General features: G+C 52.1%; 1 protein-coding gene across 5 annotated transcripts; it reads left to right on the top strand.

Annotated features, from left to right (window-relative positions):
• Nucleotides 1-40,018: 40,018 nt before the first annotated feature.
• On the top strand, nucleotides 40,019-133,092 carry IGSF3 (immunoglobulin superfamily member 3). 5 transcript variants are annotated; one of them, XR_011650712.1, is made up of 13 exons: nucleotides 40,019-40,154; nucleotides 40,814-41,493; nucleotides 90,492-90,869; nucleotides 93,230-93,640; nucleotides 99,139-99,528; nucleotides 100,930-100,989; nucleotides 103,326-103,727; nucleotides 107,057-107,461; nucleotides 118,655-119,065; nucleotides 122,873-123,280; nucleotides 127,590-128,057; nucleotides 130,007-132,471; nucleotides 132,604-133,092. XR_011650712.1 is itself a non-coding variant. In XM_053915535.1 (12 exons), the coding sequence occupies exons 2-12, from the start codon at nucleotides 41,448-41,450 to the stop codon at nucleotides 130,255-130,257; spliced, it is 3,630 nt and encodes a 1,209-aa protein (XP_053771510.1). In that variant the 5' UTR covers nucleotides 40,019-40,154; nucleotides 40,814-41,447; the 3' UTR covers nucleotides 130,258-133,092. The 5 variants fall into 5 exon arrangements, 4 of the variants coding, with proteins under 4 accessions (XP_053771510.1, XP_053771511.1, XP_071076230.1 ...); XM_053915535.1 differs by having other exon boundaries at nucleotides 130,007-133,092; XM_071220129.1 differs by having other exon boundaries at nucleotides 40,044-40,154; nucleotides 100,933-100,989; nucleotides 130,007-133,092.
• The last annotated feature ends 8,234 nt before the right edge of the window (nucleotides 133,093-141,326 follow it).

Genomic DNA, 141,326 nt, shown 5'->3' with positions numbered 1-141,326 from the left:
CCTTTGAACAATTCATTCGTAAATATTCCCCAGAATCTAGGTCGCTCACCATTCTGTGACTTTCAGAATTCACCTTCTCCCCTTCCCCGCATTCCCAACGTCTGCCTGCGAGGTTTCATGGCTGTCTGGTTCTCCACAGTCCCTAGAAGCTTACTGATGGAAATCAGCAAGGACATTTGTGAAATCTTGTCAGAGGCCAGCGTTAAATAGTTTCAGGCCAAGAAACTTCACACCACTTCCAAGAGGAGGAAGCTCTTTCACGTTCCCTGGGCTACTGCTTTGTAAGGAGCGCGCCCTGGATGAAGCTGGCACCTACATTGTGTTTGAGGACCATACAGGTAGCTTGCCAGAAACTCGCCATGCAAACCTGCATCGACCTTTGTCCCAGGAAGAAGATGGCTTGAATCCACCCGGACGCTCAACCCTTGGGCCACACTCTGTGGGTCACGGAGTTATGTCCATGGGTACCCGTGAAGCAAGGGCCGAGTGTGCGCTCTTGGAAGCAAATTGAAGTCACTGTTAACCTGGATGGCGGTTTGAGGTCTGGATGACAAACATTTTGTTTGGCAGCGTATGTTTTTGTGTGTGATCAAGCCCAAGCGAAGGCTCTGTGAGTGGCTTGCTTTCAGGGAAAGGGAGACATATTTCTTCACTCTGTATGAATGCAGTGAATTACAGTGTTGGCTTGCTCTCGCAGAGTTGAGAGTGTGTTTTGCCTAAGCCATTGCTGGCAGGAGCTGAGAGCCCAGAGGACTGTGAGGGGCGTTCAGGCACAGTGTTCGCCTCTCCCCGGAAGAGAGACTGTGAAAGAGAACTAGGGGTGCTTGGAGTGGAGTAACTCGGGGGGGCTCTCCCTGTCCTTCATGGGGCATTTTGGAGACCAATGGCTGCAAAGCCCTTCGGACTACTGTGTTCTGACGGGGCTGTTCTGGTCACTGCGGACCAAGATCACAGGCCTGGGCTTCCCAAGGAGAGGATGCCCACTGCCGACCACCAGAGAAGCACAGGGGCCGGGGCGGGGGCGGGGGTCCCGGGCAGAGCAGACCTGAGTCCAGCAAACTGGAGGTTGAACTGGTTCACGCCATGTGCCGGCAGGCGAGGAGCCCCGCAGGCAGACAGTGCGGCTGGGTCATGAAGCAAGGCGCCTGGTCAGGGGCTAACTCCAAGCCGTGTGTCGAAAAACAGGGCCATGTCACCGCTGATGGGGCTGTGCCTGCTGGAGAAAGGCAGGCCTTTGTCCTCCCACAGAGGTACCACCTACCGACCAAGCCCCCTGCGCAGGGGCTGTGCCCCCCAACCAGAGTTCCCTTCTAACGCCTCTCCCGGGGGGCAGGGAGAGAGGATGCATTTTTTCTATTTCACCAGCCCAGTGAACCCTTTATGAAAGCATCTTCTGCATGCAAAGCCATGGGCCTGCTCAATAGGGCACTTCTTTGTAATTTGTACAAAGGCTTTCCTAAATTTGGACCTGAAAACCCCGAATTAGCAATTATTGTTAATTATTCTGCCTTGTTTTCTTTTATTTTGGAGCGTTTAGGAAAGACTTGTTGAGAGTTGTGGATTTACAGAGCTCCTGCCAGCCACCGTCCTAGACCCCAGATTACATAAATGGGGGTGGAGGGGAGGGCAGACCAAACGCCCTGCCCTGGTGTTCCAGACGGAGGGCTGATCGGTCTCAGTTGTGCCCTGGGGGTTTAGAGAATGCTGTGTCCTGCGCTGGGGGCGGGAGGGCAGAGGGGGGCTGGCATCGCTCACCCGAGGCCGCCTGGTGGTCGCAGCGATGGGACGGGCTGGCTGGGGCCTCCAGAGGGCCGGTCTGTTGAGTGTCACTGGCAGCAGGGGTGGACGTGGGGTGGTGGACAAGCATTCAGAGCCCGGCTCCCTGGGCATCTCAGAAATATCTGGGGAGCACCTTGGTTTGGGGTGGGGGACAAGTTAGGTATTTAATGGGGAGGTGACATCTGCTCAGAGCAATTAGATGTGGCTTCATTCCCTCTAACTAGCATTAATTCTGCCTTTTCCCTTCTGAACATCAGCCTTCTGGATGGAGAGTTTGGAAGGAAAGTACAATTGGAAGAGCTCTGCTTTCTTGCTATCATTGTTAACAAAATACAATTCACCCCAATTAGACTGTTTTTCTTTCTTTTTTGGGGGGAGGATTTTTTTTTTTTTCTGAGAGACAGAGAGGGGGAGGAAGAGAGAGAAACATCAATTTGTTGTTCCACTCCTTTATATGTATTCACTGGTTGGTTTTTGCATGTGCCCTGACCGGAGACCGCACCCTTGGCCTTGGCGAATCAGGACGACACCCTGAGCAACTGAACCGCCTGCCCAGGGCCCCTCTGTTTCCTCTCGAGCTGTCCGCTCGCTGAGAGTCTCCCTCGAAGAGATCCACCTAACCCGTCTCCGGATGTTGCAAAAACCTGCTTCCCAGGCGTAGGGCCCTCATCTGGTTGGGCCCGGATGTCACCAGCTTTGTGAAGGCTGGCCCCTCTCTGCTGTGACTTCCACTGTGCCTGAGCAGGATGCCCAGAGTGAGGGTCGGGGAGCAGCTCCTCTCATTTCTTTCTTTAAATTATGAAAGAGGAAACTGTCCGAGGCACGAGAAAAATTCACCAGACACCCGTATCTAGTGGAATGAGATTCCTGGCATTGTCCCGTGTGCCATCCGAAGGCCCTCTTATGCTTTGCTCCCTGAGGGCAGAGCCACCACATGGGGACAAGCATAAAAGCGATGGCTCAGCAGCACATGGCCATCTGGGGGAATTCTACGTGCTCCTCTGAGTCTGCAAACTCCCCACTGCTGTCCTTGTCCACACCCACCCCCCAGCTGAGTCACTTCTGGTTTCCAGCCTCTGCTCCTGGGTTCCTCCCTCTACCTGTGTCTGACTCTTCCTGACTCTCTTCGTAGATCTGACTCATTCCTGTAACCTGGCTTCCGCCCTTAGACTGACCTTGAGATGGTACTTGTCAGCTCTTGAGTGGATCCATCTTGCCCTGAGTGTAGCTCCTGCTGCCAGCGTGCCTGTGCCACTGCCTGCCGCCCAGACACTTGCTGCTGACTCCTGGCCTGGCCTGGCTTGCCTGCTGTCAAGCCCTAGGTCCTTGCTCCCAGGGGCTAGACACGCCCCTGGGCCCCAGCCCAGCAGGCAGACCGTGATGCTCCTCGGAAGTGTCCTCCTTCTCTTACCTCTGGCTGCACAACTCGAGCACACGCCGGCCTCCGCCCCAGTCACCCCTCAGCTTCTCCACTCCACTCCCCTCGCTCCTGGTTGTGGATTCCCAGGCAGGCGCTCTCATCTCTGCATGTGGTCCCCTCTGCTCCCCTCCTGCCAGCTCTGCCTTAGAGAGAGGAACACTTCCACAGGCGCCTCCTGCCCCACCCTCCAAGGCGAAGGAAGCTGGCACACTCAATCACACTCATCAACCTGAGTTCAAAGCCCAAGGTCACTCATCTCAGTACCTATGTAGCAGCCAAGAGGGGGGCCCAAATAGGGATTTGTAATGGGGTCCAGAACTCAAGGTGTCCAGGAAATATTAGAAAACTATATATATAGGATGTCCTCACCCCCACAAGCCTGAGCTGGGGGAAGGGACACACGGAGTAGGGCCATTCAGAGCTGTTTTGTATAGCAACAGCTGTGCAGCTAACCTCTGGTGTGGTTATTTAACATATCTATAACCTTTAACTGGTTTCATAGATATGTTAAATGGCTGTGGCCCTGCTTTGAGCCAGGGAGCTGGGCGTGACTTCCACCCAAGATGTAACTGGGAAGCAACTCCCCCTGGTTACAGGGCCTGCATGAGAGCTTGGAGAAGATTGGCTCCGCGCCATAGGGCTACACCTGCCCAGACTTACTGTGGCAGCCTGGTAAAGCTGGAAGAATACGGGAATGCTGGCAGGTATAACTGATTGTAGGAGGAGTCAGAAATGGGACTGCAGAGGAAGACTGGCACTGGGATTTAAATCCAGGCACAGCAGCCACACCAGAGAGGGGACCACGCAGCTTTGGCGGAGTGAATAAATAGGACCACGCGGTTTGGGGGGAGAAGAGAGAGGACCACGAGGCTTTGGCAGAGTGGGGACCCCGTGGTGGTGATGTAGCTGGTGGTGCTGGGAGCCTGAATCACGGACTTCTACTTCTTTTCCTGAGATACAGTACCTCAGGCTGGGCAGAGGGAGAAGGAAGGACTGTGTGCGTCTATGGGTATTCTAAAGGACTTCAGTATTTCAATGAAGACATTAAGTCATTACTCTAAGTCTGTATAACTTTTAAATAAATAATTCCTTTCCTTTTCACCAGTCTCTGGCATTGAGAGACGTCTTTCCTCTGGTGGTGGGCACGGCGAACCTAGTAGGTGTAGGGGGGGACTCCCGAGAGAAAGGGGGAATCCTTTCCGTGATAGTATATTGCCCCTCCCCAGTCTGTTCTGTAACACCTGCACTGTGCACCTTGCAGGCTGCCCAGACTGCAGCTCTCTTCTCTTTAGTCATTTTGTTTGTGGGCATCGCCAGGCATCCTCCATGTCTCTTGTTGTTTTCATTTCTTTCATCGCGCTCTGTAATTGTGCTGCCTTAGCTCGTACTTTGTTTAAGACATTTTACTTTAAAAAAATGACAGAAATACAACTCTAACCAGCTCAAACGATAGAAAAAATTAGTGGACTCATATAACCCAAACTAGAGGGGCAGGAACAGGGTTGGGCATCGGTGAAGCCCACTGGATCTGGAGCCTGCAGGCCCCCGGACACCCCGCAGCCCTTTCCTGCCCGCCGCAGGGCAGCCTCCTGCTCTCCAGCGGGCTTTCCTCTCGAGGCTGGAGGCCTGGACGCCAGCAGCTCCAGGTTCACACAGTCCCTGCTTCGCCGACTGCCGTCGGACAGGGCAGAGCAGGGCAGGGCAGGGCTTGCTTCTCAGTTCAAAAACCCCTGGAAGCACCAGGTTGTTGTCTTGGGTGATTATACCATCCCTGAGACCAAGGGCAAAACTGACCAAAATTGACTACTTCCCGGCTCTGACCATCCTGCACCTGCTCCCTTACAAGCCTTCTTCCCAAAGCCAGGAGAAGCCTTCTAGTCCAGAAGTCTTTCTATCTTGGTGTATTAGGGCTCTCCTGAGAAACAGAACTGATAGATAGATAGATAGATAGATAGATAGATAGATAGATAGATAGATATGATAAATAGGGATAATTTTTTTTCAGAGAGAGAGAGACTGACTCCAAGGAACTGGCTCACACATCATGGAGGCTCAGAAGTCCTGCAGCTTGATTTGCAGGCTGGAGACCCAGAAGCCAGTGAAATAGCACCAGTCTGAGCCTGAAGGCCCGAAACCCAGGAGGGCCGAGTCCTAGGGCTGGAGAAGACCAACGTCCCACACGCTTTGGGGAGAGCAACCTGCGTTACCGAGCCCACTGGTGCACACGCCAAACTCGTCCAGGAGCACCCTCACACACACACCCAGAGAGAAAGAACATTTAGCTCAATATCTGGGCGCCCTGGGGCCCAGTCAGGTTGTCACAGAAAATTAACCGTCACACTTGGCAACTTGGTGTAAAGATCAGGACCTCAGTACAAAAGGCTTTTTGTGGTGGAAACTGTGGACAAAAAAGGGGGGCCACAAACTAAGCCTGACAAGCTCAGAGGAGGCCTGTGGGGGGGGCCTGTCAGACTGGGAGTAACCACACAGGATGGCCTGAACCGAAGACTTCTTAACCGAAAGCGAGTCCCAGGGGGTAGTCATGTCCCAGGCCAGTGTCTTCCTTGGCAAAGGTCAGTCTTTACCTTAACCAAGCCTGTCTATTGTCTTTCTGCATCTAGGATAACATACCTTTAGAAGGTCGGAGTAATTCCCTTCTCCCCGACCCCTCAGGCCGTGATTTCCCAGGAGCTCTGCTCCCAGAGCCCAGCTTTGTTACCTTGTTGCCCAAACTCCCCTCCGGGTGCCGTGAATGCTCACTGATAACTGCCCTGTACCCACTGAGAAAAAGGTGTTAGTCACCTCCTTCTCCCCTTCATCCAATCTCAGATTTCCCCGCTTTGCTTTCTCCTACCTCCCTAATCTACCACCAGCGAGTTTCGCCTAGCCCTCCATATGCTTCCTCCTTCGAGCGCAATGTATAAAATAAACTGCAAAACCGCCATTCCCCAGAGTGTTTTCTCAATCTGCTGAGATTTTTGCTTACCGGCAATTGTCAGTTTGCCTCCTATGAACTCACAGCAATTCTCTGCAGGTTTGGACGTTTCGTACATCAACAGAATGGATATTGGAAATAGCGGCAATGGGAGGAGAGAAGGGAGAGGAGGATCAGCGATGTCACAGTTTTCACATCAGCTCCGCAGGCCTAGACCAAGTCTCCAGCAGCGTGTCCTCTGGCGTGAACCAACTCGAACCCAACTTCGGCCTTCGTCACAAACAGGTGACCCTGGACACGGAGGAGGCGTTCTGTGCGAGAGTGATGGTTTTCGAAGTTTCAAACGCAGCAGAACCCCATTATTTACTGCCCTGGGAACAGCATGCAGAACCCCGATGTGCGGACCAGACGAGAGCACAGCTGCTGTCGTGGGGGCTTTCCTTGCTACACCCTCCCCTCCGAGGGAGCCCCGGGTGCCTCCGGGCCCAGTGAACGGGAAACGTAACAGAACAGACGTCTTTGCTCTCTGGAATCTCCTTTGAAATGCCTCTGCAGCCACCGTGTGACTTGCTGTGTATACAGTTTCAATTTCTCTTTAAAGGTTTTATTTATTTTTACAGAAAGGGAGGGAGAGAGAGAGGGAGAGAAACATCAGTGTGTGGTCTGCACCCGAGGGATGGTCACTTCTCTAGCTGGAAACGCATGCCGGGGTGGCTAGCTAATGTTTACCCAAAAAGCCACAGTCCAGAGTCAGGAGCCCTGAGTTCTCCCGTCTCGGTCATCTCTAGTAATCAACAAGGCTTGCTACTCGGCATAATGGATAGTGGAAGTGCACTTTATCGGTGACACAAGTGATGGTCGAGAGAAGAGGACTAAGCAGAGATGCTCCTCACCTTGTAAGAACAGGATACGAGAACCAGGAAGTGCTCGCCGTTCCCTGGGGCCCAATTCTTGGAGTCCTGGGTGAAGGTGCTGATTGGGAGGGTTCCTGGTCACCTGACCCCACTAGCGGGCCGCTCATTCAGCCTAGAGGATTACAGTTTGCTTCGCCTGAGCCTTGTGGGAAACACCCAGTCAGAGCACCTCAGGGGGCGCAGAGTGGGTCGTCACTGAGATCACAGAACAGGTTGTGGGATGGACCCCCCCCCCCCCCCCCGCCACCTGCTCTGATCAAACACGTTTGTCATTTGAGTCAGAAGCAGTTAATCTGACCCTTGCCTTTGCTGTAATCTGGTAGCAAGATTACGAAGGGGAAGAACAAATATCGACACCTACCTAGGGCTGGAGCCGATTTTTGTGAGGCCTGAAATGTATGCACTTTAAGGGCCTTCTTTGGAAAAAGCATTCAACACAACAAATACGAGGTTAGGTACAAAAGTAACCATTTATACAGATGAGAAAAGAAATTATAACACATGTTGAATTTTAAACAGTTAATAAATGCCACAAAGATCTAGAGAGTGACGTGTTTTAATTAACTAATGGCTGGTACAGCTCTATACTATGAATTCCTACCTCTTGGGGTGGCCTCTTCATGTGACAACTGTTCTGCAATATTTTCTATGGAGAGAATAAAACTAATTCAGCCCTTGTTCTAACTTGGTTGATCAAAATTTTTTGTTATTAATTTTTTAAATTCACAAAATACGCAACTTCAGTAGACATGTTCACTGAAGTTCTCCCCCAGGACTTGTACCCTATAAATAGAGGGATTCTGATCAATTTGATTTTACATCATTTCTTCAAAAAAAGAAGGAAACCCCGGACTGTTTACAATCGCAGACGCTGTACACAGAGTGTAGTCCTGGCAGTTTCCTTTGCTAAGAATTGATGGAAACTGAACCCCCCGCCCTGGTTACAACGTGACGGTGCCTGATTGAGGAAACTTTCTACGCAGAGTGTGGAGCTCACGGGAGGAAAGGGGCTGAAGATGAATGACGTGACGGATTTTGTTGTTTGTTTCTATGTTGCGGTTAGGAAGGCTGCTATTTTAAAGCATTGCCTTATTTAAAAGAATCAACACTAAAAAAAAACCCCCCAAAACCAGTTCTACTGTATTTTGCTGTATATGATGTGCACCCACGTTTTTGGCCCAAACTTTGAGGAATCGAATCTTATGTTTTAATTTTTTAATTCTTTTTTTCCTTATTTATATCTAGATACTTGTTTTTATATTATGAAGGAATTTTAGCATTTATTTTTGAACATATGGTACAAGAAATTTTATGTAACAAATAACTACAAAACACAAGAACACATACAATGTATTTTAGGCACTCCCTATGGTAGGAACTCCATCCAGCAGAGCTCCTCCCGTCCGCCACGGATGAGAAACACGTCGTCCCGGACACAATCTCGTTCTGGCGGGAAAGGGGGTGGCGATTCCCTCTAGTGGACAATGCCCTGAGCCCTTCTCCAAAATGGCTTTTATTGGGAATGGTATGTGTAGGTGTATACATGCATAGCTCATCAATCAATGTCAAAAGGCTATGGTCACACAAAAACAGGTATTATCTATAGATGACAATTGAAGGAACACAGAGGTTTGTCACAGGTCAGGGTCTGTTAGGCATGCTGACGCCAGAGGGTCTTTAAGACGAGTTTCATGAGATAAGGAGTTTACTCCTCATGCCTTGAACTTAAACATCTGGTTTATATGACAGGGCTATGCTAGGCAAAGCAGAGCAGGCTTCAAAGGATGCAATGTATTTATCGGGCCTGGTTCCCAAGGGAACCCTCCATGTTAGAGTCGGGTCATGTCTGCCACCTGCGTTATCTGGTTTTCCAGGGAGACTTACTAGCCCCTTTCAGAGCCTGCTCTCACAGGGCTGCAATCTAAAACCACACAGAGTGGTCCCCAACAACTACCCATGTATAATGTGCATCCTTATTTTTCCCTCAAAAGTTTGGGCATGAAAGCCCTGGCTGGCGTAGCTCAATGGATTGAGCGTGAGCCTGCGAACCAAAGCGTTGCTGGTTCAACTCCCAGTCAGGGGACATGCTTAAGTTGCAGGCCAGATCCCCAGTGAGGGGCGCACAAGAGGCAACCACACATTGATGTTTCTCTCCCTCTTTCTCCTTCCCTTCCCCTCTGTCTAAAAATAAATAATTAAAATCTTAAAAAAAATTTTTTTTAAGTTTTGGCAAAAAAGTGCACATTATACACAGCGGTATAATACGGTAGCTTCTGGTTTTGCACAATTACAACTTGGTTTCTCTCCCCGCCCTTACAGACACCCAGTGTGGGATGCCATAGAACACTTCGTCTCCAACAGGCTCTCTGGTCCTGAATCTTCCTGTCACATCAGTGGGTAAGTGTGCCCAGTGGGTGCTAAGAATACTCCTGCAAAGGACAGATAGAAATAAGTCAGCTATACATGGAATGTCTGCAAACCACACAAATACATCCCACCAAACCCAAACTAAATGTGTTAACAACTCGATTTTCCTCAGCTAGATCCCCCAAATGCATATGGCCACTCGGCACCGTCTGACGAGAGGGGAGACTGGCTGAAAGAAATTCTTAAAACAAAGGGAGGGTTCCGTAACTGATGGTGGAGCGAATATCTGTCTTTGCAAAATTTATAAAAACACCTACCATGTAGCCCTGGCCAGGTGGCTCAGTTGGTTGGAGCATTGTCTGGTACACCAGAGGGCTGTGGGTTCAATCCCTGGCCAGGGCGTGTACGGGAGGCAACCAATTGATGTTCCTCTGTCACAATGATGTCTGTCTGTCTGTCTCTCTCTCTCTCCCTTTCTCTATAAAATCAATAAACAAACCCTTGGGTGAGGATTAAAAAAACACAAAACAACATCTACCATGTAGACAGGTTGCTGGGGACCCAGGGCCTTGGAGGGGCCCTCGAGTGGGAGCTTTCACACTCAGATTCACCTGTTTCATGGTCGCTGCCTCCGCTCCAAACTATTGCAGGCCACCAACGCCTCCCCAGCTGGGAGCAGCCGAGCTGGCCCAGGTGGGTTTGCAACAGACAGAGTAAGTACAAGAGAGGCTTTCCCCATTCATCAGCTCCTGCTTATAATCATCATAAAAAGTCACATATAATTGCCTTTTTTTTAATTTTTACACAACTCCATGGCCATAAGTGCAATTTAACAAGGTAGAAACCACTACAAATCACACCAACGGGTTCGTGAACAAGGAGGGGCGGACAGAGCAATCACGGGAGGCATTCCGGAAAGGGGAGGTTTTGATAGAGCTTTGGTGAGAGGTGAGACACAAAAGAAAGGGAAGAGGCATTCCAGGAAGACACAGAAAAACATTAATACACTGAAAAATATCGAACTGTTTATAGGAAACAGCTTCAAACTGGCTGGAGCAGAGCGTATGTGAGACCATAAGTTAGTAAGACTGTGTCTGGTCGTAATGCAGTAACTGGCACCCAGCTGGCCCACCAAGTGCGAACAAGCGGGAGACGACACAGAGCACACGAAAGAGGTATTTCAGGTATCGGCCATTGGGCATTTCTGGACCCTGACCTCTGGGAGAAGAGAACCAAGGGAGGTGAACCCTACTGTAACCCTGGCATTTGTCTTTCCTACGGTTTCTGGACTGGGCATGGGAAGGGGGCGTCCACCCTCTCTTGGCTGTAGTAGATGATTTTTGGATGGTTCCTTCAAAGCATCCTCACCCCTTTTTCTAGAAAGTCCTCTCCTTATCCACATGAGGTAAGAGCTGTCTTGTTTTTATATGACCCCCCCATGCCCACTCCCTACAGTTGATTGGTCCAGGTGTGGACACCTGATCCCAGCTGGACCAATCATATTTTGTCCCTGGAATTATTCAAAATAGGTCTCGATAGTGCAAAAGTCCTTGAGTACAAAAGAGTCTCTACAAGGGTAAAAAGTGTTAGGTACAGAATCTGCCTGTTGTTGCCAGCCATGGCAGAAACCAGCACAGAGAAAAATTAAAGACAGGTGATGGATGAGAACCTGGGCCGTGTTCCAGTGCCTTCCAGCTGTTCCCAAGCCCAGCAACATCCCTTCCATTTTCCCGATTTGGTTATTCAATGCTCTGTTCTGTGACCCAGAAAGTCCCGCTGTTGCCTTAGTGAGTTTGAGTCACCTGCAGCACAGCCCTGACTAACACCCAGCAACACTTTCCCCCACACATTTCCTGTGACACACGGCTGGGCTTCTGCCCCGGCCTTCCCCAGGTACATCCTCAGGATGCCACCAGGCCAGAACCAGCTGCCAGCCGAGCACCATAAGCCCCAGCGCTGGTCCTGGTGGATGCTAGCGTGTTACTGAACGCCAGTGTGCCAAATCCATGTGTTCATGGCAACAGCTGAAAGAGCCCACAAAAGTCTAATCGTCAGTGCACGGGCCTTCACCGCCAGATTGTTAAGACCCTGGGGGCAGAGCTTGATGGGCATAACTATTTGCAATGCACAATTTCCTTTTTACTCATTTAGACTAAATTAAATTCATTTTGGATTTCTCAAAGTTATATTGCTTGTTGACTTCTTCCCACTTTATGTTCTAGGTACATTCTCCCTCAAGCTGAAAGCTACTCCCCGTCTCTACTCCCTGGGTGCCTCAGATGCCTGGAGAGGCTCTATCCCTTCCCAGTTTGTTAGGCTTAGCAGAATAAGTTAACTCCTTCGCTGCTGGGAGGTTACAAAAACGAAAATAAAATCTGTTCGGCAAAAAGGCAAGCGGTGCTAGAACTTCAACACACACACACATGCACACACGCACACACGCCAGGCCTGGCTGAGAGCAAGAAGCCCACCTCCCACCATCCCTTCTGCAGACAGAAATGCTGGCATTCGTGGGCTGCCACTCTGAGGAGGACAGCAGCTGTGTTATTCTATGATTTATAGAGCAGATTTGCATTTCCTTGCCTTTGAAGCTTGACTGTAATCTGCCACATAAATATTTGAAAGACAGGATGGGGGAAACAGAACCCAGCAGCTTAATCGAACACTTGGCAGGTAGAAGATTTGGTCTGGTGTTCATTTCAGATGGCCCCATTGCCCCTGGGCCTCTTGGTGTGTGTGTGTATAAATGGAAATTCAGTGTTTGAACTCAATTCTGCAGACAAAATCCCACTTGAAGGAAATGCCAGAAGAACGCCTGTCAGAAGACAGATTTCGTTTCATGTCCAGTTTCCTGGGCCACAAGCGGGCAGGTTTCCTACATCTGCTCCAGGATGTGAGGAACAGGGTGTAGAAGTGTCCCAGACAGTCCAGAAGCTCCCCCTGCGCTGATGGGGGGGTCTGAGTTCCGCCCTGTCCTGAGGAGCCCTGGGGAGACAGAGCGGCAGCTCCAGCAGGGAGCTGGAGCACTCACGTCCGAGACCATCGGAGCAGCAGCTCTCCCAGGGAACCCGCGGAGGGCGGGGCGGGGTGCACAGGGGACCTCAGATTCTCCGGGTGGTACAGAGAGTACCGTCTGGAGGTCCTACAGGTTCACATCAGGTGAATACCTTGTAGCCCATTATAAGCTCTGAGCCCTGGGGTAGAACCAACAGCCTAAGTGTGTTTCACTTAATTGTCTGAGCAGGAAACATCCCTTCTGTTTCCACAGTGCTCTTATTAACATACTACAGAACAAGTAGGAATGGGAAATTATGTCCTCCTCAGATTCAGTAAGTACCTGCTGCTCCGCCCACCTGTGTTAGCGAAGGCCGCGCCCAAGGTGGTCTCTGTCCTCAAGACCAACGGGTGGGGGAGGGGATGACACCGAAGGACGGGTGCTCCGATCTGAAAGGCCCTGTCATGACTCTTTGAGGGCACAGGGCGGGAGATCCAGTGAACAGACACCCAGCCCGAATGTCAGGATGCGTGGGTGGGCCTGCCCCGCCACCAGTTCTGTGACCCGAGTCCAGGTGCTCCCCTCCTCTGGAACTCTGTGCGCTCGTCTGCCGTAAAAGCCAGTCATCTGGATGACCTGGGTCTCCCTCTCACGCCGCTGCTCTGTAGCAAGCTGGGCCAGGGCCACAGTCCACTTATGTCTGGTTGGTGGAGTGGCCTCTTCTCCCTGGATATCCACCTGGATTTCCAGAGCTCCAGAGAAGCAATCCCTCCCACCACCACCATGTCCGTACCACGGGTTACCTGCAGAACTTGAGACAGGGAGAGAAGAGAGGCAGGGAGATGGGTGACAAAAGTCAGGCGTGGAGCCCTTAAGTGATGGCTCAGCCTCGAGGAGAAAGGAGCCCGGCAGACTCAGCAGCACAGTTTCAAGTCAGAAGGAAGCGGCGCCCCAGGTCCTGAGTGGTCGGCTCCACTGCGACCATCCTCCCTGGAGGCAGGTCATCAACCCCCAGCCCCCAGAGGTCAGGCCTAGGGTCCTATAGCATTGTCACCCTGGGGAGCTCTTCCCCTCGAATCCCAAGCAGACCGCCAAGAGCTGAAGGCCCAGGAAGGCCAAGCTACTTGCAGACATGGGCAAGACATCCCAGGGACTTCATATAAACCGAGGGTTTGAGAAACCTTGGGCAGGGTGGTGCCCTGGGGCAGTGAGCCAGGGACAGGGCACTGAGGTGCATGTGGCTTCTTTGGGATAGTCCATGAGCCTATACTAGTTTCCCAAATTCTTAAAGGAAAGCAGGACTTAACATGGATCTGGTGACTGCATTCCGGGGAAGTGGCTGTCTGTAAGAGGGACAAAAAGAGGCCCGTTCGCGGAGGAAGCCAGGTGAGCATAGCTGACGCCACAGCGGGCAGAGGAGGGGCAGGGAGGGCCTCACCGCCCTGCACCTGGTCAGGCTGTGATGGGCAGGACTGGCTCCTGCTTGAACCTGGCAGGGCCAGGTGAACGTTGGGGGAGAGGCTTTCACTGCGGGCAAAGGAGGGGAGAAGGGGAACTCACAGTCCCCGAAATGGAGTGAGATTTGGGGGCCCAATGCTGCAGTCAATCCTCGCGCCCGCCCAGAAGTGGGCTACAGAAAGATGGGGCAGTCCCGACACCAAGATTCCCGACGCCAGTCCCTGCCTCCACAGACCTCTGCAGAGTGCCCCCCCTGCCCCCCCCCCGCCCCTGCAGTGGCCTGGCCCTGCAGCCCCGTGGAGCAGGAGCAGGTGGCCTGGCGCCACAGTGGGGAAGCTGTGAGCCATGCAAGGCCACGGGGACACGGAAAGACACACACAGAAAGTAGATGCACTTGTTGGTTACCTTGTGCTCTCTTCTTATACCCCCAGTCGATGGGACAAGAGGTCTCTGCTACCTGGGTTAGGCGGGGCCCAAAGGCACCTTTGACCCCTAGGAGCTGTGGTCAAAGCCTTCTGGCTCTCCCTCTTCTTCCTGGGCTGAGCCCGCAGCCACACCCATTGTCCCTTGGCCTCCGCAGCTGTGCCTCAGACCTGGGTGGGGCTGCAGGTCTGAGCAGGAGAAGCTCCTGGAGCTCGAGTTGTCACCGGTGATCTGTCCCCAGTCTGCAGCTGGAGCCGGGCTGGGTGCCAGGAGCAACTTTGGCTCCCTCATTAAGCAGACTTTGCTGCAGCCTGGCACTCACCCTATTCCTGCCTCAGGGCCTTTGTGCCTGCTGGTCCCTGAATCTAGAATACCTTCCTCCTGATCTTTACATGACATGTGCCCCCTTTCCATCAGCTGTCACCTTCTTCTAGAGGCTGACCACCTAGGGTAGTGTATCCTCTGTTCGCTCTCTGCTATACGGACTTGTTTGTTCCTTTTGACACTTGCAATGGTCTGTAAGGACCTTATCTTCTTACCTGTTCATTCTCTCTCTGCCCCCTGGAATGTCAGCTCCTTCGGGAGACGGGCCTTTTTTCTTGTTCACCACTGTCTGCAGCGCTAGTGCAATGCCTGGTGCGTGGTGGGTGCTCAGTAAGTATCTGCTGGATGAATAATCGAAGGAGTGAGTGCGGTGGCTGCTGTAAGCTGTGGGGTTGCTAATGCAAAATGACCCTCCCCCCACCGCCCCCTTCATAGCAGAGCCCCAAATTGTGTTTGGCAACCTGTCCTACTCAGGCTGGTGAGTTCCACTGAGCATTCCTGGTGGCCCAGTGTTGGTGACTGGTGTCAGACAGGAGACGTGTCCTCATTCTGAAAGAACCACCAGCACAAGCCTGCTGGGCCAGGGTGCGGGGTTCTGAAGAGGTCTTGCCTTTCATAAAAAAAAGAAGCAGACTCTGCCTTCTGACCTGGATATGACCCCTTCCTTGTACAGCTGAGGAGGCTGGCTCCTCGATGACATCACTGAAGAACAAGACTCTTCGTCAGGGGCATGATAAGTTTCCCTTTATTAAGGGAAACTTTGTGAGTTGCATCTCTTGAAACTTGCATCCAAAAGCATTTGAACCATAGAGGCTGTGGCATATACTGTCCCTCCGTCTAGGGACTGCCACTGGCCTGTAGACGGGAGCACTGGCTCTGGCTTTAGGTACCATGTCGGGTAGACGGGAACTGATGAGCCAGTTCCTGCCTTACTTCATCCGCACAGCCGGCAAACTCCCTTAACCTCCGTGCAGCAGGTCCTGTGCCAGCGACTGGTGAGGCGAGGTCCCTGCCCTGAAGGGGCCCCGAGCCCACGGGAGGGGAGCAGGAAGCACAGCTGGGCAATCAGTGCGTCTGTGACAACAGAGGTGCCACAGCAGAGCTGAAAGCAGGAGGAGCAAGCGCCTGGGACAGGGGGCTGGGAGGGCGACTGAGCAGGTCTCTCAAAAGAGCTCATATCTGAACTGGCCGAGAGCCTGTCAGGCAGAGAGAACAACAATCTCCCGTGCTCCAGAGAACTAGAAAAAGTAGGCCGGACTGCTTTTTAGGCACCTGCAATGAGCCAGGCACTGTGCTCTGGGATACAACATACATTTTGCCTCTGTGACCTCGTGTGAGGTAAATACCGTTTCCAACTTTACGGTGTGGAAACTGAGGCTCTGAAAAGTTGTGACTTGCCCGAGGTCATACAGCCAGAAAGTGGCAGAGCCAGGCTTGGAACACGAACTGCCAAGCTCCAGAACCCATATACTTGCTACCATCCCCGCTCTCCTCCCGCAGAGGAGGACCGTTTGGGAAGCACGCACCGGCCCAGTGACCTGCAGGGAAAGGGAGCAGAGCTCGGGGGGCAGAAAAGTGGGTGAGCAGGCGGGCTCTCCTGGGTGGGTTCCTTCCTCCCCCCGGGGTGGGGTAGCAGCAAGGTCGGGGGAGGCAGAGGGCAGGAAAGAGAGTGTAGGTGGCCTATGAATACTGATCTCCTTTACACTGTGTTTATTTTTTAAGTCAAATATCTATAGTCAGGGCTGTCATCTCACCAGCTCCTTTTAAATCACCCTTACAGCTAAATATTATCTTAAAAATTTACCAGCCCACACCTTTCTGTTAATCAGCCTGCTACTAATATTATACAGACGGCAAAATAAATACAACCCAGCGGTAGCTATGAGGAGCCTCCCTGAAATGTAACTGGCCTCTGGCTCACAGGGACGTGGCTTCCATACTTGCCTTAAATAGTGACCGGGAAGGCGAAATAAACATTGGGAGGCACTGCAAGCCGACACCCCAGGTCCTGCAGACACTCTCTTTGTCATGAAACAAGGGGGGTGGCAGACACCCATCATCCTAATAAAACTAGGCACCAGCTAATTTCCCGAGGCCTCAGTCTCAGCAGGGAAGGATGAAATATTGCAAGCCAGCAGAAGCCAACCAAGTGGTGATACAGTAGTTCTGTTTTACGTTACATTAAATGTTACTATTTCTGAAGGGAATATCTGTGGAGCGCTGGGGTAACCCATAGCAACCAGCTAATAAATTGTAACTTACACTGCCTCAGCTTATTGGAAGGGTGGAGAAAAGCAGGGGAAAAAAGACCAAAAATTTTAAAAAGGCAAATACTGGCAAAAACGCCACATCCCCTCTACCCTGACTATGTCCCCTACACACACGTGCACAAAGACAGGCTGCCTCAGCATTCTCTAGCAAAATTATTAAGAAGAAATTAGCAGCTAAGGGTTTAGAATCCTTGACCTTCGTGTTCATATATATGATGCCTTTTTGAAAGCTCAGAAGGTCTACTTAAATGTTGCCGACTTTGGGCCCTGCCCTCTGGAAAGACGACCCTCTGCATCATTTTTCAGCCTCCACAGAGGGTGACGGTCCACCACATTGAGCTTGCATGGGGATCTGAGCCCTCAGTTCACCTTTTTTCCTCCTGTCTGCAAATAGTTCATGCCTAATTGCCCTCATACTTCACACTCACAGTGGGCCAGAGAGCCTGGCTCTGCTGAGCCTGCTCCCTGGCCTCTACTCCCAGAGATTCCTCCCATCCATTAACTCCTGTTCCCTGAGCCATTCAGTCTTTCATACGCTCCCTGAAACCTGGGCAATGGATCCATCCTTACAAGGAATTATTCATGAGGCACTTTGGGGCCTTCAGACAGTACCATCACCTGTTAGGGCTGATTAAGTGTGTACACGCCCTATCTGTCCACGTGAACAGCACTGAACTTAATGAAACTGCTCCCTGTTCTGAAGTGCCCATCACCCAGCCGCCTGGGAAGAAGGGACCAGCACACATCCCAGCTGAAGGAGTGTTGTTGCCACGCATCTTTATCCCCGTCCATCCACCTCTGCTGTGTGCATGGAAGAGGGAAGCCAGGCAGAGCCCCTGGGCTCAGGCTGGCGAGGCTCTCCTGGTCTCTGCCCCTGGGAGACCAGCTCGGGGCACAGAGACGAGCAGGGGGCTGGCATCGCGCACTCAGGATCAAACACCACCTCATACTTTTTTAAAATATATTTTACTGATTGTGCTATTACAATTGTCCCATTTTTTTCTCCCATTTATTCCCCTCTGCCCTGTACCACCCCCCTCCCACCAGCATTCCCCCACCTTAGTTCATGTCCCTACCAGTTCTTTGGCATCTCCATTTCCCACACTATTCCCATAACATTCCCCTGTCTATTTTGTACCTACCATTTATGCTTTTTATTCTCTGTACCTTTTCCCCAATTCTACCCCCTTCCCCTCCCCGCTGATAACCCTCCATGTGATCTCCATTTCTGTGACTCTGTTCCTGTTCTAGTTGTTGGCTTAGTTCATTTTTGTTTTTTTATTTTTAGGTTCGGTTGTTGATAGTGGTGAGTTCGTTGTCATTTTACTGTTCATAGTTTTCATCATCTTCTTTTCTTAGATAAGTCCCTTTAACATTTCATATAATAAGGGCTTGGTGATGATGAACTCCTTTAACTTGATCTTATCTGGGAAGCACTTTATCTGCCCTTCCATTCTAAATGATAGCTTTGCTGGATAGAATAATCTTGGATGTAGATCCTTGCCTTTCATGACTTGGAATACTTCTTTCCAGCCCCTTCTTGCCTGCAAGGTTTCTTTTGAGAAATCAGCTGACAGTCTTATGGGAACTCCTTTGTAGGTAACTGTATCCTTTTCTCTTGCTGCTTCTAAGATTCTCTCCTTCTCTTTCATCTTGGCTAATGTAATTATGATGTGCCTTGGTGTGTTCCTCCTTGGGTCCAACTTCTTTGGGACTCTCTGAGCTTCCTGGACTTCCTGGAAGTCTATTTCCTTTGCCAGATTGGGGAAGTTCTCCTTCATTATTTGTTCAAATAAGTTTTCAATTTTTTGTTCTTCCTCTTCTCCTTCTGGCACCCCTATGATTCGGATGTTGGAATGTTTAAAGTTGTCCTAGAGGTTCCTGAGCCTCTCCTCATTTTTTTGAATTCTTGTTTCTTCATTCTGTTCTGGGTGAATGTTTCTTTCTTCCTTCTGCTCCAAACCATTGATATGAGTCCCAGTTTCCACCCCTTCACTGTTGGTTCCCTGTCCCTTTATTTCAGTTTTCATAGCCTTCACTTTTTCCTCTATTTTTCAACCATACTCAACCAATTCTGTGAGCATCCTGATTACCAGTGTTTTGAATTGTGCATCTGACAGGTTGGCTATCTCTTCATCACTTAGTTGTGTTTTCTCTGGAGCTTTGATCTGTTCTTTCATTTGGGCTGTGTTTTTTGTCTCTGCACACCTGTTACATAGTAAGGGGCGGAGCCTTAGGTGTTCACCAGGGTGGGGCAGCCCTGTGTTATAGTGCCGAATGTGGGGGAGGGGCCAAGAGGGAACAATGTCTTTTGCTCAGCCCTTGACTGGCTTTCAGTCACTTCCCTCACTACCCACAATCAAATCGGGCCCTTCTGGTGCTGATTCCCGGGTGGATGGGTTTGTGTACATTCTAAGACCCTGTGGGTCTCTCCAACAAACTCTCCTGTGAGGCTGAGAGTTTCTTCTGCCGCCACAATCCCCACAGGTGTTTTCAGTCAGAGGTTTGAGGCTTTATTTTCTCAGGCCAGAACCCTGGGTTGCTCAGTCTGTCTCGCTCCCCAGTTGTTCCTCCAGATTTATCCACACACGAATGTGGGACCACCCAGTCCTCCAGCCGCAGCCTCGCCACAAGTCCTCTCCGCCCACTGCCCGTCTCTGCCCCTCCTACCGGTCTGGGTGAGCGTTTGTTTTTTAACTCCTTCCATACAGTTTGATTTTCTGGCAGTTCTAGTTATTTTCTGTTTTTAAATTTGTTGTTGTCCTTCTTTTGGTTGTGCAAGGAGGCAAAGTGCATCTACCTACGGGTCCATCTTGGCTGGAAGTCTCAGGCACTTCTTAGCTGGGTATTATTTAGCAAAATCATTTTGTTTATGGGGACTTAATTTCCTCATAGGCAAGTGAGGAGTGTCTCAGTTTTGCATGCTATTGTTTGCAGTAACCAAAAGCCCAGCTTTGAGAAGGGGTGTGTGTTTATTCACAGGACAAGGGGTCCCACAGGCTGGAGGCTCAGCTTCCACTTCCAGGGGTTCTCTCCTAGAGGATTCCTTTCGCCCCAAGGTCTCCACACCAGAGCATGTCTCTCTACCCCAGGGCTCATCACACTGTGCTGCAGTCTGTGTGTCTGTCTCTCGCTGTAGACCTGATCCCGGCACGCATCTCCGAAAGCTCCCGCCTCTAGCTCCGAGCCTGGCGCAGATGTGGTCAGGATGAAAAAGTGGGTGAATGAATGAGTGAACAATTCTAAGCAATTTCATTTCTTAGAGAAGGAAAAGGAAACTTGGGGGAAATAAAAAGCTGTAATATGTGTGAAAATGCTCTGTAAACTGTGAGATGCCGCAAAAACATTAGGAAATGTTATGATGACTAATTATTACACTCATGAAGCTTCCTGCTCTGGGAGCAGCTTTTTGGCTGCTGGGGTGAGCCCAGAGACACGCTGTGACAGCATGGGCTGTCGTGGGACAGGGTTGTGATGGGACAATGGAAGACGGATGGTTTTCCCAAGAAGGGTAGACGACTTTTGCCCCCTAAAAAAAGTAAGGCTGGATGCGGGGAGAACACCGGGTGAAGACACAGAAACATACAGACACAGAGGAAAGATGCCACATGGAATGGAGACAGAATAATAAATTATGCTCCCACACACCAAGGAACTCCTGGGGCCACTAGAAGCTGAAAGAGGCAAGGAGGGACCCTCCCCTAGAGGCTCTGGTGGGAGCGTGGCCCTGCCAGCACCTCGATTGGGGAAGGCTGCCTTATGGCAGCCCAAGGAAACCCACACACGGACTCTGCTGGGTGTAGGCAGAAACCAACTGTTTTCTTTCCTCCGCTGCCTTTCCCTGCCCAGATGGAACCTGTTGGCCATTCGTCCGCAGATGAAATCTCAGGGAGATCCATAGCTTCTTTGGGTCTTCTTGAGATATTAAAAGTCTAAGTCTGTTTAAAATCAAAACATTGGTCCTCCTTCCATTCAAAGCTTCCCTTCTTTCCAGTTCTAGGGAGACTCCAGCCGAGAGAAAGGGGAGCACGGGGCTTCTTGGGGCGGGGAGCCCGTTCTGCGTGAACCTGCACCGGCGGCTGCATGACGTCACGCAGCTGTCAGGCCTGTGGAATGTAAAGAACAAAGAGCGAACTTTATTGTAAACCGTGGGCCTTAATTAATGTAATGATTAAAATATATACAATATGACGACAACAACAAAAGACTTTACCACCCACAGTGTACTTCATTACAAAGGTCAAAGGTGTCTTTACCAGGAAGAGATCTGACGGACATTCCCTTAGGCAGCAGTGAGGGCTGCTGGCCTGCGGCCTCTTGCTATGGGCAGTGGGAAGCACAAACGTCACCTCTGTGGTGTCCTTGCCTCAAACGCTCAGCCTGAGTCCAATCACGAGGAGACGACCAGCAAAGCCCAGGTCCTGGGACATCAACAGGGCAACCAGCTGAACGCTGGAATGGTAGCAGTGGCATTGGGTCAAAGGTCAAAAGGCGGGGCCTCTTCCAGATTAATGGAGACTGAGAATATGTAACAACTAAATTGTAATGAGTGAACTCAATTGGATCCTGGATTGTACAAATACTATGAAACACATTTTTAGGTAGTTGGACTACATATTGGATAACACTATTGCATTAATGTTAACTTTCTTCAGTGGGATGATGACATTTTAGGAGAGTGCTTTATTCTTAGTAGTTATACAGCAAAGTGTCATTATGTTTGAAACTTATTTTGAAATGCTTTAGTGCAAAAAAGAAAACCAAACCCTCTCACGCAAATAGAATCATGTAAACACACACCACACAGAAATACACACACAGGGAGAAAGGGCAAATGTGGCAAAATCCTAACCAGTGAATCTGGGGGAGGGGTGGGTAAGTATTCGTTACACTATTCTTTCAAGTTTTCTGTAGCTTTGGATTCTTGCACTAGAAAACATTACAGGGAAAGACAGCAGAGAGCACGAAAATCCTATTTACTCCTTCAGACACTGTCCCAGTTAGATGTCCACCTTTTGTCCACTTGTCCATCTGTCCATGGACTCCCTTCACCGAGGCTGAATTAGGAAAATCAGGGTAACCTATTAGAGTACACGCATTTGTCACGATGCATCATTCAAAAACAGGAACCTGGCTCTGGCTGTGTATTCCTACTGGGTCTCTCCCTCTCCTTTTCTCCCCTCCCTTCTCTTCCCACCGGGGATCTCCAGGGCCCCAGGCACGTAAATGGCCTTGGTGCCTGCCCTGCAGCCCTGCATACCCTAGGTCAGACGTCTTCAGGGCAGAAGCAGGGGAAAAAAGCCCCAGTCACAGCCCCAGCACCCACCTCCCACTTGGACCAAAAAGGACAGAGGAACTGACACTTAGCTTTAGGTTATGGAGCCCACAGTAGGGGCGGTATTTGGACAGGATTTTGGTGGACAAGGGACTCTGAACTGCAAAAGACATGGTCTGGCCCTGGCCACAAAAATGCAGATCAGGCCGAGTCCAGGGTGCTATACCATCTGGCAGAGTTTCTGGAAAGGACAGGTCCCTGCAGCTTCTTGTTGCTGAGGCCACAGAGGCCAGCCTGCCCCACTGGCCACTGCTAAGTGACCCCTTCCCTCTGGAGTGTCCAGTCCGGACTGTGCATGCTTACAAGAGCCACACCCCTCTATGGTATGTGGCCTTCTTGTGACATCATCCCTCCACTTCCCTCTAGCACACTACTTGCTCCCCACACAGGGCCAGTGAGGGGACCATGATAACACGGGAGTCCAGTGGGACCCCACCTCCCTGGGGGTCGCCCGAGTTCCGTGGCAGTCAGGCCTGCCTTATCTGTCAGGCACAGTGGGCAAAGCACCTCAGTGAGGCCCACGATACTTTTAGGGGTCTACAAAAGTGTTCTAATTTCTTTTAACATCAGAAGGAAAAATAATAAACTTTTAGGGCCAGAGATTAGATTCTTCTTTATACCAACACAGTTATAACATGTAATTGGTAATATTTTTTACAGAGGAAGCCCTACCTACCCCTCCACCCTCCAAAGAAAACCTAGGCCCTCGGAGGTTACAACACAGCTCCGGCGGGATCTATGCTCCTACCCGCCCCCAAACCCAGGGGGCCAGGAAGAAGCCCCATGTCCTTCTTCCCTGAGGTGACACCTTCCCGGTGTCTCTCCCCACTGCTCTTCTAGGGCTCCTGTCTCCTGTAGCAAAATGAGACAAATGAGGACAATGTGATGAGTTTCTCACAACGAGAAATTCATACCAAGTAAAGGACAGGGGTTTTGGTTTTTGTTTTACTGAAATTATGTATGTCTATTTGTTTCTTTTGGGTTTTTTTTTTCCTTTTTTTTGGTACTAAATTGTCCCTTTATCTCTAACATTATGGTCATAGCAGATGATACTTGATGACATAACGAGTGACCATTATTTCACAAAATGTAAGGTTGGTCCCGTCCCTCCCCTGTCGTGTGAACGTTGAGCCGCTGGCTCTGTGACTTCCTCTGCTCTGACAGGCACTGGCTGAGGCCATTTGAGTTTATTTTCAAGGCCCTCTCGTAGCTCCTCCCTGGCCCAGGCCCTGGGCTCCACCGGTCCCGTACCGCTTACAAGAGTGCTCACCTCCTCTTGTCCTATGAGCATTTTCTCCTCCGCCTCCTCCCACCTTTGGGAAGGCAGCACTGAACCCCTGAACCCTGCTTCTCTGTGTCTCCTCCTCTCCGCCCAGCGCCCGGCCCATGGTAACTGCTCGATCGACCTGTGCTGAGTAGATGAAGAAATGATACTGATTCCCAGAAAAATTAAGTTAATGGATAGAATTTGTCCAGTTTTTAGTCTTTTTCTCTCTATGTTTTTATTAAATCTTTGGCACCTGTTATCGCTTGTCCACTGGCCAGTGCTAGCAGATGACAGGAAGAATTAGCAAGTGGCCAATGAATATTAATGGGCCCAGACATCGTGCTAAGTCTGACAGCTTGTCTTCTCTGTGGCCAGGTGTTGGGGCTTATGGTTGTGGTTTCACATTGTGTGTCAGAGTCTGGAAATGTAATTAAATTCAACATTTCTAAGCAACTTAAGCACGCTGGCTAAATATATAATTTTGTGCTAAATCGTAGGCTGTATTTTGATCTTAAATTTATCAGCTTTTCATAGTGCTCTGCAAAGGCTGCCGTGACTGGTAGGAACTCCGCTGTATAAAATTGTTCAAGACCAGACCACAGAGAACCCCTGCGCAGAACCACTGGTCTGGGGGCAGGATGGAAACGGCATGGGGCTCCCTCGGGAGATGGGAGCCTAGAAGTCGGGGGGACGGGGGCAGGTACAGGACGAAGGGTTAGTGAGATTTGTTCAAGGCCAAAGCAAAGGGTCTGTCCCTGTTCCTCCCTCCCATTGCTAGGCTCTGGGAATGTGGTTTTCTCTTGCTTGTTCTTGCTCAGGCTTTAGGTGGGTCTGTTTTAATGTTTGTGGATGCAGAAGGCATGGCGAATAACTAAAACAATGAGTTAATATTGGGTAAGAAGAAATGCCTTCAGTCCCTCTGCTATAGATGAATCTTCCCCCGTTTAGCACTGATGGTGTTAATTGTCTACTGAGAAAATCTCCAGGGGCCACCATTTCCAACCCAGGCAAACCCTAATTTCTTGGCTGGTATGTGAGGACTCTCAAGTCCTGACCCAGTGTAGCTTTGCAGCATTATTTCCTTTTCTGCTCTACACATACTCCTTAAGCCAGAGAAACCGAGCTTGTCATGTAGCTTTCCGCACCTGTCCACTGCCTGGCCTCTACTTTTGCTAGTACAGTTCCCTATTTTCTAGACCTGGATGGTCCTTCACTCCATCTCCATTAATAATAATTCTGCCTGCTTTTCAAGATCCAGCTTACATTCTACTCCCTTAATGGAGACTACGCCTATTTCCCCAAGTGGATGTTATTACTATCTTCTTTGAGCTATTATGTTTCCTTCAAGGCACTTAAAAGTTCCTGCTTTCTAGCACAGTGATTTGTCTATTTTATTATCTGGACCACAATGCAGACACAGAGATTTGATAGGAGACATTCAGGGTAAAGAGTTTTATTCATCTGTGTCTAACACCACGCCTGGCATATGGCTCTCATTTTAGTTGAACTGAATGTGTCCTCAGGAAGACCGAGCTGAATTCTGCATCTGTTCCACGGACGGTCTGTGCATCAGAGTTCTTCCAGGTTGCAGATCACAGATGCACGCACACAAAGGACATGGACGTGAGGAAAATGTGTCACCATATCTCACGTACTCAGGCATCCAGGGGCTCCAGGGTTGACTTCAGTGGTTCAGCGATGTCCTTAAAGACTTGCCTTTGTCAGCACGGGGCCACCCTGAGACCCGGTCACAGAGAGGCTGCTGTAGATGCAAGCTGTACGCACACCCCACGCACACGCAGCATGGGGGGCAGACACAAGAGACCCTTCCTTCTGTGGCTCTTCATCACAAGGAAAAATCTTCGCTAAGACTCAGCCAGCAGATCTCTTGTCACATGTTATTGGCCCAGAAGTGGGACATACGGCCATGCCTAAAACACCTGCTGGCCATGGGAACAGAATGATCATTTTTTGTTTGTCCCAACCCAGACTTTACCCAGAGCTCAGCCATTGTCCTACTTGTCCTGTGTAGTAAGAATATGGGCCCCGTGGTGCAATCCAAGATCACCTGCTGCCTTTCGGCTCTCACGTCTCTTCACCCTTCCTGCACCAGCCTCAGTCTTAGTCTTTCTTTTGTCTTCTCGACCTGGACATTTGGAAGAGAGGGGGCCGGTTATTTTGTAGAATGTAACTTGATTCGGGTTTGTCTGATACTTCATTAGATTTGGGTTAGGCATGGGGGCAGGAACACTCCAGTAGGGACACTGTGTTCTTCTCACCGATCCCCCCAGGTGGCAGGCCACTGTGACTTGTCCTGTTGGTGATGACTCAATCACCAAGTCCTGGACACGCCCTCCAAGTTTCTCTCCTGTATAGTACTGTTTCCTCTTTGTAATAAATAACTAACCTGGGGGAGGTGATTTGAAGTTATCTGAATATCCTGGGAACAGAATTATCTTGACTGGCTTGGACAACCAGATTCACAGCCTTGGTTGGGGGTTGGGGTGGGGAGGCTCAGAGACGCCCCTGAGCACAGGGCCACTACGTATCTGAATGAAACTGAGTTCTGTGTCAAGGAGGAAGTGACAATTGTACCAGGCAAAGCCACTTTACATTATAGGCTGTGTAAAGCCTGAGTCTACCACAACAGGAATCCTGAAGTTGGGGAGTCATGGGTAGGACGGAAGCCCCCACCTCCTACCAGGAGATTATAACAATGGCTACCATTCATTTCTAGCCCCTTCCTCCTTCACCTCCTCCCCCATCCTCAAGCTCGGCCAGTGACCCTGCAGAGAAAACATAAACAAAGGAGTGCCATATTCTTCTACCTGCATCATCGCCCATATATTCTGCCTTTCCTTCCACATTATGAGTGATACATCTTGCTCCCAGCTCGGGCCATGGCTTCACGGGCACCCCAGGCCCCGTTCCCACTCACGTACTCAAGGGCATCATCCAGCACATCCCCTGCCTCCCTTGCCCTTCGATTTTCCTCTCCTACCAGATTATACCCAGCCATCAGTAGATGCTCCCAACCCTAAAACACCCTCCCCTCACTGCTCGTCTTTCCACCACTCTTGGTCGATTTCTCTGTTTCCCTTTGTATCAGAGTTTCTCAAAAGGGTTATCTACAGCCACGGCTCCAATTCCTCTCCTCCCTTTCTCTCTATAACATCTTGTTAGCAGGCTTCCACATGTATTACTCCATTAAAACTGTTTCACACAAAGTAACTTAAGATGTTCATTAGCTAAATCTAGTGATCCAGTCTCAGCCCTCATCTTATTGGGTCCATTAGCAGCACAGTATTTGGCATAACTGAGTCCTGCTTTCTTCCAGAAACATACTCTATTTCTTCTTGGTTTCCAGGACACCACATATGCCTGGGGGGTTTTGTTTGTTTGCTTGTTTTTCAGTTGCACTGGCTGGTCCTTCTCGCTCACATTCGCAATTCTCCTACCTTTCTGAATGTTAGAGTGTCCCGGGGCTCAGTCCACCTATACTCACTTCCCTGGCACTTTTATCAGGCTCACGACTTTAACTATCATCTATATGCTGATGGCTTCTGGACTCAGACATCCAACTGCCTAGCTGACACCCTAATTTGAATGTCCACAAGGAATCTCATGGTTAACAAGATTTGTTATCTGTTGTTACATAACAAACCCTAAAGCTTAGTGGCAATTTGGGCTGGGCCAGCTGGGTGATTCACTGGCTGGCCTTGCCCGAGGTCACTCATGCAAATAAAGTCTTCTGGAGTCTTTACTGAGACTGCATGGTTTAAGATGCCCACACTGTGTGTCTGGCCGTTAGCTGGAACAGTTGCCAGGACATTTTGGTTGTCCTCCATATGACTCCCCAGCAGGTTCGCCTGGGTTTCTTACAAGGCTGAGGCAGCGTTCTAAGAAAGCAGGCCCCAGTGCGTGACTCACTGGGTTGTTAAGGTGACCATCTCTCATCTCGCAATGTCAGACAGAATCCACGGCACCTCCCGCCCCCATCCCGACGTGCTCCACCTACAGTCTTTCCCATTGCAGTGCAAAGGGCCACTCCACCCTTCCGGGTGCCCAGGCCAGAGACCCTACAGCTGTTCTAGAACTCTTCTCCTGTTTCCATGCTCCTTACCACATCCATCATCAAACTCTGCCAGCTCTTCTTTAAAAAAACACATCCTGGATCCGACCACTTCTCACCACCTCCTTTCCACCACCCTGCGGCAGCTGCCACCATCTCTCGCCTTGATTGCCACGCTGGCCTTTCACTGGTTTCCCGGCAAACACTCTTGACCCCCACAGTCTGTTTTCACCCTATGAGCAATTATGTTCAAACATTGATCAGATCGTATCGCTGTTCTCCTCAAAACCCCCCAAAGGTTTACAGTGGCCAGCAAGTACCCGCCTGATCGACGGTGTCCCCTCCCACGCACATGCCATCACCTCTCTGACCTCATTGCCAACTCTCCTCCCTCCCTGACTTAGCTCCCGCCACAGTGGCCTCCTAGACGGTGCTCAGTCAGACCTGGTGCGCTCCTGGCCCAGGGCCTCTGTACTTGCTGTTCCTGGCGCCCACAACGTTCTTCCCTCAAACATCTGCCCGCAGGGCTCCTTCACCTCCCTCTGGTCTTGACCCACGTGACACTTTCACAGGGAGTTTCTGGTGGCTCTCTTTAAAGTTGCAATTCCTCCTCCTCCAGTTCGCTCTTATCCCCTCCCTGGGTTTAGTTTTCTCGTCGCGTGGTAGGCAGTTAGACGTGAGCAGAGGATGTCTGGCCAGCTCCAGAAGGTCATCAGGGCAGACAGCCCTGGGTGCCTCGCAACAGACAACAGGCAAAACTGGGAAAACAAGGATGTCGCCCCCAGGGTCACCTTTCCTCCCCTCGCATATCGCTGGTCACGCGGTCCAGACCCTCCCCTGACCTCTCCTTCCCGGGCACACCGCTAGTCACGACGCAGACCCCCTTGGACAAGGAACAAGGGGCTGAAGAGTGGCCTCATGCGACTCCCATGGGGACCCTTGCACAACCACTCTCTTAAGCAGTAACCCTAGAGATAACATCCAGGCCTCAGTTGTGTTTTTGCTCCAGGCCCAGAAAAGCAGCAAAACCAGACAAGCGGTGCAGAGACTGTCTCAGGACCAGCTGCACTGAGTAATGACCCCCTCCTTAAAGGACACACCTGGAAAGATGATGAATGTTCTATTGAAATCCTCCCCTGAGACGTCCCCCCAGATCCCCACCCTTAAAAGCCCTTAGGACAGAGAACCCAGCCTGGCTCTCTGGAAGAAGCCAGCCTAGCCTTTCTCCACTCCCTTCCCTCAGATGAATTTTCTTTGCCTCTCTCTTTCCCCTTAGCTCTAAGGGTTCTTCTTCGGCCTCTGCAGCTTATTTCCTGGGCCAATTTCTTCTACCTCTGTGACTTTCTAAATTAACGTTCTCTTACAGTTTGAGTCTTGGCTCTGCATTCTCTCTTAGCCAGAACTCACATCCTGGGTTGCTGAACGGACGGAGACCCAGTCTGACCCTGTCAGTCACCTAGCTCCGTTCACTGCCACCCACCTGGCTCCGTTCACTGCCACCAACAGCAGCCCTTTCAGCATCTGACGCACCATTTATTTTACTCATTTACTGGTTTATTGTCTGGAGCCCCTCCCAGAAGCCTAACTCCTTGAGAACAGTATTTCCTTTTTATCTCTTTTGTCTACCCGTACCTGGAAGAGAGCCCTGCGTTGAATAGATGTTCAATCATATTTATTAAATGAATGAATGCATTGAGCATCTACTATGCACTAAGTATTCCAGCCAGTGTTGCCCCTGTATTTCCCATACTAACCCTATTAAAAATAAAATATATAGTATCTCCTCATATAAAGCAGGTACTCATATCTTAACTTTACAGGTGAGGAAACTGAGGCTGGTGGGTTAAATACATCATCAGAGGTCACGGAGCCAGTGAAAGAGAAAGTACGGAATTCGAGCTCTTGACTAGCAAGCTGCACTGCCATTTGCCTTCTTCGCTGTGTCCTCTGACGCCCCAGAGGTGGGGCTGGCAGCCTGGTGGCCCTCTGGTCAGCATTTTTGTGGTGTGACTTCCGACTGCCTCGCTGGAGTTGCACTGCTCATCCAAATCCACAGTGGTGAAAGAAAAGGGAAAGGCGGGGAGAAGGAAGAGGAGGAAGAAGAGAAGTGTGGACTGGGAGGAGACGGAGGCCGGGGAACCATCCGGCTGCCTCCGGAGCCTACGGTAGAATGAATACAGGGCCACCAGGAAAGCTCCTGAAAACGATCAAAACGGAGCCACTTTGAAAGAGACCAGCTGCAGTCCCAGAGGAACTGCCTTGCAGGCCTTATGCTCAAACTTGGGAACGTTAACGCAGGGCGGAGTAATCTCTGGGCCGGGCAAAAGCCAGTTGTATCCCCACTGCTGTTTGCAAAGATAACCTGAGAGTAGATATTTTGACTGCTGGACAGAAAGTTTAAAACATTCTTTAGAATCAGCATCTCTAATTAGCTGCTCTGCACCCACAGAAATGCCTTCCTTCTGCTGACGGAACTGCTCCCTCCCCTTTCTCACAGACGCCCCTTGCTTTTGCCCCTCATTGGAACACTACTTTGGTTTCTGCCTGAGTCAGTGCTTCCCGGATTGCCATTCTTTGGGATCTCAGATAAATGCTTATTGCCACTCACTCTGGCTTTTATTTGTAGGTTCACACACCCATGGGAGGACTCTGTGTGTTCCCTCCAGGGCCCCCAGCTCAGGGTACTCCTTTCCAACCCCGGGGTAAGGTCTGTCTTCCTCCCTCATGGTAACAACGGACTTCCCAGACGGGAAACAAGCCTTTTAATAAGCAGCAGAACTTTGGGAACAAATCTAACCCCACCCCATCTGCACTTCCAGGAGGCTCTGCTCATTCCTCCCCCCTCCCCCACCGCCAGCTGGCCTCAGGCAAGGTTGGGCCTCACTCAGATCTGGTGGCTTTCAGAAATGATTGTGCGTTCCCACCACTGCACAGGGCGGCAGGGCTCTGCAGTGGGTGAGGATGAAAGGGAGCCACTGACTGGCTGACATCTGGCGGCCAGGAGTGGGCTGAGGCTGTGAATTCCATAGGTCGCCCATTGTTGCGGGGCGGCTACTTTGGTCTTGTGACTAATATACACACACATATTTCTTTTTAAGGTTTTTTTTTTTTTTTTTTTTTTTTTTTTTAATAAACAGTCTAGGACCAAGACAGACGGCTGTGGTTGATAAGGTTGGGAGAAAAATAGCAACTACTGTGTTTGGGTTATCACATGATAGCTCACAAAGAAAAGGGCTTTGTTCTGCGTTGGTTTCCTTAGTCAATTAAATATTTAAATCTGCCACGAGGTCCCTGCTGTTTAAGTAGAGATACTTCAGATATATTTCATAGCCACATGTGTGGTTGTTTAATTTAAGGATCTCTCTCTTCTTTCTCTTTCTTTCTCATGCTTTCTCTCTCTTTTCCCCTTCGCCTTCTGCTCCCCCTTCTCTCTCTCCTCCCTCTCCCCCTTTTTTCTCTCTTCTGCTCTTTCCTTCATTCCTTCCTCTTCCCCATTTTTCTTCTTTGGTTCAATCTCTCTGTTCCTACTTCTTTTTCTTCCCTTTCTGTTCCCCCACCCCCTTGTCTATAAATGGAAAGTTATAAATGAGGAAAAGAAAGGAAATGGGGTGGGGGAGGGTCATAGAAATTATGGGATCACAAAAGCAGCTTGTTTCTGTCCATGTGTGATGATTTGCGTTGTGAACCCCGGGCACATGTGTGGGCTCCTAAAGACTGTCAGCTTCCTGTACAGCCTCAGAGGCCATGCTGTCCCTGATTGAGTCCCGAGGGCCCGGAGTCTGGGCTGGGGTGGGACTTGGGGGTCCCAGGGAGATAGCCATTGCTGGTGGAGGGCTCACGTCCCCTGCCAGGGGTTTTGTAGATGGAACTAAAGAGGGTGATCAGTAGTGAAGGCTTTTAGGTACAAGTAGAAACAAACAAACCCAGTCGATCTCCTACCTGTTTGTATAAACCATCTGTCTAAAGCAGTTTACTGTCTGCCACCAAGAGCTAAGTCACCCCGAGGATGAACTCCCCCAACTCCTGGCCGCTGCGGCTCACTGGAGCCCAGGAAGTGGTGGTCCACCCGCTGGGCTCGAGTGCCTGCTAGGTGCCCGATACAGAGCAGGGAGCGGAAGGCATGGCGATCTGCCAGTCTGACTTCCAGTAACTCACCAGGTCACACACATACTTGTAAATAAACTACTTAAATCAGTGAGAAAGCACACTCCTGGAGGTCTAGACTAAGCCAAGGGCTTTCCTAGATGATTAACTCAGTGTTGGGAGGAGGCAGGCGGCCGAGGAGAGGAGGGGTGCCCCAGAGAGAAGCTGACGTTTTCGTTATTCCTACAAGAAGGGTGGGAGTTGCCAAGTGGATGGCTAAGGGAAGGAGAAGAGGCAGGCCTAGTAGAATGATAGCATATACAAAGGCACATCCAGTAAACCATCGGCAACTGGGTAAGACCAGGTCAAAGTGGGGAGAATCGAGACCACAGAAAAGTTGGGGAAAGATCGAGAGCAGCTGGGGCTTTGCCTATAACCCATTGAAGGAGTTTGAAACTTCTGCAAGCAATCGGCAGCCCTAGAAGGGTCACATTGAAACTTTAGAAGGGTGGGTGGGTAGGGCAGGAGACCACCACCAGGGAGACCAGGTGGGAAACCATGACAATAGTGTAGAAATAGGCAACGAAGCCTGAGTTAGGGCAGAGGCCATGAAAACAGAAGGGAACGGCAGCTTCTAAAGGTGTTACAGAGACAGAACCAGCAGTCCCAGGTACTACCTGGATGTGGAAAGCGAGACGTCTAAAATTAATCTAAATGTTCTGGCTTATACGATTGAGTGAAAAGTGGCATCATTCACTGAGGTAGGAAGTTGAGGAGGAAAAAGAATAGTTTAGAGGGAAAATTACTGAGCTGAGTTTTGGGCATGTTCACTGTCAGTTCTGGTGACATCCAGGTAGAGTGTTTCAAAAGGCAGTTGGCTTTATAGGTGTACAGTTCAAGAAAAGGGCTGAAAATGACATTTAAGGCGTTGTCTACGGAGAGGAAGGTGGAGACTCGGGGTCAGGGGAGAAGGGGCCTCAGACAGAATGCTTCGGGGTGCAGAGCTCTTCTGGCCTGTTTCTCACACCTGCCTCTAACCCGACTGGAAGAACTGTCAGCTCTTCCTTCACAGTCCATCCTGGGTTCACTTCTCTCCGCCTCCGTCACCCCCACCCTGGTCTAAGCCTCCATCATCACTCACCTGGCTGTGCAGTAATCCACCAGCTGGTCTCCTTGCTCCCATTGCAAGCTTCCCTGTCATCTGTTTCCTACACAACAGTCAGACTGGCCTTTGCAAATGCAAGTTAAGTCCTGGCACTCTAATGCTCTGAGCCATCCAGTGATTTCCTCTGACTCACAGAGCAAAACCCAATTCTCACAGGCCCGAATGATCCGGCCTTTGCCTGCCTTTCTGAACTCGTCCTCCTCCAGCCTCCCCCTGGTTCTCCGCTTCTGCTGTCATGAACTTCTCTCTCCAACATGCCCAGCTGCTCCTGCCTCAGGGTCTTTGCACTTGCTTTCCTCTGAGCGTGAAATGCTCTTCCCCCAGATCTTTCTGCAGCTTCAATTTCTCCAACAAAACCTTCAAGTCTGACTTTTATTTCTTTGAACATAGTAAGCATAGTTGCTCTGTGAGCTGTGTTGGATGACACTAATATCCCAAGGTTTTGGGGGCCTATTTCAGTTTTCTGTTATTTCTATTGGTCCTCACCCGTATTGTCTTATTTCCTGGTTGTGTCTGATTATATACTGGAAATTTCATTTTGGAATCTCTTGAGGCCCAGGCTGACAGGCCTTTCTTCCTGGAAGGATTTTCATTTGCTTCGGGAAGGTACCTGGTGCTGCTCCTAGTCTGGAACCACTTTAATCCCAGTTCAAGCATTAAATGTCCCCCTGCCTTCTGAGGCCACCCAAAGCTCAGCTGTTTTGCAGACACTTATTGCATCTCCATAGACAGCCTCAGAGAAACAGTGGCTTTGCCTGGTAATTCCTTGCTACTTTTACTCTATTTTTTTTTCTTGAAGATTTCATTTATTTATTTTTAGAGAGGGGGAAAGGAGAGAGAAAGAGAGGGAGAAACATCAGTGTGTGGTTGCCTTTCACTCCCCGCCCCAGTGGGGACCCAGGAATGTGCCCTGACTGGGAATCGAACTGGCAACCCTTTGGTTCACAGGCTAGCGCTCAACCCATTGAGCCATACCAGCCAGGGCTACTTTTACTCTATTTTTAATATTATTTTAAATTTTGTCCAGGTATTTTAGTTGACAGTGGGAAAATGGGTCCAAAGTTCTCGGCCTGATAATAGCAAAAGCAGCAGGCCTCCTTCCCCCATTTCTTCCGTGACCCATTCCTCGTCCAGACCTCTGGGCAAACATCACTCCCTCAGAGGAGCCTTTCATGACTGCCCCGTGGAAAACAGCCCCCTCCATCCCTGCTCTTCTGCTCAACTCTTCTTCCTAGCTCTCATCACCATCTGACATTCGGTGACCCATTTATTTGCCTACTTGTTTATTGTCTGCCTTCCCAACTGGACTTTATTTGCTCATTCATTCAACAACAACAACAAAATGTTTTTGGAGCACATATTATGTGCTAGGCCTTATTCTAGGTGTAGGCAGACACTAGAGAACAAAGACCAGACTCTGGCCCGCAGGGAACTTATGTGCTGATGGAGAAGACAGACCATAAACAGGAACATAAATACATAATTAAACTCCACAGGGACAGGAAGCTTGTCTGCTTTCTTTAGCACCTCGGGGTGTAGAACAGTGCTTTATGTCCAATTTTGTTAAATATTGTTAATTTTTTTTAAAGTTCTTGTCCTCATGTTATTTTTCAGTATTATTTCATCACTGGTGTTTCAACTGTGAAGTTGGTTTATTGCCTTTCCACCTCTTAGGCAAAGTAAGGGTTAAACAGACCTATGTGTCGGCTTGGAAATATAACCACCATTTATTATATTACTGTTATGGGGAAATATGTTCTGAGTTCCAAATAATTAACTTCCAAGTGAACTTTTGGAAACTGTCAGCCAGGCTCATATACATTTGGGTGATCTTTGCCGACGTCTTCCCACTCTTTTATAGACAGAGGCAACACGCCAGCCAGATCAGGCCAGACAGCCCTTGCGATCCGCGGGGCAGCAGATGTCTCAGAAAGGGCGCCCTCCCATCCAGAAGGCTCTCTTCTGCTCCACGCTTATGGGTGTTTGGATTCTTGGAACATCAGATCCATGGCGACACACCTTCCCCTGTGCGAGGACAGAAGCTCTATGATCAAAGTAACACTTTTGTTTTATTTTTATTTTTTTACCAGAGGGGCCAAGCAAAATTCTGAAGAGCCTCCACCTGGACACCAGCATGGCTGAGAGTGGCAGCCAGTCCTGGCAGCTAGCCCGGCTGCCCCGGGACATTGAGAGAGAGGGAAAGATTGGGGGTCTGCCAGTCTCGCTCAGAGAAGTCACTCCAGCATGACAAGTGTGGTGGCATTCAGCCTGAGCCAAATGCTTGCCTACCCACAGGCTCTGCGTTATGTGCGCTCCTTAACAAAGGCAGCGGGTACAGGAGGGAGGAGCACAGGCGGTGAGCCAGAGCTGGGCGCCAGAAGAAAGAGATCTAAGGTTAAAAAAACAAATGAATCAGGATTTGCTGAGATTTGGGAAAAGAGGAACCGAGAGCAAGGAAGCACTCAGGGTTTGGGTAGGAAGGATGGGGAGCCTCTGGAATGGAATATTGATGAGAAGGTGAACTCTTTCAACTCTCTTGATCTCGGTGACGAGCTGTGTAGTTGAGGGACCTATCGCTCAAAACCGGAAATGGACTTGGACAGATGAGAAGGGATCATGAATTTGTGAAAAGTCAGCACAAGATTCTGAGCTGGAGGAAGCCCATCTGGTTCAGTCTCACACTGATGTTTGGATGAGACCTGAGAATCTGTATTTTTTATGCTTCTGGAGTAATTCGTGCTCAGCCAGTTTGGGGCCTTCTGACCAGTCTAACCAATGTCATTTTACAAAAGAAGAAACTTGCATCTAGAAACATCAAAAGACACATAGGTGGCAGAGCCTGGACTGAAAATGAGGATTTCCGGCTCCTGGTTTCCTGCCTCTTGGGCTGTGTGGGATTCATGATTAGGGAAGAGAGTAGCTAATGAGGGCTGAATGCTAAGTGCCAGATACTTTCACCGTGAGGGTGGGTGCCCCTGTTATCCCCTCCTGGGAAGGGGAACAGAGGGCGAGGGGGGCGAGGCAACTTGACCAGAGTGAAGTAACAGGAAATGCAGATCTGGGGCACAAACCCAGGCTTTCTTCTCTAGACCCCCTGTTCTCTGTAACCAGGAGAATAAGTGAGCACCGCTCTGGGGTTTTGTGGAGGAAGGAACCTGGTAGCCTGATAGAATCTTACTCCCCACCCCCCCTCCCCGGGACAAGCCAATCTTCAGGGCTCCACGGAGGCAACTCCAGCCCCTTCTCCAACGCTAGGTGCCACACCTCAGGTCTGGGCACCCACCTGCAAGAAATGCCTTAGTGACCTACCTGCCCCCTCGCCACCCTGATCTCAAGATATAAAAGTCAACTTGATTTTTTTTTTTTTTTTAGACAGATGGCATCCTGTGTGCGCTATTCCTAGTCTTCAGCTTCGGGGATCCTCGCTGTGTAGGAGGGTAATCACCAGGAAGAAACTCGCTATTGGGGGGCATTGTTTAGTGGCTGCTTTGTGAGGTGGGGAGCTTTGCTCTTTCCACTTGGCATTTCAAAGTGCAGTAGAGCAATTAACATCCGCGCTGGAGCACCAAGTGCCAGGCTGTCTGTACACAGAGTGCCTTGCCCTCAATGTTCTTTTGACGAACAGAAGGGAACTTGGTGAACGCCCCTTTCCCCCGCATTTGTATCTTTATGTCGAGGATGGTCTTATATTAGCCTTTGATGACAGCTACAGTGGGTCTGGAGCCCTACTGTATCTTAACCACAGACACATTTGTGTTGCTCTTTCCCCCAGGGTTTCGCTTATTCTGAAACACTAGCTTCCAATGAAAAAAATTAGGGAGAGTTCAACGAAATCTGGATTTCCTGCTTTTCTTGAAAAGTAAGAAAATCAGGCAACACTGGACCTTTGTTCCCAACTGTGATGCTTTGCTGAAGCTGGGAGTCAGCCAGGCTTCTGTAGGCTTCTGCGTTTAACTCCCTGGGGGGTAAGATTAAGGAGAGGTCTTCCATAACATCCCAAATATCCGCCCGACTCCAGGCTTCCATATTCCAACGTAAGATGTTGGGAAGCAAACTGCGGATGCTCGGACCAGGCTCCAGACGCACCGACTGACTGGGGACTCTGCCCCCTCCTCCCCTTTGACGCCTCTCCCTCCCTTATGGCTTTCTCTGCCTGCAGATGACCCATTGTGCCACTGATCATCTCTCGCTTCATTTCTTTCTATGTGTGGAGGGCAGAGGCCTTCTTTTCATTGAATTTACTCTCCATGCCCTGGACTAAGCACTGTCTCTTGGATATCTTAGCTGGGTCACCGATGTGGCAATTAGAAAGATGCTATGCTGGGAACCAGCCTAGGGTTGACCGATTATTGAGGAAGATGCAAGAGGTCTGGGTGATACAAGGTGAGATAGATCGAGAAGAAACTACTGAGAAGGAATAATGGAGTACAGGTTCAAGGACAGAGGAAGTGGCCCAGGCAGAGGCCTAGAGAGTAAATGCTTGGGAAGTATGGGCTTAGGAAAGGGGTTGGGCAGCGTGGTAGGTCAGAGAAGACTTAGGTGGATCTTCTGGAAGATTCCTTGACTCTCCTCTTTCTTCCCCCTTCCATATCCAATTCTTCAGAAAATTCCATTGAGTCTACTTTCAAAATGCGTCCAGACTCCACGCATTTCTCATAACCTGTATCTTTACCACTGTAGTCCTAGCCGTGGTCATCTCTCACCGTGATAACTATAAGAGCCTCCTTTTCTGTGCCCCTCCTCCACTCCTACCTTCCAATGCTCTGTCCTTTATCTGCAGCCAAACTGCCACCCTGGCCTGTGAGGTCCTACAGGACTAGGCCTCTGTGGCTTTTTTGAAACCATTCCTCCCTCTTCTTTCTCAGGCTCTTTCAGGCAAGCCTTTCAGTTTCTGAGGCTATTCCGGGGCTTTGCCCTTGGCGTTCTCTAACCTTGGAATGCTCTCCCTCAGGAAATCCCCAAGGCTCCTGCCCTTCCTCTAATCAGGTCTCTGCTCAAATGTCACAGCCTGAGGCTTTCCCTGACCACCACACCTAGAACTGAGTCCTCCTCCACACCCCACACAGGGCAGGCACAATTTCCTCATCTCACTTCTCCCAGGGTATCATACATATCTATCTGTTTCCCCCTAGAATGCAAGCGCCATGAGAGCAGGGACTTCTCCTGGCACGAAGTAGAGGCTCAGTAAGTAAATGAAGGAGTCTAGCAGAGAGGGAGAAGTGAGAGATGCCAGAATCAGGGTTGTTTTGGGGGAGAGAGATAATATTCAGCACACAAGAGGAGATTTTCAGTACAATACTTGGCATGTGTGATAAATATTTAATCCAATTCAATTTAATTCGAGTATTTACGGTGCAATTACTACACGCAGGTCACCATGCCAAGAGTTGTTTGCAGTAAATGGTTATCTGAGGGCAGATCCTGCCGGCAAGGAATTTATAGCTAAGGGAGAGGGGTGGGGCCAGTGAGACCCCTTGGTTATTTTTGTGTCCCTCATAGCATGTTCTTCATTGCCCTGCGTGCTGGGAGTATTAATGCCTTTTTTTTTTTTTTTCCAATAAGTGAATTGTCAGTCTATTCACTGAATCTTCTCACTGTCCAGTAGGGTGAAAAAGTCTTACAAACTCATAGTCCCTTTCTGAGTACTGAACTCCAGCCCACCTCCCACCCCAATCTTCACTTACATGCCCTTGAGCATCTCAAACACAATCCATCTAGCCTCATCCTGTGTATTCTGGTCTCAGCCATTGAGGCTGAACTGTTTTTTTCTGGCCCTTCCTCACCCTCAACCCCAGGAGCCTACCTGCCCACATCCAGGGGACCTGCTCACTCCTCTCCTTCCCTGTGGCCACTTCTGTGGTCCTGGTCACCATCACTTTCTGTCTGGATTTTCAGCAACACCCCTAGACTTCTGTAGAACTCCCTTTCCATCCATCCTCCACACCTAGGCCTGAGTGGTCTTCTTACAAATGGACATCTGAAAACAGTACTATCTTATCCAAAAGGCCTCAGGCTAAATTCCAACCTCTTTAGCATATCATACAAAGTCCTTCCTGGTTCGGGCACTGGATTTCTTCTCTGCTCATGCAATTTCTTGTAGCCTAGTTGGGACCCAGTAGAGATTTCTGGTCCTCAAAGTGGGCCACTCTCTCTTCCCTCTGTTCCAAGGCCTGGGAGTCCGCTCTCTCTCTCTCTCTCCTTCTGGTGACTCCTGTTCCTTTGATGCTACCTAGTTATTATTTCCTCTGAGAAGCCTTCCAGGGTGACCAACTCCTCCTGTTCCTCATGTCTGGACCCCCGACACAGGGCCCATGTCCTTGCACATGCTTCCTCAGCACTGTTCTTTTCTTACCATACCTGTTTTGTGGTCTCCCCATTGGACTTCAGGCTCCAGGAGGGCAGGCCTATCCGACTCTACCTTCAACCTTGTGAGGGTGCCTGGCCTGCACGTGTGTATGTTGGGTAAGTACTGAATGAATGAAAACGCACGGGCTTGGATGGGACTTCGCATAAAATAATCACAGCTTCCACCTCCTGAGCATTGAAGATGTGGCAGGCACCATTCTGTTTCGCAAGCGATGTCATGGACATCTCACATAACCCTATTAAGTGGAGCCTATTTCTCCATGTAACAGATGGGGAAACTGAGGTAGAAAGAACACTTGACCGAAGGGTAGTCTCGAAGAAGTGGGGAGGAACCAAGAGTTAGAACCCAGGCAATTGCAGAGTCCAATTCAGTCTCAACTTCTAGGAAATTCGGTCCTAGAGTGAAACGCAATATGGGGTTCCGCTACATGAACAGATTCGAGCCTTCTGCAAGGGCTTTGTTTTGTGTGGCGGAGAGAGGACGCGCTCCTGTGCCACCCTCCTCCAGGCCCGTGGGTCCTGTCGGGCTTCGGGAAGGGCCTGTGCATCTCGCCGGCGGCCCAGGAGGCTGCGTGTGAACCCCTGGTTAACTTTGGGGGCTCCTGGCCCGCACGCCAGATGTGTCCAGGTCCTCGGGTGGCCCTCCCCACCAGCAGGTGTGGCACCAGCGTGCCCCCCTCCCACGCCCAGGTCCCCACCAGCCAGGTCCCGGCCAGGCCCCCAGCCCAGCCGCTGGTCTCGGGGTCTGCGGGAAGGGGCGGGGCCCGGGGCGGTGCCTCCGGCCCAGGCCACCGCTCTCGCCCCACGCTCGGCCAGCCGGGGCGCAGCTGCCGGAGCTGGAGGGGGCGGGGACTCGGGAGGGGCTGAGCGCGCGGCTGGTGCCGTAGCGGGCGGGAGGAGGCGGTGCGTCCCCCGAGGCGTGCTCCCCGGCCGACCGATCGACAGACGGACGAACGCGAGGAGAGAGAGGGCTGCAGCGAGGTATGATCGGGGAAGCTCGGCGGCCGGCGCGGGGAGTGGCGGCAGCGAGGGGAGCGAAGCCCTAGGAGGGCGCGGGGAGGGGCGGCCGCGGGCCAGGCGCCCGCTGCGCTCCGGGTCGGGCCGGAGACCCTCCTCTGGCCGTTCGGGCGCGCAGCGAGCTTGTCCCGGCAGCGGAACGCGGAACCCTGGCTCCCTTCTCCCTCCGTCCCTTTTCTTTCCACTCAGCAAAAAATCAACACCCGGGAAGGTAAAACAATAGCGGGGCCACCTGGGACGCCGCGCGCGCCAGTCTCCCACGTCGGGGGTGGAGGCCGGAGCTGGGGGTGGAACCGGGAGTGGCGGCCCCACCTGGGAGCCCCTTCCCGACTCGCCCCCGCGGAGGGTGGGGCTGCCCGCGGCCGCTCCGAGCGGAGCGAAGGGAATTCCCAGGAGTGAAGCATTAGGCGAAAGTACGGCGGGAACAATCGGGCTTCCCACTGGTGCCCGGCTCTGGGCGGGGAAACTGAGGCGGAGGCCGACGCAGCGACTTGTTCAAGGTCAGCGCGCAGAGGCCGCCTGCCCGGCCCGGAGCGGGAGCCAGGTGTTCGACCCGCACAGCCCCTCTCGGCTCTGCGGCGGGGAGGCTGGCCTTTGATAAATCTCTGCCGTGTTTGTTTTAGAAATCTGCTGGCATTGTGGGACCGCCTCGGGGCACCGCAACGCCAACCGCTCCGTGCCGTCGCCTCGTTCGTGCCGGGCAGGTCCGGGGCAGGTGGCAGCTCCGTGACCTACCATCATGGATGGAGACAGACTTTTTGATGGAGAAAGCCAAACGGTCGATGCCAGCCACGGCGATTTGGCTGTCCGAGGTTTTGACCAAACCTGCCCGGTTCCCTTTGGGGAATCCGAATGAGGGAGAGTGCAGACACCTTCACCGGGAAGCCAAGGACATTTCTGTATAATCAGTGGATGAAAGGATTTCCTCGGACTCGTTTCCGTTTTCCTTGAGGATTAATCCACCGCAATCAACAATTCCAGTGGAAACCCGCAAGACACACTATGTGGCAGGAGCCTAGAACGCCCGCAGGATTGTTCTGGACCCTTCCTTTGCGCAGGGGAGTTTAACACGGCCCCCGCCCTGACCTCCCCCGCTGCCTCCTGCGGATCCCTTCTCTGCAACCTATTGTTATTTCTGAGTTAAGTTCTGTTTCCAAAACTGTCCCCTGGAGCTCTAAGTGGATTGCCAGAAATGAGAGATTAAATCCTGGGGGAGGAGAAAGCGCCCCTGCGCCGCGTCCTCTCTCTGCCGCCGACATGAAGTGCTTTCTCCCGCTGCTGAGCTGTCTGGCGGCGGTGCTGGGTGAGTGGCGCTGCTATCAGTGCGATCGATGGGAAAGTTTAACCTGCTGTTGGTTCCTGTAATTCCTTGTGGTTCTTTCCCATCAACACTCTGCTTCCGAGACACCCGGGGGCGGCTGGTGTGTGACACAGGGTGGAAGGGAGCACCAAGAGGCCCACTTCTGACCCAGGAGGAATGGTGGCCTGTTGTTTGTTGTCTTTAAGGGGGAGCATGTGCCGTCCTTAAAGTGTCTGTCCCAGGCCTTGCAGTGTGGGTGGGGTCAGGGCTGCTTGTGGACTGAGGGCTGGTCCTTACGGATTAGGAACACCGTGCTCAGGGGCTTCACTGCTGTGACCGTCCAGATAAATTCCTAGCCCTCGGTGGCAGCCTGACTCCCACTCTGCCAGGAAGGTTGGTTTGGTGATGATGGTGTTGCTTTTTCTGGAGGGGAGGTGGGTGTAGCGGGAAAAGAGGTTGAAGGGGTGCTTTTGTCTTGCCTAAATAGTTTGGATAGAAAAAGTGTTTTTTTAAAGATTTTATTTATTTTTAGAGAGAAGGGGAGGGAGGGGAAGGAGGGGGAGAGAAACATCGATGTGAGAGAGAAGCATTGATCAGTTGCCTCTCACACACCCGGGCCGAAGGGACCTGGCCTGCCACCCAGGCATGCCCCCTGACTGGGAATCGAACCGGTGATCTTTCGGTTTGGGGGATGACGCCCAACCCACTGAATTACACCAGTCAGGTCTGGATAGAAAAGATGTTTGAAGTTACCCGTTGTGTGTCCCCCCGCCACAGAAGCTCGGATCATTGCTGTGGCAGAAGAGGGGCTGGAGGAATTGAAGCTGCCTGGTTGGGGATGTAAGAGGGTTGGTGTTTGTGCCCCCACAGAAAATTGGAATGCTTAGAGCTAGGTGGAGAAACTGGCCCCCAGAGACAAACCTTTGGCACCTCCCTTCAGGACTCTCTTCCCTATGAAGAGCTCCCCTTTTGCCTAACACCTGTCCTTTCGCGAGTTCAAAGCTACTTCCCATGCCGTGGAGCTCCGTCTTAGGTGTGGTGTCTTAGAACGCATACTGGGTCTAGGATAAGCTTCCTGGCCAGGGTGTCTCCCCGCATGGCCTCAGACCTCACACGTGAGCGCACCTCCTGCCCTCTCGGTGTGGCGGGTCCCCTGCATTCAGGGCAGGCCGTCACTGCTGCCTGTGGCCTTTGCCTCCCCAAATCTAGCTGTGTGTGTTTATTCGAGACCCCCTAGCCATGGAGGTTGCTTTCAGGCACTGCCTGCACCCCTGCAGGAGTTCTCAGGAGTTTGCAGATGGGTGGAAAGGGAATGGAGTCTGGAGTTAGAGGACCTGAGTTCCAGTCTCAGCCCCACTGGGACCAACATCTCAATCTCAGGAAAGTGGGGCGACGCCTCCAAGGGCTGCCTTGCCTGTGAAGGGCCGGGAGGTGTTCTGAACATCCTGGCCGCTTTGAAAAATGTCCAGACACGGAGTAAATGTGTTTGGTTGGCAGTTCTCAAACTTGGGTGGGCGCTGGAACCACTGGGGGAGCTTTTAAAAACCCAGGTGGCAAACCAGATCGTCCGGGAGGGAGACCCCGGCTCCGGTCTTTCTGTTCTCCTAGGTAATGCCCGTGTGTAGCTGAGTTAAGGGGCCAGCGTGTAAGCCCCCCGGCGCCAGCCCTCTCCACCCCAGCACAGGCATTGGCACCTTGTCTGGTGGCAAGGTTGGTCAGTCTTCTGCCCAGGTCCGGGCCAGGCCCACGTCTCTGTGTCTCCATGTCTGCTGTGCGCTCAGGCAGAATCCGGAGGGCAGGAAGCTCTCTGTGCGCCAGTCCCAAATATCATGTTGGTATTGGTTATACTGTGTTTGTCACTCATTTAGTGTCTGGGTTTAAGTCAGCAATTGGTGATTCATGTGGATTCAAGAAGACGAACAAGAAAAGCCCTCCGGGGAGGTTTGGGTGTGGGGTGGGGGATAGAGGGCTGAGCTCGGGTGAGGCCGGAGCAGAAGGAACCACCAATGGGAAAACGAGGAAAGGTGGCATTTGTGCCTTTTGTTCCTTCTGGCTGCCCAAGAACTGAGAGGCTGCGGGCTGGTCGCTCTGCGGGGCCCCTCTGTGGAGTGGAAGCTGCTCCCTGGCCCCTGGCATGGTTGTCTCCCCTTCGCTCCCAGCCTCGTGTGCGAACAGGTGCCGTGGAGGAAAGCGAGTGTCGAAGCGGCACTGACGGGAACAGTGGCGGCAGACCGGACGCGGTGAGAGTGGGAAGGTTTGGAGCTGTGGGCGAGAACGCTGGACCTCGGCCTGGTTTCTGAGCCCCACCAGGGAAATGCCCTCTTTCTCGCCCGCGGGGACCCTCCGCACGGCAGGGGCACGGGCTTTGCTGGTGCTCTGCTGACCTCAGAGGGCAGAAGGTGTTTCGGGGGGAGACAGAAACCCGTGTGGAGGTCTCATTTCCTGCTTGTGTCTGGTGTGGTTGGAATCATGAGGCAGCATTCTTGCTGTGCAGTGCAAGTTAATGTGTAATGTGAATTTAAAACAGCCAAAAATCTCGAGGTTTTATGCCCATGTGAGTCACACCCCTGGAGTAAAAAAAAAATTTTTTTAAGTAGGGTAAGGCCGAGTACTCCGCAAAGTGAGACAGCTCTGGGTGCAGCCAGCCTCCAGGAATGGCACCTGGAGTTAAAAAACCCCATGACCATCTGGGAAGGGAAGAGGGACTCAGGGTAAATTCTCCCAGATACCTGTGGCTCTTTCGGCATCATCAGGCCCGTACTTTCTGCCCCCACCCTTTGCTGCGTCTGGGTTGGGTTTCTCCTTTTCTCCCTCTCTGGGTACTGATTCCTGCCCTCCCGACCACTGTGCTGTTTCTTCCTGTTGCAGCTCTGGGTCCCCCACCTGACTGGGGAGCCATTGGCTTCCACTGCCACCCTTGTTCCAATTCTAAAGCCTGGACCTGGTTGAAAGTTCCACTGCTGAGAATGGGTGGAGCCAGAGGGGCAGAAGGTGAGAGAGAGAGAGAGAGAGCGCGGAGAGCGCACGAGTGTGAGAGCAGGGGCTGGTGTGAATGTAGTGTAAGAACGGAAGAGAGGGAATGAGGGGAGGAGGACAGGTGGCTGTGGCTGTGCCTGTGCCTGGGAGCAGCCTGCGTGAGTGACAGTGACAAGGGAAGATGACAGCTATGCGGGAGAGACAGACGAGGATTTGTGTCTGAGGAATAGGAAGGGAACCATCAGGAAAGATGAATGTGTGTGGTCTTCAGGCACATAAAGCAGACTTCGATTTCGCATCTCCATGAAGAGTTATGCCTCCCAGATCCATGCCAACGCTGTGCACGGGGAGAGAGAGCTTTGAGAGTGTGAGCAATGGAACATGGAGGCGATCAGGAAGACTGCATCCGCGCAGGAGAGCCGGTCGATGGCTAACATCCCGTGCGCTCTTCTCCAGCGGGAGAGAATGTCACTCGGAGAGTTGGGGGAGCCTCTGTTTCAATCGGGTGGGACTCGGGAAGTAATCACTTACTTCCCAGTTCGTCAGGGAAGCCTTCTGAGGGGAGAGGCCAGAGGGTGCTGCCAAAAGAGATGGAAAGGAGCTTTGATGTTCCGGTGGGCGTGAGCCCAGACGCAGGGCCGAGGTGATCGAAGGCAGAGAGAGGAGACACATGAGGTGGGTGAGGGCCGCTGGAGGAAGGATTCAGAAGGGGTAGGTGAGGATAGTGACTTACAGGTGAACAAACACCCCTGTCCCAACAGTTGTCCCAGACGTAGTGCACTTCCCTTTCCTGGAGGCCTTTTGACAAGGGTGCCGGGGAAGGAACTCCTCCTGTCTGGAGGACACGAGTGGGTAGGATGCCTTTCAGCTGTGCGAGTCATTGACGGGCACCCTGGGCACCCAGGGCACCCATGGCGGAGTGAAGGTGTCTCAGTTTCCAACACGTTTCATTGCAGCAAGAGAAGAACAGTAGTAACATCACCTCTCCTAACTCCGGCCCTTCCTGTGAAGAGACCCCTGTCTCATTAAGTCCTCTGAACAACTTTGCTGGGTAGATACCTCACAGTAACACCTGCTTTGTAGACGGGGATGTGGAGTCCCAGGGAGGTTAAGGAACTTGTTCCGAGGTAGGTTGTTGTACCAGCTAGAAATGGTGCTCCACAGTGGGAGGGACCCAGGCTCTTGCTGTCTTGTTCCTTGTGCATGCCTCCATTTCCAAGGTCATCTCATGTCCAAGTTGGCTGTGATAGGAAAAGGGTGGGTAAGGGGCAGGCCCTCTTAATTTAAGGACACTTCTTGGAAGTTGTACATACCACTTCTGCCTACATCCCCATTGGCTAGAACATGATCACATGACCATACTTTGCTGTAAGGGAGGCTGGGAAATGGTATCCGTAATTTACAATGTCCATGTGCTGAGCTAAGATCTAGGGGTTCTGCTACTGCAGGGGAAGGAGAGAACAAGTATCGGTACACTGGTCTGTGGCATAGTCCCAGAGCTAGCACGTGCCAGAGCAGGCTTTTGAAGCAAGGACCTGTTGGTTCCAAATTCAGTGTTCTCCATCTAACAGGCTGCCCCTCTGCGAGTGTGACCCCAGCCCCTAGTCTCGGAGAAGCTTCGTTGGAAGGACATGAGCTAGGTGACCCACAACTGTTACAGGGGAGGCAGTGTAAATCAGCACATATACTAGTCACACACCAAATGTTGTGGCTGTAACGGTAGTACTGTTGTCTCTATAGAACGCCCGTGTGCCAGTCACCGCTGAACACCTCGTACAGCAGGACCGTCGGTGTAAAGTCGTGAGGGGCCATCTGTGTCGTGTTCACCAGGGGCCCCGGCACTCAGCCTTGGGCCCCGGCAGAGGCGGCCGGTGTTCAGCTAAGTTTTAGACGAGTAGGTGGTTTCACAAGGTCGGTGTTGTTTCCTGTCACCTCCCTCACTCGAGGTGGGGAAATTCAGGGCTCGGAGAGCTTACGTCATTTTGCTCAAAGGGAAAGAACTAGAAACTGGCAGAGCCTGGATTTGAGTCCGAGTTTTTCTGGTTCCAGTGTTCTCACCTTTGCTTCACCGGACAGGGGTCCTTAACCTTTTCTGTGCCATGGATCCTCTGGTGAGGCCTCCGGACCCCTTCTCAGGATAACATTTTAAAAAGCGTAAGTAAAAATACACAGGACAGCAAGGGAAATCAATTATAGTGAAATACATGTCATCAGAATATTAAAAAGTATGTATGTGATATATAGCATTTAATAACATTGCGTGACAAGGTCTACCAAATGTCATAATTTTGACATAGTGAAGAGTGAAGATGCTATTTTGAGGCGTCTGCATCAACTGTGGAGTGATGTGAAGGAATGTGTGTTACCTGTTGTGACCACTCGCAGGTCCTGGGGACTTGACCATGACGCTTGCTTACACTCACTATCAAAGGAACTGCGAACATTCACTGAGAGCTCAGTGGAGATAAAGATGTCCCCCCCGCCCCGCCCCCAACTCAAGTTCACAAAGGTCCTGAGTTCTTTCCACAGACCCCTGTGCAGTTCAAAGTTCAGTGGCAGTGGTGGGTGCTGGGGAAGGTGCTGTGGAGGAAGACTTAGGCTGGGCTTTCAGAATGGCAGGGTTGGGTGGGCAGGCAGTCCGCTCCCAGTAGAGTCCTGATAATTCAGAGACTCAGAAGCCATAACGGTGGTAGAGGCACTCTTTAAAGACCGGAGAAACGACCGTGTGTGGTTTTAGGTACCAGTCCACGTGGGGCAGTGCGCACACGGAGAATCGGCTTGGATGTGCTGCGTGTGGAATTTGGGCTTAGACTAGGCGTCCAGGGGACGAGGCTCGGTGGCTCCCGGTGCTGACCTGCCACAGTGCCTGGCCTCGCGCATCCTGCCTCACTGCTCCTTGATTCATATTTTTAGGTTTCTTTGGGAGTTTCTTGTTCGCCAGGATTGGACACCCGTTTCCTTGCCGTTTCTAAGTGAGCACAGCTATTCTTCATAGAGGGTTGGTTTTTACTTTACCGAAATTCAGGACACCTGTGTGTGAATTCCCCCTGATTTTCAAAGAGATAAGTGGTTGCATCAAAATCAAGCTTATATTTGTAGAGAATCATGTTGCCCAGTTCCCTCATCAAGAACCCATTTTTAAGTGGGCTGCGGTGGCAGGCACCTCACAGAAAACCATGGCAATGGGCCTCCCTTAACTGGAGTCCTCAATTAAGTGGGATTTGTTTTTATTTTTGAACTCTACTTTCAGAAAGGCAAAACTCACGAGATGTGGTAGCAAGGGTTTATTCTAGAAATTACCTTCCAGGCCACTGGCAGCCCAGCGTCTCCATCTTCCGCAGCTGTAATTACAGTGGCAGAGGAGAATGACGGGCCTCGGGGCCCCTGTGCAATCCTGAATCAAAGATTAAATTATATGAACTCTGCCCAGGCTGCTAAGTGGTCACATGTACTTTAAAAAGCTTTATAATGGGCTTTATAATGACAAGAGTTGAAACAAAGTTCCTGCCTAGCCCTCTTTTTCAACCCTCTAATTAAATTCACTCACATTCTCTGCCCCCATCATCCAGGTGCCCCAGGCTTTGCAGGACACAGCGCTGCCCTGCCCTCCAGGAGGTGATAATCTAAGGCCAGAAGTAAAGCAAATGGTGAATCCCCTTGCAAATGGCCAGGAAGACATTGATGTTTTATCTGCCTGAGGTTGAGGTCAGGCTTTTGTTGTGGGAGGAGGCGAGGCCAGCGGGAGGAGTGAGGCAGTGCCCTGCCCAGGAGAGGGTTGAGGCTGGATGAGGTCTGGAGCGATCACTCTGGAAAGGCTTTCTGGGAGAGCTGGAATGTTAGTCATTCCTTAAGTAGTAGAGGAGTGAGGTCCTGGCAGGACTGTGGGCTGGCAGACACTCTGGACTCTTGGGGCTTCTCAAGGCTGGAGGAGCCCCGGGCTCCGCGGGCCAGGGCCCTGAAGGGGTTGTGTAGTACGAATTGGGGAAGTTGTTTGGTGTAAGGTCTGGGTATTTGGGGCAGAGACAGATGCAAGGTACCAGAGAGCTCTAAGTGGGTATCTTGGAGGAGCATTGGGAGGAGTGGCCGGGGAAGGCAGGAGGCCTTCCTGGAGGTGGCAGGCCCAGGGTGAGAGTGAAGGGACCAGGACCTGTTTTTGTATCAGAGGATGAGCTTTTAGGGATCCATCAAAAAATCATCTGGGCAAAGACATTGTAACAAAACTCTGAACTCCGAGGAACTGTTGTCCAGTCTTCTAGTGGTGGGCTCCTCCCCTGCACTTGCTGGTCCCTAGGCCTCCCTTCACTAAGACCAGGACAGAAATCTGACACCAGTTGTGTGCTTTCTTCCCTTTAGAGGCGTTGATGTAGCTCTGTGCTTGTTTGTAACGCCCACTCTCCCGGACCCAGGAGTGCAGTCTGCTCCTCTGTTGGGGTGGTGACTTTGAGAACACTGCACCCTCAGCAGGGCACTGGGTCCCCCTGTGCTATGTTGTTGACCGGCCTTGTCATGAGGGGGAGCCTTTATTCACCCCCCCTTCCCCCTGGAGCCCCATACACTGGCATCTTCTGTCTCCCAGACAGACCACATTTGTTACATAGTATCAACCTGCTTTTCCTGTGTAGTGACCGGTATGATCACTCACACTTGGATACTCCGGCTCTGAAGCCATTAGTCTGGTGCCCTGGGTTGCTGAGATAACCAAGGGACACACAGGCTGACCTTGCAGGTACCTTAGCTCGGCATCTCAGCAGTTAGGAGGGGAGGTGTCATTGTTAGGTGTTTTTGAAATCTCTTAAGGCCTCGGCTTCCAACCCCAAGCGTTGCTCTGAGGGCTCAGGCAGCCAGGTCTTCCTTTGCCTCTGGCACGGAGACAGGGCCTGCATGCATGTCATTTGCCATGTCGGGAGAGTTCAGGACTCTCCCTGAATGTGACCAGTGTGCCGGTACAGGCAGCAGTGACAGGCCGCACACGCGTGAAGATGCTCCCCGGGCTCGTTGGTGTGCGTGCAGTGTGCGTGCCCAGGAATTGTGTGCATGGTGACCTTGACTGACTTTCAGTGGGGAGCGGAGCAGGAGACCTGGAGCTGAGTCACCATTCGTCCCTGAGGGGCCTGTCCTGGCCGAGTACAACCCACTCCCTTTCGTTGTATTTGTTTTTGAAGAGAATGAGATTTCCCCACCTCTTAGGTGTAACTCCCCGCTTCCCCCACCAGGAAACCTTAATTTTTCACTGAAGATTTGATTTGATTAAGTCATAATTTCAAACAGAAGATAAAGTGCTTTAGGGTAAACGTATATAAAAGTAAGGTAATGAGAGATTGGTTTCAATTTCACAAGACAGCTTATATTTGTTTGCTTTATTTTTTTTAATTTTACTTTTTTTTTTTGCCAGAGATAACAGGTGAATATTATTCTGTTGTAAGAACAACAACAAAAAATTCCAAATAGCACAGACAGAAAGTGAAATGTGAAAGTTCTCCTGCCTGCCCCATGCCCCTTCGTGAACCTGATACGTATTCGTTACAGGTTTGGATACACAGTCTTCCAGACCTTAACTAAGTTCTATGCCTCTGCTCACAGAAACATAGACATTTTTCCGACATGAATGGAACCAGCCAGAATATACTGTTCAACAACTTGATTCTAAAGGGATGATTTACTTCCCTATTTTTCAGGCTTACTTTTGTGTCCGTATCAGAACTGATTTGGTTATTTTGTAGCTAGTTGAAACTGTAATTTGTGAAGTCACTGGGGAGTAGTGAGCCTCATTCAATAGCTATATAACGGAATAATTTTGTCTTGCTTTATCAAGAGCAGAAGTCATAATAAAAACACTACCCTCAAATTTTAATGTATTTTATGAAAATAATTGACTTGTTTACTCTAAATGTTTTCTCCAAAAACAGAGATTTAACTAATTATGCACACACATATTGTATTTATTTTAGTTATAATCTTGAAACTACGTTGAATGAAAAGGAAGCCTGTTAAAAACTTGTTAAGAGGATAACCATAAACGCTGGGTTTTGTGTCTCATTCAATTAGGTGTTCTTGTTCGTAGACTAGAACGAAAACGAGTGATGTTTCCCTGCCTTTCCAACTCCCCAGTGATTCTCCCGTGGAGAATGAACTGGACCGGCATCGCCTCCAAGGTTACTGGCTACCAGACAGTAAAGACCTTCCTCCAAAGAAAGAGAACTTGTTTCTCTAGCCCTGCAGAAGCAGCTCTTGCTGTGAAAAGATTACCATTTCAAAGTGTTGGTTACTTCTCAGGTTCACGGGTATGATTTTCTTTGAAACCCCTGGAGCTACTGCAGCTTTCTTGGACGATTCACCTTTGGTCCTGATTTTTAAAGCAGCCGCTATTTTGAAGGGATGGTGGTTGGATTCACAAATCATAGTCGACCCTCTTAAACACCCCTTTGACCTGCTGCCTCCGCCCAGAGACCTCTGTTCTGTTAGAATCTTCTTACGGTCCTTTCTCAGGAAGACTTCTCCCCTGTTCACATGTGAAATACTGGAGTGCCTGCCATAAGCACCTGTTCTATCTCACGCACCAAGAATTAGAAGGTAAAATCATGATGAACATTTTAAGTAGTCACCTGGTATGTATTTTAATCTTTAACAAATAGATTAATTAAGAACACTGACATTGGGGAGCTCTTTTCTATCCCTAAGGTGAGTCTTTTTTCCTATTATTACTTAACATCTTTTCTTCCTGTTTTGTTCTCAACTCTTCTTCGGCAGCTGTGAATTGCAAATGCCATAGGCAGCGCTGATGACAGGCCCTTGAGGAATAAGAGATGAAGAATACCGATGGCAGGGGGCGGGAGGTAGAGGGTCCATGAGATGAGGGCAAGCGCGCTTTTTTGAAAATACGCAAGCGTATTTAATCAAGAAGGCTTTCACTCTGATATGTGGGATATGTGGGATGTCCTTATTAACTACTGGGGAGATCGTCTTGTCTATGGAAATTGGGAATCTCATTCTTGGCCCAGAATTTCTAGGAAGCCAGAACAGATGAGAGACAGAACAACCCCATACTTCCCACCAGGTAGGAGACCAGCACCCCTGGCGGGCCTTCTCGAGGCCCCCTGTGCTGGGGTGTGGCGGTGGTGAGGTTGACCTCTCCTACTTTGTCCTCAGCCTCCCTTGTTTCCTGTTCAGGGAGCCATGGGAGGGGAGGCCGAGGGACAGCTCAGGACCGTCCCCAACATGAGGCCTATTTTCTAGGTCAGTGGGGTGCAGGCCCTTCGAGGGAGGCGCCTTGCCAGGAGAAGACATCGGTCTGCACTTCTCATGCGTGACACGAGTGCTTCTTCCTTCTCCAGGGGTCCCCTAGCCCACAGGTCCCCAGCGGGTTGTAGGCTGAGCCCGGTAGGGATCGGCTTAGTCCCCAGCAGGTGGGGCTGCTCCCGGGAGCCATCCTCCTGACCGACCACAAGGGGTGCTCTCTGAGGCCTTTCCGGTTTTCCTCACTGGTTTTGTTCCGCCATGGTTTTCTGGTGGTTTGGAGATGGACAGCCTGTGGGGAATTCTTCTTCACAGATGGACACCTCTGTTATTATTAGAGGAGTGATTGGGTAGATAGATTCCTTTAGGCTCATTCCCCAGCAGACAGCCCTTTGGAGGTGACTTGCTGAACAGTTTCTCCGTGTCTCCTGATGTTTCGCTACAAACTATAGCTTGCTCAACAGTTTTGCAATCTGCCTTCTGGCATTTTGCTACAGAAGATGGAGCAGGCTGTCGGCAAGCAGCCCTGCCTTTTCTCATTCCCTTTGTCACGGTGGGCGATGGCCTAGAGCTGGGTGTTCCAGCATGTCTGTGGCTGGGAGGAACGCCGTTGTCCGCGTACAGTCTCCTTTATCACACCCCTGTTATGAACCCAGCTCTTCTGAGAAGTCCCCTGTGCAGTGGACTTCTAGGGGGGGAGAAAGATCAAGAACTAATGCGCCTCTGTGCTTCAAGTTGCTTTGGGAGCATCTGTGAATCTCATGCCTAATCCTTTCATTTTAACGGGAATTATTCTGGAGGTGAGGGAAAGACTGTTGGCCTGGGTTGGGGGAGCCTGGGAGGGGGACTGGAAACCCTCTGACAGAAGAAAAAGAGACTGGTGTACCTCGTCTTTGTTTTAATTAAAACGTTATGCAATACAAACATTTGCTTTCCCACTCTTAGCCCCACCAAGAAGAGCTGTAATTTCCCATATTTGGAATCTGAGGACAGCCAGGCCTCATTTGAGGACAAGGCCAGATTCAATCCGTGCTTGGGGGGAAAGTAAGTAAATGTGAGCCTTGAGGCCTGTGGCATTTATAGTGAATTTATGATGACTGTGTTTGCCTCCTTGTCATCATTTATTCAGCAGCCCCGATGTCCCAGCGCTGGTGCTGTGCCCATCAGTAATCTGACTCTTTTTTTCTTCTGCGTATTTTCCCCTTTGCGAATGTATAGGCATTCAGCTTTAATCAGGAAGGCTTTCACTCTGTCATCAGCAACTGGGCGGGAGGCGGGGGCGGTTGGCTGAAGTCATGTGGAGGGTTTTAAGTAACTAATCTCTTAAGACATTCGGAGCCTAATCTGTACGGGCTCTGATCGCCCAGCCTGCATCTTAGAGATCTGCGAGGTCTGCAGAGGAGGCCCGGTGGGGGCTTTGGCATCCTTTGGGGAGACCGGGTGTCCTCCTTGCTGGTGACAAGTTTTCGTGTGCTTTTGGCATGGGGACAGGGCCTGCTGCTCATTTGCCATGTCAGGAGAGTTCGAGCCGCTCCATGAATGTGACCAGTGTGCTGGTCCACAGCACCGGTGACAAGCCCGTTGGTGTCTGTGCCGTGTGCCCAGGGCTGGCTCTCGGGGAGAGGCTGCAGGGCGGGTAACGGGCCTGCCGGTCAGTGGCGTCCACGGGCACTCTTGTTAAATTATACTGGGTCATGCAAAAAACCCGGGGCGCAGGATCTAAAATGTTCACGTTTATAATTTGAATGTGACTTCATATATGTGGCATGTATTAGACTCAGTTAGATTACAGTTGCTCTTCAAATGGTCATTTCTTTGTTTTCTGTTCCCACCCACTTTCTGACGTCAGCTCAGCTTGATATCAGAAGCGTCCTGCAAAAGAGCTTGGTGACTGTTACTCTTAAGTGTGCCTTCGATACTTTCTCTTGGTAAAACTCTTAACAATGTAGACTAATGAGGAAGAGGAGTTTGAATGAGTAAAATGTGTGAACTACCGAATATTTTTCAAGAACATTGTTACCACTTTTAGGTAAATATTGTAACTCAAAGAAGGCTAATAGAGCGCCTAATAAAGGTCCTCGGGGATCCTGCTTTAGGAGACAAACAAGAATGATTTGCAATTAACGTGCCAATTTTTATGTAAATGGTGTCTCGGAAATACTAGATTGTGTGTGGAAAGTTCTCTTAAGTATTTTAAATGGTCCTTGTGAAACCCCACACATGTACTGCTGGTAGCTTATATGTGGTATAAAGACCTGTTTTGCAAAGACCTGATTCAACGTATCAGCAGTATCTGAAATTCCCAGTTAGGGAAGTCCCGGATCCTTACCTCCCAAGATTAGTTACATCACTCTGCCAGATGCTTCCCAGCACCTGCACTTGTCTATTGTAACAGGAATTAGTAAGTTAACAAATACCTACTGTGCTCCACTATGTGCTTGGCAGTGTGTTATATGGAGACATGACCACTGTTCTTGTATAGTTTTTAGGTTAGCAGAGAAGTCGAGCAGTAACAAATAAATATACATGTAATTAACCACAGTAGTGAAGCTGGACTATATGTTACTTTTTCCTTTTAAATTGAGATTACCTTTCAATTAATGGTTCAGTGCCGGGATTATGGTGTTGGTCCTGGGGTCCCCAGCCCCTCTTTACCCTGGTGCTCGGCACAGACGTGAGTTGAACTGGATGACATCACCATGTTTGTAGGTCAAAAATAGCAATGTCGTGCGGTTCAACCTAATAGTTGCTCAGTCAGTATGCTGTATCGAATGTTGAATACATGTCGTGATCAATGAGCTCTTAACAGTAGGCTGCACTTAGCGCCGTTTTCATTAGCCGAGGAAATGCCAGCTACAGTTTCAGGAAAGGAAATCCCAAACATCAAATCGCTGACCCTCGTGGGTCTGTGATGCCGACGTGGGGCATCGAGGGGACTCGAGAGCCTTGTGTTCGGTCTGGGTTTGGCGCAGTGCTGGGCCCCTTTCCAGCCCAGGTGGAAGCCTGTATATTCCCGGGTCTGTAGCACTGTCAGTAGCCCAGAGAATCTGGGGCAGTTGCTGGAAAGCTGAGGTGGAAGGTGCAGGTGGGGCAGGAGGAAGGAGAGACCTGTCGGCACAGCTCATGGAGCGGCTCCCCAGTCCCAGGTGAAGGGAGTGCATCCACAGCTCAGACCTCGTGCGCGCGGGTTTGCACATCCAGTAGGTGCGTGTGCTCGCAGCGTGCTCAGTTACATGCTAGGCACCGCTGGTCCTCACTGTGAGCCTCCGTTGTGCCTGAACGGTGTGGGCCGCATACAGACCGCCGGCCCATTGGAGGCAGGGGTGAGCTGAGGAGAAGGCCCAGCTGGGCCCTGCTGGGAGAAGCCCAGCGCTCTGGCGTGGTCTGGCCCCTGTCTGTGGAACTGGGAATGGGGCCCAGCCGAGGGGTTGCACCAGAGCTTCCCAAACGTCCTCTGCTAAGTACTTCTTTGCATCTGTTTGGATTCCTATGCACACATGTCTAATTGTGCCACTCTATTACAATGCTCACTATTTTCTCACGCCCACAGGATAATTTCCGGTTCAGCTCAAGCCCACAGCTATTTGTTGAGCATTTTATGGGCCAGCGCAGGATGGGGTGGCGAGTTAGGGAAAACACAAGTATATGACCTTGGTTCCTGCCCGTGGCAGACACCGTAGGTTGCTACACTGTTGGTTGCTACACCGCAGCCATTCTCTTCTCTTCTTGGCGGCAAGACCCTGATTAGCTCTGGGTGCCGTGTTCCCCGCCCCCACCCCCTCAAGAAAAGGTGACCCCGTGTCCAGCTCCAGGGTAAAGGATGATCTGAGCCAGTCATGGAGGCCTATGGTTTAGACACAGACATGTGACCCAGTTTTGGCCAATGATATAAGAGAAGTCTGCTGGGGGCGATTCTAGGGAAGACGTCTTCTCTGAAAAAGAAACACAGAAGAAGGGACAGCTCCTTCCTCTAGATTCTGGGCAATGAGGCAGCCATCTTGTCACCAGGAGGAAAGAGTCTGTTGAGGCCATCAGAGGGGGGGTGGGAGAACAGGGAACCCTGACGCCAGCGCCCCTGCAGGCAGACCCCATGAGCCGGCCTCCACACTGTCTGTCTCACCACCTCAGGCAGGTGAGTTGGTGTTTTCTGCAACTTATAGTTGAAGGCAACCTATGTTAGGCACTGCCTCCAAGGGGTGGGAAATAGGACTTATTCTTATAAAACAGTACAATTCAGATTATCATCATGCCCTGGCCGGGTAGCTCAGCTGGTTAGAGCGTTGTCCCGATATGCCAAGGTTGTGGGTTCGATCCCCAGCCAGGGCACAGGCAGGAAGGAGTCAACCAATGAATGCATCAACGAGGAGAACAACAAATTGATGTTTCTCTCTTCCCCTTTCTCTCTCTCTAAAATCAATCAGTTAAAAAGGGTGGTGCACTAAAAAAAAAAAAAAAAAAAAAAGATCATCCGAAGGCCTACTGTTTAGAGCCCGTGGTTGGCAGCGTAGTAAGGAAGGAGGGAGGTAAGGATGTTGGTGGGAGAGACCTGAGTGAGGACGCTGTATTTGGAATGGGTCCTGAGGTAGGATTAGGATTTGCATGGGAGGAGCAGAAGGCATCCGAGAAACAGCGGCAAGAGCAGACCTGTGGAGACAGGAGTGGCCGTGGCCTTGTCAGAGAACTGTGGGATTATGTCCTGACTAATTCCACAGGCAGAGTCTTGAGCATGGTGGTTTGCGGGCTCACAGGGTGATGCCTGATTATACAGTGGGAAGGATTGGGGGCCCTGGGGCATGGGGACAGGGGCCCTTGGGAGGAGGATTGGGCAGACGGGCACTAGGTCGATGGGCAGGGAAGAAAGGAAAAGCTGAGTGACCAGTTTAAGCTCCTGTAATAATTCAGTTGTAGGTGACGAGATCTGAGTAGAAAGCAGTGGGAACTGGGGAACACAGCAAAGGACGATGGGGAAGGAATAAGATAGCTATTAGAAGGAGTAATGGTGGAATGTCGAGAAGGGGGAAGACTGCAGGATGGCTCCAAGGGTTTGAGTGTGGTGATTTGGGAAATGACATAAAATGGAAATTTGGAAGAGGGGATTGATTTCAGGAAGATGCTGTTTGGTGTCTGCCATGGAGGTTCTGTGGCAATGATGGAAGGTCTAAGTAATAGGACCTTGAATGCATCTGAAAGTATGGGCTAGTCCTTGGGAATGAGAGGTCAGGGCCGAGATGACGCGCCGGGCCTCGGCGGGGGATGGCTCAGTTGGTTAGAGTGCTGTCCGATACACCACGGTTTGTGTTTGACCTCTGGTCAGGGCACACACAGGAATCAACCAATTAATATGTCAATAAGCGGAACAACAAAATTGATGTTTCTCTCCCTATCTCTTTCTCTCTCCCTTTACTCCCCCTTCTCTCCCTGCCTCCCTCTCTCTAAAGTCAATACAAATAAAAAAGATTTTAAAAAAGATCACGTGGAAGAGATGAGAACTCACAAGATTTGCACACACTCTGGTTTTCCAGCCTCCCTCGCACTTTGGTTGGGGCCTTGTGACTGGTATTAGTCACTAAAATGGGAGAGAAGTGACAGGTGTCATTTCCTGGCCAGGCAGCCGGGAGCTGTGTGGGCATTCCTCCATCTCTTCTTCCTGTGCCACAGCGACCTCGGCTGTGCCAGGGCGGGCAGTGTGGGCACAAGGGGAGCAGGGCCATCCTTCCAGCCTCACACTTGGATCGATCCACCCTCGGCCAGGAAATCTGGTGGCAGCCAGGTCTGGAGCCTTGACAGGGCGGCACTGCTCCCTGCCTTTTGGCGAGGACCCAGGTGATCCGAGGTCTCCAGGTCATAGTTTTTTACTTAACTTCTGCCTTGATTTGCTCCCAGGTCTGCAATGAATGGGTGAGAGCTTGCTGGCTGGTTTTCATTCCACTCTGAGGCTTTCATTGATTTTGTGGGCGACTGGACTTCTGGTCCACCCCACCCCCAAGGCCCTTTAGCTTTCCAGGGGAGGGGATCCCAGTTCATGAGCTGTACTAGTGAGGTGGCTGCTCTCTCCACAGGTCACCAGAATGTCAAGTGGCTTGCAGAGGGGGAATGTCTTGGTGGCTGGTATCCACTGGTGACCCGCTTGAGCGTCTCAGTCATTTGGCTAAAAGTAGCTTCAGGAAGAAGCTCCAGACCTCCAGACTAGACTGAGAATGAAGTGCAGAGTCCAACTTTGTCATCTTTCCTACTCTCAAAAGATTCAAAATGTGCCTTTTCTTAAAGGCTCAGCAGCGCGGCGCCTGGTGCTTGGAGTAGATCGCGCTCTCTTTGTTACAGCGGCGTATTCATTTTGCCCGGCTGACTCTCATTATTTTCCTAAGGGCAGAGGCCTGGACGCAGTGCTGGGAGGCACTTGGCATCTGGTTTTCGTCAGGCAGCGAGTAAAAGTGCAGACGTTGAATCTGATCTCGCTTTAAACAAAGCAGAGCCAGCCGCGAGGAAAGGGCCTTTGTGCGGCGCCTGTCCTGCTCAGAGCATGAGCACGGGTGTTTCTGTGCTGTTTCTCCTCTCACTGAAAACTTGGCCCCATAAATATCCAGGAGACCCCCCTTCCGACCTGGGAGGCAGCCAACATTGGCCACTCGGGGCATTTATTTATGTTTGAAAATGTAAAGACAGGGAGAGACCATTTTTTTTTCTTTACTTTTTTTTTTTTTTTCATTGCTTTGAGAGAGAGAGAGAGAGAGAGAGAGAGATCGATGCAAGAGAGAAGCATCGATTGGCTGCCTCTTGTACACACCCACACCAGGGATCGAACCCCTCACCTTTTGGTTACAGGATGATACTCCGCCCAACTGAGCCCCACCGGCCAGGGAGGGACCATTTCTTTGTTTAATGGAGAGTTGGTGTTCCTATTTTTCCTCCACTTTCAATAAAGTAGGGGGATCATACATATTTGTTGATGCCGTCTCTTCACAGGGAGCCACCCTGAATTTACCCACTGTGCTCCCTGCTTCTTCCGCCAGGCCCAGAAGGCCTGAGTCTAGTCCCAGGGAGGGGATGGCACTGAAGCCATTTGTCCTTCCAGTCATCCGTGTATCTGTCCACCCAAACAACATCCACTAGGCCGTTATTGTTGAGCCAGCCGTAGGATTTGGGGCAAGCGACTTCACTGCTCTAAACTCCCATTTCCTGCTCTGTACAGTAGTAGGAGCCACTTGCTCCGGTGACTGTGAGCCCTAGATGGGGCCCTCCAAGCAGAGCGTCTTGCATCACGCCTGGCATGTGGCAAATGCCCTGTAGACGGTGGTTGTCATTATTCTTTTCCAGGGCCAGGGGTTCCATCCTGGTCAGCTGACTGGCTACAGGTTGCCTTAGGCACGTGTGGCCATTGGGAGGTTGGGTTGAGGCCATAGTACACAGCTGCTGAGCCATAAAGCACGGCCTTTGGACCACATTGCCACCTCTCTTGGGACATCTTGCTGTTCTCGTTTCAGTCTTGGCGAGGCCATTGCAGCTGGCAGAGGTCTCTGAGCCGTTGATGGCATACACGGGCCACGGTGTGTTCACCAGCCTTGTGTTGTCCGACGTTCAGCACACTGGGAGCCCTGGGGGGTTCCTCACCCCAGTGCTTGGCCGTTGCTGCCTGGGTCTCACCTGCCCTTCACCTTCACCTTTTTGTCCCACCAATTGTAAGCCACTTTTACTTCTAGCCTCCTCCCATCTACTTAAGCTCTTGTTTCTGTGAGTCCTGCTATTGTCCTCCCTGTTCTTTAGCATTCCCTCTGTTGGCTGCATCTCCTATACTGAGCTGCGCTGCGGAAAGAACCTGCATGGGCCGTGTCAGTGCACAGGAATGGCCGAGTATCTAATTAGTGTCCTGGGGAAAGTGAGTGATTTATTGCTGATGGCGTGTGTGTTCCCTGAGTTGGTATCACCTGAAACACAGGCATCTAAGAGGCAAGGGCATGCTGGTCAGCCACATGTGACCTGAGGGACCCACAGTGTGTCCCCTCAGCTTCCTCTGTTGTCCGACTTAGCTGTCTAAGCCCCTGGTGTTTCACCACTGACAACTTGCTTCTGCCTCTGGCCACGTTCGTTTCCCGTGACTGCTTGTCAGTGGGCACTTTCTGCCTCCTTCCACCTCTCCACCAACGATTGAGGAAATTCTCACCTTTCCTGTTTCCCAGACAAAAGCCTTCCCTGCCTTGGCTGGTATGCGTATTGTGCTAAGAGGAACTCGGGAAGTAAAATTGGACATAATAAAGAACTGGCACCGCTCACCTCCAAGCCCTTTAATGTTCCTAGAAGTCTTTTGGACCCATCTTCTTTTCAATCCCTCCCCCACATCGCGGCTTCCTCCTGCAGATACTGATAGCGGCAGGCATTTAACCAGGAGCCAGGCGAGGAGTGCTCTGTCCTGCGCCTGTGGGGAGTGGCGAGCACTGCTGGCATCTGTGTTCTGTGTCTCAGAGCCCGAGGGTTCAGCGGCGGTGGGGGCTGATCCCAGTGCGCTCTGAAGGAGACTTTGTCCCGCTCTGTGCAGCGCTGTGCTGCAGCCCACTCCGCAGGGAGATGACGCAGTTGTGGGCAGGCACTGACCTGACTCCTCGTTAAGGCAGAGGAAATGAGAGGCCCGGAGGCCGCAGCCAGGCTGGCCTGGAGCAGCGTGGCCAAGCCAGTTGCCATCCAGCCCTGGCCCTCACCTCCCCATCTGCTGTTCTGCCCCACACCCCCACCAAAGCTGCCACATCTGTGGGCTTCCCTCCCCCACCCACTCCGCCCCAACCCAGGCTGCAGCCTTTGTCCCTCCTTGTCCCCAGTGGCTCGGCCTTTCACTGGGGCCTCCAGCTCGTTTCTGACCTGGGCTGGTTGGAAGTTAGACAGATGTGGGGAAGTGGAGGCTGACATTTGTTGACCTGGTGTCGCCTCAGCCTCTGTGGTTCACTCACGTTCTCTGACTTCATCATCATGGGGTCAGGGGACTGTCCTGCAGCCCCCTGTCCAGATGGGCAGTTGAGACACGGCAAGGTTATGTGACTCCTCCAAGTCACAGCCAGCACAGGCCACCACTTCTCCTAGCCCTTGCCAGGGAAGAGGAGCCCGGCATTGTTTCCATCCACTTTCCCGTGGTATCCTTGACACAGAACAAATGTCAGTAGTTCTCCGAGTGTTGACAAGTGTAAACCACATTGTGTAAACCAGTCGTGTAAACCACGGTCACAGTTAAAGATGGAACACTCCCGTCACCCCCAAAAGTTCCCTCTTCCCCGCTTCAGGCCCCACAACCACAGACCTGGTTTCTGTTACCAGTCTTGCCCTGTCCAGAATGTGGGCCCCGCGGAACCCGACAGCCTGATGCCCTCTCAGTCTGGGCTCTCCCCCTCAGCCCAGTGCTTTTGGATTCACCCCCGCGGCTGCTCACACCCCGTTCACTCCCTTTATTGCTGAGGAGCGGCGGCGTGCACACGGGTCAGCCCATTGCATTTGCCCATTCCCCAGCTGATAGCACTGGGGGCGCTTCCAGTGCGGGGCTGTTAGGAATGCAGCCACCATTCTGTGTGAGTCCTATGTGGGCGTGGCTTTCCACTTATCTTGAGTAAATACGAGGAGTGGTGGGGCTGCTGGGTCCTGTGGCAGGTAGATGTTTAACTTTATAAGGCACTGCCAGGGTGTTTCTCCAAGTGACTGCCATCCCACACGCCACCAGCACAGTATGAAGGGGGCCTGGTCTACTTGACTTCTAATCCAGGACCTTACTGGCTGCCGAGATGTTTGTGGCCTGTGAGTGTGTCCTGAGTCTGCCCCGCTAACCAGGGAATTTGGGGGAAGTTTCACAGTTCGCAGCCAGTTGGCACTGGAGAGGTTTTCTCCAGGGGGCCTCTCTTCCCTCGGGGCAGCCTCCTCCTCTGACGGCTGCGGCCACGCAGATATCCTCCTTTGCTGGCCTCCCGCGCTGCCCCCACTGGGGTCCATCGTGAAGAGTCACTTGTGGAATTCCGTTGCTGTAATGGGCCCACTGGCAGCTTGTGGACCCTGGGACACTCCACACCTCTCACTGCCCCCGGGACGCTGGCTCCTGGCCAGAGCTGGAGGTCGGGGTACCTGCTCCCCAAGGAAGCCGAGGCCAGAAGCCAGTGGGAGCTGTGGGGACATGGCCTGGGCCTCCTTGTGCTTGGCGGGTGTCTGCTGGTGTGTGGGCCTATGCAAGCGGCTGCTGCTGCTGCAAGGGACATCTCAGGGGTTGATGAACATGTGGTTGGGTTTTACTTTTTCTCTGAGTGGGGCGGCTGATAACCAATGAGGTGTCCTTTGACTGAGGTCCGGATTGGAAGCGCAGGTCCTCCCTTCTAAGGAGTTGCTGTCACAGCGAGGGCCCTGAGCACAGATGTCTGTTCTGCAGCTCGCGGGTGGGTTTGGGGAGGGCAGAGGCCGGCCGGTGTACCCACCTGCCGCACTGAAAAGACTCCTGCCCTGTCCCTGATTCCTGCTAACCTTGGATGACTTGGGGTGAGTCGCGTGCCCTTTCTGAGCCTCAGCATCCTCCCTGTGGAACAGGAGCAACTCGTGTGGGAGTTGGCTGGTCAGCCGCCCTGCGCGGGAAGGCCCCTATGCACTGGGAAGCCCTTTCGCACACGGCCCCAGAGGCCCTGCCTTACCTCCCCGAGGGTGCTGTGTCAGGCCAAGCTCGCCCCAGGAAGCCGCCTCCTTGTCTAAGCCTCTGGATCACTGCGCCTGGGGGAAGGACAATGTGTGGATGGGTGTCCCTGGGACTGGGTTGCCCCGGGCGATGTCAGTTGAGAATGCGCCAGCATGGAAACTTCCTGCTTGGTCCCTCAGAATGACAGTAATGAATGCACCAAGGAGGACGGAGGAGGACCGAGAGCCAGGAGGCAGGCAGGACACAAAGGCCTTTCAGGGGAGAGCGTCAGGCCCCTGCAGGTCACCTGAAGAGTGCTCGTCCAAAACGGGGTTTATCAGGCATCCAAGGGTGCAGTTAGAAAGAGAGCAAGGATTCCACACTGGGGAGGCTGGAACTTAGGACCACCCACCAGGTGTGGGAGGGACAAGAACCCTGGTCTAGGAAGCTGGCAATGTGAGGTTTTTTTTAAAGATTTTATTTATTTATTTTTAAAGAGAGGAGAAGGGAGGGAGATAGAGAGGGAGAAAAACACTGATGCGAGAAACACTGACTGGCTGACTTCTGTAGCTGTCCCAACCTGGGACTGAACCCACAACCCAGGCATGTGCCCTGACTGGGAATCGAACCAGCGATCCTTCGCTTTGTGGGATGATGCCCAACCAACTGAGCCACACTGGGTGGGGTGCAACCTGGGCTTTTGAAGCCACTTGGTCAGAAACTAGTTATGTGACCTCAGACAGGTTGACCTCAGTTTCCATTTCTGTAAACAAGAGGGTGGAACTGGTAACGACTCCAGAGCCCTAGGCAGCTCTCATGTTGCATTTGCTGAACGAGGCTCTGCAGAGGAGCTAGCACCACGATCCCGGCGCCTCGTGTCTCGCACCTTGCACCTCGCACCTCGCACCTCGGCATGTGCTTTTTGGACAAGACATGCAGGCAGCCTGGTTTGCAGCGTCTTTGTTAGGGTGGTAAGTCTCTGTGGTTAAGGAGGAACTGCCTCGGGGCAGAGCTGGGGGGTAGTGAAGACTGCAAGAAAAGGTGGGTGGGACGCACAAGTTCCACCCAGGTGAGATCATTTGAAGCAATAATCTGCAGAAGAATCTGGACATGACTTTGATGAGCAGCTTTTGCCGTGGGCTCCCTGGCAGGGGGCCCTGGTGGCCCCCTGCTGACGTTTGCCACTGAGTTCCCAAGGCCCAGCGTGGATCATGATCGATGACTCTTCAGTGGCAACTCTGCCCCAGAGCAGCCAGGTGGCCGCCACTGCCACACCCTTCGGCTCAGGCTCAGGACAGTCTTCAGCGGAAGGCCCCTGAGCTCCCAGCTCTGAAGCATTGGCTTTGATTCTTACCAAGGTTTTAACCTTTCCCCTGATCTCATCCAGTTGAGGAGATCTGCTTCTTCCCACCAGGGTGACGGGTTTCTAGCTCCCTCCCGGTCAAATGTTGCCTGTCCCAAATCCCACTTTGTGTGTGTTTCTTTGAGGTTTATCTTTCACACCCTGGGATTCCTGGATTTCACATCTCAGGAATCCCTGTCTGCATTCCCATCCCTCAGGCCTGGGGACTCGACCCTCCCTGCCCTCGCTGCTTGGAGGCTTCCAGAATTCTGACACTATTCACCGTGACTGCAGTCTCACTCCAGAGCAATGCATTGTGACCTCTTGTCCTCACTGAAGTCATCCTCGATTTTAAGAGAAAGGCACAAGGACCAACTTTGTCATGAAATATTTTTTGTAACAGATAATTCTTGCACATATTAAAAAACAAGTCTGGGAACATGAAAACAAGTGACGTCTGTATTTCAGAGTAAAATTGTATGGAACAAAAACGAGTGATTTTTAGTGGTGATTACTATATCAGTCATACTTTAAAAATCGGATGGCATCTCATTAGATGCCGCCCTGCTGTAAGAGTTATCGGAAACAATGAGTTGATCACTGATGTCCCAACTCTTCTGACCTGAACCCTAAGGCAATGGGAAAGCTCTCCTCCGGCTTCCTCCTGTCCGGGACGGCGGCCGGCCCTCTCACTCTGCCCCTCTGCAGGCTGCTTGCGCTGTGACCAGTGCTCTTCTTTGGACGTGTTTTCTGCTCTGGACGCTGCTACTGCTTTTCTTATTATGGAAAATTTCAAATCCATACTAAAGTGGAGAGAATAGGGTAAGAACCCAATGCACCCATTGCCCAGCTCCCACCGTTCCCAGCTCATGGCCAGTCTCCTTTCTTTGTGCCCTCACTCACGTCTCTTCCCTGCCTGCATCGTCTTCAGGAAGATCCAAGGGACGCTTACTATGCTCCCCTGAGTGTGGGAAGCTCTCATCTACTCAGCTGCCCTTATTAGTAGTTTACTTTCCCACTTCAAAGTCATTTTCAGAACAACAGGAAGGGAACATTTTGTCCCCGGCAGATTGGTGAAAATGTAACAGTCACACGATACCAGGAGTCGATGACGTGGAACAAAGGGGACACTTAAACACTGAGCTTGGGGTGTAACGTGGCGCGGCGTGTTGCTGACCAAGTTGGGCGATGCCTAGTGTGACCACAGGGAGTCCGAGTGTTTGTTGCAGGGAACCCTTGGGAAGCACTTAAAAGCTCGTCAACAGGAAAGTGAATAAATAAATTGTGGTATTGATATACAGTGACTGTGACCTATGGCAGGTGAAGTGATTATGCTGGAGTGACGTGTCAATATGGATTATGCTCAACAATGTTTTGTCAAATTAAATAAAGGCCAACGAGTACATATAGTGTGATGCCATTTTAAACGAAAACTCTATTGTTTTTGGATTCCTATAATACAGTAGAAGCATATAAATGTACAAGAGTGGGAAATACTAAGTTCCGGTTATTTCTGGGGTGTGGGGGTGATGGAATTGGAAAGGGAGTGATACAGGGACTTCACGGTGTCTGTAATACTCGGTTTCTTGGAAACAAAGAAATCTGTATCAAATGTGGCAAAACATCAGGATTTGACCGCCCTGGGTGAGCACAGGTGTACGTATGTTCCTGTACGTCTTAGCTACGTCTTATTCAAAAATTGAAGAACTGTGTAATTCTTCTACATCTTCCGAGGAGCTTGTGCTGGCCATTGTCACATGGTTTTGTTAGTGTCCAGACTGCAGCTAAGGGACTCGTCCAGTGGGAGGAGATGCATATTTTCTTTGTCCTTTAATGGCAGTAGGTCACGGACCCCCCTAGATTCAAGGGACTCCTAGAGGCCCCCGATCCCATGTATTTTCCGGACACAGGTAGTGATAGGAAAAGCCGAGTAAGGAAGCCCTCCGGACTTGACTCAACGAGGCTGCGGAAGAAGCAGTCACATTGTGGTTTCTTTTCCTCGTGGGGAAGGTCAGAAGAGTGTGGTGGGAGGGGGTGGAGGAGGGGCGTCCTTCCTTCCCTGTGCGGAGACTGGGCCTGGAGGCAGCGTCCCTCCGCTCCTTAGCGCCTGTCTCCACACCTGAGGGTGGCACTGCTGTGGGGCAGAAGGGCTTCGGGGGAGCTAGAATTTAGAGAGTGAGGAGTGGTTGACCAGATGTGTCTTGGGATTAAGGGCCCATCTTTACCCAGACGCCAACCCTTGAAGACTGGGTCGCTGCCTGTCTGTCTTCATTCACCTCTGCTCACTCACTACCCACATCCAATTTCCTTTTCAGCCAGAGCCTATCTGTGAACTTGCCCTTTGTCCCTGGGCCTCTGGCTTTGCACATACCTGACCTCTTAGGTGCAACGACTGCCTCTCCGTACTCTGTACCCGTTCCTGGGTTGCCTGCCCAACCCCTGCTTACTTCCCAAGACCCAGGTCAAGGTGACCTCTGTGTTGTGATGACCTCCCTGACTCCCTAGGCTGGCCCCACCCTATCACAGCGCCTGCACAGTCAGCTCTTGGTCCGATTGGTGCGTAACTCCACGCTCATCTCTCCACCTATGACTTTTTTCTGAGCAGTGGAGCAGGTAGAATGGATCAGGGTGTAGACCCCTCATGTGGCCCTGGGGGGACTCCTTGGGGGCCGCACCCACCTGCAAATGGGGGTAAGAATGGCACCCACCTCATGTTGCCATGAGGGTTAAACGTGATGAGTATGAGGCATTCAGAGCCCCGCCTGGCATGGTTCAGTGCCCTGAGGTTTTGCTGCTGCTGCTGTTTTCCTGGTTTCTTCCCTTCCTCTCTGTCTTACTCCTTTCTTCTCTTTAACTGTTTCCTCCTTCCCTTCTTCCTCTGCCTTTTTCCTTCTTGTTTTAGCTCAGCAACACCGGAAGGTGGAAAACATTGTAAGCAACACCTGTAGGTGTGAATGAGTAATGGCAGGCTCGGGAGAGAAAAGGCAAATTTTGGAAGGACTGATAGGAGTCTGATCACACAGATGGGGAATGGGGCCAGAATTTGGAAGCCTTGGAGAGGACTTTGGACTCGAGGGGATTAGAGGAGTGGGGTCCCTGGGCCATTGTGTATGCCGGGCAACTGCCGTGGGTGCAGTGTCTGGCAGGGACTTACGGGGTGGGTTGGCCAGGGCAGAGGCACGGTGGCAGTAAAGATGCCAGTTTTAAAATAGGCTGAAGACCTTTAATGTTGAAGAGAAGAGTGCCTGGGCAGGGCGGGGACGGTGGCAGCAGAATGGAGGGTGTGCTGGTGAGGAAGGAGTGGGACTCGTGGGCTAGTTGAGGGGAGCTTCAGTATTTGGCTGTGGGGTTTCTAGCCAGTTTGCGGCAAGTCACAAAAAGTGAAGATAGCACTCATTTTTTTAAAATTATTTTTATTTTTAATACGTGTGGAATGACTGAGTCTTTGGCATCCAATTGGTGGGTTTTTTTTTTTTTTTAGAATTCTTACTGTGGGTGCCAGCAGGAGGCACTGTGCCCCGAAGCACTGACAGGCAGGCAGAGAGCAGGAGCCGCTGTGCCCCGCCACTGTCCTCAGAGGGCCCTGCCTGGGTCTGGGGTTGCCGGGTTCCGCCCCAGACCTTCCTGCATTTCTATAGTGAGTTTTGGTGGAGGTTAGGTCATATTCATCCAAGTCGTTTAAAGTCATTTCCCTGATTTTCACACAAGAAGGGACAGCCAGTGTGTTGATTGATAAAGGAGGTGAAAAATGCGATAGGGGATAGAACCGGGATGCATGCAAGGTTCAGAATGCAGCTGCGCGGGGCAGTGGGGAGAGGCTGTGGGAAGCGGGGAGGTTTTAGCTGGCCGGCATCCACTGTGGGATGAGGCCACCAAACAAAGCTGTTTTGCCTGCACTGAAAGTAATGCAGTGTCTAGAACCAGAGTGATGGTCTGCTTGCTCCGTACTGGTCAGACCACATGTGGGGAACGGCATGCCATTCTGGGGAACTCAGAGGGACAGAGGCCAACTGCAGTCCATTTGTAAGAAACAGGGACAGGAACTGAATCCAGGTCACACATGCAACCATGAAAGGTCTCGGGCCATTCAGCCTGGGGATGGGAAGCCTCAGAACACCGGACGGGGACTCCCTGACAGCCAAGACTGTTCCCGTGCATCTCATTGGAGCCTCAGTGTTCGGTGCCTCGAATATGCTCAGTGACTACCCACTGAGTGGATGAATGGGAGGCTGGGCTTGTCTTGTGTCCAGGTCCCTGGAACGTTCTCACAGAGGCTCCCCACCAGGGCTGCCGTCAGTGGAGACGCGCCTGCAGGGAGGATGTCCACAGGGGTGGGGGGCGGTTAGCGCGGAGGGTCCCAGCATCTGCCGATCTTCCCATGAGTCAGGACTTTTGGTGGATGGAGTCAGGAGAGGGGGCGAAGATCTGTGATCACTCAGGGTGGCCAGGAACAAGTAGATTTGTAAACGAATCTGCTGGCAAACTTACAGGTGCACCCTCACCCCCAACAATGCTTTTTATAATTTCTAGATAAAGTGCCCTAATTTGAAATAGCATCGAGTAGAATTTAAGTTAATAGTGTGAATTGCCGTCCCATCTGCTCAGCCTTCATGGCCCAGCAAATCTGTGAAGCCATTTGTCACAATTTGTTTTAAAGCCAGGAGGAAAAATATTGCTGGATGCTGTCCAGGACTTCTGGTGGAGATGCTGCCTTCGGAACGTGGAAGGGGTGGGTGGTGAGAAAGCCAGGCTGGGCAGAAGGAGGGCCATGTGCTAGAGGCAAGAGACTGGGTCCCAGTTTCTTTCACTGGCTTGCCAGTGACCTTGGTCATGCCACCTCTTACGCCTCGGTGCCTGGTGTAGCAGAGCCTGGCAGACCACAGCTTTGCTGAGTCAAGGCCAAGGCCAGGCCGGGTGACCTTCCATTGCATTCACTCATTCATTCATCTAATATTTTTGAGCTTCTGTTATGTGCAAGGCACCGTTCTAGAAGCCGGGGCCCAGCAGTGCCGATCCTTTTTCTAGTTTGGGACCCAGGATGCGAGGACCATCACCTTATGTCTCATTGATGTCTCATCGATGTTACCGGGAGTGGCGTTTCTGCCGGGCTGAGCACCACGTGCGGGAGAACTGTTCTGAGCTCGGGAGGGGTTGTCGCCAGCCTCCTCCTGATGTGCTCAAGGGCTGCAAGGGAACTGGGGGTGGCTCAGAAGAGAGGAACATCAAGCTGTGCAGACTTGGATAACTGAACAGGCGCTTCTCAGAGCACCTTTGAGCACAGAAGGAGTCGTCAACCAGATGTGGGAGACTCCTCCCAGGGCAGGTGATGTGGAGTGGGGTTCTCAGTGGGATGGGGGGCCTGCTTTGTTCAGGAGAGGTTGAGGGAGGCCTCAGAGTGGGGAGGAGGTGGCCCCTGTGAGGAGGGGAGTTGTTTTAGGGAGCGGAGGTGCTCTAGAAAAGGGGTTCCAGGAGAATAGCCAAAGTACTCATCCCATAAGCATTGCTTGGGCGCCTGCCTTCTGCAGTGCAGAAGGTCACATAGAGATGAGTTAAGGTCCGGCTGTGACTCCAGGTGCCCCAAGTCTGGCGAGATGGGTGACTGTGCAGTACAGTGCAGCGGCCCATGGCACAAGGACAGAGTGACCGACTGCCTAAGGGGTGGGGCAGGTTTCCTGGCAGAGGGGACAGATGAGCTGGGCTTTGAAGTGTGAGTAGGAGTTGGCCAGGGGTGGAATGAGGAAGTCCAGTCCAGGTGAAGGGCTTTGGGATCTTTCTGCGTTTGCCTTCACATTGTGGGTAGAGGCCAGGCGCCCCATAACCCGGAGTTGTTCATTTGATTCTTGGAAGGATGGGGGACAGACTGCACTGCCCCCCAAAAGAGGATGGTCAGCACAGTGTTTGAGGATGAGAATTCTTTGTGCTTAGGCTGCCTCAGGTCTTTTCTGGGACATGGTGGGTGTGAAACAGAACCTTTCTGCTGTGTTGGGAAGGGTGAGGGGCTGGCGAGTGGTGGCTGCCGCTGCAGGCGCAGAGGCCTGGGGAGGCGGGTGGGGGTGGACTGCAAGGAGGAGCGGAAGGGGTGGGGCTGAGAGTCACTGTGGTCCCTGGAACTGTCATCTTTGAGAGTCACTAGCGGAATTTAGGGACAGTTCCATGAGTGAGGGCAAATCAAAGGAAGGAGAATAGAGCTTGGACCACTCTGTGCCCAGAAGAAACTGAGGGAGGCAGACAGCAGTGGGCATTGTTTCGGAGGAATAGACAGTACGGGCAGACACAATGAATGTGTTTAAATGGGCTTCTGGAACCGGCAACTCAAGGGCTTGGTCAAGCTCAGTGACTTCCGGTCAGTAAAGAGTGGGAACTTGAAGTGAGTTTTGAGGTGAGGTCTAGACATTTGGGATTTTCCTGTTTTGCAGGAGGTTATCAGTTACCTAGTGCTGTGTAAGCAGTCATGCCAAAGCTTAGTGGTTGAAGCAAGAATCATTTTTGTCTTAGGAATTCTGTAGGCCAGGACTTCATGAAGGGCACAGCTGGTGGTCCTGGCCCAGAAGCTTTCATTGGGTGGCAGCCTGCTGGGGGCTGGGACCCAAGGGACCCGCAGTTCACCCCAGCGGGTGGCTTGGACTTCCTCCTAGTGTGTTGGCTCAGAAGGTCCAGCTGCTTACTCGGCAGCTCAGATCTCCAAGTGGATGCCCCAGGGAGAAGCCTTTCATGACCCAGCCTTGAAGTCACCGTGTCACTTCTGCCATAGCCATCAGTCCACCCAGATGCAAGGAGAGGAAATACAGAGCCCATCTTTCAAGGGGGACGATGTCAAAGTCACAGTGCGAGCAGAGCGTGTGGGTGGGAGGCAGCGTTGCAGCCAACTTTGGGGAACACACTTTGATTCAGATGGGGAACCTGCACGAACAGATGAGCTGCGATGACAGGCAGAGGGGAGTGGAGGGCGCCATCTGAGGTTGGGGGGCAACCCCAGTCAGTGGGCGAGGGGCAGGGGAGGAGGCAGCAAGTGACCGAGGAGGTGTGGCTGGGACGGAGGAGGAGAAGCAGGGGAGGAGCTGGGCATGCAGCCAGGCTTGTGGTGGGAGCTTGGAGGCTGCTGTGGGGTGGGGGTGGGGGGTGGGGTTGGGGGGGGATGGGGGAGGAGTGCGGGTTGGCCAGGGCCACGTGGCTCTTGTTTTTTAATTGTTTTCTTTACTAGCTCAAGCCCTCCATCCTATTTTCCCCTTAGATTTCTAAATGACATTTCATTAGGAAAAATTTGAAATTACCTTTGTTTTTATTGTCTCCCTGTTTTACTTTGGCATGGCATGTGTTTTTATCCCTTTATTTTCGAGTAGGTAATGTGTGCATGTACTTAATTAAACAGGGTACGAGGGGATGCAGACAGTGAAAATTAAGTCGGTTTCTCACCAGCACCCCCAGAGACCACCACATGAGCGGGGGTGTGTCCTTCAGAAACAGCCCAGAGTGTTCGAGCTTTCCTGAGCCTGTGATGTTAAGTGTTGCTTCTAACTCCAGTCAGATCCGTTCCATGTGGGTTGGGCTTTCTGTTTCATGCGGTTTCCCAGTGTTCTCGTACCCCCCAGATCCTGATTCTGGTGGGTTTTGTTCTGTCATTTACGCATACCTTTCCCTGGCAGAGGGAAATGTGTGTAGTTAGGGAAGTCCAGGGGCTTTGAATGTTCGTGTCGCAGAATCACAGAATCGTAGAGCTAAAAGTGGGCTTTAAGGATTGTCTCTGTGTTTTCCCTTTGTTTGTTTGGTTAAAAAAATGTTTTTTTCTGCATGTAGGGAATTCAGCCCCAGAGAGGAGACTAAAAATTGTCTAAGGCTCCCTGGCCCCCTTAACAATACTACCCACCACACACACACAAATCCCCAAACCAACTCTGCTGTGCTTCCTGGGTGGCCGGTGACCTCCTGAGACCCCTGTTCCCTGTTGCAGGCAGTGGGAAGCACCTGGTCCAGCTATGGACACAAGTGCGTGAACCGAGGATGTTCCGAACGGTTGGCGTGTGGGGACCCTGGCACGGGCCCAGGCCTCGGGCCGACCTCTCCTTGGCTGGCCTTCCCAGGGTTGCCTGCAGCCGAACTGGGCGCAGTACCTGGACGCCGCTCGTAGAAAGCAAAGGCGGGGTGTCTGCAGCGCGCACCATCGATCCAGAGCTCTTGAAGCTTTTTTCTGCATGTCCACAAAATTCATTACTGAGAGTGCGCCTGCCAGGGATGGCTGCTGTGGAGAAACTCCCGCAGGTCCCAGTGTCGCGCACTTCTGGAGTTTTGCCTTAGAAAGTAAATCAAATGTTCTGTAAACACACTGACATCACCATCCCTACCCATGGGCTTTTTAAATTAAAAAAAAAAAATGTTTATCGATTTTAGAGAGGAAGGGAGAGGGAGAGAAACATCGATTGGTTGCTTCCCGTATGCACCCCGACTGGGGATTGAACCCACAACCTAGGTATGTGCCCTGACCTGGAATCGAATCCCCAATTTTTTGATGCGCGGGACTACGTGCCAACCAACTGAGCCACACTGGCCAGGCCCCTACCCATGAGTTTTAAAACTTTTTCAAAGCCGCTGATGCCTCACTTGTTCCTCCCTGCAGCCCTTTATTCTCGTGGGGTTGGCTGGCGGCTCCCTTCCCCCAGAAAGTGCCGCGGAGCCTGCTCTGCTGGCTGTGCAGGTGTGGGGAGTTCATCCTGTCAGACAAGGGCAGCTCCGAGTTAATGAGTGCAGTCTCTCTTTTGCCCCCTGGAGCATGGATTTCCTTCAAAGTGCTTCCCAAGTTTGGGGAGACAGAAGTGTAAGGCCGGGGAAAGAATTGCTGGGCAGGATTGAAAACGGATCCCTCAGCAGCCACGCGGCCATTGGTTGCCTTCTGGGTTTGCTTTCTTTTCTGTCTCCGAGTGCCCCTCATTCCATATGGCATTGGTTAGTTATTCTGTGCTTATCTCGAAAGCGGTTCCTGAGATGCTTTTAAATCCTGGAAAACCTGTCACCGTGCGATGACAGTCTGCTGTGCTGAGGGACGCCGGCCGCCACCCGCACAGCACAGACCCACACCTCCCCCAGCTGTGCGCACAGGTGACTGAGGGGGGACTCCTGTCATCAGCACTGCGGGGGAGACCTTTGGGGGTGGTCCACGCGGTCTGGTTTCAGTGACCCCGAGAGTGTTTCAAATGTGCAGCTCTGGCAAAGTGACAGCCTTCACACCTGTGTCTTCAGAACCCCCATTAAGTGGTCGTTTCCTGCTTGGAACATCTCCGCTGCCTTTCCTCTCTTTTCTCCATCAAGCCTCCACTGAGTGAGTGGCATCAGGCTGGAGCCCCTCAGTGCTTCCCGGGAACGGGCTCTGCCCTGGCAACTGGCTGTGTCTTGACCTCTGTGGTGATGATGTCGATTTGGAAGCCGTGGGGTCTGCAGCTGCTGGAGACTGGGGAGGACTGAATGCCGGGTGTTTGGGAGCTGCCTTGCATTAACAGCCTTCTGGCATCTTCCCAAATTAATCAATGGGTTCTTGTGGCCTCTGAGGCACCTCCCGTCTGAGTGCTTGCTGTCCATCAACTGTGTGAGTCCTCTCTGCTTCCTCTGTCCTGCTGAGGGCTGGCTGGACAAGATGATTTCTGGAGACTTGGTTGGGCCCAGGGAATAGATTCCCAGCTCCACGATGATCTCATCAACTTTTCCCCACGCCTACCCCTCCTCTCTCTGCGTCCTCACACCCACCCAGACACCCAGATCTGGGAGCTGATCTGGACAGCTCCCTGGACAGCCGCACTGGCTCTTGACTCTCAATTGCATTTCTCAGCCTCTCTCCTGCTGGACCGCCCGCCCCCACGCCCAGTGGTCTGTTCCAGTTGGAGCCTCAGGGGCTCTCGTCTGGATCAGTGCAGGCATCTTCAGCCAGGGTCCCTTCCATTCCTTCCAGGCCGTCCTCCTGAAACACGAGTCAGAATAGACAACTCCTTACTTATGATTCTCTGTGGCTCCCCATCATCCGCAGGTGAATCCTCTTTCAGCATGGCACCGTGCCTACCCCGATCCGTCCCTTTCTGCTGCTTCACGCAGGCCTTCCTTTGCCCTTGGTGTACCCCTCATCCAGCGGCAGGAACCTGCCCCGGCTCTCTGGACCCTCCTGCTCTCTCACGTAGCTCTGCGTGCACTCGGCCTGCCCCCTGCTGAGATCCTGCTACACAGAAGCCCCCTTCTCTGGAGCCTTCCCTCACGCCTGAGGTCAGAAGGGACCCCTGGCCCTGTGTACTCCATGCGGCCTCCCAGCGCGTGAATGCTTGACAGCCTCCATTTATGCATCCGTCTCCCAGACCGTGAGGATTCGGGGCTTGTTGCTCGTCAGCCCAGCACAGTGCCTGGCAAAGAAGGGGCCTCTCGGTGTTTGTGGAATGAATGAGGAGGGAGCTCGTGGTGCTGGCTCTGCGGCCGCTGCACCAAGGTGGCTTCTCCCGGGACAGTGTACTCCCCTTACTCGGTGGTAGTGCAGTTAACATGCGAAGACATGCGTGGAAATGCCGGCGTGGCGCACATTTTGCCCGAGGGCCTTTATTTCCCCTCTCAGGTGACAACTGCAGAAAGCCTCAGTTTCCAGATAAGCATCTCATTACCTCCTATCCGGTATCTCCTTTCAGAGGGCTTCCTGTCTGGGTTCTCATTAGGGGGTGTGCCTGGGGAGTCCCCACTGCATAGGGGCTGGGTTGCCACCAGGAGGCCGAGGCTGTTGAACCCTTCCTGCTCTGTGGGCCGTTTGGCAAATGTCTAGAACCCAGACCCTGAAATCTCTGCTCCCCAAGGGTTCTCCAGGGCCTTGGGTGCGTGGCCCACCCTCGCCCTCGCCCTCGGCAGGGATTTATACACAGCCCCGTGCCCGTGCCATGTCCTTGGCCTTGTGTAAGTCAGTGACAGTCTGCATGTTGATGTCTGAACTGCCTTCTCAGGGTCGCCCCAGCCATCTGTCGCTCAGGTGCCTTTCCCGTGCCCTGGGAGGACGGTTGTCATCAGGGCTCCCGGCACCTGTCAGTGCTGTGCAGAGGGCTCGGGAGGGATAGACGTGGAATTGAAAGTTTAATAACTCAGAAAATGAGGGTATTAGGAAAGCGACTAAACAGCATTAAAAAAAAAAGAGGCCCAACCTGTTCCACCAGGCCTGTGAGCAGGACCCAGCTCACGCTCAGGGCGGCTCACTGACCAAGTCACATGGCCCCTGCCACCAGCATGCCTGGCCAGACTGGCCCCGCAGGCTGGGCCTTCCTTTTCTCTCTCGAGCCCTGAGCCCTCCCTGTCTCATTAACCCCCTCCCCACCCACCACAGACCCCTTGGCCACACACCCCCCCCACTTCCATAACCTCAGATTTATAGGTACAAAAATGTTCACTCTTCTCTGACTTCTTTTTAGAGGGGTGAAAGGGAAGGTGGTCTGAGAAATGACTTTTGACCCTTTGTCCTCATCACAGGAGAATCCATGCAGAGACACAAAGTACGAACAAAACCAGCCACTTACTACCTTGTGGTTCTTTAGCATTTTCCTATGTATACTATGAGCCTAGTACTTTCTCATGCACATATAGAGGTGTGGGGTGTTTTTCTCCCTTCCAAGTGCTGACCAGGCCCGACCCTGCTTCACTTCTGAGATCAGACCAGATCGGGCGCGTTCAGGGTGGTGTGGCTGTAGAGTTGGTGTGTTTGTTTGTCTTTACAAAAATAATTTAAAACCCTCTTGTAGCCCTTTTCTTCTTTAGCCTAGTAATGCGCTTTCAACCTTTTTTGGTATTCATAATATTTTCCTCTGATTTTTAACAGCTGTATAATATTTTGCCACATGGGGAAGTGCTATGATTCATGTCATGTCTCCGAGCCTCTTGGTGGGCGGGCCTCTCCCGGCTCCTAGAACACCCCTGACTCTGCTCGGCGTGCTGCTCACCCTTCCGCCTGTGCAAGGTGCCTGTGCTGTCCGCCTGCACAGCCCGCCCATCTTCCAGTGCTGGGTTCCGCCCTCCTCCCCCATCCCTTCTCTAGGGCGCTACAGAATTCGTCTCCACCCTACAGTTCTGTTCTCCGTGTCTGTGCCCCCTCTGCCCGCTGCCTGTTCACAGTCACGCTCAGGGCACATTCCTCGGGTCAAATTGGAAAACTGTGCAACCCAAGGGCTGGTGCAAGAGGCTGAACCACCAACAGTGAGAGTGAGTGCTGAGACAGGAGAGATGGCTGTGGATAAGTAACAGGTGCTTGGGACAGCCCCTAGAAGCAGTCGGTGCACTTGACTATTAGTGTTTACGGGAGTGTAGACATTGGTGCCCTATTAGTGTGCTAGATATATTTCAGGGTGCCCGCCACCCACACTTGAAGTGGGGAGCGGCCCCTCCCACCATGGCCCCTGCTGCCCAGAGTGCTTGAATGCCAGGTGTGCAGTCCAGACGCCCACCTGCTCAAGTCTGGCTGGACCTGCCTGGGGGTCCTGTCCCCACAGCGGTGGAGGCCTGGTTAGAAAGGAGTGGCGGGGCCATTGAGGGTGCTGTCTGGGGAATTTGCACCGAGAGCCATTGCGGGGAGTTGACCGTAGGCACATGTGAGCTGAGGTTTTGGAGCATAGAAGCTGGTCAAGTACAGGAAGCTGATCCCCAAGGATGGGAGGGGAGCTGGTTGGTGGGGCTCAGCTTAGTGATTTTCTAGCTGACATGCAGGAGATTGGCCCACATGTGTGTGGAGACCGTCGTGGTCATGGAAGACGGCCATCTCTCCAACAGCCCAGCTGCTTCTCTCAGTGTCTACCCAGCCAGCCCAGCCCCCGCAGACACCCGCTGTTTCCCACAGGAAGCTGGCTGGGGACCTCCAGGACCCAATGCGCGTGTTCAGGGCTTTCTTTGACCTTAAAGAAGTGGATACTTGGAGCCACTTTCCTGCTGGACTTACTGGCTCATTCGCTTCTCACCAGTAGGTAGCACTTACTGAAGCATCTAATACATCCAAGCACTGAGCTCTGCTCAGGGTTTGCAGATGGTAACACAGTTGCCCATTGTCTAGTGATTCCACCCCCGAGAGAGTCACAGTGGCCTCAGAGGCTAAGGGAACACAGGGCAGAAGGCTCTGGCCAGTGCGGCCCCGGTGGGGTTGGGAGAAGAGGAGCCTTCATGTTTGCACCAGGAGTGCTTCCTCAGGGGGCGAGGTGGAATGGAAGCTGCTCTGAGGTCCCTCTGAAGACCCCCCCATGGAAGACCTGCACACCTCGGCAGCGAGGCAGCCCCATTTCCTAGCCCTGCGTCTCCATGGCCTGGGCGTCAAGAGGCAGGGCAGCCAGACTGACCTGCCACGAGCTTCCTGAGACTGGTTCATATCCAGGTCTCATTCCCGATGCCCCCGACAAGCCCCTCATGGTCTATTGCATCCCCGGCAGCCCCAGCGAGTGGACATCCTGACGCTGCCTGAAGGAGCCTCCCGGCATTTTCTAGGAAGGACCTGGGCTTAGTGTCCTCTTCCTGAGACCGTGCGAGCCCCGAGAGGGACACAGGAGGAATGCTGCCAGCTTCCGTGGGAAGGACAGACTGAGTGCGCTGGGGGCCCAGCTTCCGGGGGAAGGACAGACTGAGTGCGCTGGGGGCCCAGCTTCCCGGGGGAAGGACAGACTGAGTGCGCTGGGGGCCCAGCTTCCCGGGGGAAGGACAGACTGAGTGCGCTGGGGGCCCAGCTTCCCGGGGGAAGGACAGACTGAGTGCGCTGGGGTCCCAGCTTCCGGGGGAAGGACAGACTGAGTGCGCTGGGGGCCCAGCTTCCCGGGGGAAGGACAGACTGAGTGCGCTGGGGTCCCAGCTTCCGGGGGAAGGACAGACTGAGTGCGCTGGGGGCCCAGCTTCCCGGGGGAAGGACAGACTGAGTGCGCTGGGGGCGGCGGCAGAGGGGTTATTCGGCTCCTCCTGAGGCCAGGGTGGAGGCGGCCAGTCAGAAGGTGGTTGTGAAATCTGGTAGCGAGACCTCTCAACCAGACCGAGAATCTGGAGAAACTGGGGCGTCCTAGGTGCAGGCACGCAGCCTAAAATAGTCGGAGCAGCGACTGTTATGGAACGCGTGCTTGTGAGACAGAACAGGCACTGGCTGGTTCTGAGCAATGGCCCCTTCACGAGAACTCGCTCGAAGCTTGCGGTTCCCAGGCCACCGGGCTTGGCCGTGGGGGCTGCCCTCGTGGTAAAGAGAGACTGCCTGTCACGGAGCCCATTTCCGTCCTCTTTGAAACGGGGCGGAAGGGAGCAGTGGTCAGCAGACCTAGGGTGATTACAGGGAGAGCATTGATAGGCAGGTCAACTGATCGCATCCTTTAATTTTTTTTCCCTCCAGCAAGCAGGAGGCAGATGTTGGCACTCAGAGTCCTTTGGAAGCATTTTCCATTGGATTTGCCTCCTTGAAGCCTGGCGGAGTTGGGAAAGGGGCCTGTTATGGTAGCGGTGGGTCGGGGCAGGCTGCGGGGCTCCCTCTGGCTTCCTTTCCTTCCGGATGCTGCTTCCTTGCCATCTTTGGAACGGGCAAGGAACGTGAGGGGGTGGGTGTGACTCTGGGACATCATCCCTGCCTCTTCTGGGTGAGGAGCGGAGGGTGGTGGCAAGAGGTGAGTGACAGCAGAGGAGGGGCTGAGATTGAAGAGCAGGGGAGGTGTGGCCTTTCGGCTGGTCCTGGTCCTCAGGAGGTCTTGGGATCAAGAGCCAGGGACAGACCTCCTAGCTCCCCTGTGGTTTAAATGCCCAGGCAAGGGCAGCTGGAGGGTGTGTGGTTTCAGGTGAGGAGAGGACAAGAGGTAGGAGGCAGGTGGAAAGAGAAGGACTTCTCAGTTATGGCAGACAAGTTAGAAATAACCTAAACACCCACATTCTGGGAATGAATAAAATGCAGTGTAACCCTATGATAGAATACTATAAAGCTGTATAAAAGGAAAGCACTAGAATTCTATTTCTTCTCAAAAATATTGAAGAGGAAAGCCAAGGAACATGTTTGGAATGATAATGTTTATGCAAAAGTAGGCAGAACAATACTGTAAATTTTCAGTGGTTACACATGTATACAGCTGTATGTAAATGTATCTTTTTAAAAGCCTGGAGCATCACGGCCCTGAGTCACAGCAGGCCTCTCTGCGGGGAAATGAGGGGTGGGTAGGGTTAGGGTTGGTGGTGGTCAGAAGAGACTGAAGGCTTGTAAAATTTTAATTAAAACTTGTAAATGAATATTCTAATTGATTGAACACTAGAAAGTTTAAATATTTTTGAGGGCATAGTTTAGTAGTCCTCCAGGTGGCAGGTGGCAGCTTCAACACTTAGTGGGGAGTGGATTAGGCAGCCGCTGGGCGGGAGGGACCCAGCCCAGGGGCTCCATAGTGAAGGTCCAGGCAGAGCACAGTGAGGCAGCCCAGTGACTCAGCTGAGCAGATGTCCCCAAGATCAAAGTCTGTTCGGGAAGAAGTGAGTCAGGACTTCGCAGTCCGCTCGGCTGGTTCTGCAGCTGGTGGTCACACTTTTTTAGAAGTGACATCAATAATTTAACAATTATTAATCATTGTCTTTAGACCAGCTCTATTTTAAGTACTGCCAGGGATTTGAGTGGAAGAATGAATAAGTTACATTTTTGTTCTTGAACTTGAAACCAGGCCAGGGCTCTCCTCTTATCTCACCTGACTGTGAATTTGGTCTTCCTGCTTCTTGCTTCCAGCGTCCAGTCTTGCCCTCTGCTCTGCCCTCCTCCTGCCCCAGGGTGATGATTCAGAAACATGAATCTGACCCGTGTCCTCACTCTGAGCTCGCCTCTTTCTCCACTTCCCCTGTCCCCAGTTCCCTGGGGGCCCTGCGTGCCCTCCAGTCCTGTGACAGAAGACCTTGGCAAACTCTGTGCTAATCCTGGACCAGCAAGGCCCAACTCATACGTCACTGCTTTTGTGAAGCCTTTTTGGACCTGCTTTCTCCTTCTGAACGGTTTGAATTTTGCACTTCGCCCCTCACTGCCCTTACACGCTGTTGTAGAGTGATAATTAGTCATGTGTATTTCCTTTGGGATTGTCAGCTCAGGATAAAACTATGTCTTATGTATTCTTCCCTCACAGGTTCTGTCCTGGTACCCTTCATATAATAGGTGCTCAAAATACATTGGTTGAGGCCCTGGCCAGGTAGCTCAGTGGGTTAGAGCATCGTCCCAATACACCAAGGTTGCAGGTTCAATCCCTGGCCAGGGCACATACAAGAAGCAACCAATTAATGCATGAATACGTAGAACAACAAATCAATGTTTCTCTTTCTCTCTCTTTAAAAAAAAATCGATAAATGAACAAAATACATTGCTTGAAAGTATAGTGTATGTCCTAGTTGTCTTTGCTATGTAACAAATTACTCCAAAATTTGGCTTAAAACAGTCATTTTATTATGCTCAAGGAGTCTGTAGGTCAGGAGCTCCTGTGGGCACAGCAGGGATGGCCTCTCCACTCTGCAGTGTCGGGGCCTCGGTTGGGAACTGTCCCGGGCTGAGAGGCGGCTCGCAGCTGCGGCCAGGAGCTGCGTGAGGGCCCGTTCACACACAGGGCTGGCGGCTGGCGCTGGCTGTTGATTCTGAGCTCTGCCAGGCTCTCCACAAGCCTCGGGTCCCTCGCAGCATGGCAGCCTCAGGACACGACGGCACAGGGCACCAGGTCGTAGCGTGGAAGCCGAATTACTTTTTATGACCTAGCCTTGAAGGTCACACAGTGTCACAACCAACCCCGATTCAAAGGGAAGGGAATAAACTCGGCCTCTTGATGGTGCGGTCGCGTTGCAGAAGAGCCTGTGGAACAGGAGACGTTGTACTGCCATGGTTGGAGAATACATGGCGTGTGGGAGACGTCAGGTCCCCAGCTAGAGCTGGTATTCACACCACTGCGTTACCGTGGTTGGTGGCTTCGTGCTTCCGGAGCACTTATTATGAGCCAGGTATTAAACGTAGTGACTCATTCTCTCCTTCAACAACACTATGAAGATTACATCACTTTGTGATGAGGACGCTGAGGCACAGAGAGGTCAAGTAACCAGCCAAGGCCTCCCAGCGACTTGCCTGAGCTGTGAGAGGTCAGGGAGGGAGAAGATTCTAGCATTATCTCCGTCCTTCATGTCTGCTGCTGGATTGTGGCATCGCACTTACCACGTGGGAGTCAATTGCTGTTTTGAGGGGTGTTTTTAATGGAAACAAGGATCCAGAAGCATGCTCTGGTGCCCGTGGCCTTGGGGAGCTGAGCTGCGAGCTGTCCTGGCTCTGTGGCTCTCCCATGTGTGGACCTTGGTTGGGCTGCCCCTGGAGGGCCGTGACATTGATCTAGGGGCCTGCCCTGTTAAGGTGCTTCTCATGGTGCCGGCACCTGCCACCCGGCTTCATTGGCAGCCCGCTCCTTACCACTGGTTCTGCAGCTGTGATGAGAAGTCCCCCAGAGAGGACAGGCCTCGTAGGGTTGCTGTGAGCATTAAATTCCATCCACTTGAAGCCCTTGGAAGCACGTGCTGGCTGTTGTTGCTGGTCAGGGCCATGCTTTGCATCTGTCTCCTCTGTCCCCTGGTCCAGAAAGCTTCTTTGAGCCCACGCCACTTCTTGTCCTCCCTTGTCCGAAGGCTAAAAAGCAGGAATTCCCAGACCTTGTCACTGGGGTGGCTTCCGCACTGCTCTCTGGGGAGCCTTTACATCCAGTGAAGCACTTGGTTGCCTGGTCTGTTGGTCGCTTTGCCCTGACGCCCTCAGGCTCCCTGTCACAGTGTACACGACCAGGTCGGCAAGAAAACTTGGTTGGTGGTTTATCGCCACGTATCTCTGACCATCGTTGACCACGTTCAGTAGGAGCCGCAGCCTGAGCAGACTGAGCCGAGTTCTTGGTCCTGGAGAAAGTGACTTTGCCTTGGAGGGCGTTTCCTTGTGGGTGTTGCGGCCGTAATGAAGTTGGCCCATTGGGTTGCTGTGAGGACAAAGGGAGACAGTGCCCGCAGAGCAGTTCAGGCGGCGCAAGGCACACCCACGGGATGATCATCTTCATCACTCCTCATTTCGCAATAGCTCCTACCTGCTCGTTTTTAACACACGGGAACATGGGGAAAAGGAAGGGCGGGGGGCCACCCACACTCTCGGCACTCAGCGATTTGTGCCAGTTTCATTCATGGTCAGTTTGCGGATTTTCCAGGTATGGCATTTTTTTTTAACATAAAATTTTACTGCAGACGCAGTTTTGCATTTTTAACTGAAATTTGAATATTAATGTTCTTTTTAATGCTTTCATACTTACGAAGATTTTTCCTATTTGGGGTAGCTGTCTCACATTGGTAGAAATAAGGTGAAATTTAAAAATACTCATTTAGTGACTTTTGTGGTATTATTTGATCTCTAGGGTTACCTGTGAGATTGTTACGGTGCATTACATTATTCCCATTTTACAGGTGAAAAAATACACTCGAGTCCCTCACAGGATTTGTAACAACTGGGTGCTGACTGAGCTTGGGTGGCTGCAAAGGCCACAGCTGGCAGAGTGGATGTGGAACGGCGAAGTGGTGGCTCCCAGTGACACGGTGACTCGCTCTGTCACACACCTGGAACATAGAAACTGGATTCAGTGCTAAGAGATGTGGGTCCCTGAGCCCAGGCATGTTCCCCAAAATGCATGAGAAGCTGCTTCCACAGGTGCAGCCACCCCTCCCCGCTCCCTAACTCCTGGATCACGCCCCTAGCCAGGTTGGTCTGGGACTTCGCACGAAGGAAAAGGGGATGCAGGCTTGGACGAGCAGTATCTTGAAAAGCAAGTTAAGTGATATCATGAGTTTGTTTATGTCCCCGGGGACTTGGCTGTTCCCACGGACCACTTAGTGTCTAAAGCAATGATTCTTAGTCTTTTTTTTTTTTTTGCCTTGAATCTCTTTGAGAATCTTTTGAAATGTATGGACCTTTTTCTAGAAGAACACACATGTAATGTAATGCAATTTTTAATTTAATCTTGGGACCCACAGGTATCGTTATCAGTCATATATCAGCAAAAACAAATTTCTGAAAAGTTAAGGCCTAAAACAACAGTAAATCTGTCTTAATTTTATTATAAACCTAGAACTGCTCCAAAAAAGTCTTTAAAAAATCTCGATTGGAGAAACCGCTCTGTGAAGTGGAGAGGAAGGTGCAGAGATTTTCCATATGCCACCAGCCCCACGCACGCACAGCTTCCCCATCGTCACCATCACTCACTGGGTGGTACTTTTTTTTTCTTCAAAGATTGAACATACGATGACACCGTCATAATCACCCAAAGTTCATAGCTTCCCTTAGGGTTCACTCTTGATGTACTTATACATTCTACAGGTTGGGGAAAATGTATAATGATATGTATCCCTCATATATCATAGAGAGGATCTTCACTGCCCCAAAACCCTCTGTAGTCTGCCTGTTCATCTCCTCGACCCCTGCAACCATGGGGGTCGCCGGCGTTTTTGCCTTTTCCAGAGGGTCACGCAGCTGGACTCATGCAGTGTGTGGCCTTTTCCGATTGGCTTCTGTCACTTAGTGATATGCACTTAAGTTCCCTCCACGTCTTTTCATGGCTTGATAGCTCATTTCTTTCTGGTGCGGAATATTATGCCACGATCTGAAATAGATGGACTACAGTTTACTTATCTGTTCACCTACTGAAGGGCATCTTGATGCTTCCAAGTTCTGGCAAATACTAACCGAGTTGCTGTAAGTGTCCACGTGCAGGTTTTGTGTGGACAGATTTCAGTTTCTTTGGGTAAATACCAAGGAGCACACTTGCTGGGTTGTATGGGAAGAATATATTTAGTTTTGAAGGATACTGTGAAACCGTCTCCCAGAGCGTCCGCACCGTTCTTACTCCCACCAGCGAGGAGTGAGAGCTCCTCTCGCTCCGCATCCTCCCAGCATTTCCTGTTGTCGGGTTCTGGAGCTGGGCCGTTCTGCTAGGCGTGTAGTGGCGTCTCGTTGTTGTGATTTCCATTCCCCTGATGACGTCTGATGGAGAACATCTTTCCATATGCTTACTCGCCATCTGTGTATCTACTTTGGTGAGGTATCTATTGAAGACTTTGCCCCATGTTTTAAATCAGGTTTTTTTCCCCCTACTGTTGAGTTTTAAGGGTTCGTTGTATATTTGGACAACAGTCCTTTATCAGATGTGCCTTTTACAAATATTTTCTTCCCGTCTGTGGCTTGTCTGCTAATTCTCATGATATCATCTTTTGCCAAGCAGAAGTTTTTACCTTTATTTATTGATTTTTTTTTTTAGAGAGAGAGAAACAACGATCTGTTGTTCCATTTGTTTATGCACTCATTGGTTGATTCTTGTCTGTGCTTGACCAGGGATTGGACGTGCAAACTCGGCGTGTTGGGACAATGCTTTAACCAACTGGGCCACCTGGCCAGGGCCTCAAGTTTTTAATTTTAATAAAGTCCAGCTTATCAATTATTTCTTTCATAGATTGTGACTTTGGTATTGGGTCTAAAGAGTCATTACCATGCCCAAGGTCGTTTGGGTTTTTTCCTACGTTTTCTTCTAGGAGTTTTATAGTTTTGCATATTACCTTTAGGTCTGTGATTTATTTTGAGTTAATTTTTATGAACTGTATAAGGTCTGTGTCTGGATTCTTTTTTTATACGTGCATGTCTTGTTTTGTGAACACCATTTGTTGAAAGGATGGTCTCTGCTACATTGGAAGTCTTGAAGTCGGGTAGCTTCAGCCTTCCAACTTTGTCCCTCCTTTAATACCGTGTTGCTTATTCTGGGTCCCGTGCCTCTCTCCGTAAACTCCTGAGTCCGCTTGTAGATATCCATAAAATAACTTGCTGGGATTTTGATTGGGATGATATTGAATCTATATATTGAGTTGGGCAGAACTGACATCTTGATAATATTCAGTCTTCTTATCCAGGAACATGGACTGTCCCTTCATTGATTTAGTTCCCATTCGATTTTGCTGGTTTTCATCATGCAGGCGTACAATGGTTAGAGTTACACCTAACCATTTCTTTTTTAAGGGCGCCAATGTAAAAGGTACTGTGTTTTCAATTTTAAATTCCATTTGTTCATTGTTGGTATATAGGAAATCAATTGACTTTGGTATATTAACCTTTATCCTGCAATCTTGCTATAATCCCTTATTAGCTCCAAGAGGGTTTTTTTTTTTGTCAGTTATTTCAGATTTTTTACATAGGCGATCATGTCATCTGCAAACAAAGACAGCTTTGTGTCTTCCTTTCCGATCTGTGTATCTTTTATTTCCTTTTCTTGCCTTACTTGTCAGCAAAGACTTGTAGGATGATGTCGAAAAGGAATGGTGAGAGGGGAAACCCTTGCATTGTACCTGATCTCGGTGGAAAAGCTTTGAGTTTCTTACCATTAAATATGTCAGCTGTAGGGGGTTTTGTTTATTTTTTTTTGGTAGATAGTCTTTATCAAGTTGAGAAAGTTTCTCTTTATTCCTAGTTTACTGAGAGTTTTCGTCATGAATGAATGCTGAACTTTGTCAAATGCTTTTTCTACATCTTTTGATAGCGTCGTGTGATTTTTCTTTCTTAGTCTGTTGATGCGATGGATTACATGAACTGATTTTTGAATGTTGAACCAGCCTTGCCTACCTGGGATAAATCCCATTTGGTTATGGAATATAATTCTTTTTATGCTTTTTGGATTAGATTTGGCAAGGTTTTGTTGAGGGTTTTTGCATCTATGTTCATGAAAGATATTGGTCTCTAGTATTCTTTTCTTGTAATGCCTTTGTCTGGTTTTGGTGGTATGGGAATGCTGGCCTTGTAGAATGAGTTGGGAGGAACTATTCCCTCTGCTTCTATCCTCTGAAAGAGAATGTAGAATACTGGTATAATTTCTAACTTATATATTTAGTAGAATTCACCAGTGACCCCATGTGGGCCTGGTGATTTCTGATTTGGAAGGTTATTATTGATTCAGTTTCTTTAATAGATATAGGTTTAATCAGATCATCTCTTTGTGTAAGTTTTTGCAGATTGTGTCTTTCAAGAAATTGATCCTTTTTTATCTCAGTTATCAACTTTGTGGTCACAGAGCTATTCATTCCTTCATTATCCTCTTAATTTCCATGTCATCTGTACTGATTTGCTCCCCTTTATTTTTTATATTTGTGACTGGCATCCTTTCTCTTTTTTCTTAGTTAGCCACCATAGAGTTTATTGATTTTATTGATCTTTTCACAGAACCAGATTTTGGTGCTCCTGGTTTTCTCTATTGATTTCCTATATTCAATTTCATTGATTTCTGCTCTGATTCTTATTATTTATTCTGCTTGCTTTGGATTTAATTTGGTCTTCATTTTTAGCTTCCTAAGGTGGAACTTCAGAATATTGATTTGCGATCTTCTAATATACACATTCAATGCTGTCATTTTCCTTCTAAGCACTGGTTTCCCCGCATATAACAACTTTTGATATCTTGTATTATAGTTTTCATCTAGTTCACAATATTTTAAAATTTCTATTGAGATTTCTTCTGTGACCCACGTGTTTTTTAGAAGTGTTGTTTAACCTCCAAGTATTTGGGGATTTTCCAGGTGAATCTATAGTTCATTCTAGTTCAGTTCCATTTTGGTCTGGACATTGCATGATTTTTGATCTTTTAAATCTGTTAAGGCGTGTTTTACAGCCCAGACTGAGGTCTGTCTGGGTGAGTTTCCATGTGGCCTTAAGAAGAATGTACATTCCGTTGCCGTTGGATGAGGTAGTCTGCAGGTCTGTATTGTGTCCTCTTGACTGATGGAGCTGCTGAGTCCCACTGTGTCCTCCCTGAGTTCTGCCTGATGGACCTGTCCATTTCTGATAGAGGGGTGTTGAAGTCGCCAACTGTGAGAGCGGAGTCACCCGTTTCTCCCTGCACTTCTGTCTGGTTTTGGGTCATGCATGCGGTTTGCTTTGTGAGGTGCGTACACACTGAGAATTGTTATGTCTTTCTTTTGGGAGAATTGGCTCCTTTATCATTATATTCATTATATGACGTCCTTCCTCAGCCCGGTAAGTCTCCTTACTTTGAAGTCTGCTCTGTCTGAAATTAATTTAGCTACTCCTGCTCTCTTTTGATTAATGTTACCGTGGGATATTTTTCATCATCCATTTCTTTTTCATCTATATGTGTCTTTACATTTAAAGTTTCTGGTAGACAAGATATAGTTGGGTTGGGTTGTTTGCTCCACTCTGACAATATCTGTCTTTTTTTTTTTTTTTAAGATTTTATTTATTTTTAAAGAGAGGGGAGGGAAGGGAGAAAGAGGGGAAGTGAAACATCAATGTGTGGTTGCCTCTTCTGCACCCTCTACTGAGGACCTGGCCTGCAACCCAGGCATGTGCCCTGACTGGGAATCGAACCAGTGACACTTTGATTCACAGGCCCGCACTCAATCCAACTGGGCTACACCATCCAGGGCCGAATATCTGTCTTTTAATCGATGCATTCCAGGGATGTCAAACTCATTTTCACTGGGGGCCACACCAGCCTCACGGTTGCCTTCAAAGGGCCGAATGTAATTTTAGGACTGTATAAATGTAACTACTCTTTAACAGTTAAGCGAGAGCTCGGCACTGCCGCTGGGTAGAAACAAGGTGCCAGGCTGGACAGAACAAGGGGGAGGGCTGAATCGTGGGCCTTGTGTGTGCCTCCTGTGCTTTAGACCGTGGACCAAGTGATACTGATATAGTTGGATTAATATATACCGTATTCATTACTATTTTTTATTTGTTGCCCTTGTTTTTTGTTCCTGTTTTTATCTTCCACGCTTCTTCTGCCTTTTGTGTCTAGCCCTTTCCATACAGTTACATATATAACTTTGATCTTTTTGAATTACATAAGTGATCTTCGTTTACTGCAAAGTAATTCAAACAGTACAAGCATGTCAAAAGTAAAAATTATTATTTAAAAAAACGGTGATCCCAGCCCAGAGGAGCCTTCTATCCGAGGTTGAGCAGGCAGGTGGGAGAGGCGCGTGGGGCGGAGGGCCGTGGTCACGGGGTCGGAGGACGCCACGGCCAGGCCAGGAGCTGGGCCATGGGAAGGCGGCAGGGCCAGGAGGATGAGAGCTGCCCAGCAGGGGCAGTGCCAGGAGAAGCGAATGGGCGGGGTGGGGTGTGGAAGGGGCATCGAGCTGCTGAGAAGAAAAAGTTCATTTTTATCTCTGTCACAAGGTCCACTTCCTAAGACGGGCATTATTTCCAGGGAAGGAACTTAAGGAGATATTTGAGAAGCCGGTGCAGCTGAACGTGTGTGGTTAAAGTACAATCCAGTATTTATTTATTTGTCAGGGCTGTGTATAACTGGCTTCCGGCTTGGACAAGTTGTTTTGACCCTGATGCCCCCTGGCTCATTCAGGCCACTTAACACTGTTTACCTTTCAGGGGGGCAGCGTGCCCGTCCAGCGATCAAGTGCTTTTGTAAGCTCTGCAAATAGAGTGCAGTCTGGGTGAGCTGTCTGGGTGTTCCACATCACGATAGCCGGCGTCTGAGGGGCCTGGCTGCTTTCTTCTGCCCCTCCACTAGAAGAGAAAGAAACTTTCCTGATCCAAATCAGTGGAGAGTCCTTGCAGAAGGGAGGAGCTTAAAGCTACCGAGAGCCTTACGTTATCATAGGTTCTTTAATTTGGGCACCCAGCTGGCACTGGGCAGGCACAGACACTGAAAGGCAGCGGCCTTGACCCTGCTAGGTGTTAGAATTGTTAAAAATTCGAACACCCAGGCTCACGCCAGGCAGCCACATCGGGTGGGTCCAGGCAGAGTTACGTTCTAAAGCTCCCCAGGACATTGCAGGCTGGGCCCAAGGTTGGGAAGTAGTTCCATAAAGGGCGGCGCTGGCTGGCCTGGCCTTCCTCCAGCCTTCTTAGCAGCAGGTGGGCAGGGGCTGTGGCTGCTCAGGCGTAGAGCCCTGGGAGGCATGGAGACCTGAATGGTATCGATGTGGTTACATTGTTTTCAGAGTTTCTGCGGTTCTGGAGTACTGCAAACATTTGTTCAAATGTCACTATATGAGTTTTTTAAATTATCATGGGAGGAGTACACAGTCTAAATGTTACACAGCAAAGTTTAGCTCGCTGAAAGTAACTAATGAGCTACCTTCTCGATGACTTTCATTAGAGAAATGAAGGCTGTAGCAGAATGTGTCAGGTAAGTCCACACGCCACTTTGATCTGCTGATGTGTCGTCCCCCTCAACCCCACTTTTGCAGTTTCCCTGCTTCTACTGCTGAAGCTGAGATGAGGCTCCGTGGAAGGTTTTGTCTGGGAGACGAGGTTCTGTGCATGTAAGAGTTTACAAGCCACAAACCGTTCCTTGTAGAGTCTGTTTGAAAGTCGGGGATTTTGCGTATTAGATCAGCGTGCTTTGAGCACGGGGGTGGGGGGGGTGGGGGTGGGGCTCAGAGCTGAGCCCACTGGACTGGGGCGGCCGGATCCAAGTCAGCAAGGTTTGCACCCAGGCGGCTGCGGGCTGCAGTTCCATTTGGGAGGGGAGTGGGCTGCAGCCATGGGTGGCCCAGGGAGGGTGTCATTGTCAAGAGGCCCCTGGCCAAATCCTGTGCTCTTTGGGTCCTGAGGTACAGAGTGTTCCAGCCAGAAGGGGTCTCGGCTCTTCATTCAGGATGGTTATGGGCTAGGCCCTGTGCTGGGGGCTTTATGGACTGTGTCTTACTCAGCGTCTTCTGTAACTCTGAGGCACACATTAGTATCCACATCTTTCAGATGAGGAAACTGAGGCTCAGGGAGGTGAAGTGACCTATCCAAGGTCACAGCTAATAAGGGACAAAGCCGGCATTGGCACACATGCTGGTCTGCTGCAGTGCCTTCTTCGAAATCACTTTAGAGATGAGGAGACTGAGGTCCCGAGGGGAAAGCAACCTGTCCAGGAGGACACAGCCAGTTCCAGTTCCCAGCAACGCTGCTGCCCAGGGCGAGGCCAACAGGCTGTCCCCTCCCACCTTCTCAGGGGCTCAGGCAGAATCAGAGTTGTGCTGGGAGGGAATGGGAAATGAAACCCACATGTCTCCCCGCCCCCAGTCTGCCAGGAGACCGAGTTCAGAGGAACATGGGTAAGGCAAGCAGAGGCCACCCTGGGGAAGCATTTCCTGGCTAGAAGGCGGGGCCGGTGGGCGAACCAGAGCTGTGATCTCAAGGGCAGCCTTACTTTCTTGTCGCCCACCTGTGCACTCAGTTCCCTCCAAGGTCTGTGGGGGCCTCTGGGCTGCAGCACCCGCGGGAGCTCCGCTCTGTCCCATTCACGGTGGGCAGAGGAGGTAAGGACCGCTCCTCCACAGGGTGTGCCAGGAGTCTCCACTTCGGAGAATAAAGGGGACGGCACCAAAGAGAGGGCCCCATCCCTCATACCAGCCCTCTGCCCAAGAAAGGAGCGTTTCATTTCAGCCAGATTGCAAGAAGCTTGCCTTTGTTCATTTCTATCTGAATTTGTGGCAAGGATTCAACTTTTCCTGCCCATTTTAGTAAAACCCCTTATAAACAGCATTAGTAAGTAGTTCTAACATGCCACATTAATGACAAAGAGAGGAGCTAAATGACATTCCCAGGGGTCAGCTGCCGAATGGGCAGCAGAACCACGTGCTTGCGCAGTCAGAGTCCCGTGTGTGCCAGTTAGGGACAGTGCTTTACACGGAATGTTTTAATGGACATTTGCAGATCACAGGACACCTCAGAAAGGGCTGGTAAGCTGTTTATGTGACTGTCCTGTCCCACAAATAGCGAGCCCTTTGAAGGCTGCCGCCCGCTTTGCGTTTTGGTCTGAGTGGTGACTGAGCCTTTGTGTGCATGTGTCCCCCCAGGGGCGGTGGCAGCTCAGCGTCACGTCGCCGTGCAGGAAGGACCCTTGTACCGCACGGAGGGCTCCCACGTCACCATCTGGTGCAACGTGAGTGGCTTCCAGGGGCCTTCGGAGCAGAATTTCCAGTGGTCCATCTACCTGCCCTCGGCCCCCGAGCGCGAGGTCCAGATCGTCAGCACCGTGGACTCCTCTTTCCCTTACGCCATCTACACGCAGCGCGTGCGCAGCGGGAAGATCTACGTGGAGCGAGTGCAGGGGAACTCGGCCTTGCTGCACATCACCGACCTGCAGGCCCGGGACGCGGGGGAGTACGAGTGCTACACGCCCAACACCGACGAGCAGTACTTCGGGAGCTACAGCGCCAAGATGAGCCTCGTGGGTAAGGAGATGGCCATTGCCGTGCATCGGTGTCCTGCCTGGGCGTCGCCGTCAGTCAGGCTGTCCTGGCCTGAGCGGCTCAGACAACAGGCACTCACTTCACACGGTTTAGATGCTGGGCGCCGGCCCGGTCAGCTCTGGTGGGACCCCTCTTCCTGGCTGCGGGCTGCCCACTTCTCACCGTGTCCTCACGTGGTGGACAGGGAGGGAGGGAGCTCTCTGAGGCCCCTGTGTAAGGGCACTTGTCCATGCATGGGGGGCTGCACCCTCCTGACCTGTTCACTTCCCACAGGCCTCCTCTCCAAATACTCATCACCTGGGGATTGGGTTTCAACTTGTGAATATGCGGGGGATATAAACATTCAGTCCATAACACTGAGTTACTTCTTTTAGAGGACAACTTTAATTAACTTAAAAAAAAAACCCAAACCTCCCCACGTATTTTAGAGATTAGCCAGTAACGTAAATGAATCAAATTTGTGTCCCTTTGTACACAGGAATAGAAGGTTGTGGCTGGAGCTTGAAGAGCTCTAAAGCAGATGTTGTGTATTTCAGAGAAGGTTCGCCGGCCCTCTAGCTGGTGAAAGGGGATATGAAAATGTAGGGCAAGGATGTCTGCGGTTGACGATCTGAAGAAGTGACAGGGATGACGAAGTGTGTGGCACCAGCAGGAAGAGAGGCGGAACGTCTCGGAAATGGGCCTTTGGATGGGCTTTGAGATGCCCGGGTGTTGCCCAATCAGGAAGCGAACACAGCCGTCCCTTGTCCAAACTGGGCGTCCGGAGGTCCCGGCCCATGAGGGAGGCATGTGCCCGGCTGGCCCATGATCCCTGAGCGATGGAGGGATCTCAGTGGGAAAGGCAACACTATCGGGCTGTTCTCTTTTGCTGCCCAGGGCATAAGGTCTAGGCTTAATTGTGATGGTAAAACTGGACTCGGTGACCCTTCCCGTTGGCGAACACTGCCACCGCCCGCTCCCTCCGCCTCCAGCTTCCTCGGGGACTTCTCCTTTCTATGGCAAGTCTGAACCCCAACGGGAGGCCTGCACCCAACCTGAGATGGGTGTAGCGAGAAAACACACACTAGCTGGGATTGGGGTGTCCTCATCAGTCGGGGGGGGGTGTCGAGTCCCCAGGTGAAAATTCTGACCAAGGGACCATAGGGGACTCTTCACTTGCCCGAGTCATCCCCATATTGTGGTTTCCTTCTGGCGTAGACGACCTTGGCACGTGAATGATGCAGGAATTGAACCTCTTAAAAAATCAAGGATGATGATGCTTCTCACTACCAAATTAATTAATGTATGTATGTATGTATGTATTTGTTATGTACTTATTTATATTTTTTAGTATTTCATTTATTTATTTGTAGAGAGAAGGGAAGGGAGGGAGAAAGAGAGGGAGAGAAACGTAAATGTGTGGTTGCCTTTCATGTGTCCCTCACCAGGGACCTGGCCCACAACCCAGGCACGTGCCCTGAGTGGGAATTGAAACCGGCGACCCTTTGCTTTGCAGGCCTGTGCTCAGTCCACTGAGCTACACCAGCCAGGGCTGTACTTGTTTATTTTTATCGTGCCCTTTTTTCCCATTACCACTTATCCCCCTTATATCCCTTCCCCCACAAATATTTTGTGTTGTTTTTTTTAAATAGCCTCCCAGTGCACTGCATTGCTGAAGTCAGTGGGGAGGGGATGTGGGGAGGTGGCTGGAAGGGAGGAAAAGATGAGGTTGTATAGAAATATAAAAGTCCCCAAGTTCCAGGAATGATTTCCATTTGAAGATCTTTCAGAAGCCAATTTCAAGTATCTTGAAGCAATACCAGAATGAGCAATAAAACCCAGTTTCACCTAAAAGAAAGTGCTTTTACAAAGAATTTTCAGGGAGTTCACTTATTTTGTACAATGAAATACAACCCACCTTTTGTGTGAGTGTTAATAAAATAACCAGGCAGGTAAGAGTAATTGCCCAACACTTGCAATCCAAATCCATACAGGAAACGGCTGTTTCTGTGCCATCAGGGGTCACCGTGGCCTCGCAGTGATGGTGGAAGGCTGCGTGGGGTGGGAGCGCTGTAGTTACCTGTCGTTGAGTCGGCTCCGACTCCAGGCAGCACCGGGGATGAGTGATGTCCGCAGCGTCCTGTCCTCTGCAGCCCTGCTCGGCTTCTGCAGACTCGTGCCTGTGGCTTCTTTTACAGAGCCCGTCCCATCATATTTGGTCTTCCTCCTTTCCTGCTGCCCTCTGTTTTTCCCAGCATTACTGCCTTTGGCAAAGAACCCACCTTCTCATGAGGCGCCCACAGCAGGACAGCCTCCGGTTTGTCCCCTGACTGGTTGTGACTGTGTGTGTGTCTGTGTTGCAGTGATCCCGGACTCCCTGCAGGCCACCGCCATGCCCCAGACCCTGCACAGAGTGGAGCAGGACCCTCTGGAGCTCACGTGCGAGGTGGCCACTGAGACATTCCAGCACAGCCACCTGTCTGTGGCCTGGCTCCGGCAGAGAGGCAGTGAGAAGCCCGTGGAGGTCATTGCCCTGAGCCGAGATTTCATGCTTCACTCCAGCAGCGAGTATGCCCAGCGGCAGAGCCTGGGGGAGGTGCGGCTGGACAAGCTGGGGAGCAGCACCTTCCGCCTCACCGTCTTCCACCTGCAGCCTTCCGACCAGGGCGAGTTCTACTGCGAGGCCGCCGAGTGGATCCAGGATCCCGACGGCTCGTGGTACGCCATGACCCGAAAGCGTTCTGAGGGAACCGTGGTCACCGTCCAGCCCACAGGTCAGTCTCTCTTGTCCTCCTTCTCCACCTGGTGGCGAGGATTGTCAGACATGGGGAGGGTGTGCAGCCGCCTTCTTTAGTGACCTCTGAAAGTACGCTAGGTGTTCACGGGCAGTTGGAGGCGGTCCGGCCTGAGGACCAGAGGAAGCTGAGGGAGGTATCGACCCCAGGGATCCTGAGACCTGCCTGCAAGCGAGTCTCAGGGAGGGGCTGCCTGGGCTGCCCTGGTGATAGCAGGGGGCTCTTCAGCCTGCACGAAGTCTGTGGCCTTACCCTTTCTTGAACTACAAGTTCGTTTTAAACTTTGGGAGATGTCACAGAAACTGTGTCTTCTGACTGGGCTCCCATTAGCCTGCCCACTCTGAGGGCTTCACCTGCCTCAGGTAGCAATCCTGTTTCCAAAACATTTGCGATTAGGAACCATCCAGCATAGGCATGACATCCTGAGCTAGAGAAACTTGGGTGTAAGTGGTTATTTTTTATATTATTTTGTTGGTGGCGTTCTGGGTTTCCCAGATGCTTTGTCGTGTACTCCCAGTTCTTCAGAAGTTCTGGGAGGGAAGTCAGTGGTGGGGAGATGCTGCACGGGGGCCTGATGGCAGGGCCCCGGGAGGAGTCACAGGGTGTGTTGCCAGGCCAGGCCCAAGAGCACTGGGTGCTACCGTCTGTGTCTTCTCAAGGGAAAGACCTAGAATGGAATTGCCCAAGGGTTCGGGTGATGGCTGCACTGCGAGCTGAGATCCCCCTGCTTTTTGTATTACTCTTTATCCCCTCACCCCGTCACACTGTACTCATGTCCTCCCGAGCTCCCCATTGGAGCTGCTGGCCCGTCGGCAGGCTCTCATTGGCCTGGGGTCACCTGGCTTTGGTTGAGGGTGGTCATTGTGCCATTAATGAGGTGTCATGAGTGGCCCAGAGAGCCTTTCATTGTGTTCCGCTGACCTCCGGTGAGTGGAGTGTGGTCTGTGGGAGCAGCAGGCTGCGGGGCTGGGGCCTGGGAAGCCGGGTCTCCAGTGCACTTCCCAGGTGAGTTCGCACGGTCTCTCTTTTGTCGAGCAGAGCTCTGCGGGCAATAGGGCAGCTGTGATTCTCTGGACATCAAGTGGGTGTGAGGGCTTTTGTGAGAAGGGTTGGGCTCCTGAGTAGGGAGCACCTTCTCCACTCTGTAGGACGTGAGCTCTTAGAAGCTTCTGGATCTTCCAATACTAAGAAATCCATAGAAGGCACTTTATTTCATATTTATCTTTTCCCTTCTTGGATGGTTTTAATATGAGCTTCAAAAGTCTGGCCCAGATTTTGAGTCTTAATGCTTTTAAATTAGATTGCATCAGCTAATCTCCTTTATTTTAATCTTACCAATTTGGAATTAGTTTTTAAATTTGCCCAGCAAATGTATCCAGACTAAGCCAGCCAAGGAAAAACTCGATGGAATAGAAGTTGATGACTTCACTCCGGGTGCCTGTGCTGTTCTGGCTCAGAGCTTGCAGCCGCGGTGTGGCCTGCTCACGGTGCATTCCAGCAAACACCTCCGGCGTCCCCGCAGCACTGGAGGTGGGGCGGCAGCACTGGGGATCCAAAGACGCTGGTCTGGGGATTCGCACTGGTCGCTGCACTCGGGGAGGTAACGCACGGCAAAGCCGGCGGCTCCGTAGGGTGTGCTGAGTGCCACGCCAGGGCTGGGGGACTGTGACGTGCTCCCACAGCAGCAAGTTCCCCGGCCAGGGCAGTTGTTAAGGCACACCCAGGAAATCCACCACGCTTGGCGACTGGAGCCGAGTCTGGAGGCCTGACGAGGGAGCAGGTGGAGAAGCGTGAGGCTGTTGGACTTGTTGGCCAGCAGGGAGGAGTGAAGTCCTGGTTGTGAGGGATGAGAGGAGAAAGGAAAGGTAGCCGGAAGCCCCGTGCACTATACTATGGACCTTGGCCTTGACTCTGTGGACTAAGTCTTCAAGCTGTTCTTCCTGGAACCTTAGAAACCCCTTAGAGGTCTGAGAGGTTGCACGTGGGTGTGCGTGTGCGTTTGTGTGCATATGTGCCTGCAGGGGTGCTGGGGGAGGGAATGGGGCACCCATGGTTCGATCCCCCTTTGATTCAGCCTAGTGCTTTCTATACTGGGCGCAAAAGATTTTGTATGAAGAAAGGAAGCCCCGGCTCAAGAAAGATGGCCTCTGCTGTGCAGGAGAGGGACTTAGCACAGGGTCCTGGTGGCTGCTCCTCTGCTCTCTCCACACAGCCGAAAACCCCAGTCTCCCCGCACAGGACTCTGGTCAGCTCCGCCCCCTCCCCAGGAGCCCAGGTGCCCTGGACCAGGCACTGTAGAATCCACACTCACACGTCCACTCCTGGTATGTGCTCGAGTGCTTCTCTGGAGGAGGTCAGCTGACATGTCCTCAGGAAAATCAGGCCTCCAGCTGAGGACCTGGGGCCTCCTGCCAACAGCCACACGAGTGTGCGCGGAAGGTCCTTCAGCCGCAGCCAAGTGTTCGGATGGTTGTGACCTCACCTGATATCATTTACTGTTACTGTTGTGGGTGTGTGTGTTGGTTGTGGGGTGTTAGTTGGAAGTAAGCACATTGTACTCATAGAGGCAATTCTAAGTTCAAAGTAAATTATTTTAATATGTAGATAAGATGAGGGCATGTTGGGAGAATAAAAATAGAGTAAATTAAATGAAGACTTAGCAATGCTGGACACCAAAGGTGTTCTAGAATGAGAAACTCAAAGGTAACGGGCCATTATTAGAGTAAAAGAGAGGTCAGCAAACCATGCTTTATGCCTGGACAGCCTGTTTTGGTTTGTTTTTTAATCAATTGCAGATGTCATGATATTACAAAAATAAGGCAGTCAGTCCCCTTACAAGTGAAGTTTGAAAGCCGCTGCTGCAGACACCTGGGGGCAGAGGGATGGAGAGTTTCAATCAGGGAGTGACCCAGTCAAGTCTGGGTTTAAAAGTAAAACGTGGAGGCCACCTAGAGGCTGGTGAAACAGGTTGGATCTGATTCCAGAGGCCAGGTGAGGAAGAGCCAATAAGACCAGGGTCGGTGAGTGCCAGTGGCCTGGAAGGGAGGCAGTGAGTGGGTGCTGGAGGCAAAAGAACGGGGGTGGGGGGGGACTATGGAAGGGGGAGTTGTCTGGGCGCTTGGGCTGGGACTCAGGGTGAGTCCGTGACCTGTCAGGAGGAGACGCAAAGTCCGCTCGAGGGTCTCTGCTTCCCTGCGAGTGGCAGTGCCGGCTGTCTTCTTCTTTTTTCTCTCTCTCTCTCTCTCTTTTTTTTTGCTGTAAATGATAGCCAAGGGGCCCTTCCCGCGAGCAGACTTGCGTTGCTCAGTATGTGAAACACCCAGCACGTCATCGGACACAGCTCAGTTAGATTTGAACTTGGGAGGGATGTGGGCCCAGGAGAAGAGCCGCAGGACAAAGTGGTCAGGGGAGCAGGTCCCCCTGAGAGAGGGAAACCAAGTGGTCAGGCAAGAGGAGAAGCAGAAGGGAAGTCGTCAGCAGGGGCGGGTCTGGAGGCTGAGACCCGCTGGAGAAAAGCCTTTGGTTGTGATGGGGGCAGAGGGCGGGGGGTCATTGGTGTATCTGCCAGGTCAGCGAAATGTGGGGAAAGGGCCAGAAGACAATTTCAGTGAACTGGGGCGGGAGGGGGTATTGGAAAAGTGCAGATCAGTTTCTGGAGGTTTAATTGCCTGGGTCTAAGCGAGGGCAGATGGCTACGCAGAAAGGAGGCTGGGGTGCTGGGAAGCTCGCATCTGCAGCTGGGGACCCTAAGGACTGCACTGGCGGGGTGGGGGGAGGGGCGCTGCACGAGGTGAGAGTCTTTGGCTGCCCGAAGAAAGCCGGAGCAGCCAGCCCAGGCAATGGAAAGGTCTGCGGTCCAGGGCCCTGTGTGCATGTCTTCAGTGGCATTTCTGTGAAATGGGTGCTTTTTTATCATTGGTGTTGAGACAAATTATTGTGCTTTGGTTGACCAGAGAGCCAGTGTCTGGCAGACCACGTGGGCACAGTCCCTCGTAGGTGCGCCCGTCTCCACAGAGGGTGACAGAAAAACCTGCCTCTGTCAACCCATGTGTCTTAGGATTGGTCTCTGGGAAAGGGAAGCTGAGGTTGCAGCTGTCATATTGGGGGAGCCCTTGGAGTTGTTGAGCAGTTTGTGCCCAATGGTTTGGGGAATAAAGTTAATTCACGGGGGAAAAAATAGGTGTTTGGGGCAAGACACGGCCCTGGTGGGAGGGGAGGAGATGGAGAGCCCGGGACGAAGCCAGGCTGGGGCTGGAGAGGAGGAATGGGGGAGCAGGGCTCTCGTGATGCCCGTGTTTCCTCGGGGAAATAGGATTTTCATTTGCATGCAGAGTGCACGGGATGGGGGCTCACATGGGGCAGGGGCGTGAGACAGTGGGAGAGGCTCGGCCATGCTGGGGGAGGGCAGGTTATCTTGGTTGGAGCCTACAGGGGGTTCAGGCATCCCTTCGAAGTGACTCCCTCTCAGTGTCCTCCTTAGATGGACAGAGCTGGAAGGAGGAGGGACCTGGGCAGTGGTCACAGCTGCAGCTGCCCCTACCCAGGGTTCTTTGGTGCTGTTTGCTAGAGCAGAGTGTTCTCTCCAGCACTTGACTCCTCTGTCTTACCCTCCCACCACGGGTGCCTGTGAGACAAGAGAACTGTCCCTCGGGAGTGATGGTCACCATGCTCCATTGCACGGTGTGGGGTGGGGGCTCCGGGACACGTCAGGGGGATGCGCTCTTCATTGATGGCCCCTCCTGCCGCTTTACGCACCAGCTCTTTGGAGGGGGTGTGGCTTCGTTGGCCATTTCAGAGGTGTTCTGGCTTTCCCTGCGAACAGGTACTTTTGACTACACCTTCAGGTTTGTCGGGGGTGACCAGTGAAAAGCATTAGTTTTCATTTTTCCTATGTGATTTTGTTAGGGTTGGTCTTATCTGTGTCTTATTTCCAATATTCACACGGGGGTGAAGAATGTACTTCAGTATAGTAATTTTTCAGTTTATTAGCATTGGGGGGTCAGCACCCAGCACCTAGGGGGTCAGACTGTCTACTTCTGTCTCACACATCCCGGTGGGGTAAGTCCTGCTGTACCTGCTGAAAATACATGTAGGCATGTTGCCTAGAGGAGTTCTGGGTATAGACCTCAAGGCTAGACTTCTGTGCGCTGCCATGTAGGTGATATGCGGACTTCCTTATTGACTTTTGGGGGTCAAATCTAGGGCAGTATATGCTGCAGGCAGAGTCCATCGGTCTTGACCTGGACGGCAGGCCCTTGAGACCGTCTGGGCCTGGCTGCCTTGAGTTTCCTCTGTGGTGTTCAAGGGTGTCTCAGACCGCCTGGGTGGGAGCTGGGTTTTTGTCCCTCAGGTCAAGTGCGCTGGTGCATCCCTATAGTTGTCACTGGAAAGAAGGCACGGTGGTGGGACTGGGCTGAGGCACTCTGGGGAGCCGGGGTCCTCGTCACCAAGAGTGCATGCTTCTGTGGTTGTTTCAGACAAGGAGTTCACCGTGCGGCTGGAAACGGAGAAGCGGCTGTACACGATGGGGGAGCCGGTGGAGTTCAGATGCATCCTGGAGGCTCAGAGCATCCCCGACCGGTACTTCGCCGTCTCCTGGGCCTTCAACAGCTCGCTCATCGCCAGCATGGGGCCCAACGCTGTGCCCATCCTCAACAGTGAATTCGCCCATCGGGAGGCCAGGGGACAGCTAAAAGTGGCCAAGGAGAGCGACAGTGTCTTTGTGCTGAAGATCTACCACCTCCGCCAGGAAGACAGCGGGAAATACAACTGTCGTGTGACAGAGAGAGAGAAAACGGTCACCGGGGAATTCATCGACAAGGAGAGCAAGCGTCCCAAAAACATCCCCATCATAGTGCTCCCCATCAGTAAGTGGAGAGATGCGCTGCTTCCTTCTCCTCCTCCCATTGGTCTGGTCCTGTAGCTGGCTTCCCTGAGAGAGGCTGGGGAAGAGAAGAAAACTGGGCTGGAGGGCAGGGCAGGGCAGGGCAGGGCAGGGCAGGTGGAACTCTAGGGTTCAAGCTGGCAGAGAAGCCCGGTTAACCGCTCCCCTTCTCCAGCTCACCTGCCCGCCCTTGGCAAGCCCCTAGGAGGGCAGAGCATCAGGGCTGTCTTTGCACCTGGAGTGGGCAGCACAGACCCCAGCACTGGCAGCCTCAGCTCAGCTGGGAGGAATTCAGGACAGCTGTTCGCTCCTGTGTGGGAATTAAGTCCCCACTTCTTCAGAAGTGGTGGGGAGGTGCCGGTCTTCACCTCTTACTTAAGAGGGAGGGTCTTTTATGGGGAGCACTTTTATGGGAGTACTTTGAAATCGTAAAGCTCATTATTCAGAAGGATTTGCTGTCTGGGCTTTGAGGATAGGAGGGTTGGCATTTCCCTCACTGTCTCTTCCCTATTGAAATTTTGTTTTTAGAAGTCAGTGGCCTGGGTGTCTCACATCTTTCTGCAGCACAGACTTTTCAAGCTGTGCTGGTTTCCCAGGCTGCTTAGGTGGGCTCCCTGCTCCCGTGGAAGCTGGCATTGTCTGGGTGGGTCACGGTCACGGCTGGGCCTCGGGGGACTGATGACCTGTGTCTGCCTGTGTTTAATCCGTAGAGCCAGGATGTTCTCATTAATATCTCATTTCTCTCATAGTTCTATTTTTAGTGAAAGGAGAATTAAAAACCTTACATTGCTCTGATTTTAAACAAGTTGGTGAAGTTTTCAAACTAATCATTAACCTTTTCTCAGCTGCTCAAACTGTTCTTTCTCTTCCCGTTGCCGTGATTTCCTTTTCCATTTTTATTTACACTCTTATATTTTTAATATCATCCTCTTCAAGTATGAAGAGAAAAAAACACACACGGGTCTTGCCACTCTTTCTTCCTTTTCTCACCAATAGGATTACTTTCTGTTCATGCTTTTTTTTTTTTAATCACACACACACACACACCTAATTATCTTGAAATTCTTTTTTTACTAGACTTTCCCCCCCTCCCTGCAATGCCTAGCATGGTGCTTTGCATAGGGTAGGTGTTTGCTGAATATTTGTAGAATGGAAATTGTGGAATTGAATGCCCACTCTCTTTACTCTTTTCCTGTTGGTCAGTGCTTGCCTTAACCAGGGACTCTCTGCTTTAAACTTACAACTAATTCCTCGTTGTTTTGTAAGGATCCAGTGAAGGGCAGCCACAGTGTGTACTTCCTATATCTTTCGTGCTAAGAGATTTCCCCCAACCCCTTCCAAGAACTTGTTTGATGATCTGTGGCCTGCTATATTGCTTTTCCAGCAGATGACTGGGTAGTTAAAGTCCCCCAGAACCACCAGATCCTGCCCCAAGGCCACTTGGGTAAGTCTACCAAAGAACACAATCACATCAGTAATGGTGATAATACCTTCGATTTTAATGGCGCTTTTCTTCCCGAGAGCCCAAAGTGCTCCCGCATCCATCATCCCCTCCTCCCATCCCCCAAGTCCCTGTAGAGGCCAATGTTCTATCCATCCTGTGAAGGGAGAAGCCAGAGCACCGTCCAGAGACCTGGCTGAGCCAGCTCCGTTAGCGGTTGAGCTTGTGTTGCGTTAGAAATGTTTGCTTCTAACTCCACATCCACTGCTCTGTGCTTAGCCTGTGCTACATCCCCCACCTCCTGACCTGAGAGCTCATTTGTGGACGCACACGCAGAGTCTCATTAGTGCTCTCCTGGTGTGCACTTAACCCAGGGGGTTGTTAATTGTCAGCTGCCTCTTCTCAGGCCCCGGGACACTTGTCAGTGGTCTCACTGGGCGACGCCTGCATTTGCCTCTGCCTGGGCTGCCGGAAGGGTTTGTTTTCTCACAATCCCACATTCTGATGGTGCCGTTTTCCAGGCTTCTAGAGCGCCAGAGCACCAAACGGCAGCCCCCATAATAACAAGCAAGGGCTTACACAAGAGTCCACTGGCTGACAGTAGGGGATGGGAGTGACACCTTGCAGGTCCTTCTGATTAAGGCCAGCAAAGGATTTGTTGCCCTTTTAATTCCTCACCTGGAATCGATAACCCTGGGGATGAGTCTTTAATCTCAAGAGGAATATTGTTAGTATTAATGATGAGATGAGAAACAATGACCTCATCTAATACCCTCAGTGCTGTGACCCCGAGAAGTAGGAACTGTTAGTAAGCATCTCCGTTTTGCACACGAGCCTTTAAAGCTGGGCTAGGGTTAGGTCGGAACCCACGACCACAGACTTAGGGCCCAGGCTGTCTCCAAACCCTCGGTTTTAGCCACTGGCGCTGTAGGTGCTGGCTCATCGGGAGCCTCACCGCCTCTGCGAATCCTGGTTTGGCTCGGGAGGTTGCCCTCCTGGGAACATTCCTGTTCCCCACTTTGTGCAGATGTTTTTGGTGGGTTTTTTTTTTTCCTTGTAAAACAAGCCGATCCAGACTGAGGAGCAGGTATACTCACCCAAACCAGAGCACACGCAGGGGCCCGTTGCTCATCTGTGCCTGTTTCTGCCTGTGGGGGAGTACGGGGGAGAAGACCCCGAGTCCAGTGCATGGCCACAGGTGCGGGCGTGTCTCCCCGCCATAATCGGGGTGCCTCTGAATCGGGACTTGATTTCATCGGCTGATTCAACATTATTGAGCCTGTTTCACGTGGGTGGTGCCCAGAAAATTGGAGCCAAATGAGTTATGGTATTTTGGGCTCTTTTGTACTTATTATGGCTTTTTGAGCTTAAAATACATAACTTCACACAATGTTACACTCGTGATTGAGATAGATTAGAAAATCCATGATGTTTACAGAAACAGAGTTATTGACAACGGTAACAGCAGCCGTGACCATGGAGACCGGCCTTGGAAAACTCAGTATGTTCTAGGTGACGTCTATACATGTTTCATTTACTTTTTAGTCTTTAAAAAACTGCATGAGATAAATAACACTCTCCCCATTTTACGGACGAAGGCCTGTAGAGTTCAAATAATTTGATTGAGTGAGCTCACATAGCTAAGCGGGTGGCAGAGGAGCGAAGGCAGTAGAATCCTTACCCCAAATGTTGACTGGCCCAGTGTTTCGAGGTCCAGAGCAGTGGAACCCCAGGGCTTAGGTCTGTTCCTCGGTGTTAACGACAGGGCGAAAGCTCGCTCCCCGCACGCCTTGTGAAACTGGACCGTCTGGGCCCCACAGAGTCCTCGCCCCAGCACACGACATCCTCCAAATACTTCCTGTCGTTGGTTTTCTACTCCCTAATGTTGTCCCCAAGGACTCACACGGCACGCTCTGGGTGTCATAACACTGAATGGTGGGAGTAGAACTTGCTAGGAACTTAACTGAATACAGACCCAGACTGAAAACCCTTGAACCCCACTGGACAGGTCACCTGGTGAAGTAGCAGTTCTGTGCCCCAGCGCAGTGGCGCTGTGTTGCATGGCTCGGGTTCTGATTCAGCCCCGGGCCTCAGACGCTCGTTGTCCTCGCCTTCTGCGCGCAGCACAGGGCCTCCTAGGTGACCAGAGCCAGGGCCACAGGGGACAGTGCCCAGAACCCGCAGGGCGACCCCGGCCAGGGTCAGCGCTTCATCCGCCAAGACTCACTGCACCTGAGGAGGATGGCGTTGGCCCCCACCCCCCTTTTACCTTCTGTGTTGGCGGGGAGGGCACCGTCGAGACCCGACGGCCCCAGCGTGCCCTCTCTCCCTGTCTCCAGAGAGCAGCATCTCCGTGGAGGTGGCCAGCAATGCCAGCGTCGTCCTTGAGGGTGAGAACCTGCGCTTCTCCTGCAGCATCCGCACGGCGGGCAGGCCGCAGGGCCGCTTCTCTGTCATCTGGCAGCTGGTAGACAGGCTGAACCGGCGCAGCAACATCATGTGGCTGGACCGGGACGGCACCATGCAGCCGGGAGCATCCTACTGGGAGCGCAGCAGCTTTGGGGGCATCCAGATGGAGCAGGTGCAGCCCAACTCCTTCAGCCTGGGCATCTTCAACAGCAGGAAGGAGGACGAGGGCCAGTACGAATGCCACGTGACCGAGTGGGTGCGGGCAGTGGATGGCGAGTGGCAGGTCGTGGGGGAGCGTCGGGCCAGCACCCCCATCTCCATCACAGCTCTCGGTAAGTAAACGTCTGAGTCTTTCACTGGGACTGCTGGGAGGCTGCTCCCATGTCAAGAACCTCACCCTGACTTTTGTCACTCAGAGTCCTGCCAGGAAATAGAGTTATCTTTAAGGGGTTTACTGGAAGGAACACTATGGAAGTGGGGGCAAGGTGGAAGGCACCAGCAAGGCATGGCGGGGCCCTGGGGACCTGTGACACTGGGAGCCGTCAGCACTCGTGGGTCTGGGGGGTGGGAGTGAAGTTATAAGAAGTCTGGCCAGAGGAGCAAGGCCACTCAGCCGGAAACGGCGGCCCCAGGTAGTGGAAAGCGGTCGTCTTCACAACTGGCCTGAAGGGCAGGAACAAAGCCACAAAGCTGCTCTCTCCTGCCCCCCCGCCCCAGGCTCTCCTGCCTGCCCCCCAGGGATGGGCAAGCTCAGAGCAGGGCAGGAAAGGGTAGAGAATCACCTTTAGCCATCTACTTAGTGTTTACTACCTGCCTGGCTGAGTCTGAGCACCTGGCCAAGAGGTAGACCTTTCATCTTACGGGAGACCGAGTGAGACAGATTAACTCACCCGCTCAGGGCTGCAGCTTTTAAAGGACAGACCCACGGCGCGAACCCAGGACCCAGCGATCTGTCTTATTTTTTTTCAAAGCCTGTGTTTTGTTCTCCTTCTCTCTAAGGCCTCTCCTTAAGAAAGCGATCTCCTCATTAGCATGAAATTAAAAGACACCTTGAGATTTGCTAAAACCAAAGAATATTAGATTTGTTTCTCAGGGGGTACTTAAAGAGGCTTCTATCAATGTTTATCTGCCTAATGCAATCAGCGCCTTCCATTTTAAAAGGTAGCCTGCTCTTCTGCTGGGAAGGTAACTTGTCATGTTAAGCCTTCTGTTCATCAGGAGACTCTGACATCACGTGTCCTCGTGACTTTGTGTCCCCTCCCTGAGACCACTGTTACTTCCTTCCCCATGGGCGGGGCTGCTGGTGCCGTTGAATACGCTGCAGGCCTGGGTGGTTTTGCCCCCACAGAGACCTCCATTGCCACGAGACCCCCAGACTAGAATGGCGTTTACCTTCGAAAAGCTTAATGCCAAAGATGGGCCTGCTTTCTGCAGTAATCACACAGTTCAGATTCCTGCTCTAGAAACTTCGCCCAGCGTGCAGTTTCCTGATCCCCTCAGTCCCTGTGTCTGCGCTCAGCACCTGCCTGCACCTGTGGAAGTGGAACCTGGGAGGGAAGTAGTTTCCCACCCTCGGAGGCTGGGGATTTCTGAGGAGTGGTTAGAGTTAGTTGGGACTGTTTCTCGAGAAGTGGTTTTATGGTTTCAGGTTATCCCCTGAATTTTTTCATACTTGACACGTAGTTCCCACAGCCAGGGGCTCTGACCTGGGATCCTGGGGGCTGGCTCTGCTCACCTGGTCTCCCCCCATGGGGCACTTCTGGCTAAAGCCGTAACCATAGTGGCCCAAGGGTGTGGGACGGGGAAACAGGAGGGCACCCTGGAGTGAGGTCATCTTTTCAGCCTAAAGTGAACAGCTGCACACAGGTTTTCTTATGGGTACAACTGAGAAACGGATCCCCTCTCCACAGGGAGGTGACGGGGACCGGTGCCCAGGGGAGGTATTAGGTAGGTTCAGTCTCCAGGTGCACCTGGGCCATATGCCTGTTCCGTTAGGACAGCTCGGGTGCTCCGTGAGCTGTGACCGTGCTGTGCGCCTGGGCCAGGCCAGGACAGTCAGCTGCTCAGAGACGCTTCCCCCCCACCCCCCCACGCTCTGGGAGCTGTGGCCAGGAACACCTGGCGGAGGCCCCACACCCCGCCGTCCTCAGGGCAGCGCTTTCCGCACACAGGTGCACAAGTGACCATCCCACCATTTCCTGTTTGAGGATGAGCCTCTGTATGTTATCTTTTCAAAAAGTAGGAAATGTAAAGATAGCTCAGGAAATCTAAATGGAAGACCCAGAGCCTTCAGCAAATCATGCCTCCCTATTTGCTGACTTAACCTCCCGACATAAAGCCAACAGATTCCTTCTGGCTATAGTCTTTTAGCTCCAGAATTTAAAGTCCTTTCCTTTATGGCTCTGTGCTTAATGAAATACATATATTTTTTTAAATGTCATTTATATTGTGTGTCAGGTACTGTACCAAGTCTTTTACAAATACAAACTCCTTTAATCTTTGCATGGACCCATTTTACAGACGGGAATGGAGGCAGAGGGAAGTTAAGTAACCTGTGCAGTGTCACACACCTAGGAGGTGTCAGAACTGGGCAGCTGGCTCCAAGGTCTGTGCCTTTAACCCCCGCCTCAGGCTTCCCACGGGACGCGCAGCCTAGTAAGGGCCCTGGCATCAGCAGGTTTATAGCCCGACGCTGCTGTTACAACGGGCAGCTCGGCAGGGGGCCCACCGCTCTGTGCCTCGTGTCCTCACCCGTGGAAAGGGATGATCAGCCTACCGGTCCTCGAGGTCGTTCTGAGGGTGCGGTGAAGTGTGGGGGAAGCAGAGCAGTGGGCACCATGCCTGGCACAACGGTAGGGCCCCGTACACAGTGACCACTCGGTCGTGTGGTCATAACCACTGGGTACATGTGAAGGCGTAGTTCAAGGCTGAAGGGGTTGGGTCCCCCATGTTGAGGACCAGGCTGTTTCTCGTGCCATAGGGAACATGGAGAGGCTCAGCCCGCTGTGCCTACAGGAGCCCAGTGCACCCAGGTCCCCACCTGCTGGAGACCTCTGCCACCTGCTGTGGGCCCCTCACTGCCCCCCTTCCCTGGATTGCACGAGGAAAGTGGAAAGGGACTGGTGACCCAGCCCGTGCTGCCCAGCCTGGGAACACGGGACACCCCCCACCTGTCCTGTCCCCGTCTCCAGAGCTGATTCACTGGTGGGCCAGACAGAGGAGTCCCTGGGGCTGGGGTGACGTGCTCATTTCGCAGGGGACAAAGGGAATAGCTCAGGGGCTCTCTTGTCCTGCGTTAACCCAGAATCCCGAGGTTTCTAGGAGTGGCCCCGCCAAAGGGACTGAGGGACTGTAAATTGAGATAGGTCCTCCAGCTTCCGAACCTAAACAGCCATTGCGAGGCCATCAGGATGGTTCCATCAGGGAGGGTTTGGTAGTGCTACTCAGGGAGCATTGCCTGGCCTCCTTCTGTGGGGTCTTGGGAGTGGTGGGTCTGTGCCACTGCGTGATAGCTAACATGGTACTGGCCTGGGCGCCAAAACAGACCCCTGAGCCTTTGCTCTGCCCTGCCAGCTCTTACCAGGAGCCCCATCGCTGTGTCACACCCCCCTGAGAAAGCCAGGTGACTCCCCTGGCTTGAGCCCCTCTGCTCTGTCTCCAGAAACGGGCTTCGCGGTCACAGCTATCTCCCGCACGCCGGGGGTGACCTACAGCGATTCCTTCGACCTGCAGTGCATCATCAAACCCCATTACCCGGCCCGGGTCCCCGTGTCGGTGACTTGGCGGTTCCAGCCGGTGGGCACTGTCGAGTTCCATGACCTGGTGACCTTCACCCGGGACGGAGGGGTCCAGTGGGGGGACAGGTCCTCCAGCTTCCGAACCCGAACGGCCATCGAGAAGGCCGAGTCCAGCAACAACGTCCGCCTGAGCATCAGCCGAGCCAGCGACACGGAGGCGGGCAAGTACCAGTGTGTGGCCGAGCTGTGGCGGCAGAACTACAACAGCTCCTGGACGCGGCTGGCCGAGAGGACCTCCAACCTGCTGGAGATCAGGGTGCTGCAGCCAGGTGAGCGGCTCGGGCCCACGCTTGCGCTGGGCGACGCGACACATGGGGAGGGAGCAGCACGGCGCGCACACTGAGCCCTCGGTGTGGCCGCTGTGACTTCCCAACGTCTGATGTGGAGAAATTTCAAACCTGTGGGAAGTTGAAAGTACTGTTTTCCCTTTTCTTGATGGCCAGTTGTTAATGTCGTAGGGCATCTGTTTCCGCCCTCTGTGGGTACTTTGTTACTGTTGTTTTTGAAGCTTCTGATGTCATCTGTTGATGACATCGGGCACTTCCTCCGGAATGCTTGAGCGTGCATCTCCTAAGAACAAGGGCCACGTGTACGGTGTTCCTGACATTTTCCCAGTTGTCCCAAGTGCCTCGTATAGTCTTTTTCCTTTCAAAACACATCCAATCTGTCTATTCATATTTCTGTAACCCAGAGCAGCTCCCTGGCTGGGTGTGTGTTTTAAGGCGCTGGCACTTATGCAAGTGTCCAGACCGGCTGTTTTGCGAGAAGCTGTCTCCGTGTCCTCTCCTGTAATCCTTGCAGTATTGCTGCGAACAAGGCACGCTGTCCCCAGTGTGCAGGCGAGGGACCTCGGAGTGGAGAGGGAAGAGGGACCGCACCGAGGTCCCCTAACTAAGGTCCCGTACTGAGCATCTGCTTTGTGCCAGGTGCCTAGGGTGGTCATTTTATTAGAATTTTGCCATCACCCGGGGAAGATTGACAGGCACAGCGCCACGAAGCCGATGAGTGGTGGAGCTGGGGTTTGAGCCCTTGCCTGCCTTCCTCGTGCTGGTTTCCTGACCCGGCCCTGTCCCCGTGTGCCGAGTTTGAGCTTCCTTCTCCCGTGGGGCTGACTCTCTCCTACAGCAGGTGGTGAGGAGGCCCTAACTTGGGGAGTCTAGTGTGGGGGGCGGGGGGTGGTTTCTGCAAACACTCTCACCTTCCGCAGGCCCTTCCCCTAACCCGGGAGCGGGCAGATGCGTGCCGATGCGTGCCGCCGCCATGGTTTCCCCGGGTCTGCCTGCCCTGATGCTCGGTTGGGAGCCGGGCAAGGAGGGGCCCAGGCTGTGGTCCTGCCCCCGGCCCTGGAACAGGAGAGTGCAGGCGGGCAAGTACCAGTGTGTGGCGTCCACCCACAAGGCGAGTGGAGGGGCTTGGACAGGAGGTGACTTTGTGAAGACTTTTTCCTGACTTTCTGACACACCTACTTTGCAAAGATGGTTTCAACACCTTGCAAAAAGGCGTTTTCTTTACGCTCACAGCCATAGTTAGCATCCAGCCCAACTTCAGGTGGTCACAGTGCTGTTTCCAGCAATGTCAGGGTAGCGAATGGCCATGTCCGAGTCTACCTGTCGCCTCTTCTGTCCCTTAAGGAGTCCTCTTCTGTCCTGGAGCCTGGGACAAATGAGTCGTGTAAGTAAAGGGACTGCTCCTTGGCCAGTCAGAGCCTAAACCCGGAGGACAGGGTGCTGGGGAAGAGCTGTTCTGCTTACGTGAATTTCCAGGGTAACGGAGAGTTAGAGACCTCATTTCCTGCGAGCCCTCATCATGGGAAGTGCCCAGGGACACACTTGCGAGCCTTCCTGATAGAACTTCAAGGCCATCATCGTACCTACTGTGGCCTCCCCCGGCCCTCAAGGTCAGCGTTGTGAGTGGTGGCACCTGTCACATGGCTCTGCAGCCCTAGAAGACAAAGGAAGCGCCGATCCCAGGACCTTGCCTGACATTACCTTTTTTGCAAAAATCCCTAACATGTGGTTGTTTCTGTGGCTCCTTGGAATCTAAGACTGGAGCTTGTCCGGAAGAATAAGGAATTAATTTATCGAAGGTTCGAGTTACTTCGATCCTGATCAATCAGTGGCATACTGAAAGGTGAGAGACAGAGATGCGTTCAGTGCCTCGTGGGCGCCAGGCTCTGTGCTTTTGGGGGTTATGTTTTCTCTTTCAACTCATCGGCCCGTGAAGTGACGGAGATGTTTGCATTTCCACTGTGGTCTTCCCAGGAGGACACTGAGGCCCCCCGTTGCTTAGCGACCTTGACGGCCGCAAGCCAGCTTGGTAGGTGGGGACCTGGCCCAGGACCCGAGGTTGGAGCCCAGGTCTCTCAGACATCCCCGTATCTCCATTTCCCATTGTCCCCTTGTATTGCCTCCTGCGTAGAAAAGGCAGCTGGAGAGTGAGGACCTGCTCTGTGTGTCTGTGAGGACTGTCTGTGTCAGTGTGGCTTACGCCGAGTCGGCTGCTTCGTGTCTTCGCTGTAAAGAAAAGATCTGCAGTGCCGTCGTGCCGGGCAGCTCGTTAGGAGGCCTGCGCCCAGAGGTGCCCAGTAATGCACTTGCGCTGAGGCCGCGCCCTCCGGGGAGGGGCTGCGGCACTGGGAGAGTGCTTCCCTTAAGTGTTACTGTCTCTCCTTTATTAAATATTGATGCTTTAGCACTTAATATTTTCCAAAGAGCTTCATGTTCGTTGTTGCTGTTTCCCACACACTCTGGTTGGTACAGGAGCTTTTATTTGGGGGACGCAGGAGTGGAAGAATACCCGGGCTGGGCTGGCGCTGTGCCCGGGCTGTGTTGGACGCAAGGTGTGTGTAATCTCCCTTCATCTTCCCCGCGGGCCTGGGAGGAGGGCGTTGCTTTGCTGTTTTGTAAATGGAGTGACTCGGGCTCAGGAGGTTCTGGCTTGCTGAAGTCGGAAAAATACTGAGTGGGACGTTGGGATTTGAAGGCGGGTGCGCCTTATTAAAAAGCAGTTGAGGATTTTGACCCTTCTTAAGGCCACGTCATCAAAAATTATTCCTCTGCATCCATTACCAATCTCATTGACAGAAGAGGTCACTCTTCTTCAATTTTTTAAAAATTTATTGATTTCAAAGAGAAGGAGAAAGGGAGAGAAACATTGATTTGCTGTTCCCCTTATTGATGCATCATCCACCGATTGATTCTTGGATGTGCCCTGACTGGGGATCCAGTCCGCCGCTGCGGTGCACCCAGCCGGGGCAGGAGGTCGCTCTTCGTAGGTGACTGATGTGAGGACTCCGAGCCCTTAATAGTAACGGCAGCAGCAGTGATGCTTGTTCAGCATTTCCCGTGTGTCCATCGCGATCCCAAATGCTGTGCGTGTAAGAACTCACTTAGTTCTCACTCATCCATGCAGTGCGTGGGGGCGGGGACTGTCACACCCATTTTAGGGATGGGGACACTGACAGAAAGGTTAAATAAATTATCCGATGAGCCACAGGAAGAGGCAGAGGCGAGAGTCAGAGCCAGACAGCAGTCTGGCTCCAGAGTCCAAGCTCTTAATTTTATCAGACAATATTATGGTATTTGCTAGACAGTTATTTTTTTTCCCTCGGGAAGCTCCTTTGGTACCATGTACTTTTCTTCAATTTCTACTCTGTCTGGCTTACCATCCCTCACTTCCTGATCTCCTTTAGCAAATACTTAAATTTGTTTTTTGAAGTTGGGGTCGCGAGGTACCCATAGAGGTTCCTCAAAACACAGTTTGACAACAGGGTAGGAGTTTAATCTGTGCCGCCTCTAACTGCACCACTTCTAATTTCTGCCACAAGATGGCTCTAAGACTTGCGGACACTGGAGCTCAAAACCAGGGCTGGCTTCTCTTCTTTCTCCTCTGGCTTCTCTTCTTTCTCCTCTCCCTCTACACTTTGCCCCTCAAAACATGGCTTCTTGTCCCTCCTCTGGTGTCTTCCATGGGACAGTCCCCCACTACCTGTCCTGCACCCCATTTTTAGAATATTTTGCTGAATATTCTCATTCTAACAGAACCAAATAGAAACGGAGGACTGCCGGCTCACTGGCCCATTCATCTGCCTCCCACTGCTGCTGTCACCAGCTCCCCAGGAGGCCCTGTGTGGTCTGTGCCCCAGGCCAGCCCTGGCCAGAGCCATCTGCTGACTTGACCGCATTGCAGGTCTTCCATTCATCAAACTCTCTGGCTGGATGGCACCATCCATCTGTTGCGGATGCATTATCGACCATTTTCCGTGCGTGCTTCCCAGTCGGTGTGCACGCCCCCAAGGAAGCCTTCAAGAGACACCATCAGTCCCATTCTGCTGTGGCTCCGGCTCAGCCTTACTCCCGTGGATGGCAGAGTGTGACCCCCAGGGGCATTTAGGCAAGATTTTAAGCCAGTTCAACATACTCAGTTCTTAGTTCTTAGTGGTTTTCTCTTTGAATTTTGAAGCATCACTTTGCTTCCTTCTCATTTTCGGTAGCACCGAAACACCGTCCGAGTACATATCCCTAAATGCAGAAGCGGTGGGGACATGTTTGCACCCACGCCTTGGCCTGGCCATTAAATGTTGCACAGGAAAATTGGCAAAGCAATAAACGAGCCTCTAGGAGGACAGCCTCCGGTCTAGAAAGCCAGCTTGTCAGGCGATGTATTCTGCTGGGATTTCACTGATGGGCAGTCAGGATGGATATTTAATGCCCCCTGGATGCTTCCAAGTCTGTTTTCTCCAGTTTCTGAGTGCTGACCTAGCGCATGGGGAGTGCTGAGGCCTTTTCTTTGACTTCTGTGAGTCCAGGGCATGTGACAGTGGCCCTCCTTGTCACACGGTCTAGTAGGTGACAAGCTGCCTCAGCCTTCAGCGGGATTAGCCCCAGCTTTCTTTCGGGAAAACCTGGGGTTCTTCTTCTACCCAAGTGCATGTGGATTCTGCCTGCTGGGCGCTCAGAGGTGGAGGGGCATGAGGCCAAGAGCCCTAGAGGAGCCCCAGCCTCCTGCCACCCTCGGGCCTCAGGGTCATGGTGAGTCCAGGCATACCTGTTTGGGGTCAATGAGCTGGGGTCCTCGCTGGCTGCAGACAGGTAAGGCAGACAGGGCATGACCAGGTTACTCCTAATAACCTGTTTCTACTTCCAAACTTTTGTTTCTTTGTCCTTGCTTCTTCCCCCAGTGCCTTCCGCAAGCATGTTTGAGCGCCTACTGTGTGCCGGTTTCCCTGCTGGGCGCTGCGGCTGCAGCGGCGGGTGTGACACAGGTCTGCCTCGTGGGCTGTCCTGGGAAGAGAAGTGCAGGGAAGAGTTCCAGGGGGGCAGTGGAGCCAGCCTCGTGTGCGGGCCGTAGGCCTGCATGAGGAATGGGCTTGTGTGGGGGTGGGCACAGGGAAGGAGCGGAGTGTGCATAGAGAACATGCAGCCTGCTTGTTTTGACAAGCAGGGGTCCTCCCCAGGCGGTGGCCAAGGGCCAGGGGACCCCCGTTTGGTCTGGGAAGCACGCAGGTTCACCGTAGGTGAAGGTGAAAAGCAGGGACAGATCAGCCGGTGTTTGCATCCCACTCTGCCACCTATTGGTGGTGTGGCCTTGGGCAGGTGTTTTTTATAAAACTGGTGCTAGTGATACTTCATAGGACTGGTGAAAACCAAATGGTTAGTACTTATGAAGTGTTTAGAATACTGCTCAGCACTTAGGGTTATATCAGTTTGTTAAATATGAATATTCTAAACTGAGCAATTAGGACTTTTATCATACTTAAATTATACACTCCTTTTAATAACAATTTGCAATAGTCCCTTTACTACTCTAAAATGAAATTCGTAGACAGTTTAACATTTCTACTCACATAACCTTTACAAATTGTTACAATGTGCTAATTGTGGCATAAAAAAGAGGAAAGCGGTTCACGATAAAATAATGACAGATGTTAACCTGTCGGGGATGCACATTAGGAGGCGCCGGACTGAGGGGGCAGCAGCTGGGCAGAGGCGCTGCCTGTCTGTCCCTATGTCACCGATCACACCAGGGACGTCACAGACTGCACCAGGGACATCACAGACCGCGCCAGGGACGTCCCAGACCGCATCACCGACCGCATCAGCCATGCCTCCCCAGGCAGGGCAGCCCTTCGGTTTGTGAAATCCTGAGCAACTCTTGGGACCGTGCTGCACAACGCAGAGAGAGCCCTCCCTTGATCTACCTGACATGTGTTAAAACGATGCCCAAAAAGCTCATTGTATTGATAGTAAAGTGGAAGCAGGTCCTAGGCACAGAGCCAGAGCCCTGCTCTGAACCCCTGTGAATGCCACTGGAAAGGGAGGCAGCGCACGAAGCAGAGGGTTGCTGCATGGAGTCATCTCAGAGGTGGGTTTGCATCGATGCTGGCCCTGGTCCACGGCGTTCCTGGTGACAGAAGACTGCGCACACAGGCGGGCTCTCAGCTGGGAGTGGCAGGTTCCTATTCGCAGCTTCCGAAGCTCCCCCAGGTGGAGGCTGAGGCTGGAGGCCCGAACACTCTTATTCAGGCCAAGTGTAAGGTCTGAAAAAGAGATCACTAGGGCCTTAAATAGGGCGTGATCGTGGGGAGAAAGAAGAGCAGGGGGTGGAGGGCAGTGCTAAGGATGCAGGACTGTAAGTCCCCAGGTGACAGAGGTGCTGCAGGGACAGGGAGGGCTCCCTGAGAGGCACAGGCGGTCGGGATCTGGAACGCACCCTGGGCCCCTTGCAGTCTGGCCAGGGTGTGCCTTCCTAACTTCATCTACTGCTCGAGGCCACTTGCTGTACCCCGAATGTGGTGCACAGAGAAGGGCTCACCTTGGCTCACCTGTTCCCTCTCTCTAGGGTGCCCTTGCAGATTCCTCCTCCGCCTGGGGACCACCTACTCAATTTGTTTTCAGGGCCTTGGCTCAGATGTCACATACTTTTTGAAAAGGTCTCTCCCTCCTATCACAACCGGGAAATGCCTTCCCTTTACATTCCCATACCTCCCAGAAAAGATTAATCACATACTTACTCAGTCATTCACTTATTAAATTGATTAGCAGGTAATTGGGTCACAGTCTCTGCCCTTCAGATGCGTGTTACTTAGTAGGAAAGAGAAGGCCTTCGGAAAAGCACCGTCACGAGTAAATCGGTGACTAACAGGCGCTGGCGAGGGGGAACGGAGCCCTGCACGCTGTCTGCGAGGTTGTGCGTCTGTGCAGGCAGTGTGGAGACCCCTCAGAAAATGTAGGGCCACCGTTGGGTCCAGCAGCCCCCCTTCTGGGTATTCATCCAGAGAACACGAAAACACTCACCTGTGTCCCTGTGTTCATTGCGTTGTTATTTACAGGAGCCAAGGTAGAAAAGCAGCCGAAGTGCCCACTGAGAGGTGGATGGAGTGAAGGAGATGGGGTCCATATGTGCTCGGCCAATGTGACTCAGCCATACGAAAGAATGAAATCTTGCCATTTGCAACAGCATGGATGGACCTAGAGAGTATCATGCTAAGTGACATGTCATAAGTCAGACAGGGAAAGACAGATACTGTTGATGTCACTTATATGTGTAACCTTAAAAAAAAAAGTATCAACAGAATAAAACAGAAGCATGTATAGATATAAAGAACAAGCTGATGGTTGTCAAAGGGGAGTGGTGCATAGGAATACAGAAAAGAATTTAAAAATTAAAATTAAAAATTTTTTCAGAGTGGGGAAAAGAACATTGCCTCAGGGCAAAATGGTGCTCAATTGTACTTCTTTGCTTTGAGATGTGGGGACGTCGGGATAAGCTTGGATAAGGACAGGGCCCAGCCCGGGCCAGGAGATGCGGTGACCCCGGGAGAAAGGTAGACACTAAGTTGAGACAGGTGAAAGGAGCCCCGCTCAGTCCGTCCCCTCTCCCTTGGGCCCGCTCCTTCACCTGTGGGGCTCCCAGACTCCTCCCTGGCACACCCATGCCTGAGCAGGAGGAGACAGGTATGAAGGCACCAGATGGGAAGAAGTGAACTTCAGCATCGGGCAGCGTGTCACAGCTCCGGCAGGGCTAGGGGCACCCCTTACTGACAGAGGAAGTGCGTTGTGAGTGAGCCACAGGGCAGCCTCTGCCCGGTGGGGAGTCCCCTGAGGAAGCAGCTGCTCTGCTCGGCTGCAAGTTCCCCCTGACGTCTCACCTTCAGCCCACTGGTCCCTACGGTGACAGAGACGCAGAACCCACTGTTCTCCATGTTCCCTGGGGAGGCCCGGGGAGGAGACTCCAGCTGCAGACGGAAAGGGCCCTTTCCTCCAACGGGTCAGCAGGGCCCGGGAGTGGTGAGGCTGTGCTCCCCGGAGAGGCCCCAGCCCAGCCTCTCTGCCCTTCTTCTGCCTGGTCCTCCCCCTGCTCCACAGTGGGGGATTAGTCAAGCCTCAGTCCTCAGCTCTTTTCCCTTCACCTCTAACTGTAAAGCCTCCGTGAGTCCATTCACTCACCACAACCACATCCAAGGTTGCTCAGGCGTCCAAGTGCACATGAGTCACCTGGGGATCTTGTGCAACGAAAGGCAGATGCTCGTTCAGGGGATCTGAATGGGGCGCCTCCTAGTCTGTGTTTCTAAGAGCTCCCCAGGGTCAGCAGTGCTTCCCACAGGCGCTGCAGGTCTGTGGACAGCAGTTTTAGTAGGGAGTGGGCCACTCACACTTGACAGGTCTCAGTCAAATGGTGGGCTTCGAACATGGGACTGAGGCCAGAAACCGAAAAGAAGTGGGCACAGTAAGAGTGTTGCGTGTCCGAATATACCAGGCTCTGATCTCTTTGTGGAGACTGTTGCCTGTCGTGGGCACGCACTTGTGTGATACAAGGTAGACACTAGGATTATTCGCACCTTGCAGAAGGAAATACCTGTGGGCCTTAAGGGGGCTGGGCTCCCCTAGGGGAAGGAAGGTGGCGCAGACTGGCCGCACACCACCCGGGGCAGCGCTGGGCAGGACGCGCGAGTGCTTCCTGATCCATCACGGGGCCTGCAGTCTCGTCTGGGCTTTGAGAAGGGTCCTCCTTGACCTTGAGGCGTGGGAGGAAATTCAAAGTGTGGACTAGGAGCTGACCCCTCGCCCACCCGCCAGGCATGCTCCGGATTTCAAAAATGCCTCTCTTTCAGGCTTTCCAACACTTCACAATATTTTGACAGGAGAAGGAAAATAAAAATGGAAATGCTTTGAAACATTTCCTTGGATTCTTGTCCTCAGACCATGTGACCAAATTGAAGTTTAGTCATAGGGTTCCAGTTTAACATATGCAGTTACTATAGCAATTGTGGTTTCCCTAGTAACGGTTGCAAAAATAATCTGGCCCCAATTAATAATACATTTTAAAGCTTTTTCTGCCCTACACGGAACAACCTAGTTTTTTTGGCCCAGGACCAGACAATTCAGGTGGTGTCATTTGCACTGATAGAGATATTTGCATGCAGTGAATTGGCTTGGAAGGGAATGAAAGGGGGCGGTGGTTTCAAGCATTGTAGGAACCCTGACGGGCAGGCTGATGGGAATTGAGTTTCCAGAGCTCGGGAGCTTACTGGTAAACCCCACCCTCGACCCCAGTGTGCCCTGGAGGCCTCTGTGTTTCAAGAAGGGCTGAGGCAGGAGACGGGGCTGGTTCACAGAAAAGATGAATCAAGCGGGCAGGGCGTGGGGTGTGGGGATTCTTTCATGTGGGTGCCGGCTGCGTCCTCGGAGTCTAGAGAAGGTCTGTAGGTCTGTGCATTCAGCAGCCCTTCGCGAGGAGTGTCTCCTGATGTACAGGGTGTGTCCTTCACTGTGAAATGTGTCCTTGGAGTAGCTTTCTTGGTAATTGTGCTGGGATCCGGCAGTGCCTCAGCTTGCGGACTCCTCTCAGCCATTCAAAAGGTTTGTCCCAGAGTTACCAGGCTTCCCCAGTGGCGAAAGTTTCAGTTGCCTGGGCACATGGGACTCAGGCCTTGACGCTGTCTTTCCACACCAGCTGTAGGCGAGCCAGCAGCCAGCGCTGGCAGAGGAGGCCCAGGCATGACCGTGCGCTCAGTGCTCGGTCTGGGTCCGGAGACCGACCTGCAGGGGTGCGGGAGATGGGCCAGGCAGACCTGCCCTGGCCTCCCCTCCGGGCAGGCCCACACGAGGAAACCTGGCGCCCCCTCCCTGTCGGGGTCTGTGCCTGGCCCTGGGTCTCTTTCTCAGCTGGTGAGCACTTCAGTCTCGAAAAGCAAAGTGTGGAAGAGGCGTGGAGGTGGAATGATGCTTTTACTATTAGCTTCCTAAAAGGAGCTTGGAATTGTGTCTTTTTCAGTGGGGGATGCTGGGTAGAGGGAAGCAGAGCCAAGTGTAATAATGATGGAGTGGGTGTGACCTCAAATTACCTTGGTAAATGTATTTCATTAGAAGGTGGCTTGTTGCCACTTTGAAGGTGAGCTCAGCCATTAACTGGCAGGTGGGTTCCCTCCGGAGTCTGCCCTCCTGGTTTTGGAGCAGGACAGCAAGGGGAAGGGGAGGCTAGAGTTGTCTCTGTTCTGTCTCGCTGCTTGTCACTTTCTTCTCAGTCTGTTCCCCTGCCCCCACCCCAGGAAGACCACCCTAATATCCTTGAGCCGCCTGCTGACCGAGGTTCTCCTGGGGGCTGGCGTCCGCTCACCCGCTCCCTCACTTACTGAGCGAATGCTGACCGGGCACTTCCTGAAGCCCAGGCACTGTGCCTAGCCTGGGGGGTGCGGCGAGGAGAAAGGCCCCCGGGCAGGACTGTCTCCTGAGCGTCCTGAGGGGCAGGGTGGACGCACTCTAAGTAATTGCAGACCAAGCTTGACCTGTGTCCTCGGGGGGCTCACGGGCCAGCGTGGAGGAGAGACGGGGAAAGCGGCCTGAAGATACTCGGGGTGCAGACAGAGCACAGAGGAGGCGCGTGTGTGTGCCCAGTGGGAAGGGGGGAGGGATGGGGGCTACTGGCTGAGTGGAGAGAACGGTCAGAGAGGAGGTGGCAGAGGGCACAGCTAAGCGGAGACCAGAGCTCAGGGGGACACTGCGTGGGGTGGGGGGCCTGAGGAGCGAGTCCAGGGAGATGAGTTTCGACCGCTCTTGGAAGAACTTTGTGCTGTGAAGAGGAATGTTTTTTCTTTATAACCTAAAAGCAACTGGGAACCATTAAACTTTTCAAGCAGGGAACTGATGTGGGCAGATTTGTGCTTTAGCTGGGTCCCCCTGGAGGCCATGTGAGGCATGGGGAACTGGCAGGAGGCAGGGAGAGATGGTGAGGGCCTAAGCGGGGCCGGGCAAGGAGCAGACACAGGGAGGGATGTAGGGGGTAAAGCCAGCTGCATGGCTGTGCTCTCACCGAGCCGTGCTTTGGAAGAAGTCACCCCCATCCTGTCCTCTGGGAACCATGTGGGACAGAACCGGGCTGGGAGCCCGGAGGTGCGAGGTTTGGGACGGACGGTGTGTGCAGGGGTATGTGGCCATTCTGCTGACTGCTCCCTTCCTCTGCAGTGACAAAGCTGCAGGTGAGCAAATCCAAGAGGACCCTCACCCTGGTGGAGAACAGGCCCATCCAGCTGAACTGCTCAGTCAAGTCACAGACCAGCCAGAACTCCCACTTCGCCGTGCTCTGGTACGTCCACAAGCCCTCGGACGCCGACGGCAAGCTCATTCTCAAAACCACCCACAACTCCGCCTTTGAATACGGCACCTATGCCGAGGAGGAGGGCCTGAGAGCCAGGCTGCAGTTCGAGAGGCACGTGACCGGGGGCCTGTTCAGCCTCACAGTCCAGAGAGCCGAGGTCAGCGACAGTGGCAGCTACTACTGCCACGTGGAGGAGTGGCTGCTGAGCCCCAACTATGCTTGGTACAAGCTGGCAGAGGAGGTTTCGGGGCGCACGGAGGTGACGGTGAAGCAGCCAGGTAAGCACAGCAGTGCGGCCACCCCGAGCTGGCGGGTTTAGTTTAGCCGCCTGTAGGGGGTTTTGTGGGGTCCGCACTGGCCGGGGCACAGCACACAGACCCTTGCGCTCGCCTGCTGTGAGCCGCCTGCTTTGCTGTAAGGGGTCCCGGCGCTGATGGCAAACTCGCCATCCTCGACTCTGCCGTGTGAGCGGCATCTTCACCAGGGAGAGGCCCGCAGGGCGCTGTGGTCAGCAGGACGTGGCCAGGCAGGATTCTGGCGGAACCTGGCTCTCTTTCAGGTTGGCAGTTTGCACGCTGGATCTTGGGCTGGTGGCCGCTCTAAACCCAGGAGTCCTGCCTAGAGGGCGCGTTCTGCTGCCCTGCATCTGCTCCCCCCTCCTCTGTCCCCAGCCCGGGAGAGAGTGCATCCTGTCTCCAAACCAGTCACCGCTAAGACCCCCTGGGTGCAGCCTGGCAGGCAGCACGAGCCCTGTGCTGGGCCCGCAGGCGGGAGGACGCACCACACCCAGGGCTCCGCTCCGCTTGGGGCAGCAAGTCCCCCTCCCTGTAGTCTCCCTCTCGAGTGTCAGATCTGCCCCTGGAACAACCCAGGAAGGTGGCTGGGTCGCGTCCATTCCGATACAGTCGTGCACGCGTAACGATGTTTTTGTGTATGGCGGACCACACCTATGACGGGGGTCCCCCAGGGTTACAGTGGAGCTGAGTTTCCTGTAAGAAATGCAAGGATACGTGGTCGGAGGGTCTTTTTCTGTGGCAGGAGCAATTTCTGAGGGGCTTGGCATAGACCCCTCCTGCTCACAGCACCTTGGTTTTGAGTGTGCAGGTTACACCCCCATCAGCCAGCCGGCAGCCTTTTCAGCACCAAGGAGGTGCAGTGCTACCGAGTTCTCATTCCTATGGACCCGCAGGCCACCTCTCACCCCCCCTGACCCTCACTGTTAGGGTGACCCACTCCTTACCCAGCCAGTTTCTCCTCCATTTCCAACCAGTCCAGCCCACATCCCTGTTCAGGGAGCGGCACGGACAGCTTCGGGGTTCTGGTTCCGACCCTGCTGGGAGGCATCGGGGGAGGGCCTGTGGAGAGTGCTGGTGAAGCCCGCAGTCCTGCACACGCATGCCCAGGCCCTCACGCTCACTCCCCACTCGCTCCCCGGCTCACCCGGAGCAGCCTCCAGGCCTGCGAGCTCCATTCACGGTGCGTGCCTGCACAGGTGCGCTGTGTTGTCTTTCGTTCTTGCTGTCCTTTTCTGTGTTTAGACACACATACGCACCGTTGTCTTAGCGTCACCCACGGGATTAAGTGCAGTTCCTTGTGGCTGAGGTGTGTAGGAGGCTGTACCATCGAAGTGTGTAAGTGCCTCCGCGGTCAAAACCGCCTGAGGACACTTTCTCGGACTGTATCCGGTTGTTAATGACACGTGACTATGTGTGACGGGAGCTCTGTGTGCCCTGTCAGTCTCTCCTTCTCCTTGTTAACAAAGCTCTTGAACTTCTCACCTAATGTGGCCCTAAGCTCCCTCTCCATCCTCATTCCTGCCTGCTCTACAATTTGTTGTCACTGCCTGTCCTTCTGGAAGAGCAGTGGGGTGCGACATTGCCGGCCTCTGTCCCATCTCCATGGCTTTTCTTATGCCACTGTCACTGCCTGAAATGCCCCTTTCATGCTTCTCCCCTGTGTAAACCCCGTTCCTAAGATTTCACTCAGCACCACCTCCAGGAAGCCTTCCCTGATAGCTCCCGTATCACCAGCAGTTTCTTATAAAACACAGCATAATAATGTTGTGTTTGTGTTTTCTCCCCACTATACTGTAGCACTTTGAGGACAGGGATGTGTCTTTGTATCTTCAGCTACTGGCATGGCCCCTTAATAAATATTGGTTGAATAAGGAATGAATGGATGCTTTCCTTGAACACTGCAGGGCCTTTGACTGTTCTCCTAGCCTGGCATATGTCGACCACAGACACTCATTTATCTCATTCTTCCTCAGAGAGCCATTCCTAGCTCTGGTTAATAACTAAAATAGCGTTCTAGTCACTCTGCATCCCCTTTCCCATCCTGTCATAGTGCACGGCATTCTAGTCACTTCGCTTTTCACATGCAGGTAACCACGAGCGCCTCTGCCTGTTTGTACTTCCGGAAGTTCATTTATGGTCCGCTACTATGTATCACTTTTCCTCACTTTATGTATCTGTGGTCTGTCTCCTCTGCTAGACGTGAGGCTCCCAGAGTGAGCCCGGGTGCTTTGTTTTCTTCACTGTTCTTCCCCCACGACTTGTCCCCCAGGCGGCCTCAGTGAGCTTCCTGTTCAGGAAGCAAATGGAACCAGATGTAAAGTCCAGATGTGGCCTGGCCTGGGCCATGCCAAATGCAGCGTCCCCTGCTTTTCCTCGGACGTTGTATTCCTAAAACTGCCCTGCCCTCGCCGGCCTCGTGGTGACATTTCACGCTCCCCCTTCTGCCGGGGCACTGAGAAGCTCTGGTCTAAATGCATCCTGCTGGGATTTCCTGCGCCCTGTGCCCTGCCGGCAGGCCGGTCCCAGGGGGCTTTCAAACTGGGACAGTTGCCGCACCGCCCACAGATGGCTTTCAGGTTTCAGTCGCTCTCATCTGTCTCAGTTCCAATCAGGTTCCCTCCTGAGAGCACGGTCAGTGGACCCACCCCCCCGCCCCCGGCCCCTCTTAGTCATGGCCATCCTTTCTCTTTTCTCATTTGTGCCGAAACCGAGAGATTCTTGTTAGGCCCTAAATTTATCAAGGGGGTTCCCCATCTAGAAGGCGGACTTCAACCAGGCGGACGGGGGCAGTGCAGAAGGGCTAGAGGGTTCTTGTCCAAAGGCAGCGAGCGACGTCTTGTGCAGAAAACTCACTGCACTCTGCTTAAAACACCACCTTCCCCTCTTCTGTTGAGATTTTTGGTTTGTATGTTTTGTTTTGGTTTTTCCCCCTGCTTCTATACAAAAGCACAAAGAAGAAAATAATCTCTCTACCCAGGGACAACCTGTGTGTGGATGTGTGTGTGTGTGTGTCTATATTGAGGAGACAGGTTGTTTAAAATATTTTTTCTGTTGTTATTTCTTGACTTCTCATTGCAAAAGTAGTCATGTGCACTCTAAAATATTCTGGCCCTTTGGCAAGTGTGAAAAGTAAAATTGCACGGCCTTCCCCGTCCTCGGGTGTCACTCGGGACGTGCCTTCCGGGGTGCCTCCGTGCGCTTACTATTCATAGCGGTTTGATGCCCCTGGTCCAGACACGCTCATTGGGGCCTTTTATAGGATTCTGTGCCTGCCATTAGCATGTGCCAGCATTCGTGGCACTTTAGATGGGCTGAATTTTCCCACCACTGGTTCCAGCCGTGTCAGTCGTTTGTTTAAAAGCTCTCTTGGAGAGGGGCTCCCACCATCCCTTTCCTGTCCCTTCCCAGCCACCCACGCCAGTCGGCCGCCTGCGTGGGGGTCTGCTGTCTTTGGGGCGTGCAGTCGTCTTCACAAGTCGTGGAGGACGAGAGGGCGTGCTTGTCCTCTGCTAATGTGTGCATGAATAGTGGAACAACAAGTTGATGTTTCTCTCTCTCTCTAAAACCGATAACTAAAAATTTGAGAATACAAATAAGACTGAGACACTCGGACGCATGATCAAGAGCTCAGAATGTTCGGGGTGCCATGCCTGGGCAATGTTTCCGCTGATTTTGGGTGCTGCCTGCCTTCTGTATCTAGGAGGTGCCCATTCACCTCTGCTTGGAAGTGGTGTGTGCGGGTGGCTGGTGGTTGTCTTGCTGTTGACGTCTCCTGCCTTGCCCTTCCAGACAGCCGCCTGAAGCTCAGCCAAGTGCAGGGGAACCTGTCGGTCCTGGAGACGCGGCAGGTGCAGCTGGAGTGTGTGGTCCTGAACCGCACCAGCGCGGCCTCCCAGCTGGTGGTGGAGTGGTTCGTGTGGAAGCCCAACCACCCGGAGCGGGAGGCTGTGGCCCGCCTGAGCCGCGAGGCCACCTTCCACTACGGAGAGCAGGCGGCCAAAAACAACCTGAAGGGGCGCCTGCACCTGGAGAGTCCTTCCCCCGGCGTCTACCGGCTTTACATTCAGAACGTGGCGGTACAGGACAGCGGCACCTACAGCTGCCACGTGGAGGAGTGGCTGCCCAGCCCCAGTGGCGTGTGGTATAAACGGGCCGAGGACACCGCCGGGCAGACAGCTGTGACCGTCATGCGCCCAGGTGAGGGTTCATGTCCCCAGGCTGCACCCCCTCCACTGTTGCCCTTGTGAGAATAATATTTTATGCATTGCATAGTTAGTTTGTTAATGAATACATTGTCTGCAGTCAAATATATGCACGCTTACTGTTTGCATTTTCATTCAGTATTGCCCCCAATGTTTTCCCCTAGTGAATGGAAAATTGCACATCTGGTTTGGCCTCAGGTAATTCTTTCTCTGAACTAGAATAACATGTGTTAATTAATGATTGCACAGTGTAGACTGTCTTTCTCTGGAAGAACACACTGAGACCCAGACAGGTGGTGGGTATGCAGTAGCCATGTGGTTCAAAAAAATCGAGCTTACGGGTTTTCAGTGGGAAACAATCGTGGAAAAAGATGCAGTATATGGCGCCTTCGCTGTCGCACATCCTGGCAGTGGCCTTGGCCTTGTCTGGCCTTCACTATCCGTCGCTGACGTGCCTGAACACACACGACGACTAGGTGTGATTACTGTGACACAGTTAAACTCGCAGTCAAAGTGACGAGGTGCCAGACTCCTGGGTCCTCTGCCCACCACGCCATCATCCGTCCACGTGTCCACGTCCGCGCAGAAATTCACTCGCCCTGGAGGACCCGGGCAGAAGTGGTTTGCGGCCCGTGTCTCTGTGAATGCTTTGCCTTGTTGTCTGAGCGCCCGAAGGTCCCTGCGTGCGCGGTTGGAGGCCGTCGTGGTGGTTCTGTGTCTGAGCGGAGCAGCTTTTCCGTCGGGACACCGAGGCTCCACGGTAGTGCTGGCCCCACACATCACGGAACGCACCGGAGATGAATATACCCTTTGCAACAAGGAAGGGGTGTTCCTCCCTCCCTCAGTGTCTTCACTATTGGTAGGGAAATCACCTCGACTCTGAGTTCCTCATTTGCCATGAACTTTTTTTGTTTTCTCTTTGCAACCTTGCCTAGAAACTGCTGCTCTTCTTTCCCCAAAGGTAAAATTGTAGACATGTGGCAGCTGAACACGCCTCTCATCCCCCAGCTCCCGCCCTTTTTGCAGGTCACTATGCTGGGGCCCCAGGTGAAGGGGGAGGAGACATACGTTTATGCGGTGGCAGCTGCATCCCAGCCATAGGTGGGATGTGACTTACCTTCCTACCTCACAACCACCCTGCCTGGTCCGTGTCTTCCCCGAGAGAACTGAAACCTGAAGGGTAATGCCACACAGCTGGTAAAAGCAGCTTGGAGCGGCACCCGTCTCCCTCCTGCCACAGCATGGGCTCCCAACACGGCCCTTAAAGCTGTAGCCCTGCGTCTCCTGGGCAGCCAAATGAGCGGCCTGGATCACCAGCCTGCCTGCCTGCCTGCCTTCCCGAGTGCAGGCAGTGCCACCCAGCCACAGGGGTTTGTGCTGAGACACGCGCCGGCGGGTGATCGCGGCGCCGTGCGGACATCCCGGAGCGCACTGATGCGCGCTGAGGCTGCGGGGCCCAGCCCGTTGCTGCCAGGCTGCGAGCTTGTGTAGCGTGTTCTGTGCAGAACAGCACAGGGTTAAATCAAGCACAAGAGAAGATGGTACAACCAACAGACACAGTAAATATGACGAGATGGACGAGGTGTAATACCGCACACGGTTTTACAGCAGACTTTTTTATTATAAGTGGGAAAAGTACACTGTAACGTAACGATAAAGAACTCCGGCATGTTAAACACACAAACTACGACACAGTCGTTTATTGTCACCACCAAGCACCGCGTGCCGCACAGCACTGCATGCGCGGCACTTTTGTGCGACTGGCAACACAGCTGGCTTGTTTGCACCAGCAGCGCCACGCACACGACCTCACGGTGTCGCCAGGCGGTGGGAATGTCCCAGCTCCCTTGGAGCCTTGTGGAACCCCCGTCAGCTTTGTGACCCGTCACTGACCGAAGCTGTTAATGTGGCGCATCGCTGTGTACGAGCTGAGCATGCCGGTCGCAGAACATTCGGGACACAGAAAAGTGGAGTTGTTGAACAGAAACATCATCTGTAATCTCACTAGCGTTCCGGGACCGCCATTGCTACTGGTTGCATGACATTCGTTGCATGGCTGTACTTTTCCGAGGTGTAAGTTAGACGTGTAGAAGATTGGAAAGAATGTAACTCTGGGAGTTGTGTTATGTAGAAGATTGGAAATAATGTAACTCTGAGGTTGTGTTAAGAGTCACCGAGCATCGCTTAAGGTTGACCATAGTATGAAACATGAAATGCAGGGCTCCTGCCTCAGTGACACTGGAGCTGAGTACATTTGTGGTTGCATTTGGCTCCACACTGGGGGAAGAGAGGAAACCACGGTCATCAGACGACCGGGAGTCCATGGTCAAGGTGACGCCATGGGAGCAGGCAGCATAGCATAGGGGAGGGGCGGAGAGGAACCCCTGCTGGGGCTTCCACCTGGAGAAGGAGAGAGCAGTAATGTGTGACAAGGAGATGGCTGGCCTGTTCTAGAAGGAGGCAGACACAGGGAGTCAAGGTGGTAGAAAGGCGTGTTCAGGGGAGGGTGGTTGAATGAAGGTGGAGGTTAATTCCATTCAAAAACCTTGTATTGCGTCACTAATGTAGACAAGGCCCTTGAAGGGGCAGGACAGCGTGTGAGCGGTGAGACAAGAAGAAACGAGGAGAGGAGGTGGGCAGCGCCACTCGGAGGGAATTGACCTCCTGCTACAGTGGGTCCCTTCCATGGCCCTTCTGAAGGCCACCTCCTTTGACACAGTGGCCAGTTGCTAGGGGGATACTGTGCTGGACTCTGGAGGAAAAAGCACCCTAGACTGCCCCTTGCTTTGCAATATTTCTCTCTGTGGCTTTGGGGTCACATGTTGGCTGTGCTTTCTGGAAGAACCAGCCAGTGAGTGAGGGACTTTGAGTCGCCTGTGGACTGATTTCATATTCTGCATCCTGCCGTTTCCTACCTGCCCCACACGCCCCCCCCCCTCCGCAGGCAGAGCTGGGGTGGCACGTGGTGCCCGCAGCAGTTCCTAAGCCCCTGTGCACCAGCTGTGCCCACCGAGATTCCAGATGGGCCGCAGGGGCGTCCAGGGGCTTGGCGGGACCCCACAAAAGCAGTGGGGACCCAGCTTTGTGTTCACCTTTGTGCGATGTGAAGCCAATTCATTGAAAGCCCAGGGACGTACTTGGGAAACTTCCCGATTTGGGCCTCATCCGAGTAGGATCCAATTTGGTATCTGACGCTACGCTGGCATTTTTCACAAGCATCCGTTGCACAGACAGCCTTTTAGGAGCTAGGGAGTGAGTTGTTTGCACAGAACCTTCCCCAGTAAGCCGTTAAAAAAAAAAAAAAGAAAGCAAAATAAAGAAACAGATTACGGCCTGGCTGAATGTGTCTGTGAGCAGCGACTCACCTGCGCGGGCCCCTCTCCCGGGCTGTTCCGTGTCTGCCCCTCTGTCGGGAAGGCACTGCCCGGGGCCTCCTCCTCCGGGGCGGCTGGAGCCTGTGCTCTGGAGTCGAGGTTTGGCTTCAGTCCTCCCAGTGTGTTTACTGCTTTGGGTGACACAGGCAATGTGCACACAGTTTGAACGCAAAGCTGCTGGAAGGGTGAATTTGTTTCCCAGGGCTGCCGTAACAAATCGGCATGAACTTTGGTAGCTGTAAACCACAGAAATTCATTCCCTCACAGCTCTGGCAGCTCCATGTCTGAGATCCAGGTGTCACGGGGTGAGGCTCCCCTGATGTTTCTGGGGAAGGGTCCTTCCTGGCCTCTTCAGCCCCGCGTGGCCCCATGCGCCCCCTGGTGTGTAGCTGCATCGCTCCAGCCTCTGCTGCCATCTTCACCCGTCCTCTGTGTGTGTCCCATGTGTCCTCTCCTCTTCTGACAAGGACGCCAGTCATTGGATTTAGGGCTCGTTTTAACTTAATTACATCTGCACGGATCCTATTTCCAGTCAAGGCCACAGGCTGAGGTGCCAGGTGGGTGTGAATTTTAGGGGACGCATTCAACCACTACAAGGGTTCAGAGAGCAAATGTGTCCTCCCCTGCCCAGATTCCCACAGGCAGCCACGTGACCAGCCCCTTGTGAATTCTTCCACGGATAACTCGTGCGGATACAAACCTCTGCAGGCAGTGAGGCACAGCACACACAGGCAGCGTTCTGTACTCTGAGAGTTTCTCTCGAATCTTCTCCAGCTCTCTGCACGCAGTACAACCCCATTCCCTTCAGCAGGTGCACAGCGGTCTGTTGTGTGGCCATTACTATAATGTGTTTAGTGATGGACGTTGAGTTTCTCTTGAGCAAAGAAATTAACACAGCCTCTCCTCCTTTCTTCATCCTCGTCCCCACAGAGGCCGCCCTGCAGGTGGACACGCTGGTCCCCAACGCCACGGTGTCTGAGAAGGCAGCGTTCCAGCTGGACTGCAGCATCGTGTCTCGCTCGAGCCAGGACTCCCACTTTGCTGTGACCTGGTATTCCCTGAGGACTAAGGCTGGGGAGAAAGCGGGCAGCCCTGGCCTGGAAGAACAGGAAGACGAGGAGGACGAAGAGGAGGAAGAGGACCCGGCAGAGCGGATGGTTCTGCTGAGCGTAGGCCCAGATGCTGTGTTTGGCCCAGAGGGCAGCCCCTGGGAGGGCAGGCTTCGCTTCCAGAGGCTGTCTGCCCTGCTGTTCAGGCTCACGGTGCTGCAGGCAAGCACCCAAGACACGGGCAACTACTCCTGCCGCGTGGAGGAGTGGCTGCCCAGCCCGCAGAAGGAGTGGTACCAGCTGACGGAGGGGGAGTCAGCCCCCATCGGCATCCAAGTGCTGGACACGGGTGAGTTTTCCGGTTCGATTGCAACTGCCTGGAAGATAAAAGCCACAGCTCGATTATGGATTAATGAGCTGCATTCTCAGCTGTCATGGGTGGTTAGGGTCTGCACACCAGTCCGTGGCACTGAGCCCTGGTTGCTCGTGCAAAACTGGGGCCACAGGTCAGAGTGACGGCTCACCGTGTAGTCTCTTTCATAAACTTGTGCTCCCCCAGGTTCTGTTTTAGTGAGATTCCCTTGTATAAGGACAATGTATTGTTGATGTTACTTTGTTACTCTTTAGAGTATCCAACCTCTTCTCTCTTTAGCAAATTAGCAAGTGTTTCAGACTTGTAAGGGGAAGTATTTTTAAAAATGAAGCCCAGGGACCTCCTTAGACCCGGGCAGCAGCCTGGCCTCCGGGAGCCTGCATGTTCTCTGTGAAATAAGGCTGCTGGGCCAGCCCTGTGTTCTGTGAAGCTTAATAAATACAAACGTCCGCAGTGGGAAGAGAGAATGTGATCTAAACACCGTCCCTTATGCTTTTAGACAGAGGGTCATTAAGTCATTCTTTCTTTTTCTCAAGTTCCAAGGTCATTTTTATTTTGGAGGGTGACTTGGAGGCTTAGGTGCATGTTGCAGGGTTGGTTGGGAAGATCAGCCTAGCAAGGCAGGGGGGCTACGAGGCATCTGGGAGAGCTTAGCGGCGGCCCTGTTCACCAGAGCTCAGGGTTTCCGCTGGACTAGGGGCTGCATGAGCAGAGACTGGAGGAGGTCGTTGCCAACCTGAATCGCTTGTTCTAACAAGGCACCCTTTCTGTTGGCCTTCTGTCCAAACATAGAATATGTCAGACTAAAACAGGTGTTTGTGAGAGTGGAATGGGCCTATATTGCTGAAATAAAAATGTTGCTTGAAATTTCTACTTCTTTTTGTTCAAAACATTTTACCAGTTAAATTTGACTGAGTTTTTGAGTTTTATCAGTTTTTCTTTTCTTTGATTACCTCCTGTTTATTCGGCAGAACCATATGAAATTGAGGTTTTGTGGGTCAAAAGTGGTTGACTGTCAGCAATTTCATATCCTTTGGAAATCTGACAAGTGGAAGTGTAGAAGTGTATGTTAAATTTTCTTAATGGTGATGAACAACAGCTAAGAAGTAGAAAGGAAGGAAGAAAAGACCTAAATCCTCTTCAGACCCCCCAACCCTCTACTTACCCAGTGTCCAAAAGGCTAAGGGAAAGCTCTTAGACCACATTTTATCTGCCCACTGTGGACGTTCGTATGTAATAAGCTTCACAGAACACAGAGACCATCCAGCAGCCTCATTTTACAGAGGAAATGCAGGCTCGCAGAGGCCGGGATCCTGCTGGATCCCCTACGTCATAGAGCATCCTCCACTGGGTCGGGGGCACCATGCGTCATCCTGGCCCGTATGCAGGAGTAACCAGCTCTGCGTAGGGGCAGACACACTGTGGACATTTGTGAATGGTCCATGTGACATTGTAATTGGTAATGTTAATCAAGCGAGCATCATTTCTCGTAAAACTGCTCTCAGAAGTCGGTGGGGCGAGAACAGGTTACCATCCCAAAGAAGAACGTTTGGCGCAGACCTAAGTCAAAGGGACAAGTAAAATAGAACCAGGCAGGAGGCTCAGGCTGAACTAGAGTCAGCTTCTACCCCATCCTAGATGTAGTCAAGTTCACCATCAATAAACCATGTTTGATTATGTGTCTTTCCAAGCAGTGCCCCTGACTCTCAGTGGGAAACGGAAGCCTTGCTTTGTTCGGAAGAGGGGCTCTTTTGAGCACGAGAACTGGAGGGTCCACCCTGTCATTGGTGGCAGTAGGGGGAAGACAGGGTGGGCGTGCACCCCGCCAAGTGGCTTCCATTGGGTTGCGTGAGGTCTTCGGGAGCAAAGGCTTACAGTCCAGGTTCTCAGCCCTCCCTGTCTTGTCGCCCCCACGGTCCCTTCAGGTTCCTCCCTGCAGTCTGCCATCTGCTCCAACGACGCGCTCTTCTACTTCGTCTTCTTCTACCCGTTCCCCATCTTCGGCATCCTCGTCATCACCATCCTGCTGGTGCGCTTCAAGAGCCGGAGCTCCGGCAAGAACTCGGACGGGAAGAACGGGGTGCCGCTGCTGTGGATCAAAGAGCCGCACCTCAACTATTCCCCCACTTGCCTGGAGCCGCCTGTCCTCAGCATCCACCCAGGAGCCATAGACTGAGGCCCCCAGGGGACGCCCGCCACCTGGAACGGCGGTGCTCCCACGCTGCCTCTCACTCTGTGATGGGACAGCGGACGGCCCCCACCTCTGGCGTGCCCTCCCGGAGCACTCAGACTCGAGTCGCGTCCACAGTCCCCGACCAGTCACGGAGGCAGACTGCCGCCTCCAGGTGGCAGTCCTGGTGGGCCAGCGGTTTCCAAGCAGGTGTCCTCGCCCTGCGGCGTTAGCTCTCGTTTTTGTTCCGGGTAACGTAGTGAGTAGCTCCAGGTGCCATGTCTACTCACTGGGAGTGACAGGCCATTACAGGGGTTCTCATTCTTTGTGATGGACTCTCTTTAAATCCCTGTGGTTTACCTTTTTTGGATTCTGTAATGTCGTGGACATCTTTCTCTTATGTACAACGGATGAGAAAAGGAAGGACGGACTTCCTAGCGCCAAGGAATCTCTTCCAAGACCTTTTGTTTTTGCACACTTGGAAACGCCACCCATGGAGCAGAATACACCCAGATGTTTTTACTTTCTTCATGAGACTTGAAAATTATGTGAAGTGTGGGCCCAATTTGTATCTTATCTTTTCCCTCAGCTGGAGTTGTTGGAACCACTTTGTAGTCAAGATGAAAGCCTTGAATTTTTTTTTCTTTAAAGAACTTTGTATGTACTAGCGAAATCCTGCATAAGCCCATTAGGAGTAGATGGTGCCCAGCCAGCCTATCTGCCAGGGAGGCAAAAATAGGATTCCTCCCAACCTTGCCAAAAAATAAGAAAGCTTTTTTGGAGAACAAGTCAATGGCTCCAGACAGCTCACACTTTGCAAAGTGGGCAGAGGGCTCCTTTCCGCAGCTCCTGACTTGCAGATTGATCAAAGCCAGTGATGAGTGAAGGCAGGAAGGCTGGTTGTCAGCTTGGTCTGTCCCGTGAGGACAGGCTCTCACCGGTAACTGACCGGGTGGGCTTCTGTTGTAAGGTGCTATGCCAGACACTTAGGGGGAGGTGGCCAGTGAGCCTGGGGAGGGGACAGTGCCCAGCTGAACACACGGGCCCAAGCAGCCGTCACACACTTGACAGAGGGCTCCAGGGACTGTGGCAGCTCAGCTCCTTGAAGAGTGGACAGTCAGTGGTGGGAGGGGGTTCCCAGAGCCTGATGTTGGAGAGCAGGCGGCAGTAACTGCCCCCTGGAGTTGTGAAGACTAGGTTTTTCTTCTTCTTTTCAGTTAGATTTTCCTCAAAGAGATGGATGTCTTCCCTCCTCGCCATTTACCTCACCCTGCTTCTCATCGCTATACCAGCATCCAGGGGAGGCCCCCGTGCAGCCCTCAGAAACCCTCCGCCTCCCCAGTCTCAGCAGAAAGTAGCACATGTCTTTGTCTGTGGGTTTTGTACCCTTCCCACTCTCAGATCTCGTTTGCGGTTTTAGGTGATTGGGTAGTTCATTGTTATGGTGGCTTTTTATTCAAATGCCCCTTAAAGTCCAACAAAGGCCAGCGTCACCTTGTTACTTTACATGCCTGGGCCAGACGCTCGCTCCCTGAAAGCGGCATCAGCTCTAGTGATCGTTCACTCCACAAAGACATTTTTTTGCCCTGGTTTTCCCACATTTGCCGGCCAGCGTGCCATCTCCCTTTATGAGCTTTATCTTGAATTCTGGGGGAGTTTTCCAGTTTGGAAAACACCGGCAGGGCTCTGGGCACTGAGTGTGATCAGAGAGATCGCTGTGAGACCCTGTTCTGATACGGAACAGACGCCGGGGAGGTGGTGGGTTTCCCTGGGCTGTGTGGGTGCTGATCCTGACCGGGGCCTGCGGGTGCAGGTGCTGTGGGTGCTCAGCAGGTGCCTTGCTTGCTGCAGCACAGCCGAAGGGAAGCAAGGTGCGTGCTCAGCCGTTTTCACACACACCTGCCCTCCTTTCCTGGCAGGTACACCAGGGCTCTGCTTGGGAGTGTCGGCACTGCCACCTGAATCCCGTCCCCTCCCTTGCGCATTGTCGTTTATTGTGCCGCGTGGATGCTGCCGAAGTGGAAGAAGCGGCCATTTGCCCTGTTTCCTCACGTCAGGGGTGTGGGCTTTCAGTGGAAGTTGCTGACCGCTGATTTATAGACTGAGTCAACGAGGGCAGAAGGCTTGTTCTTCCGTCAGGTGGAAAGCTGCCAGAGCGCCGTCGGGGACTGGGATGTGCACCTAAGACTTGAGTTTGAATTGGCTCAAAACTGCAGAAAGGTAACTGCCACACGTAATTAAGTAGGTGAAGCAGTTGCAGGAAATTTGAAAGAAAAGAAACCGAAGACAGTATTTTAATAGTTGTTTTTTTTTTCTGTGTATTTTCTCTGGGGTTTGGGGATACCGTCAAAGGGCGAGCTTTTCCAGCTTTCTACAAAAAGCCCCAGGACCTCCCTTCTTGGGCCATGTCTATGGAGATGTGGTGTCAGATGAATGGTGATAGCGCCCTCCAGTGGCTGGGAGACTTCACTGCGCATTCCAGGTGGGAGCTGAGAGGCCAAGAGAGAGACTGCCACCTACTCTCTTGGCTCGTCTCCTCTATGATGTTGCATTAATGAAACCTACACTGTGCTAGGCCCAGCCCAGGACACGGATATGACCACACCGTCTTTCACCAGGGTGTTACAGTAGCAAGTTTTCATACTCTTGTCAAACAATGGTTTCTCTGCGTTAACTGTTGAAGAAGAAAGAGGAGGGTTAAGAAAACTACCCATGCATGATGTAGAGAGCTGTTGATTTTTTGTTTGTTTGTTTGTTTTTAAAGGAAAACTATTTGTAAGATGTTGCACTAAAACGTTTTATATACACTTCAGATACCTGTAGTAAATTATGTTGAAAATATGGCTGTTGACATTTTCTGGAGTCCACGTCCTCCCTTCTCCTCACCTGGTCAGCACTCTCCTCCATGACTGCCCCGGGGCACAGTGGGTTCTGCCCCCCACATCGACCTGCTGGGCCCAGCCGCAGCTTTGTCATGCGTTGCCCAGAGCCCAAAAGGTGCCTTTCTGCAAATGATTTAAAAACGAAACAGAAAAACAAAAACAGCTTTCCCGAGACACTTAACTGCCATCTGCTGAAAACATATCATAATAAATATACAGACCCGCCCGCCTGTCCAGGCTGTGCCGTGCGACACAGCACACCTGGAGGCCTGGAGGCAGGTTCAGAGTGTAGCGCTCATAACCTCTGGCTTTCTTCGCAGGGTGGGGAGGGAGGGAAGGAAGTGGGCAGAAGGGGTAAGAGGAGACTGGTGGAGAAGGGGAGCATGACGTGGGACAATCTTCTCCTGGGCCACCGAGGGCCTCTGCTGCAAGACCACCCCATCTTTCTCAGACTCTGAAGTGCTGTCCCGACCGCAAGATAATTCAGCGAGCAGTTCCCAGGATGGAGGAAAGGCGGGAGCTGTGCATTCCTATTCAGTGACGACGCACAGCGCACGCCAGTCGCTGTTCCCACCCGGCTGGAATGCAGGGGTGTTGTCTGCCAACAGAGAAGAATGATTAAAGCCATAGCAGTGATTAGTCAGAACCCACCTATAATTGTTTAAAATCCACCGAAGACTATGCAAAAGGAACTAGACAGGGTAAAAGGCAGAGGAAGATGCTTCCTTTCCTTTTTCTTCCTGTTAAAATGCCAGCCCTCCCAAAGGTTTCAGTGTGCGCTTTCCCCGGCTCTGCGGCCCATTCACTGCATCCTTATCAACCTCTTGCAGCCGCTGGCTTGGCCAGCACTTGAAATGGGACTGTGTGTCCCTCGGGCTCCCAGAATGGTTCCATGTTAAGTCTTGTGTATTATTTTGCCTAAATTATGCCAAGTGCTCTTTTTTTTTAGTTTTTTATATCTTTTTTTTAAATTTTAAAATTACAGTTGACAATACAGTATTAGTCTCAGGCGTACGCCCCAGTGGTCACACATTATGTAACTTTCGAAGGGACCACACTGAACTCTCATGCCCATCTGACACCACACAGTTATTCGAATATCACTGACTCCATGCCCACGGCGCACTGTACACCCCACGACTATTCTGTAGCGACCAGTTTGTACTTCATCCCTTCACCTTTTCAGCCATCTGGCAAATGGCAAAATGTTCTCCGTATCCACGAGTCTGTTTCTGTTCTGCTTGTTTGTTTTTTAGGCTCAGTCGTTGATATATATTTATTGCCACTTTATTGTTTGTATTTTTAATCTTTTTTTCTTAAGGCCCTTTAACAGTTCATGTAATACTGGTTTGGTGATGATAAACTCCTTTTGCTTTTTCATGTCTGGGAAGCTCTTTAATGTCCTTCTATTTTTTTATTTTAATTTTTTATTGTTATTCAATTACAATTGTGTGCCTTTTCTCCCCATCCCTCCACCCCACCCCAGCTGAACCCCCCTCCCTCCCCCACCTTCACCCTCCCCCTTGATTTTATCCATGTGTCCTTTATAGTAGTTCCTGTTTGTCCTTCTATTCTAAATGACAGCTTTGCTGGGTAATCTTGGTTGTAGGTCCTTGCTTTTCATCACTTTGAATATTTTTGCCACTCCCTCCGGCCTGCACAGCCTGCAAAGTTTCACCTGACAGTCTTATGGGAGCTCACTTGAAGGTGATTAACTGCTTTTCTCTTACTGCTTTTAAGATTCTCTCTTTGACTTTAACCTTTGTGTTTTGATTATGATGTGTCTTGGTGTGGGCCTCTTTGGGTTCATCTTATCTGGGACTTTTTGTACTTCCTGGACTTGTATGTCTATTTCTTTCACCAGGTTAAGGAAGTTTTCTGTCATTTTTCCAAATAGTTTAGTTCTTTTTCTGGAGTTTTGTTCTGTTATGTCATTTGGGCCATGTTTCTTTGTCTTCTCAAACGCAGGCTCCCTGTGTTTGTTTCTACATATTAGGTAGAGCTGCTACATCTCCTGGACTTGGTAGAGTGGCCTTGTGTAGTAGGTGTCCTGTAGGGTCCAGTGGCACCGCCTCCCCTTTCACCTGAGCTGGGCCCTTGAGGTGCAGCTGCTGTGTGGACTGTGTACACCCTCCTCCTGTAGTTGAGGCCTGATTGCTATTGGCACATCAGTGAGAGGGATTTACCCCAGGCTGATTGGCTTTAAGGACTGGCTGTGACCATGGAGGATTGGCTGTGCAGGGCCTATCCCACAGAGCAAGGCTTACTTACTTCAGGGGGGTCTGGTGCTCACTGAGCCCGTGCCTTGGCTGTGTTTCTCATGGAGGCTGTTGGGTGATGCTTTGACATGGTCTGAAGCTGTCCACTGGCACACTGGCTATGAGATCTCCTGGGAGGCGCAGGCCAAGGTCAGCAACCACCTGGGCCCTGCCTGGGGTCCCTGGCATTAGCTACAGAGCGATCCGCAGACAGCTGCTACTTGTGCTGGGCTTAGAGGTGCCCAGGTGAGGCCAAGCTGTGAACCAAGGCCACACTAGTGCCAAGCCTGGGGCCACTTAGCGAGAGGTATGTGGCACTGCTGAGCCAAATGCTACTTGTTTGAGAGATGTTAGGAAAGGCTGAAGCATGAACCAAGACAAGGCGTTTGTATGGAAAAGCCACTGGGAACACCTTGCTTGGGTGGGCCTGAAAGTTGGGTGGAGCGGAGTCTCCGGGAATCACCAGGGCATGGTGAACAGTGCAAGCCAGGCTGATGGAGACTCAGGTATGGTGCCCGCCTGCTGCCTTTGTAGGGGAGGGCTCATCAAAGGGACAGTGTCCTGTACCAGCACTATGTCTGGGAGGAAGCTGCCCTCCCAGCTCTCGCCCTGGTCCAGACACTGCAGTTCATCCCCACATGTCCCTGGCTCCTTTCAAGCTGCTGCCCTATCGCGGGAGCTCAGACGGAGTCAGTCCAAAGAAGTCTGAGTAGGGGCCCTTTGAGAGGCACTGCCTGGGATTTCATAAGCCCTCCGTCTCCCTCAGCCTCAATCCCCACTGGTTTTTACAGCAAGAAGTAATGGGAACTTTTCTTCCTGGCACTGGAACTCTGGACTCGGGGCCTGGTGTGGGGCTGGGACCCCTTGTTCCAGTTATCCCTCTCCATTTTTATCCACCACGTGTGGGCATGGGACCAGCCCATTCCACAGCTCTGTCTCTCCTGCCAGTCTCAATGTGACTGCCTCTTTAAATCCCTAGTTGTAGGACTTCCATTCAGCTAGATTACAGGTGGTTCTGAGTGATGGTCATTCTGTAGTTTAGTTGTAATTTTGATGGTTGTGGGAGGATTCAAGTACCGCATTTACCTACGTCACCATCTTCCCAAATGCTCTCTTTTTGCCAGGGAACATTTTAAAAAAGAAAACAAAGATTACTCCTCTACATCCCTGGTGCCAATTCCCCTAATGTTTACATAAGTGAAGGGAATGGACACCTCTGCGAGAGGCAGGATGATTCTCGTGTCTACAGGACTGGGAGCGGTGTTTTCCTCTCTGTTTTGGATTCGTAAGCTGCCTGGGGGTAGCTCCAAGCTTGGCAAGAACTAGAGCCAGGGAACCAGAGTCACATGCTGGCGAGAGCTGCACCCCATGCTACAAGAGCCCTTCTCTCCTACCTCCCAGCCTGTGATCATCAGCAGCGACAGCAGATACAGCCGGACCTGTCATCACTGGTCACGGGACGGAAACTACATCCAGCCCTCCTTTAGGGGGCCAGTCTGCTGTATGGGAGTGGAGCCTGCTTGGCCATGTGCCGGACTCATGGCAGACCTGGCATTTCTGAGCCACTTCTGACTCACAAAGTCTGCTGGACCAGGCACTGAAGCGTCTCTAGAAAGGCTTGTTGGGAGCACAGCATCTCTCTCTCTCTCTCTCTCTCTCTCTTCCTCACTTGAGGATATGTTTATTGATTTGAGAGAGAGAGCATGCGACATCAATGTTAGAGAGAAACATCACCGGCTGCCTCCTGTACACATCCCCACCAGGGACTGAACCTGCAGCCTTTTGGTGTATGAGATGACGTTCCAACCAACTGAGCCACCTGGCCAGGGCACAGCATCTCTCTCATGAAAGCGCTGGCACTGCCCATTGGTCAGAGGAGCATCCAACCGAGACAGACGTATGAGTCACCCCTCATGCCTGGAGGCCTGAGCTGGGGGTTACTTCTCAGCCCCAGGGGACTTGGGTGGCCCTTTTCTCAGCCCTGCCCGTGAGGGGGTTAGCCGCTCCTGCTGGCCAGTCCAAATGGCGACATGGCTGCCCACGCAGAAGGTGCACCCTGCTCCTGTGTGCAAGGTTAAGAGTGCCGCTTTAGACTTAGCCTCGGTTGGACTCCCACTGTGCCCCTCACTGTGTGCCCTTGGGGAAGTCACTTACCTTCTCTGAGTCTCGGTTTCCTCATCTGTAAAGACAGGGACAGCAATGAGATTAAATTAACCTGGGTAATGAACTTCATACAGGACCTGGTCCATAGTAAGTGTTCAAGTTGTTTGCCGTTTTGTCACGTCCCAACTCAGAAACTTGGAGTTGCCCCTGAAAAGGTCTGCTCCCTCCCACTTTCCGAGTTGACCCTGAGTTTCTTCCAGCCCAGGGCAGAGGAGAAACGATTTCCTCACATTTTGTGCTACACATGACATCTGTCTGGTGTTCCCCATATCTCAGATTATCAGGAATGACTTAAAGCAGCAGGCTTCCTGGTACAAGCCATTGGTCCCAGAGATTTCACTGAGAGAGGTACCTTTAAAATTTTTGATGGCAATGTTGCACTCTTGACATTTGGGACCAGTTGGTTCCTGGCTGTGGGGCCAGTCCCCTGCATTGCAGGGTTTGAGCAGCATCTCTGGCCTCCCCCGACAGGTGCCAGCAGTACCTCCCAGGTTGTGACAACCACAGATGTCTCCAGACAGTGCCCAATGTCCCCTGCTGGTAGGGGGAGGAGCAAAACTGAGAACCAGGAGAACAGGTTCATGGTGCAGATTTGGACTTCTCAAATCTTTGTAGGGGTTTTTTTCTTTTAATTGACAGGATCACTAGAGAAACCACAATTCCCCTCATTTTTAGAACGAAAGGCGCAGGTGGGTTAATCGACTGTGCACAGTTGTGATAATCACCCTCGTCAGCCTCGTTGGCATGTGGTAACTGCAGGCAAGCTCTGACTCACTCGGTCCGCAGGGCCGGGTATTCTCCCCGCTTACAGAAGGCTGGCGGGGCGGGGCGGGGGCCACTCTCCCCACCCCGAGGCTGTGGGTCACCACCACCAGGGGGAACAGCCCGGAGGAAGAGCTCCACGCAAGGAGTGCCTCCTTTATTCTCAGACCGGCCAGGATCGGCACAGCCAAGGAGAACCAATAATGCAGGCAAAGCAACCTGCTTACAAACAGTGCTTCATTTACAGTAAATAACTAAGTTAATTAGAAGTAATGATCCTCCAGACAGTCTCAACATCTAATTATTCTTTTTTAAAAATAGGCATTTGCTGGATGTACTGCAGAGTGATTAAAAAAAAAAAACAACAGAGAGAATTTTGCATTCCAATTTTCTATTTCTCTCTCTGAATTATTAATTAATAATAATATATTCCAACACTCATTTTTACTTACAATTCCAGGCATGAACTTTTTGTGAGCAATCTCGTGAACTTTTAAATTTAATTAAATAGCAGTCTTGTCCTGCCTCTCAGCCACATGGGGGTTTCTTCCTGTAGATTTAAACCCAGGTGCTGATGATGGTGCTGGTGCTGATGATGACCCTGAACAGATTGTGCGGCCCAGGGACCAACAAGCAGAATTGCTGCTCCAGGAAGTGGCTGTTTTGCCACAAATGCCACACAGGTCTCATTTTAAGTACTTTCTGAAACCATCAGTGCCTCAGGTGGAAGCGTGTGCACAAGAAAAGACGCTCGGTGCACACAAGAGCCCTCCTGCCAACATTCCAGCGGGAGTTCAGACTCCTGAGGGTGAGGCCGACATCCAGGTCGTGGGGAGCCCCTGGTGCCAGATTAGTGCCGAACAGATTCACGTCTCAACTGCAAAATCCAGAAGGAAACACTAGGCAGGCTCGGTGATGCTCAGCCCAGAAACCATGAAGAACCTTGAAAGGAAAAACATTCATTGCCCTGCTTTTCCCCTCTGCCGTGGTGAGGGACAGACCAGACGAAGCCATGTCACTACTGGAAATAGGTCCCAAGACTGTCCAGGAATCTGCCCCCCAAATAATGGCATCTGTGTCACTAGGGCCTCTGTGCAGGGGCGTTGGGCTGGGCCAGGAGCCTCGCCCCAGAGGCCCCGGCTGAGCCCTGCCTTTGCGCTCGTAACTGAGGAATCTGGTGCTCCACCACCCTTCTGCTGCACAGATACTGGATTAAAGGTTCAAGTATGAGTCGCGGCAAATTTTAAAAGATATAAATATGGACTGGTATTGATTATCAAGAAAAGCTTCTTTGCATAATTGGTAAGTACAAAATACGGGGAGGTTAAGAATAGTATAGGAAGCAGAGAAGACAAAGAACTTATTACATGTATGACCCATGGACATGAACTAAGGCGGGGACTGCCGACGTGGGTTGTGCAGGGCAGGGGGGGAGAAAGGGGAGGAAAAAAGATGGGATGACTGTAATAGCATAATCAATAAAATATACTAAAAAAAATTAATTAAATAATTTGGAAGCAATTAATGTGTAATTTCAGAATTGTGTCATAAGATAAATGTTTCTCTTCAGAGTGCAGTGTTTGCTGCTAAAGACCCTTCCAAGATGCAAAACCTCAGGAGAACGATAAGCCGTCCATAAGCCTGGCGTCTCTGAAAGCAGCATCGGTTTCTAGACACCCGCGTTGGTGGCTGACCCTTGGAGGGCCGGCTGCGCGGCTTCCGGGCTCCCAGCCAAGCCAAGCTGCTCGAACAGGCCCGCGGGCAGGTGGGGTGGGCGGCAGGGCGGCAGGCTCCCATCCACCTCCCCTCCAAACAAAGCTTCCCTTGAGGGGATTTGAGGGAACACACCAAAAGGCCGGTGTCAACTGCCAGGTGTGTTAAATACCTGGTGGCATTTCTGTTGTGTCATCAACCTGTCAGGGCACAGAAGGGATAACTGGCCTCAGAGACACCTGAGGCTGGGCACAAACTTCAAAAAATTCTCGTTCAGCGGCTTCGGGGTGGGGTTATTCTGACTTTCCCTGGCCTGTGGGCAGCTGTCTGTCCCGACGAGAGCGAGGTCTGACGTGCACTGAGCCGGCCCCGCGGAGACCTGACTGGTGGGGCCCCTGCCACCGTCCCCCTGGACCGGCGGGGTGGGGGGGGTGGGATTTGGGTTCCGCGTTAGGGCTGGCAACTCCGAGGCTCTGCGGGGTTAAGAGAATTGCCAAAGACAGCACGGTGGACACATGGGGGGGGATGTGAACACTGGTCACCAGGGCGGGGGGACTGTTAAACTCCACAGTCTTGGGGCTCAGTGGTCTCCCCCCAACATCTTCCTGCTTCAGTGGGATTTTAAATGGACTTAGGACACCCGAGTTGCACTGTTGCTTTTTGATCTTTGTGGTGGGGGGGGATTTTGTTACTGTGTTTCAGTTTTTATAGACTGTCTCTCTCGTCTCCCTCACCCTGAAGGCAAAACGTTCTGCTGGTCCCTCCCACTGCGTCCCCTGCAGCTCCTCGCCCTGCCCCTCCCGGTCAAATCTGCCCCCCGCATGGGATGGACAAGGTTACCCCAGGGTGTCCGAGTGGTTGCCCCAGGGACTCCACCCCTCAGGGACTCCCGGGGCCCCAGGCACGTCCTGGACGCCGGGCGCCGCCAGATTAAGTGACGGTGGGACGAGGAGGATCGCGGTGTGGGTGAGCCCGCCGCTCGCCCGTGCACCCTGGTAGGTGAGCGTCCACACACGGCTGGGCACAAACCAGATCAGCCAATGAACGCATCAGCACGTGGGGCAACAAGTAAAGCCCCATTTTCTCCCCACCCCCTAAAATCAATCCATAATTTAAAAAAAATATGGCTAACTTGAGAAACAATTCATGAATTCTAAGTTAGTTCAAGTGTCTTGAGTGGTTTGGGGCCCCACCTGAGCACGACGGAGAAGCCAGCGCGGCTCAGCGCGCTTCCCCTCGGTTTCTTTCGCAGGGGGCAGCACGTTGGCGTCTGTTCGGACAGCAGAGCTCCTGTTCC

The sequence above is a fragment of the Desmodus rotundus genome, chromosome 12 (assembly GCF_022682495.2).
Source record: "Desmodus rotundus isolate HL8 chromosome 12, HLdesRot8A.1, whole genome shotgun sequence".
Classification (NCBI taxonomy): Eukaryota; Metazoa; Chordata; class Mammalia; order Chiroptera; family Phyllostomidae; genus Desmodus; species Desmodus rotundus.
Note: the sequence above shows the minus strand (reverse complement) of the source record. Positions and strands in the feature narration are given on the sequence as shown.

Bases quoted from the DNA above. Each gene is read 5' to 3' on its own strand.
- IGSF3 (XM_053915535.1), top strand. From the start codon at position 41,448: ATGAAGTGCTTTCTCCCGCTGCTGAGCTGTCTGGCGGCGGTGCTGG. The intron at 103,728-107,056 runs GTAAGTAAACGT...CTCTGTCTCCAG, and splicing joins CATCTCCATCACAGCTCTCG to AAACGGGCTTCGCGGTCACA. The intron at 107,462-118,654 runs GTGAGCGGCTCG...CTTCCTCTGCAG, and splicing joins GATCAGGGTGCTGCAGCCAG to TGACAAAGCTGCAGGTGAGC.